Source organism: Oncorhynchus kisutch, linkage group LG4 (assembly GCF_002021735.2).
Source record: "Oncorhynchus kisutch isolate 150728-3 linkage group LG4, Okis_V2, whole genome shotgun sequence".
NCBI lineage: Eukaryota > Metazoa > Chordata > Actinopteri > Salmoniformes > Salmonidae > Oncorhynchus > Oncorhynchus kisutch.
Window position 1 is genome coordinate 40,430,494 of NC_034177.2, and position 140,136 is coordinate 40,570,629.

General features: G+C 42.4%; 3 protein-coding genes across 9 annotated transcripts; 2 read left to right on the forward strand and 1 right to left on the reverse strand.

The window, feature by feature from the left end:
* The first annotated feature begins 18,579 nt into the window (after nucleotides 1–18,579).
* On the forward strand, nucleotides 18,580–22,191 carry LOC109888692 (guanylyl cyclase inhibitory protein). Its single transcript, XM_020479860.2, has 5 exons — nucleotides 18,580–18,806; nucleotides 20,214–20,346; nucleotides 20,777–20,926; nucleotides 21,268–21,373; nucleotides 21,605–22,191. Exons 1-5 carry the CDS (start codon nucleotides 18,736–18,738, stop codon nucleotides 21,727–21,729), a joined length of 585 nt encoding a protein of 194 aa, XP_020335449.1. The 5' UTR covers nucleotides 18,580–18,735; the 3' UTR covers nucleotides 21,730–22,191.
* A 178-nt stretch (nucleotides 22,192–22,369) lies between these two features.
* On the forward strand, nucleotides 22,370–93,352 carry LOC109889524 (liprin-beta-1-like). 6 transcript variants are annotated; one of them, XM_020481004.2, is made up of 28 exons: nucleotides 22,419–22,632; nucleotides 37,228–37,312; nucleotides 41,132–41,343; nucleotides 48,873–48,962; nucleotides 49,506–49,619; nucleotides 49,751–49,876; nucleotides 52,378–52,470; nucleotides 52,710–52,802; nucleotides 53,849–53,966; nucleotides 54,678–54,722; nucleotides 58,267–58,328; nucleotides 58,479–58,563; nucleotides 60,936–61,081; nucleotides 61,506–61,615; nucleotides 62,694–62,754; nucleotides 62,862–62,894; nucleotides 63,416–63,584; nucleotides 70,351–70,510; nucleotides 72,382–72,519; nucleotides 72,687–72,837; nucleotides 78,573–78,684; nucleotides 78,968–79,056; nucleotides 86,583–86,705; nucleotides 88,739–88,864; nucleotides 89,065–89,253; nucleotides 89,461–89,619; nucleotides 89,981–90,046; nucleotides 90,448–93,352. In XM_020481004.2, exons 2-28 carry the CDS (start codon nucleotides 37,249–37,251, stop codon nucleotides 90,529–90,531), a joined length of 3,018 nt encoding a protein of 1,005 aa, XP_020336593.1. In that variant the 5' UTR covers nucleotides 22,419–22,632; nucleotides 37,228–37,248; the 3' UTR covers nucleotides 90,532–93,352. The 6 variants fall into 6 exon arrangements, 5 of the variants coding, with proteins under 5 accessions (XP_020336596.1, XP_020336593.1, XP_031678797.1 ...); XR_004209720.1 differs by lacking the exon at nucleotides 90,448–93,352 and having other exon boundaries at nucleotides 22,416–22,632; nucleotides 89,065–89,266; XM_031822937.1 differs by lacking the exon at nucleotides 54,678–54,722 and having other exon boundaries at nucleotides 58,252–58,328.
* On the reverse strand, nucleotides 91,411–99,750 carry LOC109889525 (guanine nucleotide-binding protein G(s) subunit alpha). 2 transcript variants are annotated; one of them, XM_020481008.2, is made up of 3 exons: nucleotides 99,378–99,750; nucleotides 96,882–97,686; nucleotides 91,411–94,182 (listed from the first exon to the last, which is right to left on the reverse strand). In XM_020481008.2, exons 1-2 carry the CDS (start codon nucleotides 99,484–99,486, stop codon nucleotides 96,893–96,895), a joined length of 903 nt encoding a protein of 300 aa, XP_020336597.1. In that variant the 5' UTR covers nucleotides 99,487–99,750; the 3' UTR covers nucleotides 91,411–94,182; nucleotides 96,882–96,892. The 2 variants fall into 2 exon arrangements, with proteins under 2 accessions (XP_020336597.1, XP_031678798.1); XM_031822938.1 differs by lacking the exon at nucleotides 99,378–99,750 and having other exon boundaries at nucleotides 96,882–99,371.
* Between the last annotated feature and the right edge of the window lie 40,386 nt (nucleotides 99,751–140,136).

Consider the following 140,136-nt stretch of genomic DNA (forward strand, 5'->3'; position numbering starts at 1 on the left):
AGGACGAGAGTGAGTTAGTGAATGAATGTGAATGAGATAGAAGGGTGCGTGCGTGGGGACTGAGCATTGTACCCTCTCCAAAGCCTGGTAATCCCATTGCAGATCTTCAGTGGAGAGAGCAGGATTAAACATCTGATCTGGTAATGGGGCTATTTGGGTCACTGGGTCATTGGGTCTGTGGAACAGGCACTGGGTAATAAATACATAGGAGACAGGGACAGGAGCTACGCTTGGCCTATCCTGTGTTCTTGTCTCATTGCCTGGACCTATCATGAGTCATAACTGGACACGCACACACACACACACACACAGCCCAGTGAGCAGCTTATGGTCAGGTCATATATTTGAAATAGTTCTGTGTGTGTTTGGATATGTGTGCTGGTGGAGAAAAAACAAAGCCACTCTGTCTCTGCCCAGCTTGATAACCCCCACCTCAGCCGCGGGCATGACCTCAGGTATGGAGCTGCCCCAGGAAAGGCAAGGGAAGCATGGACATGTAAGTGTGTGTGTGCACTCTACATGCCCGCGTTCGTCTGTGGGTCTTTTCCTGGGGGTTGAGACCTCTTGCTGTTTGGATTTGAAAATCCAACAGTTGTAATGGAAGAGGGCTGCGCTTGGGGGATGTGTGTGGCTGTCCCACCATGCTAAGGATGGCTGTGTAGCACCTCAAATCCCTCAAGGGTCACCTATAAAACAGTTGCTTGGCCTGCTAACCCACTTGTGATGAGTTAATGAGATGGACTAGTTCATTATTTAATTGAGTTAATTCTTTACCATTTAAAAAAAGATGTATGTTTTCTTTATTTAACCTTTATTTTGTCAGGGAGTCAATGCTGAGCCCAAGGTCTCTTTTCCAGATGAGCCCGGTTAAGCACAACAATATATACATTCAATTATACATGTTATTATAGACAACAATTAATGAAAAGCAAAGAACAATCACAAACTGACACCCTAACATCTGTTTGAGATGCCCTAGAGGCACCAATTCCTCATATTTTAAAGTGCTTTGGCGATCAGTGGAGATCGAAGGGATCTCCAGAGTTTTGCTTTTGGATTATGTGCTCACCAGGCATCAAGGAGGTTGTAATCAGAGACTATACTGTATGTTGGCGAACCTGGGACACATGAAAAGTAGGGTGAACACGAAGAGTACGGGGCAACAGCAGGCGGACAGCAGTGGGACTAAGGACTCTAGAAATGGGGAAAGGACCAATGAAATGGGGAGAATGTTTGCGGGATTCCACCCGGAAGGGCAGGTCCTGAGTGGACAACCATGCCCGATATGATAGCGGGGAGCCGGAGTCCGGTGGTTATCTGCTTGTCCTCCATGGCCTTGGTCTCAGGGCCAGACAAGGAATATAGCCGGCCTTGAGGCGGTGTGGTGCCTGGGAGGAGATCAATAGCACAATCGTAAAGGGCGATGTGGAGGAAGGAAGGTAGCACAAGCCTTGCTGAAAACCTCCAGGGGGTCATAATACTCTGCGGGAAGAGAGATCCGAGGCCGTACTTAACCCTGGAGGCAGATGTTCCGGGAAAGGCTGCACTGCCTTTAGACGATGTGAATGGCAGAACAGATTCCAACCCAGGATTGAACCCATGGTCTAGTCAATGTCAGGGTTGTGCTTCTGGAGCCCAAAAATCCCAAAACAGGGATGTGACGGGACTCAATGAGGAGAAGCTGTATTGGCTCACTGTAATTACAGATATCCACAGATTAATGGGAACTGTGCTGTGCGTGAATCCCAATGGAGCGGCCGTCCAGTGCTCTGGCATCCATGGAAATGGAGAGAAGTTGAGTGGGGATAACTAGTTCCGATACCAGGATAGCGTCCATGAAACTCTCATCAGCCCCAGAGTCAATGTGCACCTGAAGAGACTTTGACTGGTCTCCCCACAGCAGGATAACAACAACAGGAGTACGGATAACAGGAATTTGAGGATTCCCAGTCTGGCTCACCAGTGTACATGTACCTACTAATGATTTAGGTCTCTTCACTGGGCAGCTAGCTACGAAATGCCCTGCAGCACCACAATACAGACAACTGTTGGAGCTTAGCCTATGTTTATGTTCCCTCGGCGATAATCTAGTTCTGCCCAGTTGCATTGGTTCCGGTGTATCGGACTCACGCGTTGCCGATGATTCTCGAGGGAACTTGGGTGGCTTCGAGTCTTCTCGGAAATACAGCTTTGGGAGACTTCCAGATTCCGTCAGAGATGAACGAACAGCAGCAGTTGAACGAGTGTGCCCAAGATCAGACCTCCTCTCACTCCTGCGTTCCATCAATCCTAAGAGTAAGGGCAATAAGGGAATCGATGTCCTTCACGATCTTCCTCTGAAAGTCCGTGAAGGAAGGTATCAAAAAAGGGACTCCGGAAACCAGGCACTCTCGGCAGCCAATGTGTGAAAATCTACTGTGTAGTCTGCCACACTACGGGAGTCTTGATGTAATTCAAGTCGTTTTCGGGCCGCCTCTCTCCCGGATACCGGAGAATCGAACACCTTCCTCACCTCTGCCACAAAATCCTCCAGATGATGACAAATGGTGGATTGTTGCTCCCAAACTGCCGTAGCCCAGGAGAGCGCCCTTCATGACATTAGCGTAATAATATACGCTATCTTCGATCGGTCCGAAGGGAACGAAGATGGCTGTAGCTCAAAAATAAGGGAGCACTGGAAAAGAAAACCCAGGCAGGTTCCAGGATCCCTAGAATATTGCTCCGGAGGAGGTAAGCGGGGTTCTTGGGGAGCCGGCGTAGGCTGTACAAACCCAACACTAATAGTAGACAGGTTACTGGATGGTTGGGAGGTCTCAGAGATGGTGGGCTGTCTATGAGCCAACTCACTGATTTGCTCCATAATAGCCTTGAACCCTTGGTCGTGGCGTTCCGTCAGGGAACGAAGCCCTTCCCAAAGGTCTTGCAGTAGCTCCTCATACATTCCAATGGTGACTCCATGCAGGGAGACAGCATGGCGGAGCTGGTCCAAGTCTGTTGGGTCTGCCATGGCCAGTTCTTACTATAAGGGCACAGGGCGAGACCCAGATGCAGGCACGGGGGGCAGATGGTTTGAGACTCTGATATTTATTATAATCCAAGGGGCAGGCAAGAGAATGGTCATGGACAGGCCAAAAGATCATAGCATGGTCAGAGTCCAGGAGGTACAGGGTGGCAGGGGTCAGGACAGGCAGTATGGTCAGGCAGGCGGATTCAGAGTAGAGGCAGGCAAGGGTCAAAACCAGGAGGAATAGCAAAAACAGAGAAAAGGGAAAAACAGAAGCACGAAATAACATGCTGGTTGACTTGACAAGACAAGACGAACTGGCAACAGACAAACAGGGAACACAGGAATAAGTACCCAGGGACTAATGAGGAAAACAGGTGACACCTGGAGGTGGGTGGAGACAACAACAAAAACAGGTGAAACAGATCAGGGCGTGACAGTTATTTTAGAAAATAAATGGTGAGAAATTCAATGTTTCATTGGTATGAGTTGAAGGACATTATATTGCCATGTAGGGGCGGCAGATAGCCTAATGGTTAGAGCGTTGGGCCAGTAACAGCAAGGATCCTGGATGGAATCTCAGAGCTGACAAGGAAAAAATCTGTCTTTCTGCCCCTGAGCAAGGCAATTAAACCACTGTTCCCCAGGTGCCGAAAATGTGGAAGTCGATTAATGCAGCCCCCTGCACCTCTCTGATTCAGAGGGGTTGGGTTAAATGTGCAAGACACATTTCAGTTGAATGCATTCAGTCGTGCAACTAACCAGGTATCCCCTTTCCTTTCCTAGTACTGGATGGAAAAATCCTGTACACTTGTAATGTATTAGTTTCTTCTGTAAAATTACAGCTATCTCAGAACTCAAAGCCAGGGAGAAATACTGTACATCCTGGACTGGGTGAAGAAAGCAATGCACTGGTGTGTTTCTTGTAAAGTACATACTGTATTTTGTGTTCTATACAGAACTCTGACAAATGGCTTTTTGTCAACAGTGTATATGAAAGGAAAAAACATGAAGACAGCCGTTGAGGACTCCAACCTTTGCAGCAAATAGAGTCCAAATCATGACATTTTACATGACATTTCAATACCTTCTCTAGCTAATATTTGGGATGAAAGGGGATGAAAAAGTTCTTAAGAAGTTAAAAGCATCAAAGCCTGTTCCAACAGTGCCTTTTTTGGTTTAATGTACTGTATTATCTAATTTGTGTTTCCAGACACCTGCTCCAGAAATGCATTTTTGGACTTATTTAAGAGAATTAGCTTGCACATCTATTTTGTGGTGTAATACATTTTCATTTCAACCGTTAGTTTTTTGTTGTTGTACTTTTTACCCTTTTTCTCCCCAATTTCGTGATATCCAGTTGGTAGTTACAGTCTTGTCCCATCAATGCAACTCCGTATGGGATAGGTGAAGGTCAAGAGCCATGCATCCTCCGAAACACGTCCTCTGAAACACGACACCGCCAAGCCGCACTGCTTCTTGACACACTACCGGCTTAACCCGGAAGCCAGCAGCACCAATGTGTCGGGGGGGGGGGGGGGGGGGGGGGGGCGTGGGTCAGTATCTGGTGTGGCCACCAGATGCATTAAGTACTGCACTGCATCTCCTCCTCATGGACTAGGTTTGCCAATTTTTGCTGTGAGATGTTACCCCACTCTTCCACCAAGGTACCTGCAAGTTCCCTGACATTTCTGGGTCGGGGGGGGGGGGGGGGGGGGGGGGGGGGGGTTGGCCGTAGCCCTCACCCTCTGATCCAGCAGGTCCCAGATGTGCTCAATGAGATCCGGGCTCTTCGCTGGCCATGGCAGAACACTGACATTCCTGTCTTGCAGGAAATCACGCACAGAATGAGCAGTATGGCTTGTGGCATTGTCATGCTGGAGGGTCATGTCAGGATGAGCCTGCAGGAAGGGTACCACATGAAGGAGGAGGATGTCTTCCCTGTAACGCACAGCGTTGAGATTGTCTGCAATGACAACAAGCTCAGTTCAATGATGCTGTGACACACCACCCCAGACCATGACGGACCCTCCACCTCCAAATCGATCCCGCTCCTGAGTACAGGCCTCGGTGTAATGCTCATTCCTTCGACGATAAACGCGAATCTGACCATCACCACTGGTGAGACAAAACCGTGACTCATCAGTGAAGAGCACTTTTTGCCAGTCCTGTCTGGTCCAGCGATGGTGGGTTTTTGCCCATAACAACAGCCCTACAAGCCCTCAATCCAGCATCTCTGAGCCTATTGCGGACAGTCTGAGCACTGATGGAGGGATTGTGCGTTCCTGGTGTAACTCGAGCAGTTGTTGTTGCCATCCTGTACCTGCCTGCAAGTGTGATGTTCGGATGTACCGATCCCTTGCAGGTGTTGTTACACATGGTCTGCCACTGCGAGGACAATCAGCTCTCCGTCCTGTCTCCCTGCAGCGCTGTCTTAGGCATCTCACAGTACGGACATGGCAATTTATTGCCCTGGCTACATCTGCAGTCCTCATGCCTCCTTGCAGCATGCCTGAGGCACATTCACGCAGATGAGCAGGGATTCTGGGCATCTTTCTTTGGTGTTTTTCAGAGTCAGTAGAAAGGCCTCTTTAATGTCCTAAGTTTTCATAACTGTGATCTTAATTGCCTACTGTCTGTAAGCTGTTAGTGTCTTAACGACCGTTCCACAGGTGCATGTTCATTAATTGTTTATGGGTCATTGAACAAGCATGGGAAACAGTGTTTAAACCCTTTACAATTAAGATCTGTGTAGTTTTTTGGATTTTTATGAATTATCTTTGAAAGACAGGGTCCTGAAAAAGGGACATTTCTTTTTTTTTGCTGAGTTTACTTCTAAACATCCAATGAACACACTTCATGGATTGGTAAGCATCCCTCTTGAATTTATGGTTTGTTTAGGTCAAATCAGACCACCTTATCCCTATACATATCTACCTCTATCAATCCAGTATCCATGCACATTGTAAATATGGTACTGGAACTCAATGGAAAACAACAGACGTGACAAAATTAATTAAGTCATGCTTACTTCATAGTAAGTGTGTTTTTGTTCTACCTTGTTAGTTTTTGTATTACATTGTTATTAATTACTGTATTCCTGTTTGGCCCTGTCCGGGGGTGTCCTCGGATGGGTCCACAGTGTCTCCTGACCCCTCCTGTCTCAGCCTCCAGTATTTATGCTGCAGTAGTTTATGTGTCAGGGGGCTAGGGTCAGTTTGTTATATCTGGAGTACTTCTCCTGTCCTATTCAGTGCCCTATGTGAATCTAAGTGTGCGTTCTCTAATTCTCTCCTTCTCTCTCTCGGAGGACCTGAGCCCTAGGACCATGCCCCAGGATTACCTGACATGATGACTCCTTGCTGTCCCCAGTCCACCTGGCCGTGCTGCTGCTCCAGTTTCAATTGTTCTGCCTTCTTATTATTCGAACATGCTGATCATTTATGAACATTTGAACATCTTGGCCATGTTCTGTTTTAATCTCCACCCGGCACAGCCAGAAGAGGACTGGCCACCCCACATATGCTCTCTCTAATTCTCTCTTTTTTTTTCTCTCTCTCTCTCGGAGGACTTGAGCCCTAGGACCATGCCCCAGGACTACCTGACATGATGACTCCTTGCTGTCCCCAGTCCATCTGACTGTGCTGCTGCTCCAGTTTCAACTGTTCTGCCTTATTATTATACAACCATGCTGGTCATTTATGAACATTTGAACATCTTGGCCATGTTCTGTTATAATCTCCACCCGGCACAGACAGAAGAGGACTGGCCACCCCACATAGCCTGGTTCCTCTCTAGGTTTCTTCCTAGGTTTTGGCCTTTCTAGGGAGTTTTTCCTAGCCACCGTGCTTCAACACCTGCATTGCTTGCTGTTTGGGGTTTTAGGCTGGGTTTCTGTACAGCACTTTGAGATATCAGCTGATGTACGAAGGGCTATATAAATACATTTGATTTGATTTGTATTGTTGGGGTTAATCAATAATAATAAAGGCATTTCACTGTACTTGTGCATGTGACATCAACATATTTCCTTGTATGTTCTTGTGAGTAGACTGAGTATACCAAACATCAGGAGCACATTCCTAATATCGAGTTTTGCCCTCAGAACAGCCTCAAGTTGTCTGGGCATGGACACAAGGTGTCTAAAGCGTTCCACAGGGAGATTGTGTGGTGCACCATTCTTGATAAATAGAGGACTCTAGATGGAAATAACTCATTTTGGTTTTGACATTGCCATTGATGACTTCCACAATGTCACGTTCTGACCTTTATTTCCTTTGTTTTGTCTTTATTTAGTATGGTCAGGGTGTGAGTTGGGGTGGGCAGGCTGTGTTTTTCTATGTTGGGGTTTTGAGTTCGGCCTAGTATGGTTCTCAATCAGAGGCAGGTGTCGTTAGTTGTCTCTGATTGAGAATCATACTTAGGTAGCCTGGGTTTCACTTTTGGTTTGTGGGTGTTTGTTTTCCGTGTGTGTGTTTGTTGCCACACGGTACTGTTTCGGTTTCGTTCATGTTCACGTTTATTGTTTTGTATTTTCATAGTGTTCAGTTTATATCTTAAAATAAAACGTTATGGACACTTACCACGCTGCACATTCTTCTCGCTTCTCCTCCTCAGAAGAGGAGGAGGAATGCCGTTACACACAATTTAAAAGTAGTCAACTGGGTGGGGATTCCTACGGGTTGGGAGTGATCAGCCAATGATCAGACAGCATTGTCTTCTTCATTATGTGGCCTATGGTTTGTAAACCAAAAACAAAGGTAATATCCAGGAGCCAAGACCAAGATATATATACCAGGACATTGGTCCCAAGATCCAGACCCAGCGAGTTGAGACCATGACAAGTTAAAAACTGAAATGATGTGGTCTTGAGTGGTTTCAATACCAAGACCATTAGATCAAGAGACGATGGGCACTTTCTTCAATTGTAAGAAAGTAAAGCATACTGAACAAAAATATAAATGCAACATGTGAAGTGTTGGTCTCATGTTTCTCTCAAATGTTGTACACAAATTTGTTTACATCTCTGTTAGTGAACATTTCTCCTTTGCCAAGATAATCCATCCACCTGACAGGTGTGGTATATCAAGAAACTGATTAAACGGCATGACCATTACACAGGTGCACCTTGTGCTGGGGACAATAAAACCACTCAGGGATTTCACCATGAGGCCAATGGTGACTTTAAAACGGTTACAGAGTTTAATGGCTATGATGGAGAAAACTGAGGATGGATCAACAACATTGTAGTTACTCCACAATACTAACCTAGTTGACAGATTTAAAAGATGGTAGCGTTTACAGAACAAAAGTATTCCAAAACATGCATCCTGTTTGCAACAAGAAACTAAAGTAATACTGCAAAAAAATAAGCAAAGTAATTAACTTTTTGTCCTGAATACAAAGTGTTATTGGATTTGACCAAAACATGCAACACATTACAAAGTAACGCTCGCCATATTTTCAAGCATAGTGATGGCTGCATGATGTTATGGGTATGCTTGTAATCGTTAAGGACTGGGGAGTTTTTCAGGACAAAAAATAAACAGAGTGGAGATAAGCACAGGCAAAATCCTAGAGGAAAACCTGGTTGAGTTTGCTTCCCACCAGACACTGGGAGATTAATTCGCCTTTCAGCAGGACAATAACCTAAAACACAAGGACAAATCTAAACTTTAGTTGCTTGCCAATAAGAGAGTGAATGTTCCTGAGTGGCCTAGTTACCGTTTTGACTGAAATCTACTTAAACATCTATGGCAAGTCCTGAAAATGATTTGTTTACTAATTATCGCCAGCCAATTTGAAAGAGCTTGAAGAATTTTGAAAAGAATAATTGGCAAGTGTTGCACAATATAGGTGTGGAAAGCTCTTAGAGATTTACCCAGAAAGACTCGCAGCTATAATCACTGCCAAAGGTGCTTCTACAAAGTATTGAGTCAGAGGTGTGAATACTAATGTAAACGGTGTCAATTATTTTAGAAGCGACCATTTTCAGTTAGTTTAAAAAAAAACATGTTTTTGATTTAGCGAACATGGCTGGCTATTTTTCATTTGGACAGATGTACATCCCAGTAAACTATACGTTAGTCCTAAAACCATACTTGACATATTTCTTTATATTAGATGTTTGATGGGGACATGTCTTAAAAATAAATGATTTAGATTTAGCAACTTATTCACACATTTAAAATAAAATGCAGCTAGATTACTCACCATGTGGCTGTAAGGTATAGGGCTGCAATCCCATCACCTGGTGTTATTTGTAGGGTTGTGGCATAGCCTCTTCCCCTGACAGCCGCTGTCATCCCGTATACGGGTTGAAAATGGCAGATTTGTTTTATTGTTAAGCACCAAAATTGGAACAGCATCAGATACAAAATACAACACATCAGAGTTCAGGTTCTCCGATTCACAGCACTGTATGAGTTTTGACTGAGAGCCGATAAAAACTTGAGCACAGCGCGCGACGAGAAGACGCCCCCATCCCTCCTGCTAATTGGGCTACTTTTGCACCTTTCTTGTCTGAGTGAGGGAAATGCTGTGAATCGAGAGGAGACGTCGAGGAGACGTCGAGGTTACCAATAAATATACATATCCATTCTACAGCCTTTTAAATTGTGTGCTTCAGTAGTGACATCAAAAGTGGGGACAGCATTTTTCAGAGAAAGATGTTTGAAAATTAACAAAACTATATATATTAAATGAATTGCTTTATTTTCAAACATCAAGTTTAGGAGTCAGGGTTCTCAATATAGATAAGCATAAAATCAATGACTGTACAATATTAACATAGCAATGTGTTTGTTATTGCTTTGGATTGAATCAGAACATATTATGATGTAAATAAATATTCTAAATTTGGAGACAAGTTTTTTTTTTAAATATATTTTTTGGGGTGGGACAGCAATTTATACCACTTCTGCAGAATCTCCCATATAAGGCAGAGGTGCACAAGACTTGGCGCACATGCCAAATGCGGCCATAGAGCTGCCCCTTTTTGCGCTGCGGGTGTCTTTATAAAAAATAGAATCAAATGTATTCTCTGGATTGGAGCAACTGCTAAACGATGAATGTAAATGTATAAATGAAGATATAAATATAATAGAAAAACAAATGGAGGTTTAAATGTCTACCTGCCACGCTGTGCGCCTCTCCTGTGCATCACCCCCTGTGTCTATGTCTCCCCCATGTGTCTCTGCAAGACCCATGACAGTGGGTGTCTCTTGAGAGTCTGGGTCACTTTGACTCATAACACACATCGCTCAGACTCGAGTTGCCTATAATTGTAGAATAGCAGGACTTTGTGCTTACCATCAAGAACAGAACCTCTTCATAAACACCTTGGCTCCACTGAATAAGTTTTGTATTCACAATGTGATTACTAACGATACGTTCTCCATCTCAACTCCTTGTATGTGGAGGCGTCACCGGCTGGAGCACCCTAATGTAATGTATGTATTTAGAAAAAAATTGTCTAATAAATTCAATCATTCAATCCTTAAAGAGCCACCACTCTCCGAGGATACTTACCTCAGCAGCTGCTCTGGACGTCGCGCTACGAATACTTCCATCAAGACGAGTTGCCACATTTATTAGAACGACATATAAAAGGTAGGATCTCCTTTGTTCTGTCAGTGGTTGGTTCACACATTTTTAATGCTATGACTCGCCCCAAGCCTTTGCTGTGGCCAACCACGATTTCAAAAATGTGGAATCTAACCGTGACCCAGGAACAATGAGCCAGAGGCTAGCCACAACCCACTAGTAGGCCCCAAACCACTACATGGGAGAAACAGTCCTAGTTGGATTGAGACATGTTTTCTGTCTGTATGGTGCCTGACTGCATTACCCATCTTCACTGTTCAATGTTTTTTCCTAGTTTCAGAATCCCGCTAGTATTTTTCCCATGGTTTTCCTCAGGTATTCACCTGAAATGGTCATCATTTATTTGAAAGATGAACGTTCCCATTTGAACACCACAAGCAGCTATTATGATATTATTACCTTTGTTCTAACCATTAACTTTTTTATGTACTATTGTGGATTATGAAATATATTTTCTTTATTCCCTCTCTCTTTCCCATCTTTCTTTGCAGTGTGACAAACTGCTACAAATTCAAAAAAAAAACATCTTGTCACTCTACAAAGTTATTTCTTTAGTTTTATAAATCCCTGGACAAAAGAAGTAGAATACATAGTGTCGACCTATACAGTCATATTTTAAGTACAAGAGTCCATCTTTTGCTCCTCTTAAGGAACGTCACTGATCTTACTGTACCAGAATCTGACTGTTGCTGTAGTTTTCGTGACAGTATGTGTGTAATTCATCCTTTTCTTCAAACTTTACACCCAAACTGTTTTCTCGTGTGTCCAGATTCTCTCACATCTCTTGCAGTGACCACTGTCGAACAGGCAGATCTATTGACAAATCAGACCAGCCAAGTCATTCTAGCCAAATAAACCTTACCTGTTGCTAATGAATGTTTCTCCTTCTTGATGATGTCAAGAGGTCTCTTTTCATCCTCCCAGGGAGCTCCAATGCTTTTTAGTACCATGATCTACGCTGGAAGCATCAGGATCCAGATCCCTAATGAGCTGCTAGACTACAACTGGTGGGGGCGACAGCTTGGTTTAGCCGTCGCCCCACCTGTGTCAGTGTCAGTGTTGACAGACGTGGCTGATTAACAAGGGGGGAGGTAGAGAGACGAATATAGCCTGTATGGATATTGATGCCATTGGATGCCCATCAACTTGTGGAGTGGATGTGTATAAAGAATATCAGCCTGTGAAGGAACTGGGTCACAGGGGGTGCATGGGGTGCATCGTTACATAACGTTCCGATTGAAATATTTTATTTAGAACCGGCATGCTTCTCTGGAATGTAGGTAATCTTTTCAACTCATGTCAGTGCATGGTACCCTAACGACAAGATCCTGGTGTCATTCCTGGTGAAGCTTTTCACTCACTGCAATAAGCTGTCAAAAGCCCCCTCAAAAACACTCATGAGAAGTTGCAGGTGTGAAAGGCACACACGTTTGGACCCTTGAGTGCCTGGAGATACCAACATATGTTGTTCTTCAATTTCTATCATTATGAATTTTGATCAAATCAATTTGTATTTGTCACATGCGCCAAATATAACAGGTGTAGACCTTACAGTGAAATGCTTCTTACATGCCCTAAACCAACAATACTTTAAGAAGTTAAGTTAAGTGTTAAGTAAAAACTAATTAAAACAGCAGAAGTGAAATAACACGTGAGGCTATATACAGGGGGGTACCGTTACAGAGACAGTGTGCCGGGGCACAGGTTAGTCGAGGTAATTGAGATAATATGTACATTTAGGTAGAGTTTAAACAGAGAGTAGCAGCAGCGTAAAAGATGGGTCTGGGTAGCCCTTTGATTAGATGTTTAGGAGTCTTATGGCCTGGGGGTAGAAGCTGTTCTAGACCTCGATTTGGCGCTCCAGTACCGCTTGCCATCCGGTAGCAGAGACAACAGTCTATGACTAGGGTGCCTGGAGTCTATGACCATTTTTAGGGTCTTCCTCTGACATGGCCCAATATAGAGGTCCTGGATGGCAGGAAGCTTGGCCCCAGTGATGTACTGGGCCCTACACAGTACCCTCTGTAGTGCCTTGCGGTCGGAGGCTTAGCAGTTAACATACCAGGCAGTGCTGTAGAACCTTTTGAGGATCTGAGGAACCATGCCAAATCTTTTCAGTCATCATGAGGGGCCGCAGTGGCTCGCGGGTCCCCACATCCACACCCACACCCGCACATGCAGCCACTGAACATTTGTTGGGGGGCCCCACCACCCTGAGCAAAACATTTTAGCTTGACAGTGGAGAGAAAAAAAATAGAAGTTTTATAGTTAATTTCCTGCAATTCTACACATTCTATGGAGTGTAGCAAAAAGGTTGCCGTTTTAAAGCAAGTTTGCTGCAATTTGACATTTTGCCATGGGACAGAGAGAGAAGTTGGCAATTTTATAACTCATTTCATGTCATTCTATTCATTTTGTCATAGGGTGGAGAGAAACATTGGCACTTTTTGATATGATATCTGAATCATTGGAAGTCCCCGGGTCCGTAATTTGACCATGATTACTACAAGTTTAGATAGAATGGTAAGTTAGTCTAACCAGCTAACACAATATAGCTGACATGGGCTAATTGAGTGACTGTCAGTAACTAACATAACAAGTGTGATACACACCTACATTTCAGAATTGCACCTTACTGTTCTAACTCTCTTTTTTTATAAATACATTTATTTGGGGAAATTGATCCGCAGGGGTATGCCAGTTTTACATCCCTGAAGTAGTTTCCGTTTGGCATTGTAGCCACTGTAACAATTCAAAGCAGTAACAAACCTCAGAAATGCCTGAGGTGTGTGTGATTTTGAGTTTGAAACCCATGACCGTTTGGCCCCTGAAAAGTTGAATTTGACGGCTAGGGGTTTACCCTTACACGTAATTATACTGTAAGTGGCACGCGTTCGGGCGTTGGTGCCAGGTTCCTTCTTTTCAGAGCTCTTTGGTGGACATTTTGATGTTCTTGCAGGAAAATCTTGAGCATGTCCTCTCTTTTTCCACATTGAAGGTTTATATGGCAGCTATCTCAGTGTGACATGTAAAGACTGACGGTTCTATCCCAGCATCTCATCCTGTGATGGTACGCTTCCTGAAAGGTGTGTATCGGCTCAGACCAGTGTCTAAGCCTATGGCACTGACCTGGGACCTTATTTGGTCGTTGACGCTCTGTGTGAGCCTCTGTTTGAACCACTGGAGTCTGTGGAACTGAAACTCCATTCCTACAAGACTGCCCTGCTCATGGCCTTGGCGTCGGCCAAGCCTGTTGGGGATCTCCATGCGCTGTCAGTACACCTTCCTGTTTGGAATTCTCGCCTGGTGACGCCAAATCGATGTTATGTCCTAATGCAGCTTTTGCTCCCAAGGTTATGCCTATTTCTTACAGGTCCCTGGCTTTCGAGCTGTTCCCTTTCTCACCTCCTCCACTTGCTTCCAGTGAACAACGGAGATTGCATGTCCTGTGTCCAGTGCGTGCTTTACACACGTATATGGGTAGGACCAAGGACAATCCGTTTTTAGACCAGCCGTTTGTCTGTTTTTCTAATCCAGCGGGCGCAAAACCGGACAGGAAATATATTTGTAAATCCCTTTTTACATCAGCCAATGTCACAAAGTACTGTACAGAAACCCAACCTAAAATCCCAAACGGCAAGCAATGCAGGTGTAGATCACGTCAGTGACTCAATCCACTCAATCCACCAGTGACGCACCCCTCCTAGGGATGACATGGAAGAGCACTAGTAAGCCAGTGACTCAGCCCCCATAATACGGTAAGAGGCTTGCCATTCACTTTCGCACCCCTGGGCCAGACTACGCTTAATCATAGGACCTACTGAAGAGGTTAGTCTTCAGTAAAGACTGAAAGGTCAAGACCGAGCCTGCATCTCTCACACAGATAGGCAAAGCCCTGCCCATATACATATGTTTGCTTAGAAATTCTAGGGACAATAAGGAGGCTTGCGTCTTGAGACTGTAGCGTACGTGCAGGTATGTACGGCTGGACCAAATCGTAGAGATATGTAGGAGCAAGCCCATGTATTGCTTTCTAGGTTAGCAGTAAAACATTGAAATCAGCCCCAGTCTTAACAGGAAGCCAGCCAGAGGCTAGCACTGGAGTAATATGATCACATTTTTTGGTTCTAGTCAAATTTCTGGCAGACATGTTTAGCACTAACTGAAGTTTATTTAGTGCTTTATCCAGGTATCTGGAAAGTAGGGCATTGCAGTAGTCTATTCTAGAAGTGACAAAAGCATCGATGAACTTTTCTGCCACATTTTTTTACCAGAAGTTTCAGATTTTTGCAATTAGAAGAGATCAGGGTCCAGAGTCATGAGGGGGTCCTTCACAGTTTTATTTGACACGAATGTACAACCATCAAGATTATTTGTCAAATCCAACAGCAGATTTCTTTGTTTCTTGGGATCTAGAACTAGCATCTCCGAATTTAAAAGGAAATAATTTGTCGCCATCCACTTCCTGAGACGTATACTACGTAAACTCACAAACCGTAAATCCCACCTCACTTCTCAACACATTGAATAGAAGGGCATTTTCCCTATCGACTGTTTATTGAATCATGGGATCAAGCGGGGATGTCACACGATTGGTTGCCACTTGCATGACAAATCCGGCCAATCACGAGCATCATCAAAGATTATGGCACGGACAGTAGAGCCGTGGTAGAGCCTTATTCAACACAGCTCATTCTCAACAAGCAAACAAACCGTGAGGTGTGAAAACATGTGCCATAAATACAGGCTGGTCCTAAGAAAGACAAACATCTGATTATATCTGTTTTAGATTTAAAGATTAGTTTTTTACTAAATGAATTGTACTATTTTTGTGAATGCCCTGAATTGAGACTGTTAAAGTGCGAGTTTGTACAGTAGGCCTAAAGCCCACCTTATTGTTGTTGTGTGGCGGCATTGAGTGGAAGTGAAATACTGTTCTGTGCTTTGGTTCGAGTCAACCTCCATTGCTCCTGTCCCAGTTTAAAATATCAAGTCTTATCCAGGGTAGATTTTTAGATTTACTCATTTTTCTTTCCTTTTCTGTCCTGCTCAGCTATCACATTGCATGCAGCTTTCATATCCTTTTAGAAGTTCGTTTTTCAACTTTTTGGGGGTTAATGACTAAGGTGTTTTTGGCCTTTAAGACAGACAGGTGTGTGTAAGCGTGTGAATGAGAAGCCTAACCATTAAACATAAAGTGTCACTGGTAACCTGTTAGTCTAGCCACACTTAAAAACTTCTTTGGGATCAGTATCCCTTCCACGGGATGGGTGAGATAACGTAGGCTAATGCAAATAGCGTGAGGTTGTAAGTAACAAGAAAATTTCACAGTACATAGACATATCTTATATTGTCAGAAAACTTAAATTATTGTGAATCTAACTGCACTGTCCAATTCACAGTAGCTGTTACAGTGACATAACATACTATTGTTTGAGGAGAGTGCAACATTTTGAACATGAAACGTTATTAATAAACATATTGGGCACAATTTGGCAGTCTTGATACAACATTTTAAACAGAAATGCAATGGTTCATTGGATCAGTCTAAAACGTTGCACATACACTGCTGCCATCTAGTGGACAAGATCTAAATTGCACTTGGGCTGGAATAATACATTATGGACTTTCTCTTGCATTTCAAATATGATGGTACAAAAAAAATACAAAAGAATGGTTTTTTCTTTTTCTTTTACCAGATCTATACTGTTATATTCTCCTACATTCCTTTCACATTTCCACAGAGTTCAAAGTGTTTCCTTTCAAATGTTACAGAGAAGATGCACATCCTTGCTTCAGGTCCTGAGCTACAGGCAGTTAGATTTGGGTATGTCATTTTAGACGAAAATTTGAAAAAAATGGGGTCTATCCTTAAGAGGTATTAAGCAAGGCCATTTACAGTAGCTGTGGGCTCTGAGAAGCGCTATTTGTTCAGAAGGGAGGCTAGTTAGGGACACATTCACAGTGACACATTAATCTACAGCTTCAAAATATAATATCCGGCTACCCGGATAAAGCACTAAATAAACTTCAGTTTGTGCTAAATACTGCTGCTAGAATCCTGGCTAGAACCAAAAAAATGGATCATATTACTCCAGTGCTAGCCTCCCTCCACTGGCTTCCTGTCAAGGCAAGGGTTGATTTCAAGGTTTTACTGCTAACCTACAAAGCATTGCATGGGTTTGCTCCTACCTATCTCTCTGATTTGGTCCTGCCGTACATACCTACACGTACGCTACGGTCACAAGACGCAGGCCTCCTTAATTGTCCTTAGAATTTCTAAGCAAACAGCTGGAGGCAGGGCTTTCTCCTATAGAGCTCCATTTTTATGGAATGGTCTGCCTACCCATGTGAGAGACGCAAACTTGATCTCAACCTTTAAGTCTTTACTGAAGACTCATCTCTTCAGTGGGTCATATGATTGAGTGTAATCTGGCCCAGGAGTGTGAAGGTGAACGGAAAGGCTCTGGAGCAACAAACCTCCCTTTCTGTCTCTGCCTGGCCGGTTCCCCTCTTTCCACTGGGATTCTCTGCCTCTAACCCTATTAAAGGGGCTGAGTCACTGGCTTACTGGTGCTCTTTCATGCCGTCCCTAGGAGGGGTGCATCACTTGAGTGGGTTGAGTCACTGATTTGATCTTCCTGTCTGGGTTGGCGCCCCCTCCCTGGGTTGTGTCGTGGCAGAGATCTTTGTGGGCTATACTCGGCCTTGTCTCAGGATGGTAAGTTGGTGGTTGAAGATATCCCTCTAGTGTTGTGGGGGCTGTGTTTTGGCAAAGTGGGTGGGGTTATATCCTTCCTGTTTGGCCCTGTCCGGGGGTATCATCGGATGGGGCCACAGTGTCTCCTGACCCCTCATGTCTCAGCCTTCAGTATGTATGCTGCAGTAGTTTATGTGTCGGGGGGCTAGGGTCAGTTTGTTATACAGTATCTGGAGTACTTCTGTCTTATCCAGTGTCCTGTGTGAATTTAAGTATGCTCTTTCTCATTCTCTGTTTCTTTCTCTCTCTTGGAGGACCTGAGCCTTAGGACCATGCCTCAGGACTACCTGGCATGATGACTCCTTGCTGTCCCCAGTCCACCTGGCCGTGCTGCTACTCCAGTTTCAACTGTTCTGCCTGCGGCTATGGAATCCTGACCTGTTCAGCAGACGTGTTACCTGTACCAGACCTATTATTTGACCATGCTGGTCATTTATGAACATTAACATTCTGTTATAATCTCCACCCGGCACAGCCAGAAGAGGACTAGCCACCCCTCATAGCCTTCCTCTCTAAGTTTCTTCCTAATTTGGCCTTTCTAGGGAGTTTTTTCTAGCCAACGTGCTTCAACACCTGCATTGCTTTCTGTTTGGGGTTTTAGGCTGGGTTTCTGTACAGCACTTTGAGATATCAGCTGATGTATAATATCAGCTGATGGCTACATAAACACATTTGATTTGATTTGATTCACAATCACCTTTGTCTGTTTTTTTATATATCTGTTTGTTTTATTGGTGGGCTTATTATGAGGCACTTAAATGTTCAAGGCATTATTGCTGCTTCAACAGTTCTGGTTTGTGGCAGAGAATACATCTCTCCAAGCTGTCTTGTAAAAAAGGTTTTTAATAAACATTATTTTCCTTTTACCACAGTTGTCTTTTGGTACACATGCACACACTACATATGAAATCAATGTTGTTGTTGTTTCTTGTCTGTACAAATGTACTCTTTCAATCCATAGACTTACTTCGTCAACATCCCTGTAAGGCTAAAAACTAGGTCACTCATGACTACAGCTGCTTTTTGGGTAATTACTTTTATCTCAACCTCACTCCTTCCCACTCCTCCTTTTTGCCTCCGTACTAGAGGGATTACATTTCCCTAATTTCTCAAATGTGATGATAGGGCACTGGTAAGTGTGATTAAGTGTGCCCAGGGTAAGCTGGGATAGTCCCGTATTCATAAAGCACCTCGGAGTAGGAGTGCTGATCTAGGACTAGTTTTGCCTTCCAAATCATGACAAATAAAATGACATAGACGGGAGGGACCTGATCCTAGGTCAGCACTACTACTGTAAGATGCTTTGTGAATACAGGCCCAGGTGTATATATAAAGTCAGCACTGTGGAGGATCCATTCTGTTGAGGATGGGACGAGCTGCCTCTCTACCCTGCAGGAGAGGAAACACCTATGTCACAGAGCTCTATGAGTGGTTAAGGTAAGACTTGTATCTAATTTTATCTACATTCAAAATATAAATTTGTGTTTTAAAGATCTTAATTGATTGTTATTTTAAGGACTTCTGAAGTTAAATATTGATTTTGTCTGGTTCATGAATGATGGCAGTCAACTATAGATGGGTTGGTTGTTTAGCAAAGAAACTGATGCGTGCTCAACTATGGGGCAACACAGACGGGGTTGGATTTGATTGTTGACAACATGTAAACTATATTTTGTCTTCATGTGTTTATTGAAAACATAAATAAATGTGCAGTGAGCACTTGTTGTCTCTCAAATACATTGTACAGTTGTTTTTTAGTTAGCCAGCAAATGTTTTGCCATATTAGCATAGACTTGAAATCAGTCAAAACAGCTAAAAACAAGACATGGTATCAACAACATAAAACTAGCTAACACGAGCTACCTACGATTCTCCACATGGCAGCTTCTTGTCATTGTTGCTAGCTATCGGGCCATCCAGAATCACAACATCACACAGACTTCTGCCCCATTGAAGTGTTCGCATCGTTTATAGATAACCACTTAGAAAAGTGACCATAAAAACCAAAGCCCATTCAACTAAAGGCAAGAAAAGCAATCTACTGTATTACACATTGAACCTCATGTAGATTTAGAAATCCATTGAACAGTTTAATGACAAAAGTATTTAAAATTATAAGTCTATTTCAGAAAAGGACAGTGAAAAGTCAAATTGTACACTTCTGTTAAAAGTCTCAAATAGCTACAATTGTTTGCAATTTTCCATCAATCTTTTGCTGGACGGCTTAAATAGAAGTGTCCTGAAATGGCTTCCCACTGGGCATACACTGGTTGAATCAATGTTGTTTCCACATCATTACAATAACATGAGTTTGAACCAACCTGGAATAGACGCTGAATTGACGTCTGTGCCCAGTGGGTTATCAGTGATAGTTTAGCCTAATTACCCTAACACTCACCTGCCAGGATGTAAAGAAGCTTTCAGCCATATTAAACCACTCCAGGTTATTAAAGAGCCACTGTTGAAGCTGTTTTTTAAAAACTTAGCTGTCTAAGGCACTGCATCTCAGTGCAAGAGGCATCACTAAAGTACCTGGTTTGAATCCAGGCTGCATCCCATCAGGCCGTGATTGGGAGTCCCATTGGACGGCGCACAATTGTCCCAGCATCGTCCGGGTTTGGCCGGTGTAGGCCGTCATTAGAAATAATAATTTGTGAACTGACTTGCCAAGTTAAATAAATAAATAATAATACATGTAAATCCATTATTCACGATACATCTGAGTCTATATCATTTTACACTGTTGATTGATGAGATCTACTTTTATAATTAAGAGGAGTAAATCTTTCCATTTTAAAACATTTTTGTCTGTGTTCTTTCTTTGGTTGTGTTTATTTGTGATAGAACATTTATGAATGAGTGCCCTAGTGGACTGATCACTCTGCATGAGTTCCGGAGACACTTCTGTAAGGGTACTGTGGGCAATGAGTCAGCTGAGTATGCGGAGCAGATATTCCGTACCTTGGATAATAATGGGGTAGGCACCAAAAACAAACTTTTCTCATCTTTACGTCTTTTTACGTTTCTTATCTTTAATTCTTTCCCGTCTGAAAATCTGAAAAGTGTTAGCCATCCTTAAAACAGACTGCATATCAGCTCTGTATAGGTGCACTGCTATTGACATATTTCTTTACAAAATACTGGAAATAATTGACATGGTGTACCTGTGTAGTATCACACTAACTATTCTATAACAACGTTGTATTAATATGTTGCTAGTAAGTTAGAAATGTACTGCAAATCATTTCCTGGTAATTGCATAGTAGTGGAATTAAACATTATTTGGTTATTGCACAAGTGGAATAGGGAACAGGCGTTACCAAACAGGTATAAGGGAAACTTAATGTAAAGATTTACTGGAATGCTTATCACTGTGTGTGAAACTGAGGTTCTGTGGTTATCCACAGGATGGGGTTGTTGACTTCCGGGAGTATGTGAAAGCCATCAGTATGCTGATTGAAGGTACCCCAGTGGAGAAACTACGCTGGTCCTTTAAACTCTACGATAAAGACAAAGATGGAGCCATATCACGCAGGGAGATGCTGGAGATCATGCAGGTAGGTCCTAACCATAGATATATAACATAATACATTATATTTCATTTTGTGGTTCCAACTGGAAGGTGCAATGCTAGGACACAGTGGGGGGATGCAAATTGAACAATGTTACTGTTCTTTACCTTTACTCAAAAAATATTTGCTCAAATTCAGATTACCTCTCAGGATAATTCATGACTGGAATTTGTGTGGCTGCTGTGGGAGCCTACTGGCACAGCATTGCACTGGCAGTGGCACTTGCACTAGCTGCATTCAAAGCAGACATAACTGTGCTTGTTGTTATTCACTAGATGGCGCTAGATGTCCAATTTCACAACAATGTGTATGGTCTCTGTTTACAGGCTGTGTACAAGATGAGTGTGGCAGCCTCACTCACCAAGCCTAACCCGCTTACAGCTGAGGAGTGCACCAACAGGATATTTGCAAGATTGGATAAAGACAACAATGGTGAGGACTGCACAGAAACCACTCCAAAACACACATAATCCTGATTTACGGATATAAAACTTTTAGCATCCTCAGCTGGTAACCTATTGCTGCCATTATTCTGCTTCTACTGTAACCATCCAGCCCTGCCTTGAACTCTATGTTCTGGGACTTGTGATTGTATCTTAGTCTTGTGAGTGTGCAGCCAATACAAGGCTGTAAACATATTTTGTATTATTCTATTCTATTCAGCCATCATCAGCCTGGAGGAGTTCGTCGAGGGGGCCCTGGATGATGAGTGGATAAGGGAAATGCTGGAGTGTGACCCCAACACTGTGAAGGTTGAGAGGCCCCCCAAGGGCCACATCTTGCTTTAGTAAGGACAGACAGAGAGGTGCTGTGGATCCAGAGTTTCGTTTCATTCTACCTTGGATGTCAGCTGATGAACTGAACTGGGCTGAGACAATATATGTAATCTAGCTATATTTGTAATGCTTCAACTGTTTCCAAAAGCCAAACTACATCAAAGTGTTTACATGGTGTTACAGGTCTTGAGCGCATTTCTATAGCCTACTACCATTTCTGAACAAAATGCCATTCTATTAATTAGGTCTAAGATGTGATTTTTTTCTTACTTTGTGTAAGCTATACATATTTATTTGATTGTTTTGCCGTTTTATTCTGTCCTCACACTATTTAAAAAGGCTCATTAGTGTTTTCTAGCTGACATTTATTTCACATTATGTAGTTTTACTCTGTCCTCTTGTATAACAACACTTATTTTAGCAGTGTCTGTGTCTGAGACATAATACAAGCCAAATAAAATGTGTGGGAAATGGCATCTTAGTTATCCCTTATATTTATGAGCAGAAAGAAGGACGATAAAACACTGACATTTGTAAAGTAATGATGAAATACATTTACAAGACAATTTCACTTAGGCTAATTCTGTGCCCCCTTCAGATCACATGGGAACATCTTGCTTTTTCAAAGTTGATTGGCAGGCACCTCCCAAACACGGAAAAGATCCCAGAGAAATGACTCTTCCCAAACCAATCCAATCGGGAGCGGGGCGGGATGTACATTCAATGACGTTTCCACTTTCCAACTTTCCACTCAACTCCCATTTTTGACATGGCGTAGGGAAGAGGCAACGCAGCGGGCAGGCATTGTAGCGGGAAAACCGTGATCAGTTGATAAAGTAGAGGAATTTCTACGTTTTTATTTCAGTAGGTTGATATACATTTGCAAGTTGTAACTAAGAGTCAAGCAGAGTTTAGGTAAGTGCGACATTTACGCAGTTTTGTATCCATCTAACTCTGTCTTATTGCGTAGCGTCTGCTGTGATTCAACGCAGAAGTTGGCAACAACGTTGACAGACGTTGTAATGTTACTGTTATCCGTCTCGTTCTAATCTTTGCAATATTATCGTTGCACGTTGATTTATTTGCCAGGGAACTTGTCTTAATCATTTTCGAGTAATTGCTTCTACAGTTATTTGCCTTCAGACAGCATTTATTTTGACCCCGTGAATGCATTTAGCCTACGTCAAAGGAGTTTGTTCCAGTGAAAAGTTTTAATAATTAAAACCTAAGATACAATGTAGTCAGCAACGTGGCTTGTCCCTACATTGCTTTTGTTAGGTTTGAAGTATTATAACATTTCACTACAGACCGCTACAGACCGCTACAGACCGCTTTGAGATGCTTTCAAACACTTGCTGCCATTCATCAATAGCATGTTAACGATTCCGCAACACAGACAGCAGTGTTTTTACAGATTGCCACGAATGTTCTCACCCAGATTCAGCTTGATAAATAGTTTTCTCTAACCTTACAGGGTAGAGTTTATAGACCTAGACACAATCTCAACTGTAACTAATGCTTTTCGTGGTTTGTTTTGGTTGATTGCTCATTGCTCCAATCCAGACAGTAGTCAAGTCAACTGTGATATTGACATGTTCTATTCTATCCTGTTATATATTTTAAAATAATGTGTTAGTTAATATTTCTGCATTGGCTTTTCGGGTAGAGAATGCATCTCAAAAGGAGTCTACTGCAGCTAATAGCCAACTAGTCAAAGACAACACATTTTTGTTGTAGTCACTCACGGATATTGGGCAAATTGAGGTAATGATTAGTTTTCCCCATATTCAGAGCACTGGTCTCCTCCTGTCTTTTTCCATAGATGTCCAACCCTGGTTCAAAAGTCAGGGAACCCCTTCATGTCAGAGGTTGTTCTCTACACCGCACAATAGCAAATAGAAGTCGATGGTAAAATCAATCAGTTCAATGGCGTCCTTGGTATGTTCTCTTCTTATCAGGCATAGGTTACTTAGGTTGCTTTTGAGTATGACCTGTTCTAGAGCGGGCCAAATTGGAATGCTATTTTTTTTATTCCAAACTTGAACAACTGCTGAGTAATGTTAAAATAATGTCATTCATGCTACCTAAAAGAGTAGCTATAAGTCCTCCAACCAACTGAACAAGGCATGCATGTGGTGAAACATAGACACTTCAGAACTCTGTAAAAAAAAAAAAAACGTATTCAGATGCTTGTCATCACATTCAAACTATTTATTTTAGCTCACAGCTGTCTCTGATTTTCTCTGAAACGTCATACTTTTTTGTTGTTGTAGCTCTTGTCTTGCACCATGTGCACATAAAAATGCCATAGAGATGCAGTATTCTTACAGTAAACTAAGCTATATATAGACATAGGGGAAGGCCCCTTTTTGATCATTAGCTTTTAACCATTCATATAGTTGTGTGGGGTATGAAATGTGTGATATATTTTGCCCCCTCACCCAGACCAGGTTTGAAATAGCTGGGAGTTTATTTCAGATCAGCCAGTGTCATAGAGGCTGCCTGCCCTGGATGGCTCGACTGCATCTGCTGCCTGTGGAGAATAGAAATGCCATGATCACATGCAGGTGGGAATAACTCTGGACAGCTCTGAACTTGAGGACATCACAGGTGTAAATAGCAACTTGTTGCCATACTGGCACTGTGTGTGTGGCACGTACATTGACATATATAAATGGGGCATTTACAATAGAGAAATATACTAAAGAAAATCACATGTTGATTGATTGGGGAACCAAGTGTACAGTAAAGACACAGCTAGAACACAGCTAATACTGCGTATTAAAATAAGGTGCTGAATAGCAAGAGCATGGCATGAAGTGAAAAAACAACTACTTTTCTGACAGTCAAGATCCAGGTAACCTCTAGTGCGCTGTCACATAATATTGTGATTACCTTCTCTGTCATTCATCCTCAGTACAGACGTCTGTCTTTGCTATTTCCTGTGCTGGGGAGTACATTCCTTCTTTGAGCTAAGAGGAGAAGATCATAGGGTAAGAAAGCTAGGCTCAAAGTGGGTCAAACAGACTCAGTTCTGGGTTGTAAATGTGTAAAAGTGGTTTATTCAAGGCATATGTCTCAAGAAATGAAATCCTATGAGGAAAGCCAAGCGTATCTATGAAGAATGTCTTTGGTGGATCCAGCTCTGGCTGAATCAGATGTTTATGATTGAGTATTGTTAGATGTTCTATTATTTTAACATTGACTGGGTCAACAGTACTGTCCCTCCCTCCCTGGCTGTCTGGCAGAATACTGTGCAGCACACATGGGGATCGGTGCCAAGATCGTAAATTCCTCTCTCCCATGCGGAGCTCTTTATTGCCAGAGAAACAACGCATAGCAATGCATTTCAGCTTAGTCTCTTGGGATTCAGAGCCAGCTCCCAGAGTTGCATGGCTGCCATAAATGCTTATTTTCTTCCCAGACGAGTGGCCCTCAGGCTAGTGTTTTTCTGAAGCATGTGCCAAGAGAGGGTTTTCTCTCTGTTAGTCAGACAGGCAGAGTTCAGCATAGGACAGGGGTTTGTATGCTGTGCTCATCAGGGAACGCAGGGGAAATCGCTTTAAAACGCTTCGCCACTGAAATGAAAATGAGCATTTCTTATTGTCCAGGTTGTCCCTTCTTGTATTAGTCCATTTTCTTCCATTTGGTGACAAATGAATGCGACCCAGGATGAGCTTGGTGCTCTGTGGTGTGCAGAGGATGGGTTGTGATGCTTTCTCAGCCTGAAGGGCCCAAAGCTGGATCTGAAAAGCCATTAGTGAGATGATTACATGCCTGAAGTTGCTTCTTGAGGACAATAGTGTTTGTGAGTGACTGTTGAGCAATGTTTTTACTCAGTACAGTAGGTCTGAAAAGCATATTCAATCAGACAACTGCCATTACTGTGCAGTGTTGTCGCTTGGTATTGTCATTGTGATTTCTTTGCAACCGTCCCTACAGTCTTTGTGTTTCTCAGTTCAAACCCCCTTCAGCATCAACAACAGTTGATCGTGTGTCTTCTTGCACTTAGTAGTTATGGAACACACTAGGTGGTTCTCAATATGCATGCTACCGTGCACCACACGCTCATGCTCCTAGTGCATTCTCAGAGGATGTTCTCTTGAGTACGTTCTTGTGTGGATAACGCATATAACATTACATTTGAGAAGCACTCGCACTCCTTCTACTGTATTACCTCACTTTGCACCTCCCCATTCACTGGGTTGCAAGATAGCAATTCTTTGTAGCCAGCCCTATTGACTTGCTATGGACTTACCCATTCACTGAACCTTCTTCCAGCCAGGACAATAGCAACAATAGTCAAAATAAGATATACACAAAGCAAATGTTTTACTACACAACTATCAGCTAGCAAGATGTGAATCGTAATAAAGTAGCTAACCAGATAGTTTAACAGGAAAAAATGACCTAAAACTAATGTTATGTAAGGTAGATGTCAATTCTTTGTGGGTAGCTAGTTAACTAACAATTATTTGTGGCTATCTGGCAAGCTAACAGTAGTAGCTAGCCAGTTAGCCCTATTGACTACTATGGGCTTGCGATCTATGCACACTACGGTGGGTATTGTAGGCAGGTAAAGATGTCAAAATTTAAATGGCATGTATTTATTAACATATCAAGATCAAATATTGTAGTCGGGCAACATATGAGATGTGAATTGGCAACATTTAATTCCAAAGTTGGAGTGTATACTGTCTCGCTTAAGCTCAAATAATGTCTGCCATTGATTTCAAGAAATGTTGTGTAATTCTTTGTGGTTGGGGCATATTTCTGGGCATACTTTCAGTTGAAGCTTGCATTGATGCATGCTTCAAAATATGTACAAACTGAGTACGCATTCGAGAAGTGCCCGCCGTGTTCTATTTCGCATACTTTCATTTGGACCATTCCGTGCTCCAATTTGCATTTTTGGAGAATGGCAGTGTGCATTTTGAGAAACACCCGTTGAGGCCTAGATGACTTTAAAATTATTTCAATTAGTATTTGAACCCATGTCTTGTACAGGCTGGCTGCAGACAGTTGTTCATGAGCGATGAGGGGAACATAGCTGCAGAGTAAGCATTACCGCCATTAAGCATGCTTTGTTAGGAAGTCTTGTCGAGCTGTTGCGTACACAGCACTAACACATTGAATGCATAGAGGCCTTGGAGGATGATTTAATGTCAGAACCGCTCAGATGGAAGTGTTCAGACATGATTCCTGAACTTGTGAACTTAAAGTGGATGACAAGTGGGCAGCAGGCTTCAGAGCAGTGAGCACATCTGGTGTGGAGATGCCTGTCTGTTTGAAGTGTGAGGGGCCAAGTGTTTGGCAGGTGTCAGCCAGGCAGGCCACTATGTGTCTTCAGGGATGTGCTGAAATAGGGGTTTTGAGTTGGGCTACATCACAGATTGTGTCTTTGACTTTGATTGAATAGCATCATGAGACATTGTAAACAAATAGCTCCCACAGAAAGGATGCAGGACATGTGCAGTCTTAGTTGTGGATTGTTATGGCTGTTGGTTCTGTGACGTTGTGGATTATTAGATCTTAGCCTTACTGTTAATTGTCCTGATTCTCGTTTTTCCATGGTTCCTCCAATGCACAGTGAGAGCACTGCTATCACTAATAGCGTATTTGCCTCAACCTTTCATGGTCTTTCTGGATTGTGCTGAGTCGAGTGCAGTCTACCATCTAATTCTGTTTGTCTGACATGTGAAGAGACAAAATAAAAGCAGACTTGTGGACAAATTCCACCTTGAGACAAGTCAAGTTAATTCTCCACTCGCCCTCTGTGATTCTCTGAAGCTTTGAATGTCTGCAGCTTAGGCTAAATCAGTGAAGATGCAACTTTTTACAAATAGACAGGACTGACTTTTGTTATATGCTTTATTGACAGTTTGTGTCACTGATGTTGATTGTCTTTGGTTCTGTGAAATGATTTAGTCCTATTTTTGGCCACCTGAGTTTTGGATTATTGCTTTTGAAATGACTTCAACCATGGGCCTAATACAAATCCCAACTATTTAGAAATGCGTATGCTTCTGAAAGTTAATCATTTTAGAGTTACCAGAAACTCTGGAATTACATTTCAGGGGGAGATTAAAGGGTTTTAGGCTCTTGGAAGTATTTTAAGTCATTCAAAGGATTTCTGTCAAACTTGCTGATTAGCCCCAAATTACAGTGCCTTCAGAAGTATTCACACCCCTTGACATTTATCACATTTTGTTGTAAGAGCCTGAATTTAAAATTGATTAAATTGAGATTTTCTGTCACTGACCTACACGCAATACCCCATCCATGTCAGTAATTTTTTTTTTAAACTGAAAGGTCTTGCATCATGAAGTATTCAACCACTTTATGGCAAGCCTACAGTGCATTCAGAAAGTATTCACCTTTGGCAATGATTACAGCCTCAAGTCTTCTTGGGTATGATGCTATTAGCTTGGCACACCTTGTCCCGAAGCCACTCGTGCGTTGTCTTGGCTGTGTGCTTAGGGTTGTTGTCCTATTGGAAGCTGAGCCTTTGCCCCAGTCTGAGGTCCTGAGTGTTCTGGAGCAGGTTTTCATCAAGGATATCTCTTTCCCTCGATCCTGACTAGTCTCCCAGTCCCTGCCGCTGAAACATCCCCACAGCATGATGCCGCAACCACCATGCTTCACCGTAGGGATGGTGCCAGTTTTCCTCCAGATGTGACGCTTGGCATTCAGACTAAAGAGTTAAATCTGGGTTTCATCAGACCAGAGTATCTTGTTTCTCATGGTATGAGAGTCCTTTAGGTGCCTTGTGGCAAACCCCAAGCAGGCTGTCATGTGCCTTTTACTGAGGAGTGGCTTCAGTCTGGCCACTCAGCCATTAAGGCCTGATTGTTGGAGTCCTGTAGGATGGTTGTCCTTCTGGAAGGTTCCCATATCTCCACAGAGGAACTCTGGAGATCAGTCAGAGTGAACATCGGGTTTTTGGTCATCTCCCTGACCAAGGCCGTTCTCCCCCGAATGCCCAGTTTGGCCTGGAGGCCAGCTCTAGGAAGAGTCTAGGTGGTTCCAAACTTCTTCCATTTAAGAATGGTGGAGGGCACTGTGTTCTTGGGGACCTTCAATGCTGCAGACATTTTGTGGTACCCTTCCCTAGATCTGTGCCTTGACATGATCCAGTCTCGGAGGTCTACGGACAGTTCTTTCGACTTCATGGCTTGGTTTTTGCTCTGACATGTACTGTCAACTGTGGGACCTTTCCAATCAGGCCTGATCATTGACGACGAGACAGAGACCTGGCCGTGTGGTGCCAGGACAACAACCTCTCCCTCAAACGTGATCAAGACAAATGAGATGATTATGGACTACAGGAAAATGAAGACCAAGCACGCCCCCATTCTCATCGACAGGGCTGTAGTGGAGCAGGTTGAGAGGGCACGACAAAACAGGAGACTGAAAAGATTTGGCATGGGTCCTCAGATCCTAAAAAAAAAAAAGGCCAGACTACGGTTTGCAACTGCACATGGGAACAAAGATCGTACTTTTTGGAGAAATGTCCTCTGGTCTGATGAAACAAAAATGGAACTGTTTGGCCATAATGACCATCGTTATGTTTGGAGGAAAAAGTGGGATGCTTGCAAGCCGAAGAACACCATCCCAACCATGAAGCATGGGGGTGGCAGCATCGTGTTGTGGGGGTGCTTTGCTGCAGGAGGGATTGCTGCACTTCACAAAATAGATTGCATCATGAAGGAAGAAATTGATGTGGATATATTGAAGCAACATCTCAAGACGTCAGTCAGGAAGTTAAAGCTTGGTCGCAAATGGGTCTTCTAAATGGACAATGACCCCAAGCATACTGCCAAAGTTGTGGCAAAATGGCCTGACAACAAAGTCAAGGTATTGGAGTGGCCATCACAAAGCCCTGACCTCAATCCCTTAAATGTATTAGCAGAACTGAAAAATTGTGTGTGAGCAAGGAGGTCTACAAACCTGACTTATTGTGGGAAGCTTGTGTAAGGCTACCCAGAACATTTGACCCAAGTTAAACAATTTAAAGGCAATGCTACCGAATACTATTATTACTATTAATATTATAAAGCTATTTCCAACATCTTATGTAACAACAATGTGATATTGTCATAATCCCAAAGTTACAACACGTGTAAGAACTAGATGTCAAGTGTTACTGTATTTCCTGATGTCTCAGTCCTGAAAATATATTTGTTAGTAATTTTGAAAATGCCTAAGTGGTCTACTCTAATGTTGAGGTGATTCCATGACCCTAATGTATTTAATTGTAGGCTATAGGCTATATTAAGATTTATATCTAAGGGCCCTCCAAACCATGTGCTTATGATCATATATTTAGACTAATTTAATTTTAATTGACTTGTTTTTGGTTTTCCATCAAATATTTGGCTGCCGTCAAATACATATTTGTTTGATTTCAAATAACTTGCATATATTAAAATACCTTCAAATATTATTTGTTTTTCTGAGACCTGTATTTGAATATCAAAGAAAAAAGTTGCCTTTTAGTTGAAACTCTATATCAACTATATTCGACTACCTCAAGTATTTGAAAAGTTTGTATTTTCAAATAAACTACAACTTTTTTTCTGCCCAGGTCTGGTGCCAAGTCGTCAGACGAGTATCGTAACGGATATGAGCAATTGTCCTGATACAATTATGATCAGAGTTTTAATTTGATTTTATTATCCTTGATCAGGAACGCCTCTGGGTGACGGCAAACCTGTCTGCCCACTGTGTTATTAATCCGCCGCTTGTTAAAATCTATAAACATGCAGGAAGAATATTTTGCTAACCTCCTAGTTAGGCATATTAAAACACTTAAGTGTTTTACGATCATGAGTATCATCCGATCCGACTATCAACTGTCATTATGGATACAATTATGAATATGAGTATGGCCAGGTCGACACACCCCTAGTAAGGCAACAGCCGGTGAAGGAAAGCTCTCAGGAGTGTGTGACTCAGGAGTGGAGTATCACAGGCTCTGGAGAACACTGCACTGTGTGAGTGGGTCAGTGGGATGGTTGAAGTGGGCAGGACCACATCGACTCAAATCGTAAAGCAGTGTCCTAACATGCTGGACAGTTGAACTGATGGACTGATTCATTTTGAATGTAATTTTGACATAGAAAAGGCCTGTATTGTTACTTGAATTGATGAAGATTGTCAGAGCTGATATCGTGTGTGTGTGTGCGTGTGCGTGTGCGCAGCCTTTTGATCGGGAAGCTAGACTGAAAGAATGGCCCTGCTGTGCTTTTTTGGCATTTGTACAATCTATGGCCCAGAAGATGTTTCCTCACTGGTCTCCAAAACAAAGTGTCCAGTGTCCATAGCGGCAGCTCACTCAGTGTCAATAAGTAGGGTAAATGTCTTAGTTCTTATCCTAAATGTGTCCAATGACCCACACCTGACAGGGTTACCCAGGGAACACAGGAAGGGCTGAACTTTGGCCAACATTTCACCTCAAGCACAACAAGGAAATCCTATTTCTCATTTGGATGTGAATATGAACCCCACCTCCTGCCTGTATTAAAACAACTGTGTCCGTGTTTGAACAGAAGCAACCACTTTAAGAGTGGGCAGAAAAGAAAAGGGGCTACTTGTGATGCTGCCGCACATTTACATTGTTTGTTAAATCCTCCTTATGTGAGGGTCTTGTTCCAGCCAAAACGGTGTGTGAGTTTTTGTTTTCTTATTAATTATGATTCTTAAACATGTGCACCCGTGGAAAAAAACAACAACTCCCTATTACTCATTGTTGTTATGTACAGTCTAATTCAACCTGGAGTACTTCTCACAACACTACATGTCTTCTCTTCCTGGCCAAACTCTCTAACAGCTAAATCTATAATAAAATAGGTGTACAATGTGTCATTTGAGAGTGTTTTCTCCTTTCATCCACTGAATAATTTCCATCCCATTGCCTCTGTGCAGACTGGGTGTAATTTCTGGGTGGATAGCTTATGAAATGACAGGCTTATCAACAGAGCTGCTCATTAAGGTGTACAGTAGGGAGCTGCTGCATTGCTGCTGAGGTTTTGGTTTAAGACTGCTCTGGATTTGCTACATTGCTGCTCAAAAGTTGTTTCAAAGTTTGCTACTGAATCAAAGTATTTCAGGCTATTCGTATTAACCAACAGAGGAACATAGCCGATGCACATCTTCAAAATCTCACCATGATTCTGGTCCAGTAAAGCCTACACTTACAGTGCCTTCAAAGTATTCAGACCCATTGACTTTTTCCACATTTTGTTAGGTTACAGCCTTATTCTAGAATTGATTAAAAAAAATGTTTTCTCCCTCATCAATCTACAGACAGTACCCCATAATGACAAAGCAAAAACAGGTTTTTAAAATGTTTTTTGCTCATTTATAAATAAAAAAGTGATGACATTTACATAAGTATTCAGACCCTTTACTCAGTACATTGTTGAAGCACCTTTGGCAGCGATTACAGACTCGAGTCTAATTTGGTATAACGCTACAAGCTTGGCACACCAGTATTTGGGGGGGTTTCTCCCATTCTGCAGATCCTCTCAAGCTATGTCAGGTTGGATGGGGAGTGTTGCTGACCAAGACCCTTCTCCTCCGCTCGCTCAGTTGACCTGGCGGCCAGCTCTAGGAACAGTGCTTGGTGGTTCCAAACTTCTTACATTTAAGAATAATGGAGGCCACTGTGGTGTTGGGGACCTTCAATGCTGCAGAAATATTTTGGTACCCTTCCCCAGATCTGTGCCTTGACACAATCCTGTCTCGGAGCTCTACGGACAATTCCTTCAACCTCATTGCTTGGTTTTTGCTCTGACATGCACTGTCAACTGTGGGACCTTGTTTTTTTATATAGACGGGTGTGTTGCTTTCCAAATCATGTCCAATCAATTGAATTTACCACAGGTGGACTCCAAGTTGTAGAACATCTCAAGGATGTCAGTGGAAACAGGATGCGCCTGAGCTCAATTTCGAGTCTCATGGCAAAGGGCCTGAATACTTATGTAAATAAGGAATCTGTTTTTAATTTGGGAACATTTCTAAAAATGGGGTGTTGTGTGTTGTGTGTAGATTGATGAGGAAATGTTTTAATGAATCCATTTTAGGATGAGGCTGTAACGTATCAAAATGTGGAAAAAGTCTGAATACTTTCTGAAGGCACTGTGTATATAATGTGTATACTTGTAGGCAATCGGCATATCATGAATACACCGCAATCATGAATGATTCAGTTGTAGTGCTGAGTGATTGGTGCTTTTTGAAGTCGGTTCGGTTTCGATTAGATTTTTACAAAATCATTTTAAAAATGTGTCCCTGTCAATTGTGCATTCTTCTCTCCGTGTCTGCCCCATACAGACTAGACAAGTAGGCATGCAATGGATTATGGTTATTGTACTTAATTACCATGTTTTCTGCGCTAAACAATGTAGAATATTGGCCTGTTGGAGACTACAACCCCCTTCACATTGCACATTTCGGGCTTGATCTGATTTATCTCTAGAGAAACTGCATATTGAGATCACAGAAAAAAATGTAATTAAAATTATTGAACCGACGTTGGTCAGTAAAAAAAAAATTGTCGCACTGTGTTGTGGAGAAAATTCCATGTGAGATGCAGACCTTTCTCTAATTTGATGATGCTCCATTTGTCATGTCTCCACCATGATATTATTAACTGCAAGTCTGCACTTAAATATTTTTGTCCCCTCGAGACTTGTATTCCAGACAGTTAATATTTACTTAGTGTAACCATTCTACCTAACCGTGTCATTTCGTGACCGGCTAACGTCAGAAGGCATGTTTGACTAAGAGGAATCTTTTAAGTTCTTATTGTATTCTTCTTGCATAGCTAGATTTCTTGGCTAGGTTTTGGCTGTGTCCTTGCATATTCTGGCTCTTGGCGATCTCGTATAATGGCTTTTGTGTCAGCAAGCCAGTAATGAGATTTCCCTGTGAAACACTGAGCCGACTGTTGATAAGAAAGCGTCACATTTCTATGCAGGGGTTTCCTCTACTCACTTCCTACCCTTTTAGACTCTAGCTTGGCCTACCCAGGGTTTGTTTCCATTTCATTATTTTGTTTTCCTTTTAAAATGCTTACATCTCCTTAACTGCTCTAGTGATGTAGTGATTTCATTTTTAAAGTAAGTAGGTGTAAGTAGGTCTACGAGCCTATACTTATGAGCAGCAGTTTTTTTTTCTGATCACAGATCAGTTGATAACAGCATGACAGAGCAATGCCCTGGTCATGGGTTCCATTCCCACAGGGATCACACAAATACAAAACTTTTACTCACTGCAACGTATGTAAATAGTGACATGTATTACATAACCCTAGTGGGGGAACTCCTATCCCTAATTATGTGTATCCTTCAGCCGCATGCTTCCCATCCAAAACATTTTGTGCAAATATATAATGACATTTTGTGACATTTTGGTCCTTGGCAAGGTTATTTTCTCGAGGCAAGCCGAAGTTCGGAGCTGACGGCTACACCCCTTCATCGCCATTGGTCAACAGATCATTTATTAAGTGTTTGTCATTCAACAATAGACTCTTTGTTTTCGTGCACATTTTTTCTTGAGAAATACTGCACCAAACATACTTTTGGTCATGTAGTGTGGACACCTTTTCGTCGAACATCTCATTCCAAAGTCGCTGGCATTAATATGGAGTTGGTTTCCCCTTTGATGCTATAACAGCCTCCACTCTTTTGGTAAGGCTTTCCACTAGATGTTGAAACATTGCTGTGGGGACTTGCATCCATTCAGCCATGATCATTATTGAGGTCGGGCACTGATGTTTGACAATGAGGCCTGGCACGCAGTCGGCATACTAATTCATCCCAAAGGTATTAGATGGGGTCAAGTTCTTCCACACCAATCTCAACAAAACATTTCTGTATGGACCTCGTTTTGTGCACGGGGGCATTGACACGCTGAAACAGGAAAGGGCCTTCCCAAAACTGTTGCCACTAAGTTGGAAGCACAGAATCGTCTAGAATGTCATTGTATGCCATAGCTTTAAGAGTTCCCTTCACTGGAACTAAGTGGCCCAAACCATGAAAAACAGCCTAAGACCATTATTCCTCCTCCACCAAAATGTACAATTGGCACTATGCATTGGGGCAGGTAGCATTTTCCTGACATCCGCCAAACCCTAATTCGCCCGTCGGACTGCCAGATGGTGAAGTGTAATTCATCACTCCAGAGAAGGTGTTTCCAGTGCTCCAGAGTCCAATGGCGGCGAGATTTACACCTCTCCAGCCGACGCTTTGCATTGCGCATGGTGATCTTGGTGTGCGACTGCTCGGCCATGGAAACCCATTTTATGAAGCTCCCGAAGAACACTTCTTGTGCTGATGTTGCTTCTAGAGGCAGTTTGGAACTCTGTAGTGAGTGGTGCAACCAAGGACAGAAGAATTTAACGCGGCATGCGCTTCAGCAATTGGCAGTCTCGTTCTGTGAGCTTGTGTGGCCTACCACTTTGCAGCTGAGCTGTTGTAGCTCCTAGACATTTCCACTTCACAATAACAGCACTTAAATTTGACCGGGGAAGAAATTTGACCAACTGACTTGTTGGAAAGGTGGCATTCTTTGACAGTGCCACGTTGAAAGTCCCTGAGCTCTTCAGTAAGGCCATACTCTACTGCCAATGTTTGTCTATAGAGATTGCATAGCTGTGTGCTTGATTTTATACACCTATCAGCAACAGGTGTGGCTGAAAAAGCCAAATCCACTAATTTGAATGCGTGTCCACATACTTTTGTATAGAGTACAAAACTCCTTCAAGGGAGTTCAAGGGTTTTTCAAGGGTTTTTCTTTATTTGATTATTTTCTACATTGTAGAATAATAGTGAAGACATCCAAACTATGAAATAACACACATGGAATCATTTAGTAAGCAAAAAAGGGTTAAACAAATCTAAATATATTTTTGTTTCTTCAAAGTAGCCACCCTTTGCCTTGACAGCTTTGCACACTCTTGGCATTCTCTCAACCAGCTTCACTTGGAATGCTTTTCCAAAAGTCTTGAAGGAGTTCCTATGTATACTGAGCACTTGTTGGCACTTTTCCTTCACTCTGTGGTCCAACTCATCCCAAACCATCTCAGTTTGGTTGAGGTCGGGGGATTGTGGAGGCCAGGTCATCTGATGCAGCATTCATCACTCCTTCTTGGTCAAATAGCCCTCACACAGCCTGGAGGTGTGTTGGGTCGTTGTCCTGTGAAAGTCCCACTCAGCGCAAACCAGATGGGATGGAATATCGCTGTAGTAGCCATGCTGGTTAAGTGTGCCTTGAATTCTAAAACAAATCTGACAGTGTCACCAGCAAAGCACCATCACACCTCGTCTATGCTTCACGGTGGGAACCACACATGCGGAGATCTGTTCATCTACTCTGTCTCACAAAGACACTCCGGTTGGAATCAAAAATCTCACATTTGGACTCATCAGACTAAAGGACAGATTTCACCCTGTCTAATGTCCATTGCTTGTGTTTCTTGGCCCAAGCAAGTCTCTTCTTCTTATTGGTGTCCTTTGGCAGTGGTTTCTTTGCAACAGACTGAGATTCACACAGTCTCCTCTGAACAGTTGATGTTGAGGTTTGTGTTACCTGAACTCTTAAGCATTTATTTGGGCTGCAGTTTCTGAGGCTGGTAACTCTAATGAACTTATCCTCTGCAGCAGAGGTATCTTTGGGTCTTCCTTTCCTGTGGCGGTCCTCATGGGAGCCAGTTTTATCATAGTGTTTGATGGTTTTTGAGACTGCACCTGAAGAAACTTTCAATGTTCTTGAAATGTTCCTTGATTGACTGACCTTCATATCTTAAAGTAATGATGGACTGTCATTTCTCTTTGCTTATTTGAGCTGTTCTTGTCATGAATATTGACTTGGTCTTTTACCAAATAGGAATATATTTTTTATACCACCCCTACTTTGTTACAACACAGCTGATTGGCTCAAACGCATTAAGGAAATAAATTCTACAAATTAACTTTTTACATGGCACACCTGTTAATTGAAATGCGTTCCAGGTAACTATCTCATGAAGCTGGTTTATTGAATGCCAACAGTGTGCGAAGCTGTAATCAAGGCAAAGGGTAGGTCATTTCAAATATAAAATATATTTTGCTTTGTTTAACAATTTTTTTTGGTTACTACATGATTCCATATGATTTCATAGTTTGGATGCTTCACTTTTATTCTACAATATAGAAAATAGTCAAACTAAAGAAAAACCCTTGAATGAGTACAGTAGGTGTTTCCTGTGTAGTCAGATGTAAAATTGTGCGACTAAGATCTCCTTGTCAAAATATTAATTTCTTAGACAAAATCGGAGTATTTTGAGGAGGTACATACTGGCTACAGCATCTTAAGATGGACAAACGGTACTATAGTTCCTTTCTCAGAATGTTCAATGAAGGTCTTTTAAGGGAGTATGCGATCACACTCGTTGGTCTAGCCGAACCTAACCAGAAGCATATTGAACACTTAATGGTTCATTGTCCCTTTCTCTTTCTCTCCCAGGGTGCCCACTAAGTGTTGAAGATGATGTCTGATGCCAGTGACATGTTGGCAGCAGCTTTGGAGCAGATGGATGGGATAATAGCAGGTAAGGGTCTCTTTTGCATTGACATGAGGAAGAACAAGGAGTGATCTCGCAACGTCACATTCACTGGCTCCACATTATCCGTCAGTAAGACTTGGGACTGTATTCACAGAGTGAGTCATTTTTTACTTCTAGGTCATAATAAGCTCATATGGTCAGGGGGTACCTGATCCTCTCTAGATCAGCACTCCTTCGCGGAGACACTTGATTAATACAGTAATTAATTTACAGTAAAATATGCGTCATAATGCTCACTGATGGCTTGTTGGTCATACCTGGCCAAACCAGTGTAGCTCTACAAGACATATTTCAACATGAGGACTAACATTTTTAGACTGATAAATGAACCTTTTCACACGAGTTCCAAATATCTCTAATGGTCGCCCCAGCTTGAGTTTTTTTTTTTATGCGCGTGATGTCACAATGCACTCACTGTTCCAAAATGTGATCGTTACGCCACAGGACAGTTAACGAGCACTGCCCTCAAGCCAAGGCACGTTGCCTGCTAATTATCTATAGGCTATGTTTCAACTTCTCAATCTCAACTTATTTTCTAACAATTTAAAGTTTTTAACAACCGTTTGAATTAAGATGTTTTCCGCCTCATTCATTTACATAGAAGTAGCCCATTTCACTGTTGGGGACAATTTCTGTTTGAGGCTTTTCTGATCCGTACAAACTTCTCTCTTCAACGAGAGGCCAAGCACTTCCCCAATGTTTTCCCAGATTGAGTATGTAGACATTTGCGCATCTCCAGGTTCTGTTCGAACAGAACCTGCGCAAACTTTTATCCCTGGCACATTTTCCTGCTGGCAACGGCATTGGCTTTGTTGTTTTCCTTACTACTAATAACTTTGGACATGTGTGCGTTCCTATCAAAGTAAGTGCCTTATTACGTTATCAATATAGTTTCTGTATATCGTGTTGTCGTTTCTACTCTAGCACACCGTGTGTATTCGGAAAGTATTCAGACCACTTATTCTAAAATGAATGAAATAAATACAAAATCCTTAATCTACACACACTACCCCATAATGACAAAGCGAGAGCAGGTTGTTAGACATACCTTATTTACATAAATATTCACACCCTTTGCTATGAGACTTGAAATTTAGCTCAGGTGCATCCTGTTTCCATTGATCATCCAACTTGATTGGAGTCCACCTGTGGTAAATTCAATTGATTGGACATGATTTCCAAAGGTACACACCTGTGTATATATAAGGTCCCACAGTTGACAGTGCATGTCAGAGCAAAAATCAAGCCGTGAGGTTTGAAGGACTTGTCCTTAGAGCGCCGAGACAGGATTGTGTCGAGGCACAGATCTGGGGAAGGGCATCAGAAAATCTGCAGCATTGAAGCTCCCCAGAAACACAGTGGCCATCATTCTTAAATGGAAGAAGTTTGGAACCACCAAGACTCTTCCTAGAGCTGGCCGCCAGGCCAAACTGAGCAATTTGGGAAGAAGGGCCTTGGTCAGGGAGGTGACCAAGAACCCAATGGTCATTCAGACAGAGCTCCAGAGTTCCTCTGTGGAGATTGGAGAACCTTCCAAATCGAAAACCATCTCTGCATCACTCCACCAATCAGGCCTTTATGGTAGAGTGACCAGACAAAAGCCACTCCTCAGTAAAAGCCACATGACAGGACTCTCAGACCATGAGAAAGATTCTCTGGTCTGATAAAACCAAGATTGAACTCTTTGTCCTGAATGCCAAGCGTCATGTCTGGAGGAAACCTAGCACTATCCTTACGGTGGAGCATGTTGGTGGCAGCATCATGGTGTGGGCATGTTTTTCAGCGGCAGGGACTGTGAGACTAGTCACGATTGAGGAAAGGATGAACGGAGAAAAGAACAGAGTTCCAATGCTGTGTACGATTCCCTACACAGAACTGCGCGAACTGGCCCTAACGAGAATAGAAAGAGGAGTGGGAGACACGGTGAACAACCAAGCAAGAGGACAAGTACATTAGTGTCTCGTTTGAGAAACAGATGCCACCCAAGTCCTCAACTGGCAGCTTCATTAAATAGTACCTGCAAAACACAAGTCTCAACGTGAAGAGGCGACTCCGGGATGCTGGCCTTCAAGGCAGAGTTCCTGTGTCTGTTCTTTTGCCCATCTTAATCTTTTCGTTTTATTGGCCAGTCTGAGATATGTATTTTTCTTTGCAACTCTGCCTAGGGCTAACTGGCCTTCTATCACGGCCGACTCGATCACAAAGTCGTACTGAACAACACTGCCTCGTGTAGAAAGAGGGCTTATATTGCTAGCTAGATACCTACAAAACAACTTAGTTGTTTGTCATTTGCCCTCTTGGTCCAGTTGGTCTTGGAGGTTATAAACATCTCCAGCACCCTTCTATCCGTTTGTTGAAACGGATGGTTTGCCACACACATGATCCATGTGGTCTGCATTGACCCTCTCCAGTAAGAACTGTCTGTGATTGAATTTGTTGCATTACAGACATTCCTCGTCGGTCTACATGGCTGGACGGCCCACCAGTCGGTTTCTAACCATGGCTCCACCAGGAGCGGTGGCGGCTGCAGCAGCCACTGCTTGCAGGTCTTGCAATAATTTTTCTTGCTGTCTCAACTTCTCAATATATTCCCGATCAATTAAATAAGTCTGTGTTCCTATGTAAAAGAACATAGAAAGAAGAAGCAGCCATTGTAATTATTTAGCAATTTTGGATAAACGTGCACGTTGACGTAGTTCCCATGAACCTGTATAAACTAGTATTTCCCCCATTTTGAAAAGCCAGCTTTCGAGGGTGGGAACACAGTTGGAACAAGGAAAAGGGCTCCTGTCAGGCTGTAGTATTTACAAAGCCAGGGAAAATAAGTCATCCTAGATATCCTGCAATATCCTGGCAGATAGGAACATCATTGAGACAAGTCCAGTGGCTCTATTGAACAAGGACAACCATTGCTACAGAACACGACTCCATTCATGTTCAGATCAGACAGCAGGCTCAATCAACCGATGACATCATTGGTTGAACTCTCGCTGTGCGACCCCAAAAAAGTAGACTGGAAAAACACCTCAAATAGTGTGTAGCTGTGAAATTTCCCTCTAACTCTTTTTGATGATTATCATGTTTTCAGGCCAGAACTGTTGTCAGGCTAATTCCATAAAGGTTTCTCTTCAGGAAGTGGACATTTCTTCGGTTGTTTTTTTAGTAGCTGATAAGAGTGAATCTATGTGAAGCCCATTTCAGTACTGCTGTATGATTGTTTTAGTATAATGTTAGGTCCACGCCGACTCTGGGCATTATTTTTCTGCATTGGGTTAATTATAGGTCTGACATTTTAAACTTTCCGATCACATGAAGTCCAGGTCCACATTGCCCATGTAACTCTTTCTACTGTCCTCATTCAAGTTCTCTCTTTCTCACCATCTCGATCTCTCGGTCTCCCGTAGCTGTTTTCCTATAGTCTCTTGTGTAAAGTGATTTGGCTTTAAGTAGCCAGATTTCCCCACTTGCCATGTTGGCTAATTCTTGTAACAGGGAGCATGATTTAATGGTCTAACCAAGAGTTAATTTCCACTATTCATTGGTGTTTGGCCTGTGCTTCATGCATTGATTAGAAATGCAGGGCTGGCGTGCACCCATTATATGTACCATACACTCTTGTTTCTTGGGCTAAAATAAACTCCCCCTTGTTATGTGGGTATAACATTGAAATAATTAATAGATTAACTTATACCATTAATCTACAGTAGACCTTATGAAAGACTGAACCTTTGTCCATCTTTCATAGGGAGGCACGTTGCAAATGGAGAAAGATGCTCTATCTAATTGTGTGCCCCCCCCACCCAGGCTCCAAGTCCATGGACTACTCCAACAGCCTGTTTGACTGCCAGTCACCAACCTCTCCCTTCTTGGGAAGCCTGCGGGCACTGCACCTGCTGGAGGACCTCCGGGGCGTGCTGGAGCTGATGGACATGGAGGAGAGGGAGGGCCTTCGCTGCCAGATCCCTGATGCCACCGCAGACAGCCTGGTGGACTGGCTGCAGCAGGGACACCTGATGGTAAGAACAGTCAAAAGTAGTGCACTATATAATCCATAATGGGTCTGCGGTCAAATTACCACAAACGTTCTCTAAAACACTTCAGCGAGCAGGCCTTTCTAATTGACCTGGCCTGGGTATCCTGGAAGGATATTGACCTCATTCTGTCAGTAGAGGATGCCTGGTTATTATTTAAAAGTGCTTTCCTCAAAATCTTAAATAAGCATGCCCCGTTATTATTATTTTTAACCAGGAACAGATATAGCCCTTTGTTCACTCCAGACCTGACTGCCCTTGACCAGCACAAAAACATCCTGTGGTGTACTGCATTAGCATCGAATAGACCCCGTGACATGCAACCTTTCAGGGAAGTTAGGAACCAATATACACAGGCAGTTAGAAAAGCAAAGGCAAGCATTTTCAAACAGAAATTTTCATCCTGTAGCACAAACTCCAAAAGTTCTGGGACACTGTAAAGTCCAGGGAGAATAAGAGCACCTCCTCTAAGCTTCCCACTGCACTGAGGCTAGGAAACACTGTCACCACCGATAAATCCACGATAATTGAGAATTTCAATAAGCATTTTTCTACGGCTGGCCATGCTTTCCACCTGGTTACCCCAGTCAACAGTCCTGCACCCCCTACAGCAACATGCCCAAGCCTCCCCATATCTCCTTCACCCAAATCCAGATAGCTGATGTTATGAAAGAGCTTCAAAATCTGGACCCCTACAAATCAGCCGGGCTAGACAATCTGGACCCTCTCTTTCTAAAATGATCTGCCGAAATTGTTGCAACCCCTATTACTAGCCTGTTCAACCCCTTTCGTATCATCTGAGATCCCCAAAGATTGGAAAGCTGCTGCAGTCATCCCCCTCTTCAAAGGGGAGACACCCTAGACCCAAACTGTTACAGACCTATAGCCATCCTGCCCTGCCTTTCTAAAGTCTTCGAAAGCCAAGTTAACAAACAGATCATCGACCATTTCGAATCCCACCATACCTTCTCCACTATGCAATCTGGTTTCTGAGCTGGTCATGGGTGCACCTCAGCCACGCTCAAGGTCCTAAACGAGATCATAACCGTCATCGATAAGAGACAATACTGTGCAGCTGATATTCATCGACCTGGCCAGGGACTTCGATTCTGTCAATCACCGCATTCTTATAGACAGACTCAACAGCCTCGGTTTCTCAAATGACTGCCTTGCCTGGTTCACCAACTACTTCTCAGACAGAGTTCAGTGTGTCAAATCGGAGGACCTGTTGTCCGGACCTCTGGCAGTCTCTATGGGGGTGCCACAGGGTTCAATCCTCGGGCCGACTCTTTTCTCTGTATACATCAATGATGTCGCTCTTGCTGCTGCTGGTACTTCTGGCCCTTCTTTGGACACTGTGTTAACTAACTTCCACACGAGTTTCAATGCCATGCAACTCTCCTTCCGTGGCCTCCAACTGCTCTTAAATACAAGTAAAACTAAATGAATGCTCTTCAACTGATCGCTGCCCACACCTGCCTGCCAGTCCAGCATCACTACTCTGGACAGTTCTGACTTAGAATATGTGGACAATTACAAATACCTAGGTGGTTGGTTAGACTGTAAACTCTCCTTCCAGACTCTCATTTAAGCATCTCCAATCCAAAATTAAATCTACAATCTGCTTTCTATTTCGCAACAAAGCATCCTTCACTCATGCTGCCAAACATACCCTCGTAAAACTGACTATCCTACCGATCCTTGACTTCGGCGATGTCATTTACAAAATAGCCTCCAACTCTCTACTTAGCAAATTGGATGCAGTCTATCACAGTGCCATCCATTTTGTCACCAAAGCCCCATATACTACCCATCACTGCGACCTGTATGCTCTCGTTGGCTGACCCTTGCTTCATATTCGTCGCCAAACCCACTGGCTCCAGGTCATCTATAAGTCTTTGCTAGGTAAAGCCCTGCCTTATCTCAGCTCACTGGTCACCATAGCGGCACTCACCCGCAGCACGCGCTCCAGCAGGTCTATTTCACAGGTCACCCCCAAAGCAAATTCCTCGTTTGGCTGCCTTCCAGTTCTCTGCTGCCAATGAATAAACTGAAAAAATAACTGATGCTGGAGACTCATATCAGCTGTCAGAGCAGCTCACAGATCACTGCACCTGTACGTAGCCCACCTGTAAATAGCCCATCCAACTACCTCATCCCCATACTGTTATTTTGCTCCTTTGCACCCCAGTATCTCTACTTGCACACTCATTTTCTGCACTTCTATCACTCCAGTTTATTTGCTATATTGTCATTATTTCGCCACTATGGCCTATTTATTGCCTTACCTCCCTTATCCTACCTCATTTGCACACACTGTAAATATACTTTTTCAATTGTATTACTGACTGTATGTTTGTTTGTTCCATGTGTAACTCTGTGTTGTTTGTGTTGCACTGCTTTGCTTTATCTTGGCCAGGTCGCAGTTGTAAATGAGAACTTGTTCTCAACTAGCCTACCTGGTTAAATAAAGGTGAAATAAATAAAAAATCCACTCATGATCATAATGATAATCTCAATGGGTCAATGTGGTTTAATTTTTTTGCATTGTGAGGACTGCAAAGTCTTCCTGGTTTCATTGGTCAACTAACATTTACTTTGATATATTTAGCACCTACTATAAGCCATGTGTTTTAACTTTAAATCCACACCTGATGTGAGACACACACATCTGTGATTAGATAAAGAGGACTAGGAGAATGTCATAAAGACAGATGTACTGTACACAGACATGGGACACAAATGTTACTATCCGTTAAAGTTGATGTTCAGCTCTGATTTACATCCCTCTTGTCACAGCAGTCTCCACAGCGGTGTCTCGTTACGGCTGGTGTTTGTCCAAATATGTCATAGCGTGTATAAATATAGGCCTGCTGTTGCTGTGTCCTGATTTAGGTTGAGAAAAGGTTAGAACCATACGGGACATCTTTTTGTTGTGGCGTCTGAGTTATTCCCTCCGGTGTCACTACAGACAACCTGTCAGAGACTGTGTCGTGGGGAATCTGGGATGGTATCTTGATGAGTTCTGCTGCTATTTAAAGGATACGTATGGTATGAGGTGCTGCATTATCACTGACATTTGCTGGTCAGTTTTAGCAGCAGAGTAGTAATATAGAAACCCTTGACCTATTGGTTGGGGTTGAAGGGGAGGCAGGTACCCTAGTGGTTAGAGCGTTTCTTCTGGAACTTGTCAGTCTATTCTTGTTCTGAGAGGTGAAGGCTATTCCATGCGAGACATTGCTTGGGGGTAAAGGTTGTTGAGAAGACCTTTTGGACCTAGACTCGGCGCTCCGGTACCGCTTGTCGTGCCGTAGCAGAGAGAACAGTCTGACTGGGGTGGCTGCGGTCTTTTAGGGCCTTCCTCTGATACCGTCTGGTGGAGAAGTCCTGGATGGCAGGCAGCTTAGCCCCAGTGATGTACTGGGCCGTACGCATTACCCTCTAGTGCCTTGCGGTCGGAGGCCGAGCAATTGCCGTACCAGGCAGTGATGTAGCCAGTCAGGATGCTCTCGATGTTGCAGCTGTTAAACCTTTTGAGGATCTGAGGACCCATGCCAAGTCTTTTGTCTCCTGTGGGTGAATAGGTTTTGTCGTGCCCTCTTCACGACTGTCCGGTGTGTTCGGACCATTTTAGTTTATTTATGTGGACACCAAGGAACTTGAAGCGCTCAACCTGCTCCACTACAGCCCCGTTGATGAGAATGGGGGCTTGCTCGGTCCTCCTTTTCCTGTAGTCCACAATCATCTCCTTTGTCTTGATCATGTTGAGGGATAGGTTATTATTCTGGCACCACCCGGCCAGGTCTCTGACCACCTCCCTATAGGCTGTCTCGTCGTTATCAGTGATCAAGCCTACCACTTGTCGTCTGCAAACTTCATGATGGTGTTGGAGTTGTGCCTGGACATGCAGTCGTGCGTGAACAGGGAGTACAGGAGGGGACTGAGCACGTACCCCTGAGGGGCTCCAGTGTTTAGAATCAGTGTGGCAGATGTGTTGCTCCCGACCCTCACCACCTGGTGGCGGCCTGTCAGAAAGTCCAGGATCCAGTTGCAAAGGGAGGTGTTTAGTCCCAGGATCCTTAGCTTAGTGATCAGCTTTGAGGGCGCTATCGTGCTAACTTCTTGACGCTACCCATCCCTTTAGCGGGATAATTGTCATCTACAACCGCTGAATTGTAGAGCGCCACATTCAATTAATATTACTAAAAATATTTATATTCATGAAATCACAAGTGCAATATAGCAAAACACAGCTTAGCCTTTTGTTAATCCACCTGTTGTGTCGGAATTTGAAAATATCCTTTACAGCGAAAGCAATCCAAGCTTTTCTGTAAGTTTATCGATCGCTCGACAACATTATGAACACCTAGCATCAAGTAGCTTGGTCTCGAAAATCAGAAAAGCAATCAAATGAATTGTTTTTTTTTTTATCTTTGGATGTTTTCACTCACGAGACTCCCAGTTACACAATAAATGTTCCTTTTGTTCCAAAAAGATAATTTTTATATCCAAAATACCTCTGATTGTTTGGCGCGTTATGTTCAGAAATCCACAGGAAAGAGGTCATAACGCAGACGAAAATTCCAAATAGTATTTGTAATGTCCACAGAAACATGTCAAACGTTTTTTATAATCAATCCTCAGGTTGTTTTTAAAATATATAATCAATATTAAATCAACCGCAACTGTCTTTTTCAGTAGGAGAGGGAAAGGCAATAGCTACCCAAACGCTGTTGCGCGAGCAAAACTCATGCGAACACCTGACGCGATGTTATCTTTCTCGCTCATTTTTCAAAATAACAGCCTGAAACTGTCTGAAGACTGACACCTTGAGGAAGCGATAGGAAAAGGAATCTGGTTTATATCCCTTTAAATGGAGCAAAGGCAGGCTATGGAACATGGAGTTTTCAAAATAGAGGCCACTTCCTGGTTTGATTTTCCTCAGGGTTTCGCCTGCAGTGTCAGTTCTGCTATACTCACAGACAATATTTTGACAGTTTTGGAAACTTTAAAGTGTTTTCTATCCTAATCTGTCAATTATATGCATATTCTAGCATCTGGTCCTGAGAAATAGGCCATTTACTTTGGGAACGTTATTTTTCCAAACATAAAAATAGTGCCACCTAGCTTCAAGAGGTTAAATGCTGAGCTGTAGTCCTATGAATAGCATTCTCATGTCAGTGTTCCTTTTGTCCAGGTGGGAAAGGGCAGTGTGGAGTGCATTAGAGATTGCATCATCTGTGGATCTGTTTGAGTGGTATGAAAATTGGAGTGGGTCTAGGGTTTCTGGGATAATGGTGTTAATGTGGTGTTAATGTGAGCAATCTTGGGCACAGGGACTATGGTGGTCTGCTTGAAGCATGTTGGTATTACAGACTCAATCAGGGACATGTTGAAAATGTCAGTGAAGACCTCTGCCAGTTGGTCAGCACATGCCCGGAGCACACGTCCTGGTACTCCGTTTGGCCCAGCGGCCTTGTGAATGTTGACCTGTTTTAAGGTCTTACTCACGTCGGCTACGGAGAGCGTCATCACACACCTCAGTGTTGCTTGCCTCGAAGCGAGCATAGAAGTGATTTAGCTCGTCTTGTAGGCCCGTGTCACTGGGGAGCTCGCGGCTGTTCTTCCCTTTGTAGTCTGTAATAGTTTGCAGGCCCTGCCACATCCGACGAGTATTAGCGACATTTACTGGTGCTTCCTGCTTACATTTATGCTTGTCATCAGGAATTGGGAGGATAAAATTATGGTCAGATTTGCCAAATGGAGGGCGAGGGAGAGCTTTGTACATGTCTCTGTGTGTGGAGTAAAGGTGTTTTAGAATTTGTTTCCCCTGTGGTTGCGCTTTTAACATGCTGATAGAAATGAGGTAAAACTGATTTAAGTTTCCCTGCATTAAAGTCCCCGGCCACTAGGAGCGCCGTGAGCGGTTCCCCTTTTGCTTATTTCCGTATACAGCTGACTCAGTGCGGTCTTAGTGCCAGCGTCTGTCTGGTGGTAAATAAACAGCCACAATAAACAGCCACAATTTCTTTCTTCTTCTCTCTTAGAAAATAGTGTGGTCTACAGCTTATGAGATATTCTACTTCAGGCGAGCAAGAGACTTCCTTAGATTTTGTGCACCAGCTGTTTAGAAATATACACAGACCACACCCCTCGTCTTACCAGAGTGTGCTGTTCTGTTTTGCCGGTGCAGCGTATATTCCGCTAGCTGAATGTTTTCCATGTCGCCATTCAGCCACAATTCGGTGAAACATAAGATGTTAGTTTTTTATGTCCCTTGGTAGGATATTCGTACCTCGTCTAATTTATTGTCCAATGATTGTACGTTGGCAAGTAATATTAATGGTAAGGGCAGATTTCCCATGGTAAAGGCAGATTTAAGTCTTGGTTCAAACAAACTAGTTGAAGCCCATCTGGTACATCCTCAGCCTGCTCACAGTTCTTCAGCCTGTCCTCGCTTTGAGTGTTTCAAAAACACCCCTAATATCAGGCTCCATTGTCCAAGAACCGTATCTCTGAATGTACCAAGCAAATATCTCCCTGAACTCTTACAATATGCTGTAGTTAGTGTTCCCCTGGAAATGTGAGATACAACCCAGGTGTTGTCACAGACTGCTGTGAGAAACAACCCACTGATGTGTTGGAATTGAGAACCAACAGTATGCTGTGGAGAGAGCACTGAGATTTAGGCTCTGGGCCAGGGAAATGCCAGAGCCTCTGTGTAATGCTGTAACTCTCTGTGTGTACACTAGTCTCTGGAAATTGTTCTCTCTTTGACCATTTAAGGTGTTGCTGGCAAATGCAACATCAATCATGCTAGCTGTCACTCAAAGACTCGTGTGCGATTTGTTTGATAATTGTCTGTATTCAAGGTACTTAAAATATGTTCACCCTTAAAATACTTCAGTGCCACAACACAACTCTTTAGGTTTATCTGACTTTATCTTGATACATTAGTGACAATATGTTACTTTTTGGGCGACCTGACCAAATTCACATAGGAATGTGAGTTATTGATCTATCATTCTACTTGAAAGCAAGTCTAAGAAACGATGATGTGCTATGCTCTATTCCTATGCTTCCCGTTTTAGTTTTTACTTTCGGTTTTGTACGCCAGCTGGAACAACAGTTTTTCGTTATGGAATATATATTTCACAGCGGTTTAGATGGTACAATGATTTTCTACATTTAACTTTTTTTTTTGTCACACAAACTGAAATTAGGCAAACTTTTAGGCGAGAGTTTTAGCAACCAGGAAATTTCCAACCAGAGCGATTTCTGCATAGTGCAACTTTAAGCACTGATCATGTCACCAGTCTTACCAGTGTAGTAGAGGCTTAATCTTAGAACCCATAACCAATATTGCATCCACCATGGCCAGCTACTCATAACTTGATTAACATTTGTTAAGTCTGTCACTAGGGACAATTGGAGTCTGTATGTTAACACTCACAGACCAATCCCATGTGTCACTCTCTCACTGACTCCGTTGTCTTCTCTATGCCTGCATGCAGTCCAATGGCCACCACATTTCCATGGGTGGTGACCTCTACCAGGAGAGACTGTCTCGACTGGAGGGTGACAAGGAATCCCTGGTGCTTCAGGTACTGTACAGTACACCACAACCTGTCATAGCTAGTAACTATCCTACCCAGGCAGCATTAATGGCTCATTAAATGTCACAATAGTATTGATTAGTCTAGGCTGCCGCGGTCAGTTGAGCTAGGAGGTTCTGAACATCTCCAGCACCCCTCTATCCGTGCATCGATGGTCTGTTGCACACGGTCCATGGGGTCTGCAGTGACCCTCTTCAGTAACAACTGTCTGCGATCAAATGCTAAGTGACCTTTTTAGTGCAATGAAGTGTAATGAACGTAGCCTGGTCCCAGATCTGTTTGTGGTATATAGCCAACTCACAAAATTGTTTGGGAATGACAACCACCATAGGAGTTGGCTATACGGCACAAACAGATCTGGGACGGGGCTATATAAATGAACTTTGTGTAATAACAAAAACTCAATCAACTCCATTACTTTGCAAATACAAATCACTATGCACCATAATTAGGTTAATCTTTAAATTGTAAGGACAGAGTAACTACACAGGTATAAGAGTTACTTAGTGTTACCCTTGTGTTCCTGTGCAGGTGAGTGTGTTGACAGACCAGGTGGAGGCGCAGGGGGAGAAGATAAGGGACTTGGAAATGTGTCTGGATGAACACCGGGAGAAACTGAACGCCACTGAGGAGATGCTACAACAGGTCAGTTTGGATGAGACGGCCCCTGAAAAGGTGTCTTTGTTGAAGTTATTTTGTCAAAACTGCTGAACAACAAAACCCAGCAAGCAAGCTGTGTGTGTGTTTTATATTTAGCATGTTTTGTTATTTCGCAGGAGCTCCTGTGCAGAACGACTCTAGAGACTCAGAAACTGGACCTAATGGCTGAGGTGTCCAACTTGAAACTGAAGCTGAACTCATTTGAGAAGGACATACTGCACTTTGACTTCAGGGACAGTGAGGTATGTGATGGGAGGCCTCTGTTTAAGGACTGATTCTTCTTAGTCTTTCTCTCTCCCTCTCTCTTTCTGACACGCACACACTTACCCTTTCATGCTGCCTGAAACCTGTTTGGGGGAGGGAAGGCTTGCATCATCATGTGCTCAAAACCATAGTGTGTTGGGGCAATAGAGACCATTCACTTCCAAGGGAATGTCAGCCTTGCCATGGCCAAAGGCACTATAATTGTCTTATGTTTGAAGGTATGAATGAGTTGCTCTTACATGAATGTGAAGCTTCAGGGCTTTGATAATAGGAAATTGGAAGATGTATTTTTCCTCTGGTTGTATGGTAGCAAACAATGAACAAATGGTGATGTTCTTGTTTACGTGGAAGTTTGGAGGAAAGGAGAACAAAGGGGGTGTGTATTTGGACTCCAATGAACTGTGGTGGATTCTTGGACAGCTCTCAAACACGTCATGTTATTGTTGTGGCACAGCCGTCTCTTCCAGTCCACTGGAACAGTCCAGTATGTTCCGCTTCACAGCCTATCTGGGAGAGCAGAACACAGAGGTACTCCCCACCAGAGGCACTTTCCTGTCACATCTCTTAACCTGCTCTGGGATTTCTACTGTCTCTGCAAAGCAGTCCCTCCAGAACTGATATGGTCTCCATGAGGATCAGTAGTAGGCCTTGGACTATGTCGGAGAAAACTATAATATGGTTCTCGGTATAGGCTTCTTTTGATTAAAAAAAAAGACGTTACCATTTACTTTGATAAGGAAAAGCCACGCACTCTAATGGCCACAATGCAATACGTTTAATAAACCATTTCGACACCGTAGCTGCCTTCATCAGGGTTCAAAATATATATTTTTAATGAAAATGAAAAAAAAGTTTTAATTAAATTGGAACTGATATGCTCCAATCAACCTACAACATTGTTTTACATGTCCATGTTAGGTAACCTTGTTGAACGTGATGTTATAAAAATGCTTTTAGAACATATTAGATGTTTTTTGAGCGCCTAGCACAGGCTAAGAGATGTTGCCGCAGTCATATTGGAACAACGTCATGGTAATGGTAGAGCGTCCGCGCACCTACTTTACTCATGGCTTTTTAATTAAGACTGATCAAGAAGTTAATCAACTTAAAGCTAAAATGACCAATTGAGATTGAAAAACTAAATACAAACAATAATGTTAACAAGCCTGTATAGTCAGGTCAAATCCACTTGCATATGTGTTTGAGCTCATTCAGCTGTAGGTTACGTTAGTGATTTTCACATGGGCAGGGGCATCGAATGTAACATTAACTGTTACCCGACATTAACATTAGCAAGCTAGCTAAATGCATGACGTCCAAAATAATAAAGCATGTAGCTAGCGTCATCAATCCTGTATAGTCCAGTCAAAGCCCGACTCGTGTTCATTTAGCGAGCAAGGTCTAGCTGTTAAACATTACAGTAGTTTTGACATGGGCATCGGATCGGGCTTTGTTAGCCAGCAAGCTAGCTAACAGCAAACAAGTTTATTAAATTAGCTAACTGCATGGTAATGCCAACAATAATAGTCACTTCTGCAGGCAGATATTGTGTACCGGTACACTATACATAAAACAGTATTCAAAATGGTTTGCGGTGAGGGACTTCAAATGTGCCAAAGGCTATCTAGCTTGCTGGACTATAAACAGCTGGCTAAAAAAAATAGTTTTCAGTCAATGCAACCTAGCTAGCTAAGTGTTATGAAAGTGTTAGCTACAGACCGGTAGGGATGTTAAGTGTCCACTCCTATTAAATCAATTGCAGCTAGTTGTGAGACATCAAATGATGCTGCCAATGTCCATAGTGAAATTCATAATCGATTGTAAAATCCTGCACTGGTAGCAAGCTGTTCTGCTTCGGTCACTACAGTAGCTAGCAAAATATTCATCAATGATAGCAGAGCTTGCTGGGTTTTTGAACTAGTTGGCTAGATATCATAGCTGACCTTGCACAGTATAAATGTTTTTATCAATTTAGCGTTCATGTTACTTGTTACTCTAACAGGACAAAAGCACTTATTTTCATATTTTTTGTTGTCAAAATAAAGACATTCTCAGTGAGGCTACTAACATGCATTAGGATGCCTTTCAGATGAACCATTCAAGTGATGTCATTGATGACATGTTATCAAGGTTACTCCTGCGGTGCTCACCTGTTGCACCCTCTACAACTACTGTGATTATTGTTATTATTTGACACTGCTGGCCATCTATGAACATTTGAACATCTTGGCCATGTACTGTCATAATCTCAACCCGGCACAGCCAGAAGAGGATTGGCCACCCCTCAGAGCCTGGCTCCTCTCTAGATTTCTGTTACATTGCTTGTTCCTCTGGGATCATATCTTACTGATTTATCAAGACATCAGGGTGACTGTTGCTCTATGACTCATTTTACTTCTGAGAAATTCTCTGATTTAACAAGCACGTATACAGCTTCCCTCCTTCCCCTGTGTAAGTCAGTCTTTCTCTCCCCTCTCAGGACATGGGTCTGGAGATTAATGAGCTGAGGTACAAAGTGACTGAGATGGAGAGTGAAAGACTACAGTATGAGAAGAAACTGAAATCCACTAAGGTTAGTTATCATGAGTTAGGGTTGGCCTACCTATACTGCAGTACGCAAGCATAATTCTGCAGATAATTATCTACTTCCAAAGGAAAGCTTTTCACTAGCCATTAATTTTTTACACCTATATCCTTTTCTTTTGACTACTTGTCAGCTCTTTGGGTATCCCCTCCTTTTTGGCATCGCTTCTCTTATGACATATCTCTTTTTCTCTTTTTCCTTGGCTTACCTTCCTCCACTGCTACTAGTCGCTAATGGCCAAGCTTTCTAGCCTGAAAATCAAAGTGGGCCAGATGCAGTATGAGAAACAGAGGAACGAGCACAAACTGCAGGCACTGAAGGTTGGCTTCTCCCAGGGTTTCTGCTTGTTGCCATCTAATGTCTTTCTACTTTTTACTTTGGTTTAGTTTTTGGTTTTTGAGCAAGATTGTTTCAACTGCAGTTTTTTGTGTTTTTGTTTTTACCTATCTCTGGATGAAATTAAAGGGGTGTGTAATCAGAAATATCATCTAAAACACACTGATCCAAATGATTAAATTCATTATTTTTTTGGTGCCAATGAAAAAGCCAAAGCACTTAAATGTAAATATAAACCCTAAAATACACCTTCCTTTAGGCGACACCCACAAGGCACCAGTTTAAGCATATACTGTAGCACAGTGTGCTTTTTGGCTTTCTTTGCCCTCATTTGTTTCTTTCTTTTCCTCCCTCCCTTCTCATGGATGAAATGCCATCTGAAAGATTGTTTAATTTCTCAGTTTGCCTTTTAGTTTGTTTTGAAAGAATGACCTTTTCACTCTAGCCTGGTCCCAGATCTGTTTGTGCTGTTTTGCCAACACCTGTTGTCATTGTCACGTCAATTGACTTGGCAAGACAGCACAAACAGGACTGGGACCAGGCTATTTTGATACTGCCATGTAAAACGGCCCCTCCAGCACTTGCTGAGACATCAACCACCCCAGACCCAACCACCCCAGACCCTTGCACTGACTCCTACATCCCCACCTCCCCCTCTTAAACACATACTCCCAGAGCAGGTGTGACCATTGTCTCTGCCTGCCAAGTCAGCATCTGAATGGTTGTTAAGGTTTATTTGTGGTGATGGGTGTTGGGTATGAAAGGGGGTAAAATAGGGGGGAGTGATAAGTCAGTGGCCATATTCCTGGCTGACTACGTTGCAGACGCCTGCCAGATCTCACAACACCTGCATAGGTGGTTAACATATCAGTTAACTGCACCACACGATATAGTAATCTGATGCTCTACTGCACAGTCGATGACGTGGCACACAGCCATTGGCAATGTAACGTCTGCAATTTAGTCGGTCTGGAATGCAGCCAGTGTTTTTTGGGAGGATGTCCCTGACTAACTGTTGTGTGTTGAGTAGGAGGAGCTGGTGACGCTGAGGAGGCAGCTGGAGGGAAGGGACAGAGAGGTGAGGAGGTTACATGGCGAGACTGGGTTCAGGACCAACACCCCGGGTGGCATGGACTGTGGAGACAGAGGTGAGATCATGGACCATAGTCACTGTTCCTCTGTGTCTTTACTCTATGGGGTCGTTTTCCGGACACAGATTAAGCCTAGTCCTAGACTAAAAGCATGAAGTGCGGCAGGTAGTCTAGCGGTTAAGAGCGTTCGGCCAGTAACCGAAAGGTTGCTGTTTCGATTCCCGAACCGACTAGGTGAAAAATCTGTCTGTGCCCTTGAGCAAGGCACTTAACCATAATTGCTCCAGGGTCGCTCGCCGTCGGTTGATCAATGGTTGAACCCAGGCAGTGACACCACTCTCCGAGGGTGTTTCAGGTAGTGGGATATGCAAAGAAATATATATATATTTTCCCAATAGGACAAATTTAAGCACCCACCTAATTATTATAATACTGTGTTATTATTATGTCTTTCAAATGTGGTTCTTTGTTCAAGACTAGCCTAAATATGTGTCTGGGAAACCAACCCTATAAGACAAACATGTTCCATTAAGCCCAGATGATAACATTTTAGTAAAGCTTTACTTAAAGCCGATAGTTATAATGCATTATAACGTGTTCTAAGCATGTATGATCATTTGTCTTATTATGCTTAAAAAATATTATCTCAGAAATGTCTGTCATATTTTGTGACAAATCAACATGATTTAAAAGAATCCAGTCTTGACAGAAGTCTTCAGAATCTGGAGCCAGTTTTTGTTTCATACAGTAATTCTGTGTCCTGTTTAGTCTCTCACCCAGATGAAACTCTTAAAAAGAGGCTGAAAGAGAAACGTAAGGTTATGGGTTTTATCAATGCTTGTATTTATTATTATTTGCTCTTGCACAACTGTCACTGTTGCATGTATGGGCATGAATGACCCATCTGAACCTTGCTTCTCCATAACCCATTGGAAAGCTATTTAATATAATGTATACTCTGTGAAATTGTTTTATTATCAGTTCAGATCAGTTCAGGTATCAGGTATTTTAGAACTCAGGGAGGTGAATAAAAAGATTATCAGTGGTTTATATTGCAGAAAGGTTGGCCTTTATGTACTTTAAGAATCGTAGAGTAAGTTTACTTAATGGAAATATCTTAAAGATGAATCTGTTTGTTTTTTGTTCTCCATGGCAACCAGATGAAGTTCAAATGCAAATAGTGTGAAACGCAACCTGCACACAACAACAAGAAATATATACTGTTCAAATTAACTCGCCTGCGCCTCTTTGGTATTGTGATTTCAACAGCCTCAAAAACTTTCTACACAACATATTGATTACAATGGGAATCAAACTTAGGAATTGTGCTTTAAGATTGCATTTGGGATTTTAGATCAAATGTTTTGAGGCGACACTACAGAATTTCAACTTTTTATTTGAGCCTATTTTCATACAGTGCATTCGGAAAGTATTCAGACCACTTTTCCACATTTTGTTACGTTACAGCCTTAAATATTTTCCCTCATTAGTCTACACACAATACCCCATAATGAAGTGAAAACAGGTTTTTAGAAAGTTTTCAAATGTATTACAAAAAAGAAAATACCTTAATTACATATAAGTATTCAGACCCTTTGCTATGAGTCTGGAAATTGACCTCCGGTACATCCTGTTTCCATTGATTGGAGTCCACCTGTGGTAAATTCAATTAATTGGACATGATTTGGACAGGCACACACCTGTCTGTATAAGGTCCCACACTTGACAGTGCATGTCAGAGCAAAAACCAAGCAATGAGGTTGAAAGAATTGTCCGTAGAGCTCCGAGACAGGATTGTGTCGAGGCACAGATCTGGGGAAGGGTACCAAAACATTTCTGCAGCATTGAAGGTCCCCAAGAACACAGTAGCCTCCATTCTTAAATGGAAGTAGTTTGGAACCACCAAGACTCTTCCAAGAGCTGGCCGCCTGGCCAAACTGAGCAATCAGGGGAGAAGGGCCTTGGTCACGGAGGTGACCAAGAACACGATGGTCACTCTGACAGAGCCCCAGAGTTCCTCTGTGGAAAACCTTACGGAAGGACAACCATCTCTGCAGCACTCCACCAATTAAGCCTTTATGGTAGAGTGGCCAGACGGCAGCCACTCCTCAGTAAAAGGCACATGACAGCCCGCTGGGAGTTTGCCAAAAGGCACCTAAAGGACTCTCAGACCATGAGAAACAAGATTGTCTGGTCTGATGAAACCCAGATTGAACTCTTTAGCCTGAATGCCAAGCGTCACATCTGGAGTAAAACTGGCACCATCCCTACGGTGAAGCATGGTGGTGGCACATCTCTGAAGAGACCTGAAAATAGCTGTGCAGCGACGCTCCCCATCCAACCTGACAGAGCTTGAGAGGATCTGCAGAGAAGAATGAGAGGAAACCCCCCAAATACAGGTGTGCCAAGCGTGTAGCGTCATACCCAAGAAGACTCCAGGCTGTAATGTCTGCCAAAGGTGCTTCAACAACGTACTTAGTAAAGAGTCTGAATACTTGTGTGATTTTTCATTTTGTTTTTTTTGTTGCAAAAAATAAACAAAAACAATTGCTTTGTCATTATGGGTTATTGTTTTACAAACAATGTCATCAATTTTAGAATAAGGCTGCAATGTAACAAAATGTGTAAAGTCAAAGGGTCTGAATACTTTCTGAATGCACTGTATCTATTTAACCGTTCAGAAATGAAAGCACAATGCATGTGGAGCGGCAGGTAGCCTAGTGGTTAGAGCATTGAGCCAGTAACATCAGGTTGCTGGTTTGAATAACCGAGCTGACAAGGTGAAAAATCTGTCTGTCTCCTTGAGCAAAGCACTTAACTCTAATTTGCTCCAGGGGCACAGTACTAATATGTCTGATTCACTTAGTAGTGATTCACTTAATAGTGTATAAATTCATGGTAAATAATGTATTGTCATTTTGGAGTCACCTTTATTTTAAATAAGAATAGAATATATACTTGGAACACTTCTACATTCATGTGGATGCTACCATGATTACGGATAATCATGAATCAATCGTGAATACCGATTAGTGAGAAAGATAGTGGCATAAATATCACAAACAACTGCAAATTCATCAAACAAGTTTGTCGATTCACAAGCTTAATGTCGTCATTGTGTGCTAGAAATACAATACCAGTCAAAAGTTTGGACACACCTACTCATTCAAGGGTTTTTCTTTATTTTTACTATTTTCTACTTTGTAGAATAATAGTGAATACATCAAAACTATGAAATGGAATCATGTAGTAAGCAAAATAGTTTTAAACAAATTAAAATATATTTTATGAGATTCTTCAAAGTAGCCAACATTTGCCTTGATGACAGCTTTGCACACTCTTGGCATTCTCTCAACCAGCTTCACCTGGAATGTTTTTCCAACAGTCTTGAAGGAGTTGTGCTGAGCACTTGTTGGCTCCAAATACTAAACTTTTGACAAAATGTATTAAATTATTCATGAATTTGTCTAAATACTTAAGACACCTTGACATTGGGTGACTAGATACATAAAGTGCATTCATTTCTAAACGGTAGAACAGATATGCATGAAAATACCCTTAATTGAAAGGTGATGTTATGTACTTGTCTCGTATACAACATTTGATCTCAAATCTAAAATGCTGGAGTATAGAGAATCATATGAAACGTTTTATCTTCACTGTCCAAATAAATACGTAGGAGAGTGTGTATAAGATCATTACCTACATGTAAAAAGAAAACCACAAAAAAACATCCCTTTCTGCCACCTGTCATGGATGCGAGCTCACTGTTCAGTCTGTGCTTCTATCCTGCTTTTGCCTACAAACAACAATAATCACCTTTTTAACACAGGCCTCTCCTCACCCTTTCCTTATCCCCGTCTCCTCTCACCACTTGCTCCCACCATCAACACCCAGTGTGCTGTCTGCTAACCCTCATCAAAATCATCCTTGTCCTCCTCACAATGTCTCCTCTCATTATTTCTTTGTGACAGAACAGCACATTGACATGGCTGTACTCACCAAGTCCAAATCATCCACCTCAAGATTCCCCCAACTGTGTTAGATGGTGTGTTTATCTTACTGTGAGACTAGGAAGTGGTTAGGCTAGATGGACAGGGAGCCAAAATGTCCCTCAGGAGCATTCCCTGTCCGTTTAGATAGTACTGTTGTATAACGATGTATATTGACAACGGACAGAGACGCCACTCTATATATATATATATATATATATATATATATATATATATATACACTGTTGTACCATGGGTCACAATGGATGAGTCAGTCAGAGGACCCCAGACATATCTTTGCCCAGAATTGACCATGGTTGACTGCTGTATATTCACTTGCTGAAATCCAGTTCTACACCCTCCAGATGTGGAAGTGCAGAGAATGAAAAAAGCGGTGGAGTCACTGATGGCAGCTAATGAGGAGAAGGTACAGTGAACTACAGTTGACCCCCTCACCCCATCTCATTACTCTCGGATAGTTTGTCTTGTCAAGTTTAATGTGGCAGGCCAAAGAAGAGGTTACAACCTGTTCAAAAAAATTATCTCTCTGTACCGTGTCACCCCTCTGCACCTGTAGGATCGTAAGATTGAGGAGCTGAGGCAGTCGCTGCAGCGCTACAAGAAGGTCCAGGACATGGTGATGTCAGTGCAAGAGAAGAAAGGTTTGAGAAGCCATGTTCTATTTCTAAAACCATGTCCGATCACCTTGATGTATATCAAATCAAATTTTATTAGTCACATGCGCCAAATACAACAGGTGTAGTCCTTACAGTGCAATGCTTATTTACGAGCCCCTAACCAACAATGCAGTTTCAAAAAATACAGACAAGAATAAGAGATAAAAGTAACAAGTAATTAAAGAGCAGCAGTGAAATAACAATGGCGGGACTGTATACAGGGGGTACCGATACAGAGTCAATGTGAGGCACCGGTTATTTGAGGTAGTATGTACGTGTAGGTAGAGTTATTAAAGTGACTATGCATACAGCTGAAGTCGGAAGTTTACATACACTTAGGTTGGAGTTCTTGTTAACAGATAGTTTTGGCAAGTCAGTTAAGACATCTACTTTGTGCATGACAAGTCATGTTTCCAACAATTGTTTACAGACAGATTATTTCACTTATAATTCACTGTATCACAATTCGTGGGTCAGAAGTTTACATACACTAAGTTGACTGTGCCTTTAAACATCTTGGAATATTCCAGAAAATTATGGCATGGCTTTAGAATCTCTGATAGGCTAATTGACATAATTTGAGTCAATTGGAGGTGTACCTGTGGATGTATTTCAAGGCCTACCTTCAAATTCAGTGCCTCTGCTTGACATCATGGGGAAATCAAAAGAAATCAGCCAAGACCTCAGGGGGAAAAAAATTGTAGACCTCCACAAATCTGGTTCATCCTTGGGAGAAATGTCCAAATGCTTGAAGGTACCACGTTCATCTGTACAAACAATAGCACGCAAGTATAAAGAAGCTTGGCCCCGGTGATGTACTGGAACGTTCGCACTATCCTCTGTAGTGCCTTGCGGTCAGAGGCCGAGCAGTTGCCATACCAGTGAGTGATGCAACCAGTCAGGAGGCTCTCGATGGTGCAGCTGTAGAACTTTTGAGGATCTGAGGAGCCATGCCAAATCTTTTGTCTCCTGGGGGGGAATAGGTTTTGTCGTGCCCTCTTCACGACTGTCTTGGTGTGCTTAGTTTGTTGGTGATGTGGACGCCAAGGAACTTGAAGCTCTCAACCTGCTCCACTACAGCCCCGTCAATGAGAATGGGGGCATGCTCACTCCTCCTTTTCCTATGGTCCACAATCATCTCCTTTGTCTTGATCACATTGAGGGAGAGGTTATTGTCCTGGCACCACACGGCCAGGTCTCTGACCTCAGCCTATAGGGAGGGCTCATCGTTGTTGGTGATCAGGCCTGTGTCAGCGGCAAATTTAATGATGGTGTTGGAGTCGTGCCTAGCCGTGCCGTCATGATTGAACAGGGAGTACAGGAGAGAACTGGGCATACACCCATGAGTGGGCCCCTGTGTTGAGGATCAGCTTGGCGGATGTGTTGTTCTCTACTCTTACCACCTGGGAGCGGCCTGTTAGGAAGTCCAGGATCCATTTGCAGAAGGAGGTGTTTTGTCCCAGGGTCCTTAGCTTATTGATGAGCTTTGAGGGCATTTTGCTGTTGAACGCTGAGCTCTAGTCAATGAATAGCATTCTCACTTAGGTGTTCCTTTTGTCCAGGTGGGAAAGGGCAGCGTGGAGTGCAATGGATATTGCATCATCTGTGGATCTGTTGGGGTGGTATGCAAATTGGAGTAGGTCTAGGGTTTTTGGGATGAGGATGTTGTGAGCCATGACCAACCTTTCAAGGCACTTCATGGTTACAGTGCTATGGGTCGGTATTTGTTTACGCAGGTTATCTTAGTGTTTTTGGACACAGGACTATGGTGGTCTGCTTGAAACATGTTGGTATTAGACTCGGACAGGGAGAGGTTGAAAATGTCAGTGAAGACACTTGCCAGTGGTCAGTGCATGCTCGGAGTACACGTCCTGGTGATCCATCTTGCCCTGTGGCCTTGTGAATGTTGACCTGTTTAAAGGTCTTACTCGCATCGACTGTGGAGAGTGTGATCACACAGTCATCCGGAATAGCTGGTGCTCTCATGCATGTTTCAGTGTTTGCTTCAAAGTGAGCGTTGAAGTAATTTAGCTCGTCTGGTAGGCTCGTGTCCCTGGGCAGCTCTTGGCTGTGCTTCCCCTTGTAGTCTGTAATGGTTTGCAAGCCCTGCCACATCCGATAAGCGTCAGAGCCGGTGTAGTACGATGCTGACCGTGTGAATGACTTGTCAGATGCAGTTTAAGTAGTGATACAGAAGTGATTTGTAAGAGCTGATAGAAGTGTTCTTGAAGTCAAAGCTTTAAATTTCAAAGCTTCACATTTCTGGCATTGGGCTCCAATAGAATGGACAACTCTGAACTCTCTCTCTAGGCTACATTCAAAGCTGACTGCTAAAAATAACTCCTCTTCCATTCCAGACAAAACCAAAGATGGTGAGAGTGATGAGAGTAACAGCGACAACTTCCTCTCTGTGATGTCAACGACAACCACCCCGGTTGCCCTGGAGTCGGAGAGGCACGCGCTAGCTGGAGTCGAGGAAGTAGGAGTGAAGAGCCCAGACGAGGTACAGGATTACGTGATGATTTATAGATTGACTAAACAGGCTAAGGCCCTCGGATCACGGAACAGATTATATTTCTATGAGTTCATCTGTCACCCTCATTAGACCTTCTCAAAAATCCTTGATGTCCTCCAACCAATGAAACAGTCAATGATGACACATGCTGTCCTTAGATTTCACACTTCTGAACGAGGTGTTGAGTCGCTGTCACTTTGTCAAATTAGTCTGATAACATTAAATGTAGCTTTGCAGTGACACTTGTCTTTTTGAATTATGACAACACCATTGTCTTGACTGCTCGTTAGCCTTAGTCTACTAAATCGTGAAAACACCTTGACACAACAGAGAAAAGTAACATCTGACTTTGATGGCGGTTGTATTTTACTACATGGTTTTCCCCGTTTTGGTCCTCTGCATCAATGCATAGCTGGAGACGCACTATGGAGCTACTGAAGTGCCTTCGGCAACAACCCGCCCTACAGTCCAGTCAGCCTGCGCTCTGAGCGTGCCAGAGCTTAACCAAGCTGAACCTGAGAGGTGAGCTGAACTAGATGCTTATCTATAATCTTTGTAACGGGCTTCAGCTAAACCTGTGGGACAATTTCCACATTTCTTCCAGAACAACATCTGCTTTTCTTCAAGAACAACGTTAGTGTTTGGCTTTGGGTGTCTGTCCAGTGCTGTTCTTTTTACTAGGAACCAAACGGGACAAAGCGGGAACGGACCTACCTGAATTTCCCCAATAGACACTCTTGTTTACATTGCAAAATGTTTTGCTACTGTGTACACACCTGTTGATGAACAAAGTACCTTCATTTGAACATTAGATGAACAAAGTACCTGTGTACCTTAGTTTGCCCCTGAGCAGAGCTGACTAGGAAAGAGAGATGTCTTGAATGGTGTGTAGACCTAGTTCCTCAAATGAGACTCGGCTGTGGAAAAGGTCAACGCTGAGGCAAGATGAGGAGTGATATCTTGCATTAGTGATATCTTACCTTAGATGAACAAAGTACCTGTGTACCTTAGTTTGCCCCTGAGCAGAGTGAGCTGACTAGGAAAGAGAGATTTCTTGACTGATGTGTAGACCTAGTTCCTTAAATGAGACCTGGCTATGGAAAAGGTTAACACCTAGGCAAGATATCACGCCTCATCTTGCCTTAGCGTGGTAAATGGGGCATAATTCATGACATTTGGACACCACAAGGTCCAAGGTGTCCCATAAGGGTGTTTAAATCTGCTTGACTGACAAATAAGGCTTCCTACGACAAATATCGATAGCCTCCACACCCATGTTTGACAGTGTACAGTATAGCGTGTAGCAGGCAGCTCACAGCTTGTCTGTGTTAGCATGGTGTTAGCGTCCCAACACTCTGCAGCGAGGCAGGGGATCAGGAAGTGTCACAGGAGGCTCCCCTATCATGTGATACTCCACAGTGAGTATGCCCATGGTGTGAAGCCACATGTCGTTATCCTTTTGCTTAAAGCTTCCGCTGTCTGTCAGATTGTCTTCCTGCCGAAGGCCAGCAGTTCAGTACCGCACTTTGACCGCACCACTTGGCACATTGACTAGATTAAAGTCTTGTAGTGTTCACTGTGATGAACTTTGCCATTTTAGGTCCCTGCGTGTCCCAAAGTCAGCGAGTCAGGAAAACTTGTATGTCAGCAACAGTGAAAAGGTAAAGATATTTCTGAATTCCCTTGAAGTTCTAAAGTCATCATTAATCATGATTTGATTTGATCATTGAATTTTGTCATTAACACTCCATCCCATCCCCTGTGACAGATTACATTGGTGATTGACGAAAAGCCAACAGAGGTGAGTCTGTTCTCTACAGTCCTTCCATATTTCGGGGTCAGACACTTTATTTTTTGCTTCTCCTTCCTTTATCATTCTTTAAATTGTTTTCCTCTTTGGCCTCATCCGTCTTGTTAAAAGGCTGATAACCTATTCCTTATGAGGTTAGCATCCTCAGTAAAGTGAGTGAGTTTCACCTTGGTTTCATTGCATGTGTTTGATTGCCTTCTATCATATTGCATTGAAATTGATCAATCCTTTACACTTAAAGCCAACTCTACACTGTCAGTTATTTTCAAATGCAATTTTTATTTATTACTACTTGTCTGTGAAATGACCTGCTTCTGGCATTGTGTGAACTGATTTAGCAGATAACGGCTATTTTGAAGGAGGTTTTTACTTGCAATGACTGTGATATGTTTATTTGTACCTACTGTGCCTTAGTTGAATGCGCTGATTGTAAGTCACTCTGGATAAGAGCGTCCGCTAAATGACTAAAATGTCAAATTGACGTGTCAACTCTGTATTTTACTACTGTTCAGAATAAGGCTGTGGAGGACATCGGTAAGATCAGCGAGCGCCCGCCCAGGTCTCCCTCTTCATCTCGCCCAGAGGACGACAGCTTCGGTACCAAGAAGGCTCGCTCCTCCTTTGGCCGAGGCTTCTTCAAGATCAAGGGGGGCAAGAGGACAGCCAGCACCCCTAACCTGGGTAAGATAGGGTGGATGGATGGCCTAATGTGCGTGAATGGGCTGTGGGTCTCAGGTGCAAGCTTTGTGGGGACAGGTCCCATATACACAAAGCAACTTAGAGGAGGAGTGCTGATCTTGGATCAGCTCCTCCCTGTCCATGTAACTTTGTTCATTATGAACTTAAAGGCAAAACCGATCCTAGAGCAGCAGTCTTACTCTGAGATGCTTTTTTAAATAAGGGCCCAGATGTAACCCTGCTACTCAATGGTTTTTGACAGTTATTTTGCTTCTTTTGTGCTCTTTTGACTTGAACTGTTAATGACATGATTAGTAAGATTGTAGTGTTATTCTTTGCTTTTAAATATATGTGCAGTGTATATACAGCAAAATGTCTTTCTCTGAGCAATTGTATTAGTATAAAATAATAAAATATCCACATTTTTTGGAGCATAGAATATAGCCTAGTATTTTAAATGATTTATTTTATACAGCCATTCCTCATCTTTATCAAGGCTGCCAATAAATTCGAACCCCACGTGTTTCTGACACTTAATTCAGACAGTAAGGAAGTTAGAGGAGAAACAATGGGAAGGGTTTACACAGGGAGTCATATCTGACATGCATGGGAGTGGTACCACACCGGCTCTGCACAGTCTTTGTTTTATTCTGAAGACTGAGCGGTTCTTTACAAAGAGCTTAGTTTTTCGGATGTAGCTTTTTTTAAATTTAAATGTATGTTCCTTAAACCACACCCATAGTTAAAATACATACAAACAGCATAATTACTAGTCCTACAAACTGTTCTCCCTGTCTGATTATGAAAATGTAGCCTAGTGTGTGTGCTTTGTATGTATGTGTTATCTGCCTCCTGCCCCTACCATCATACTATGAATATATCCCCTGTTGTTTTTCCCTTCAGTAACCTTTGACCTCTTTGTGCTTTGTGTAATGCATTGTGATGACCGCAGCTAGATTGCAAGTGCCCCTATGCTAGGTACAGAATAATGGAGCCATTATGTCTTCAGGGCAAGGCGAGCTGCAGTATGGCCTCTCTGGAGGAATGACCAGTACTGGATATATGACCCCTGACCTCATAACATTCCCCCCCCACCCCATTCCTTCCCAAACACACTCAACCAACTGTTGACTTTTGACTTTCACCTAACTCACAAACTTGTGTAAGCTGAAGTGTCCTTTGTAATTAAATGTCTCCCAACACTTAGAAATGTATTATAGGTTTTGAACTCTCTTGGGTGCCCACTTTATATGGTATATGAGTTGAGGGTGACTTCTATATTCCAAGACATATTGGTAGACATGTTGGTAGAAAGTAAGGGTAGGAATTTCTATTCTTTGTAATTCAATTTCAGAACTCATGATTCACCCAAGTCTTAAAAATCTTGGCGGTGACCTTTTTTATTCCAAGACTTAATGAAACATGCTCATGTTGATATAACTTGGGAGTTCATGCATAGAGAAGAAAGGGTTTGAATTTCCACTCTAGACATTTGACATAGAGGTTACTCTCAGGCCACCATGCACCCATGGCAAGGCCCTGTCGTGGCTCCTATTGTGGTCGTCCGTTTAGTATATAATTCTACAGTAGCTACACCATACTTCCTTGTATACAACCACACCCATGTTACCAGCGGTTGTTCCTCGCCAAACTGCTTTTTATGAGCACCAGTGCTGGACAGCATCAAAGCTGAGAGACAGCGTTTTGTATGCAAACTCTGCATGTATATGGGCTCTTTTCTATTTCTGTTCAAACTCCCCTCGCACCAAACCATATCTGGGTCTTATTACCAGATGATGTCATCTGCAATGATGCCACCCCATAGGAATTGAACTGCCAACATTCATATAGCCGTTTCCTTAAACGCACTAACCACCGACAGATCCTGACTGTTGTTGTTTCTCAAGTTAGACCACCTCTCTCTCCCATGTACATGCTCAGTGAGGTGAGTCTCCTTTAGGAATGTGTGTTTGCACTAATTATCCTCTGTTTAAGTCTAATAAGGAAATGGGAATTGTATGCATTTCAGTCCTGTTTTGTCTTTACACCAGTGCATAACTAGTCTTTGAATTATGTAAGTCCTATAACTAAAGTTCTCTTTAGTGTTTTTCTAGTCTCCACTCCATTGCATGCATTAAGGGGGGTTCTACTAACTTAACATATGGAATTGTTTTAAAATGGTTCTGCCGTAGATCATTTAGCAACTTGATTTAGAATTTTAGATTGAATTTGGACTTTACTGCTGTAGCCCAAAGAAACACATTGAATAACATTCATAAATGGCACAAAATAAATCATAAGGAATAAGGTTTTAGAGTGTCTGTCCTATATCTAGGAGATCTAATAATGCAAGATGGGGTGGGGACACAACGACATCCATACTTCCATTTAGTGATGCACCAATATGACATTTTTGGTCGATACTGATGTTTTCCTTGCCAAAAAAACCACGCTTTTTAGCGGCCTTTTAAGCATTCTCGTACAGTTAAATAGTTAACTCACACATGGACGCAGCGGTCTAAGGTACTGCATCTCAGTGCAAGAGGCGTCACTGCAGTCCCTGGTTCGAATCCAGGCTGTATCACATCCGGCCGTGATTAGGAGGCACATTTGGCCCAGCGTCGTCCTGTTTTGGCCGGGGTAGGCAATAATTGTAAATAAGAATTTGTTCTTAACTGATTTGCCTTGTTAAAGGTTACACACACACACACACACAGACACACACACACACACTGACCAAAAAGTTATTTTGTTGGGATTTACGCATGTCCCCATTACCAGTAGAATATAATCAAAACCCATATCTTTCACTTACGTGCTGTTCTGTTTCGTTGTTCATTTGTTCAGTCGTTTCTTTCTCAACCAGGATTTCTCATACTATGGAACCCCTTTTGGGTCTTTGCGTGTCAAAAAAGATACACGTCAAATAATGCTGTTTGACATGTCTCTGTCCCAGCTATTTGACCAATCAGGACCTGAATATGACTGCACATCACATAATTTAAGTTCATTCTTGTTTTACATAGTTATTGCACATTGATTACACGATCACTCGTATCTCATATGTCACAATGAGTCATCGATACGTGTGCTATGATGCTGGTAAAGTTATCTCGCGCACCTACAGTGCTGGTCATTAAAAACAAATCTTGCTAGCTCATGGATGCAATCAATGTTCTTCCCCCAAAACATAGCAAAACGATCATCTGTTTCAATAGCTATACTTAGCTCGCTAACTATATAGCTAGGTGTCATCTAAAATAACCCTAATTTATAAGACAGTTCTTATTTGATTAATGATGGTCGGGCCAATCTATGTGAAGCTAGCCACAATAAGGATTAGCCACAATAGTGAACTTTTCGGTTAGCCTTCAAAATTAATGTATGTCTTTGACAGTGATGCAAATTAATACAATTAGTGGAATGCCATAATGGAATAGATCATGCTAAATGAGTTTGGAATGTTATAATAAAAACGACAAAAGACAATTTGTTACTTTAACAAAAATCTGTTGAAATCACACTGGATGTATTATACTTTAGAATTGCATTGGGGGCATACGTATTTCACTATACAGCCTTAGCTATGGATTGTGGATCAATGACATGGGATATCAGACTACACAGTGACACCCAGAGAATGTTAGCATCGTAGCTCTTATTGCGGGACTCTGAAACAGATGTGAATTGAGCCACATTTATTGTCAACCTATGTGTATTGAACACTATTCCAGAGGAAAAACAATACTGCGTGGATGTTTTGGAGTCTGATAACTCTGAGGAGGACATTGGGAAAACATATCTTGGGTATTGAGTAGACTGATACCCCATTTCATTGATCCTTAGGTAAAGCTGTACAGTGGAATATGAATGTCAATACACACAATAGGCTGACTGGGGAGGTGTTTTCACACAGTCACAGTCCCGCGATAAGCGCTACAGTGCTAATATTTGAGTGAACTCTTCACAGTTGTGTTCTGTGGGTGTCACTGAGTAGACTGATATACCCCATTTCATTGCTTCTTATTCCAACCTTGTTTAACATTATATAGTCTAAATATGGCACAATTCCACCAATTATGACCTTCTGCATCACTTTCAAAGAGGTACTTTTATTTTAAAGGCGAACCGCATATTACGCTATTGTGCCTAATCCTTTTTGTGGCTAGCATCACAACACAACCCTGTCCAGTCGAGCCTCACTAGCCAGATGAAGCTAGCTGGCTGCTTATATCATTAGCTTCTGGCAACAGGGTTAAGTAGCTGGCTAGCTATTTATTTTCATGAACTAAAGTTCAATTTCAATAAGCAAACAACACGTGGCTACCTAGCTAATATTTACAAGGATTCCTAAGTCATTGCTAAGAATAATGAAAATGACTGCAGTTTCTAATGGCCATTTGTTTTCAGGCTGGTTGTATTGTTGCCTGCTCGGTACCAAGCTAAAGCTAGCTCCCCCAGAAGTTGTGGTCAAACAAATAATGCTTTATTACCAACCGACAGCAGTGGAGAAGGTTGAAAGTTTTAAGTTCTTCGGCGTACACATCACAGACAGACTGAAATGGTCCACTCACACAGACAGTGTGGTGAAGAAGGCACAACAGCGCCTCTTCAACCTCAGGAGGCTGAAGAAATTTGGTGTGACACCCAAAACCCTGACAAACTTTTACAGATGCACAATCGAGAGCATCCTGTCGGGTTGTATCACAGCTTGGTACGGCAACTGCACCGCCCTCAACCGCACGGCTCTCCAGAGGTTGCCCTACCTGCCCTCCATGACACCTACAGCACCCAATGTCACAGGAAGGCCAAAAAGATCATCATAGACATCAACCACCCGAGCCACTGCCTGTTAACACCGCTACCATCCAGAAGGCGAGGTCAGTACAGGTGCATCAAAGCTGGGACAGGGAGACTGAAAAACAGCTTTTATCTCAAGGCCATCAGACTGCTAAACAGCAATCACTAACTCAGAGAGGCTGCTGCCTACATAGACTCTTATCACTGGCCACTTTAATAAATGGATCACTAGTCATTTTATACAATGCACTCTAAATAATGCCACTTTAATAATGTTTACATATCTTACATTACTCATATCACATGTAATACTGTATTTTAAACCATCTATTGCACTGTGCCTATGAAGCTTGGCCATCACTCATCCATATATTTACATATACATATTCTCATTCACCCCTTTTAGATTTGTGTGTGTTAGGGAGTTGTTGGGGAATTGTTTGATTACTTTTTAGATATTACTACACTCACTGTCGGAACTAGAAGCACAAGCATTTCGCTACACTCGCATTAACATCTGCCAACCATGTGACAAATAGATTTTGATTTGTAAACACATCGTTTGTGCTGGTGTTTCCTTGTTTGTAGACTTTTTTTGTACATCTTTGACAGTGCTACTGATAGTAGTGGTGGCGCTTGGTTTGCACGTGCAAATTCAGAACACACAACATTCTATAACAGAACTGTTATTTGACATGTCAAATTAAAGCTTATTTAACACATCAAATAGTGTTATTTGACGTTTATCTTTTTGACACGCAAAGACTCAAACGGCATTGCTCAGAGCCTCATCTTCCCATAGAGTGCAGACCAAACCGTTCAGAATTAGAAAATATTTATTAACTTTATTTTTAAAGTATATCCAATATTCCCAATAGCAGTAGTGTAAATGAATGACTATTATAAACCAATAGTTTTTACTCCTTAACTCCATCTCCTCCCTTCTTCAACACGCTCCCTTTGATGCTGTAACGTTTGCATGATCTATATTTGTAACCTAGCTACATCTCTAGCTATACATTTTATCCGGTTTACAAAGATACAAAAATGATCTAAAAGCCTTCATCTCTGCTGAAATTAACTACCAAATGTCATTCTTGGTGAGCTGCACTTCTGCAACTGCGTTATAGTGATTGGGTGTTGACGCCATAATAATCAATTCCCTGCCCCTTCGACTCACATTTCTCCGCTAGGAATCGACTCCTAAGATTCATTATTTTTGCAACAGAGGAAACTATTTGCCCTAGTCTACTTCGAGAACACAAACTATCGCATCTTTCACAGCAAAGAAAGAGCGAGCTAGAGAGGGAAAGGGCGATGGGAGAGGCACAACCAGGTATAGGTAGGCATGTCAGCCATCAGGTAGACAGACATGGGAGTCGAGGGATCGATTCTTTTGAAGAATAGAGGAGGAAACCAGAGCGCCTTCATTTTGCTATTTGAATGGTTATACCAGTGACCGTGGACGTTTGCCTGACAAGTAACTGTTACTGGAAATTCCATAACTGTCACAGCCCTATCGGACGCTACAGATGTTTTTGTGAGATGTCTCCTTGTCTTACAAACAGCGCTGTAGCTCTGCCACTTTCCACCGCAGATGTGGAAGGCCGACATCAGGTAGCCCATGCAAGGAATAGATCTCTAGCTTAAACAGACAGGTTTTATGGGTATTTAAAACATTTTTAATTAGCGGGTTATAACAGACCAGACTGTCAGGGTATTAGTGTTGATGCCATCCCCATGATCTCGTTGTCTGGGGGTTGCCTCAGCCTCTGACCCTGGGAAGCAGATATCTGTGCATGGTTTTGTCTGAAATGGCACCCTATTCCCTATACGGTGTACTATTAACCAGAGCCCTGGACAAATGTAATGCAATACATAGGAAATAGGGTGCCATTTTGGACACGCCCCATGGCTGTCACCTTAGTCAGCATGGTAGCATGGCGGTGCTGATGCCTTGTTTGTACAGCTGAGACCGTGCGAGAGGGGGGCACTGACCATCTGGACCTGGCCGGGCTACCCCAGAGGTCAGCCATCAGTGACAGCACCAACACACTGACCAGTGTGACCTCCACTACCTCTCCCGAGGGCAAGAAGAAGTCCAGGGGAATCAAGGCACTCTTTGGAAAGTGAGTGTAAAGATCATTGGTACGGAACACCAAACGAAGGACACTAACTGAAAGGGAGTGATTACTTGAATTTGTCCAATACAAAATGCTTGTTTTCGTTTTCTGTTCCAAAACAATTTTCTCCGATGTGCACTAATGAATACAACCCTGGTTAATCAATATACAGCTGAAGTCACCTTAGCCAAATACATTTAAACTCAGTTTTTCACAATTCCTGACATTTAATCCTAGTTAAAATTCCCTGTTTTAGGTCAGTTAGGATCACCACTTTATTTTAAGAATGTGAAATGTCAGAATAATAGTAGAGAGAAATGATTTGTTTCAGCTTTTATTTCTTTCATCACATTCCCAGTGGGTCAGAAGTTTACATTAACTCAATTAGTATTTGGTAGCATTGCCTTTAAATTGTTTAACTTTAGTCAAACGTTTCGGGTAGCCTTCCATAAGCTTCCCACAATAAGTTTGGTGAATTTTGGCCCATTCCTCCTGACAGAGCTGGTGTAACTGAGTCAGGTTTGTAGGCCTCCTTGCTCGCACACGCTTTTTCAGCTCTGCTCATACATTTTCTATAGGATTGAGGTCAGAGCTTTGCGATGGCCACTCCAATACCTTGACTGTGTTGTCCTTAAGACATTTTGCCACAACTTTGGAAGTATGCTTGGGTTTATTGTCCATTTGGAAGACCCATTTGCGACCAAGCTTTAACTTCCTGACTGATGTCTTGAGATTTAATATATCCACATAATTTTCCTACCTCATGATGCCATCTATTTTGTGAAGTGCACCAGTCCCTCCTGCAGCAAAGCATCCACACAACATGATGCTTCACGGTTGGGATGATGTTCTTCGGCTTGCAAGCCTCCCTCTTTTTCCTCCAAACATAACAATAGTCATTATGGCCAAACAGTTCTATTTTTGTTTCATCAGACCAGAGGACATTTCTCCAAAATAGTACTATTTTTGTCCCCATGTGCAGTTGCAAACCGTAGTCTGGCTTTTTTATGGCTGGTTTTGGAGCAGTGGCTTCTTCCTTGCTGAGCGGCCTTTCAGGTTATGTCGATATACGACTTGTTTTACTGTGGATATAGATACTTTTGCAGCTGTTTCCTCCAGCATCTTCACAAGGTCCTTTGATGTTGTTCTGGGATTGATTTGCACTTTTCGCACCAAAGTATGTTCATCTCTAGGAGACAGAACGCATCTCCTTCCTGCGCGGTAATGAGGGCTGCTTGGTTCCATGGTGTTTATACTTGCGTACTATTGTTGTACAGATGAACGTGGTACCGTCAGGCGTTTGGAAGTTGCTCCCAAGGATGAACCTGACTTGTGGAGGTCTACAATTTATTTTCTGAGGTCTTGGCTGATTTCTTTAGATTTTCCCATGATGTCAAGCAAAGAGGCACTGAGTTTGAAGGTAGGCCTTGAAATACATCCACAGGTACACCTCCAATTGACTCAAATGATGTCAATTAGCCTATCAGAAGCTTCTAAAGCCGTGACGTTTTCTGACATTTTCCAAGCTGTTCAAAGACAGTCAACTTAGTGTATGTAAACTTCTGACCCATTGGAATTGTGATACAGTGAATTATAAGTGAAATGATCTTGTCTAAACAATTGTTGGAAAAATTACTTGTCATGCTCAAGTAGATGTCCTAACTGACTTGCCAAATCTATAGTTTAACAAGAAATTTGTGGAGTGGTTGAAAACGAGTGACTCCAACCTTAGTGTATGTAAACTTCCGACTTGCATGTTTTGGAGAAGTTATTTTATTTAAAAAATTGCTTTCTGCAGTGGTTACTCTACCACTCCACAACTTTCAACCATGACCAAACTTAATTTATTATTATTATTATTATTTTTTCCTTTTAAGGCTGAGGAGAAGTCAGTCCACCACATTCAACCTGGATGACAACCTATCAGAGCCGGTCGAGTTCAAGAGAGGCGGAGTCCGGGCCACAGCAGGACCCAGGCTGGGATGGTCCCGGGACCTACAGCAATCACCCAACACGTTAGTGTGAATGTGCACTCACCTTGAATTAATTTGAAACGACAAGTTAGTGTGCACAGTGCACTCCCCTTGAATAATGATGATGAGGAAGTTAAATCGAAACTACAATGGTCAAGTCATTCAGAAATATAAGCTAGCGTGTCCTACTGTAATTCTCTCGCTTGTAGTGACCTGGACACCCCGTTTGCCCACTGGTCCAAGGAGCAGGTGTGTGACTGGCTGCAGGAGCAGGGACTGGGGCTCTACCTGAACATGGCCCACGTGTGGATCTCTTCTGGACAGACTCTGCTGCAGGCCTCACAGCAGGATCTAGAGAGGGTGAGAACTGAGCAGGAGAGATTGTATCTCAATGAGACTGATCTGTATGAATAAAGGTTAAATGGAATGAAAAAACACCTGCAGTACACCTACAGTACAACCATATGTTATTTGTTATTATAAACTGGGTGGTTCGAGCCCTGAATGCTGATTGGCTGACCACCGTGGTATATCAAACCATATAATCTAGAGGCGAAAGAAACGCACACCTATTTAGGCGAGGTGCTGGCTTGAGGAGTGGAACACTTAAAAAATAAAACATAAAGGAGAGCCGCAAACTCTAGGAGCTCAGAAGCAAAAAATGTTATGTCCAACGTTTCGACAGACAAGCTGCCTTCATCAGGGTATAATGACAACACTGCGGGATGACTAATTTATGTAGTGCCAAAAGAGAGAGACAGGTGTCTGTAATCATGGCTGTGTGTGGCCGGATATCATTGGTTAATTCTCATATTAAAACAGCATACAAAAAACAAATGGATAGCGTACGATCATAGGTACAATTTGGCTACATCAGCCTACAAACATTTACAGTAGCAAAATCACATTAATTGCTTCAGATTAGTCTACGTTGAGATCGAAGGGAGCAAGGGCCTTTAAATTAAAGATCCAGACAGCCTCTTGTTTTAACAATAAATTGTCGAGGTCACCCCCTCTCCTAGGGAGGTTGACATGTTCGAAGCCAATATAATGTAGAGACGAAATTGAGTGGTTTCCTTCCAAAAAGTGGGCCGCAACTGGGTAAGTCGAGTTTTTGCACCTAATCGTGCTACGATGCTCCAAGATATGTACTTTTAATTTGATCTTTGTTTTACCCACAAAATTTTTGACAAGTTATAAGATAAATAACTGCCTTAGTAGAGCATGTGATAACACCTTTGATTGGGATCTGTTTCCCTGTTTGGGGGTGTTTGAAGGATCTACATTTAAGTGCCATTGCATTGAGCACAGCCATTACATTTGTATTTTCCATCCAGTAGGGGTGCAAATACACGCTGTGCAGGGATATCTTGGGGTGGTAAATCAGAGTTTACCAATTGATGTCTGAGTTTTCTGCACCACGAGAATACGACCAATGGAAGGTCTGAAAACACATTACCGATACGATCATCGGATCATAGAATGTGCCAATGTTTGAACGATTCCCTTAATTTGTTCAGAGCACTTTGAATAGCGGGTAGTTAGAACGCAAGAACGACAGGCAGTTAACCCACTGTTCCTAGGCCGTCATTGAAAATAAGAATTTGTTCTTAACTGACTTGCCTAGTTAAATAAAGGTAAAATAAAAATAAGGCTTATTTTTGTGACACTGACCTTGAAAAAGGTCATGTCTCGTTTTGTTTTGAATTTTCTCAATGGCATTATTAATCTGACCATTTTTGGTACCCACTCTCTATTTCTGTCGAAATCTGATTTGTTTTTTACAAATTCTTTTGATTCGACAGAATTGGCTGTCGGGCAAACTGTTTCTCAAGGGAAGTGGGTGACAACTATCAGCCCTCAACAAACTGTTAGGATCAGTAGGCTTCCTGTAAAGATCAGTGTATAGAACATTATCTTCACACAAGATCAGAAGATCAAGAAAACTGATTTGACGTGTATCAGATTGCATAGTAAATCTCAGATGCTCAGAACAGGAGTTAAGAAAAGCATGGAATACAAAAAACAAATGGATAGCGTACGATCATAGGTACAATTTGGCTACATCAGCCTACAAACATTTACAGTAGCAAAATCACATTAATTGCTTCAGATTAGTCTACGTTGAGATCGAAGGGAGCAAGGGCCTTTAAATTAAAGATCCAGACAGCCTCTTGTTTTAACAATAAATTGTCGAGGTCACCCCCTCTCCTAGGGAGGTTGACATGTTCGAAGCCAATATAATGTAGAGACGAAATTGAGTGGTTTCCTTCCAAAAAGTGGGCCGCAACTGGGTAAGTCGAGTTTTTGCACCTAATCGTGCTACGATGCTCCAAGATATGTACTTTTAATTTGATCTTTGTTTTACCCACAAAATTTTTGACAAGTTATAAGATAAATAACTGCCTTAGTAGAGCATGTGATAACACCTTTGATTGGGATCTGTTTCCCTGTTTGGGGGTGTTTGAAGGATCTACATTTAAGTGCCATTGCATTGAGCACAGCCATTACATTTGTATTTTCCATCCAGTAGGGGTGCAAATACACGCTGTGCAGGGATATCTTGGGGTGGTAAATCAGAGTTTACCAATTGATGTCTGAGTTTTCTGCACCACGAGAATACGACCAATGGAAGGTCTGAAAACACATTACCGATACGATCATCGGATCATAGAATGTGCCAATGTTTGAACGATTCCCTTAATTTGTTCAGAGCACTTTGAATAGCGGGTAGTTAGAACGCAAGAACGACAGGCAGTTAACCCACTGTTCCTAGGCCGTCATTGAAAATAAGAATTTGTTCTTAACTGACTTGCCTAGTTAAATAAAGGTAAAATAAAAATAAGGCTTATTTTTGTGACACTGACCTTGAAAAAGGTCATGTCTCGTTTTGTTTTGAATTTTCTCAATGGCATTATTAATCTGACCATTTTTGGTACCCACTCTCTATTTCTGTCGAAATCTGATTTGTTTTTTACAAATTCTTTTGATTCGACAGAATTGGCTGTCGGGCAAACTGTTTCTCAAGGGAAGTGGGTGACAACTATCAGCCCTCAACAAACTGTTAGGATCAGTAGGCTTCCTGTAAAGATCAGTGTATAGAACATTATCTTCACACAAGATCAGAAGATCAAGAAAACTGATTTGACGTGTATCAGATTGCATAGTAAATCTCAGATGCTCAGAACAGGAGTTAAGAAAAGCATGGAATGCATCACCCCTCCATAGAACAAAAATATCAATATACTCTTTCCAAATAATGATCTGAGGCACGAAAACATTTTTGAGAGGATTGAAAATAGACTGTTTCTCCATGTAACCCACATACAAATGACCATAGTTAGGAGCCATGGGGGATCCCATAGCAGTACCCTTTGTCTGAATAAAGAAATAATTTAGAAACATGAAGTAGTTGTGTGTGAGTACCATTTCAGCCAATGTTATAATGTACACACTGTAAGGTAGTACATTAGGGTCACGTTGCAGAAGAAAATGTTCCACAGCTTCAATACTGCCCTCGTGTGGAATATTTGTGTATAATGACTCAACAACAAAAGTAACTAACAAATTATTATCAGGGAGAGGATCAAGTGATTCAATAATAGAGATCATACTGCTGGTGTCCTTTGCAAGGGAGGGGAGCTGTTCTGCGAGTGGTCTAGTAAAAAAGTCAACAAAAGTCAATAGAGGGGCTGTTACTCCATCAATGCCCGCTACAATAGGGCGCCCTGGAGGTTTTGTAACATTCTTGTGTAATTTCGGGTAGTAGAAAAAGTGGCAATTTTAAGATGTTGAATAGCCAAAAAGTCATGTTCTTTTTTGGTTATCTGACCAGAACTTAAATAACCATCTAGGACAGTGAAGATCATGTTCTGAAATTGGGCAGTGGGGTCACTTCTGAGTTTCTTGTAAAAGGTGTTGTCTATGACACTCATTTACATATACTGTCCTATCCATGAGTACACCCTTATCAGCAGGGCGGGTAAGGACTGACGTATCGAATTGTAAATCAAGCAAAACTTGTTTTTCATCCTTTGGTAAATTATGGAAAGATATGTACTCATGTTTGCTTGTAAGGAGATGACCAACATATTTTTCAACAAGTCTGCAATATGTCTCAATAGAGTGATTGTGATTGGCTGGAGGTATAAAATAACTCTTACTTCTAAAAGGAGTCGTAGTATGTGCAGGTGAGAAACCTACATGTTCAGTAGAAATATCACGATTGTGGGAGCTAAAGTATCCCCTTAAAACGGATGTTTCTAAAATACTTAAACATGTCTACCTTAACATCAATTGTTGCACTGAGTTGTAGGCACAAAGATAACCCTTTATTAAGCAAGGAGACATGGGCAGGGATCAATATCTTGCTTGATAAATTAAGAACACTCAGTCCCGTGGGTTCTGGGAACGTGTGAATGGTCCCCTCTGCCTCTGGTAGTCGTTTCTTCTTACCCTGTCGGGCGCTGCATCTCGTCGGTGCACGTGCCCGGCCACCTCCGACCTAACGTCGGCCCAGTCTCTCGTTGGATAAAAAACTGGCACTGGAAGCCGATGAGGTGCTGGTTGTAGAGCGTTGGTCAGATGGGGGTGTAAGCGGCAGCCCTCCTGCGTCTGTCATGGAGAGGAGGAGCAGGAGCAGGACCTCTTTTATCAGGGTTTCTCCAGAAGTAGACTTTGTCCTTGGCCTTGTCTTTTTTGTCTTGGTTGAATTTCTTGATTTTAACAGCTTGTCCTGGAGTGCTTGGTTATTTTGCATCAGTTAATTGAATATGCCATCATCATTAACAGCTCCTTGCAGAGCTGTGCGTTTCTCTTTAATCGTGTTATCCATTTCAGTAAAATCAACAATTAATGTCAACAATTAATGTCTTTAAATCAATCGAGCATTTGTTCAGGATGGCATATTCCTGGCATATTCCCATTAGGCTCAGGGTTGAAGCAACCCTGGTTTAAAACACCTATTGATGAAGTCAAAGCCAGAGGCTATGTATTATTGTACCGTACTTAAGGACCTTAACAATCAGGCAAATAATCCTGTAAGGAAGCGATTCTCAACTGGTGGGTAAGAACCCAAATTTGGGTCGCGGTACGTTTTGAATGGGTCGCCGTACGTTTTGAATGGGTCGCCGTACGTTTTGAATGGGTCGCGGGTGTTTGAGTAAAAAGTATGAGTATTAAAAGAATACTCCAGTCTGAATTTAGAGTAAACAACTTTAACCAGGTAAAAAGTGATTACATTATTTCATCTCTCAACAATTGTTCTTCAATCACAGTATTTTCAATATACGCTGAGTGTACAAAACATTAGGAACTCCTTCCTAATATTGAGTTGCACCCCCTTTTGCCCAAGGTGTCGAAAGCGTTCCACAGGGATTCTGGCCCATGTTTTCTCCAATGCTTCCCACAGTTGTCAAGTTGGCTCGATGTCCTTTGGTTGGTGGACCAATCTCGATACACACAGGAAACTGTTGAGCGTGAAAAACCTAGGAGCGTTGCAGTTCTTGATACAAACCGGTGCGCCTGGCACCTACTACCATACCCCGTTCAAAAGCACTTGAATCTTCAGTCTTGCCCATTCACCCTCTGAACGGCAAACATACACAATCCATGTTTCAATTGTCTCAAGGCTTAAAAATCCTTATTTTTTTCCTTCTACACTGATTGAAGTGGATTTAACAAGTGACATCAATAAGGGATCATAGCTGTCGTATGGTCAGTCTGTCATGGGAAGAGCAGATGTTTTTAATGTTTTGTATACTCTGTGTAATTCGTTCATTCATATAAAAGTATTCTATATTATGGCAGAATTGTTGAAGCCCGGTGCATCTCAGCAACAGATTTCAGATGTTCAGATCCCATATATTCCATCAAATATTCACAGCACTTTATTTTGAACCTGCCTCTTTTTGTACTCTGTAGCCACTCTGGCCAAACATACTGTACTTTGTAAGCAGTTAATCAAATGGATGGAAGTAATCCTTGTTGTCAGGCTAACTGTGTCTCTGTTCTGCCCTGGGGGTGTGGTGTATAATACACTGACTTTGGATGGTTGTTATCTCTGTGTGCGCATTTGCACGTACGTGTGTGTTTAGGAGCTGGGCATCAAACACTCTCTGCACAGGAAGAAGCTCCAACTGGCCCTGCAGGCTCTGGGCTCTGAGGAGGATGACAATAAGGGCAAACTGGACTACAACTGGGTGACCAGTGAGTAGATTAACTGCCAGTATGGGGTCAAGGTTTTATACTGGGGTTTCACTATGCCTTACACCATCTCATGTTTTCTAAATTATATGGTGGGCGTTTTGAATGAATTGTAATCCAATTTACTAGTTATAAATTTGATTCAAGTGCTCTCAAAATGTAAGTTTGATTTCTGATGGCAAAATTGACTGGCAGGTTGGCAAATCTCACTCTTTCTTTCTTGCCCTCTCTCGCCTTCTCTCCCCCTCTCTCGCCTTCTCTCCCCCTCTCTCGTCTCCTTCCTCAGGATGGCTGGATGACATTGGCCTGCCTCAGTATAAGACTCAGTTCGATGAAGGGAGGGTGGACGGCCGCATGCTGCACTATATGACAGTAGTGAGTCAGACCAACTGATGCTCGCGCACACACACACCCACCAATATTCCTGTCCTCAGGCCATGCATGGGTCTGATCAGAGCCGCAGATAGAGATATATGTCGTATGTCTCTGGGCATAATGATCACACTGCTAGTTCACATTAGACTGAACAGCATGGATTAGTAACACTGGAGAAGGCATAGTCTTACCCTCTGGACGCAATCACTACACAATGGCTTGATATAAGACCGCTCACAAAAACACTTGCCATGCACCACACTACTATTAGTTTTTTTCCATCGCTTTCGTGCAATTCTCACAAGTACAGTGCCTTCGGGAAGTATTCAGACCCATTGAATTTTCCACATAAATCTAAAAAATCGTCAGCAATCTACACCCAATACCCCATAATGACAAAGAGAAAACAGGTTTTAATTTTTTATTTATTTTAATTTATGAATAATAAACAAAAATGACCTTATTTGCATAAGTGTTCGGACCCTTTGCAATTAGACTGAAAATTGAGCTCAGGTGCATCCTGTTTCCATTGATCATCCTTGAGATGCTTCTACAACTTCATTGCAGTCCACCTGTGGTAAATTTGATTGATCGGGCATGATTTGGAAAGGCACACACCTGTCTATATAAGGTCCCACAGTTGACAGCGCATGTCAGAGCAAAAACCAAGCCATGAGGTTGAAGGAATTGTCCATAGAGCTCCGAGACAGGATTGTGTTGAGGCACAGATCTGGGGAAGGGTACCAAAACATTTCTGGAGCATTGAAGGTCCCCAAGAACACAGTGGCCTCCATCATTCTTAAATGGAAGAAGTTTGTGTATTACTTTGTTAGTTACAGTGAGCAAGGACAACCAGCACCGTCAATCATAGTTAACGAGTTGTAATGTTATTCCACCATTGCCTCACATATACCGCAGGTGTCATAAGAGTGTAAACTATCACTCAGAACCCCATCAATACATATTTTTTATTTTCTTCATCTATCTGTTTTTTTTTTTAAATATAGAAATGTACACATTTCATCAACAAGTAATGCCAATTCACAAATATCAATTCTTCTCTGTTTTCCAATAGTCAATCATGAACATATCAAAACAAACCCCAACAACTCAATGAGTCAGTCTTTGAGTCCATTAAACATCGCCACTGAATATTCAGTCTTTCTGGAGGCCTGCTGGCCCTCTCAGACCTGTGCAGGGTCTAAGGCTCTGTGTTTGAAGCTTCTGGCCCTCTCAGACCTGTGCAGGGTCTGTGTTTGAAGCTTCTGGACACTCCTAGTACCTTCTGTCACATTCCCACTTGTTCTCCATTCTTTGGAGTCCAGTGGCAGTATGCCAGTGTCCTCAAACGTCTCCTGTGTTCTCAAAAGGTTTTGTCTATTGCGCTGATACACAGACTCATCTTCTGTCCTGATTGTATATGATCAAGGCGCAACCTCCAATACAGAAGCCTTTCTATCCCATGAATTCGGATCCCGAATTCGAACCACATCCTGAGCTGCCAACGGTAACAACTCTCTAGCAGTTTTGTTAGAGTAGAATTTGTGTCTTGCCTTCAGCTGTAGGGCCCTATCATTCACAGCTAATGACAGTCATTCAGGCAGAAACTAGGCAACATGGAACGCAACTTGCGTCCCATTTTAAGATTTCTGCAGGTAACCGGCCACATTCCAAGGGCGCTGTTCTGTAAGACAATAAAGCCAAGTATTGATCAGTCCCACTGTGTGCTGCCTTTTTTTAAGAGTCTCTTCACGATTTGCACACCTTTTTTCAGCCTTCCCATTATTTTTAGGATATAGCGGACTAGAGGTTATGTCTGAACTCCTAATGCTCTGCAAACATCTAAAACTCACTGCAAGCAAACTGAGGTGCATTATCAGAAACAACCACTAGGGAGTCCCATGCCTAGCAAAACATTATTTCAAGTGCAAAATGACAGTCTTGACAAGTAGTCGATAGTCAACAAATAGTCCTTACCATTGCAGTGAAACAAGTCGACTCCAACCTTTTCCCAGGCTGTGGTGGGTACATAACCATGGGCTCCTTAGGCTGTCTAATGAAATTTCAGATGTCACAATTTCCCACCATTTGCTGAATGTCAGAATTTATATTTGGTCAATAAAGGGACTCTCTGGCCCTTCACTTACATTTCTCAGCTCCCAGATGTCCTTCATGTACTCTCTTTAGCATCTCCTGACACATTAAAGTAGGTATCGCCATTCTGTTATTCTTCAACAGCACACTTGACCACTGACAGCTCTGCTTACAAGAGCCTTTTTGATAGCCATTTTCCAGATTATGGATCACCTTGCAAAGAATGGGATCTGTTGTCATCTCTAAAACAATTCTCTGTCGTTGCTGCTCTGAAACAGGAAGGGACTCCATGACCATATCCACATGCAAGGAAACTTCTTCCTGATTTGGGCCACCACAGATGGAGCCCTTGAGAGGGCATCTGCTACCACTAAAGTTGACCCAGGCACATTGGTTAGAACAAAATCATAGCGTTGCAATCTAATCAACATCCTTCGAAGACGAGGAGGCATGCCATTCAGATTGTTTTGAGAGATTGGAATAAGGGGTTCACGGTCTGTTTCTAGAATCACCTTTTAAGCCGTAAATGTAACAGTGGAACTTCTTACGACCAACCCTAGGCGCTCCTTTTCTATTTGAGCATAACACTTCTCGGCATCAGTCAAAGAACGGGCCACTTAAGCCACAGGCTTCCACACACCTTGATGGAGGCTTCCATGGTCACCTTAGTAAGCCTTGTCAGGTTCGAGAAAAGTTAGCACTTGCTATTCAGCCAAAATGTTCTTTACATTGTTCCACTCTCTTTCATGTTCTCTGTTCCACGAGAACTCTGTCTTGTCCTGAAGGAGTGTCCTTAAGTTCACTGTTTTAGCTGACAGATTTGGTACAAACTTTCCCAAATAATTGACCATACCCAAAAACCTGCTAAATATCTTTCCTATGTGTTGGATTAGCCATCTTCCTCACCGCATTGACCTTGGTATGATCAGACTGCACGCCCTCCAATGATAGCCTATCCCCAAGAAATTTGATTTCCTTCACACAAAACTGACGTTTAGCCCGATTTAGCTTCAAACCATGCTTCTGAACCCTCTGCAGATTATTTTCCAACCGCTCATTTTGTTCCTGAATAGTGGACCCCCAGACCAGGAAATCATCAACACACACACAAACTCCCTCTAACCCCTCAATGACCCTTTCCATGGCCTTGTGAAAGAGCTCAGGGGCAGAACTTATGCCAAAAGGTAACCTCTTAAAGGAATATCTTCCAAAGGGGGTATTGACTGTACAAAACTTGGTGCTGGCTGCATCCAACCTCACCTGCCAGAATCCATTTGAAGCATCCAACTTGGAGAAATAATGCGCCAGCCATTTCACACACTATCTCATCCCTCTTAAGAATCTTAAAATGCTCATTTTGATACATTTATTAAGGTCTTTGGGGTCCATACACACTCTCAGATCGCCATTCCTTTTCCGAACAACACCATGAAATTGATCCAGTTGGTTGGCTCCTCTGTTTTCACGAGCACATCGAGTTTCACCATTCTTCCCAACTCTTCCTTTAGATCCTTCTGTAGTGGCACCGGTACTCTGCGTGGTGCATGAATCACTGGCTTGGCATTCTCTCTGAGGGTAATCGAGTGAAGGAGAGGTACTGCTCCAAATCCTGTGAACACATCCGAATATCTTTGCGCAATCTCCGCACCATTTTGATTACTTGTCACCCGTTGAACACTGTGCAGCCAGTCAGTCATTAATGGTGTACACTCGCTTAACCAGTCTCAACGACTCACATGCTGTATTCCCCAAGAGAGAATCATGCCCCTCTGGTACAATCACAAACATAAGTGTGTGGCTTCTTGTTTTTCGCTTTACAGTTAGCCGACACAAAACTTTAGTCTCAATTGCGTGGCCATTGTACGCTTTGAGAGCCACATCCTTTTGCATGATGACTGGTTTGTGCTTTAACTCATGAACATCCCTCATATATTAATTAGGTTGACTTTAGCTCCTGTATCCAGCTTTAAGGTCAAAATTGTACCATTGACCACTAGTGGTACAACCCAATGGTCACTAGCTATAGTATGGACCTGTGATGGTTCTTGCCCATCCTCCATGCGCCCCCTTGTGTCCTCACAGTGCCCACAAACAAATCACTTTGTTCATTCTCCTCCATTTCAATAGTGTGAACATTTTGTCCCCCATACTTGTCCTTTGCGATACACATTTTTCCCCAAAATGTTTTTTCCCCTTGCACTTGTAGCGAAATGTCACAACTCCTTCCTGTTAGATTCATATTGCTTGTGAATCCTTTGATCAGTCATATTGCTTGTGGCTCCTTTGCTCATAGCGCCCCCTTGTCTCCTTATCTACAATATCCACTGCTGCGCTTTCCACCTCCATAGCAGTGCTTGCTGGTGTGGAGCTAAAGGTTTTAATATGCGATTGTGCCAGCTCATTCGCCTGACATATATTTTTACTGCAGTGTCCAAATATAACTCACTTTCCCTCAGAAATCTTTCTCTCTGGAGTCATTTATACCAAACAGTCTTATCTTGAAGCATAGATGAGGTTAGGTCTACAAAATTATGTCTGTGCTTTTAATTTCAAATCAGTAAGAAAGACGTCAAACTTTTCACCTTGCTGTTGTATACGACAGTGAAACACAACATTCATGTCTCGTTCTTCTTAGGTGAACAATATGCATCAAACTGATCCAGTTCCTCCGTGAACTCGTCTTTATCCTCCTCATTTGCAAACGTGAAGGTATTGAATATACCGATCTTTGGTGCGAAAAGTGCAAAATCAATCCCAGAAAAGCAAAGGACCTTGTGAAGATGCTAGAGGAAACGGGTACAAAAGTATCTGTATCCACAGTAAAACCAGTCCTATATCGACATAACCTGGAAGGCCGCTCATCAAGGAAGAAGCCACTGCTCCAAAACCGGCATGAAAAAGCCAGACTACGGTTTACAACTGCACATGGGGACAATTATCATTTTTGGAGAAATGTAATCTTGTCTGATGAAACAAATAGAATTGTTTGGCCATAATGACCATCGTTATGTTTGGAGGAAAAAGGGGGATGCTTGCAAGCTGAAGAACATCATCCCAATCGTGAAGCACGGGGGTGGCAGCATCATGTTGTGGGGGTGCTTTGCTTCAGGAGGGACTGGTGCCCTTCACAAAATAGATGGCATCGTGAGGTAGGAGAATTGTGGATATATTGAAGCAACATCTCAAGACATCAGTCAGGAAGTTTAAGCTTGGTTACAAATGGGTCTTCCAAATGGACAATGACCCCAAGCATTCTTCCAAAGTTTTGGCAAAATGTCTTAAGGACAACAAAGTCAAGGTATTGGAGTGGCATTCACAAAGCCCTGACCTCAATCCTATAGAAAATGTGTGGGCAGAACTGAAAAGGTGTGTGTGTGTGAGCAAGGAGGCCTACAAACCTGACTCCGTTACACTAGCTTTGTCAGGAGAAATGGGCCAAAATTCACCCAACTTATTGTGGGGAGCTTGTGGAAGGCTACCTGAAAGGTTTGACTAAAGTTAAACAATTTAAAGGCAATGCTACCAAATACTAATTGAGTTAATGTAAACTTCTGACCCACTGGGAATGTGATGAAAGAAATAAAAGCTCAAATAAGTAATTCTCTCTACTATTATTCTGACATTTCACATTCTCAAAATAAAGTGGTGATCCTAACTGACCTAAGACGGGGATTAAATGTCAGGAATTGTGAAAAACTGAGTAATGTATTTGCGTAATGTCTATGTAAACTTCTGACTTCAACTGTATGTGAGAATGCTACTCATTGACTACAGCTCAGCGTTAAACACCATAGTGCCCTCTTAGCTCATCACTAAGCTAAGGACCCTGGGACTAAACACCTCCCTCTGCAACTGGATCTTGGACTTCCTGACAGGCCGTCACAGGTGGTAAGAGTAGAGAACAACACATCCGCCATGCTGATCCTCAACACGGGGCCCCCTCAGGGGTGGGTGCTTAGTCCTCTCCTGTACTCCCTGTTCAGTCATGACTGCATTGCCAGGCACAACTCCAACACCAAGTTTCGGCAAACAACAGCCTGATCAACGATGAGACAGCCTATAAGGAGGAGGTCAGGACATGGTCTTGTGGTGCCAGGACAACCTCTCCCTCAATGTGATCAAGACAAAGGAGATGATTGACTATAGGAAGAGGACCGAGCACACCCCATTTTGTCATTGACGGGGCTGTCGAGGAACAGGTTGAGAGCTTCAAGTTCCTTGGTGTCCACATTACCAACGAACTATCATGGTCCAAACACACCCATACAGTCATGAAGAGGGCACAACAAAGCCTATTTCCCCCTCAGGAGACTGAAACGATTCGGCATGGGTCCTCATCCTCAAAAGGACCTCTGTGTCAGAGGAAGGCCCTAAAAATTGTCAGACTTCTGGCACCCTAGTCATAGACTGTTCTCTCTGCTACAACACGACAAACGGTACCGGAGCGCCAAGTCGAGGTCCAAAAGGCTTCTTAACAGCTTCTACCCCCAAGCCTTAAGACTCATGAACAGCTAATCCAAGGGCTACTCAGATGCCTCTCTTACTCTGCTGCTACTCTCTGTTTATAATGAATGCAGAGTCACTTTAGTAACTACCTACATGTAGATATTACCTCAACTAACCGGTGCCCCCGCACATTGACTCTGTACCGGTACCACCTGTATTTTGCCTTGCTTGTTATTTTGCTGCTACTGTTGAATTATTTGTTACTTTTTTATTTTCTATTTTTTACTTATCTATTTTTTTACATAACACTTTTAAAATCTTAACTTATTCAAGCATTGTTGGTTGAGCTTGTAAGTAAGCATTTCACTGTATTTGGCGCATGTGACATACAATTTGATTTGAATGGTCCACCACCATTCAAATCAATGATTGTGAAAGATGTCTTTAATGACCACACCTTTGATTAAACATGGGATAGAAATTATATTTCCAGTCAATTATGATGGGTGTATTGCATACTGTGAAAACAGTGTAATGTACTATCATTTACAGTACTGTAGCATATACTTTCTTTGCTATTGGATTAACTGGTTGTTAAAACAAGTAAATTGAGAAGATATTGTTTCAGTGATTTAAATCAAACTGTTCTCATGGTATTTCACATACCTATATTTTGAATATAAGACTTACTGCGTTACAAGTGTTACCAGTTTGGCATTTTGTACTAGACTTTTGAGAATTCACTGCATACTTGTGAAAATAGCAGCAACGCGATTGGGGGAAAAAACGGTATTATCTTGATATTACTTCGGTCAAGACAACCATATAGAATCTCATCAGATTATGACTTTACCTGCTGGGTAGTAGGTTTTTTCTTTGCTTAATGAAAAACTCATCACTAACTCAACTGAGGGCTCCTGCCGCCTTTTTCCGTCTGACCTGACATATTACTCTTAACATTCTTGTTCCTGTGTGTCCTCTGTTAGGATGACCTGTTGTCTCTGAAGGTGGGCAGTGTGCTCCACCACCTCAGCATCAAAAGAGCCATCCAGGTGCTACGCCTCAACAACTACGAGCCCAACTGCCTGCGCCGACGGCCCTCCGATGAGGTTAGGCCACTGGAACACTGGTCGTTTTCATTAGGCAACAAATGCAAGACAACTGACTGAAACAGGGCTTATTGTTGCTTTCCGTTGTTGAAATTGTTTTCTGGTGTGGGCCCTAATGAACACAACCCTGGTTCCAGGGATACATGAACACTTGTCAATGCTACTGTTACTGTTGTGAAGGCTCATGTCCTCACCCATAACCTCTGGCCACGTCCCTCCATTGCCACTCACCTCACCTGTCTTCACTTTGCTCATTAGCACCCGTGACTATTTAAGCAGTAGTTTCTCCCTCTAGTCTTCCTTATTCCTGTTGGTGAATGCACGGGGCGGCCAACTTATATTTTCCTTTCAATGTTGTGCTTGACGGACAATAAACATGTTGAGCTCCTGTTGGAGAAACTCCCCGCTGAGCAGTTTAGTGAATTCAAGCATTTCATCTGTACAGTCGTGGCTAAAAGTTTTGAGAATGACACAAATATGAATTTTCACAACGCCTGCTGCCTCAGTTTGTATGATGGGAATTTGCATATACTCCAGAATGTTATGAATAGTGATCATATGAATTGCAATTAATTGCAAAGTCCCTCTTAGCCATGCAAATGAACTGAATCCCCCAAAAACATTTCCACTGCATTTCAGCACAGAAGCCACTTCTCTCCAGGAAAAACATCAGGGACAGACTGATATTCTGCAAAAGGTACAGGGATTGGGATGCTGAGGACTGGGGTAAAGTCATTTTCTCTGATGAATCCCCTTTCCGATTGTTTGGGGCATCCGGAAAAAAGCTTGTCCGGAGAAGACAAGGTGAGCGCTACCATCAGTCCTGTGTCATGCCAACAGTAAAGCATCCTGAGACCATTCATGTGTGGGGTTGCTTCTCAGCCAAGGGAGTGGGCTCACTCACAATTTTGCCTAAGAACACAGCCATGAATAAAGAATGGTACCAACACATCTTCTGAGAGCAGCTTCTCCCAACCATCCATGAACAGTTTGGTGATGAACAATGCCTTTTCCAGCATGATGGAGCACCTTGCCACAAGGCAAAAGTGATGATTAAGTGGCTCGGGGAACAAAACAGATATTTTAGATCCGTGGCCAGGAAACTCCCCAGACTTTAATCCCATTGAGAACTTGTGGTCAATCCTCAAGAGGCGGGTGGACAAACAAAAACTCACAAATTCTGACAAACTCCAAGCATTGTTTATGCAAGAATGGGCTGCCATCAGTCAGGATGTGGCCCAGAAGTTAATTGACATCATGGCAGGGCGGATTGCAGAGGTCTTGAAAAAGAAGGGTCAACAATGCAAATATTGACTCTTTGCATCAACTAAATGTAATTGTCAATAAAAGCCTTTGACACTAATGAAATGCTTGTAATTATACTTCAGTATTCCATAGTAACATCTGACAAAAATATCTAAAGACACTGAGACAGCAGAGTTTGAAAATTTATATTTGTGTCATTCTCAAAACATTTGTCCATGACTATAGATCTAGCACAGGTGCTGTATCCTTCAACCTATCAGACTGGTCAGGTTGAGTCGTCAGCCATCATCACCCATCATCACCCCGTATACCCACATGTGCAACCTGCTATTCAGCTGATCACCACATTAGTAGATGTGCACACTTCAGACAGATTACCAATGACCAGACGGTAAACTGGATCCAGAACCTCAAGAGATGCTGGTGCTGTGCCCGAAACCACCAAGCTGAAAAATGCGATCAATCCACAACATTATCCTGCATCCTTTCCCCATGTGCTCCTGTGTTTGTGTGAAATAAAACCCCACTATTTGGATTCCTGCTTTATCTTGTTTCATTTGCATTCTTATCGATGTGCCATGGTGGCACTTTGAACTCTGAACCAGTCAAACCTCCTTATAAAGTCACCCTTTTATATAGTTACTGTACCATCCCCTTTTTGTTGTTTACTCATTCTCTACTTCTTCAATCTACACAAGTGTTATCATATCCTGTCGCTCAGTCATTTGTTGTGTTGATAAACACATTATGTTCTCCTGATTTGTCAGAACAATATCACACCAGCAGAGATCTCCCAGTGGACCAATCACAGAGTAATGGAGTGGCTGAGATCAGTAGACCTGGCGGAGTACGCCCCCAACCTGAGGGGCAGCGGCGTGCATGGGGGACTCATGGTGAGAAAGAATGATCAGATTTAATGTGGCCCAAAATTGTCTTAATTTAAACTTGAATATCTAAAAAACAGAGACTGCGTAGAAATGATGATGGGTTATTTCGTCTATGAAACTTTGGTTATTTATAATTGTATCTTTACAATGAGAAGTGGGATAGGTTGAGACGCATCCCAATCTCATAATGTTCCCTCTTCCCCCAGGTGCTGGAGCCTCGGTTCAATGTGGAGACCATGGCCCTGCTGCTGAACATTCCCCCCAACAAGACCCTGCTGCGGAGGCACCTGGCCACCCACTTCAACCTGCTGGTGGGATCTGAGGCCCAGGGGCTCAAACAGGATTATCTAGAGAACCCCGACTACACCCTGCTTACAGCCACCGCCAAGGTCAAGGTAGGGGTCAAAGGTAGTGCACAATATAAGAAATATGGTGCTATTTTGGATGCAGCCATGGTTTTACTGTAGGTAGGGGTGAGGAGTGATGGGGAAGATGTGGGTTTGGCTGTGGTAAGATATTGTTCTCATGTGTTTGACACTGGTTTTGGGTATTAACTTTAGTCTCAATTCATAATCATTTGAGAATTGATCTGTTCCCACCAGCTGAGGAAGATGACATTTGGGAGCTTTGGCAGCCTGAGAAAGAAGAGGCAGGACGAGAGTGAGGAGTATGTCTGCCCCATGGACGTGGAGATGCCAAAGGGACGTAGCTTCCAAAAAGGCTATGAGCTCTACGAGGACGATATGGACCGGCTAGAACAGGTCAACTTTGGTTTGGTCCCAGATCTGTTTTTGCTGTCTTGCACAACTCCTATGCTGATTGTAGCCCACGCATTTTGGCCCGACATTTCTCTGTAGTGGCGGCATTGTGCTCAGTACACATAAGTTCTCCAAATAATAAATAAGTCATTACATCAATACTTACATTCAACCTCCACCTTTAGATTGTTCTCTAAATGTTTAGAGTTTGGTCGTCAGTACCGTGACAGGAGATGTATTGAACACTGAGGCACACTGTGCCTACTTAGTGTTCAGCTGCTCTGAAGGAATACACAAACAGGTCTGCTAACAGGTGTTTTTAGTAGTGGTGTTGAGTGTCAAAAAAACGTATCTGTTATTGTAGATGGAGGACTCCGAGGGAACTGTGAGGCAGATTGGAGCCTTCTCTGAGGGCATCCAAAACTTGACGGTATGAAGGAAACTATCTTGTGTTATGTTGATATGGTTTGTGGATAACAATATGTCACTATATTTGGGTAGTCCCATATAGATGATCAACAGATAGTTTGTTGATCGCATGACCATCTGTTGATAAGCAACATATTGCAAGGTTATGGTTAGGTTTAGAATAAAGGTTAGGGTAAGGGTTAAAGTTGAGGCTTGGGGTTAGTGGATAGTTAGTTCAAATGTTGTTGACAGAGTATTGAACATCTACTAAGGACTATCCAAATAGTTGTACTAAACAATATTTTAGGGTATAAGAGGCCTTTGTAATATAAATATGGGAATATTTCAGTGTTTTTTTTTTTTTTTTTACAGTTCTCCTCTAGTATTCATTCTTATTTTCCTGTATTTCCTGTCTGTTTCCAGAGCATGCTGAAAGATGATGAATTCTTCAAAGAGATCTCCAACTCTCCCAACCCCAGCGTAACAGATGACGATTCCAACGTTTGAGGCCAGCGCCATGGGACTAGCCGACCTGGATTGAAATACTATTTGGAATCATTTAAAATACTTCAGCTGTGCTTGATTGAGCTTGCCTTTTGGGATGGAATGCATAAAAGTGGCACTCCAGGCAGGCTAAAGCAAACACTCAAAGTATTCCTGAACCCAGGTGTGCCCACTAGCACACCCCGACTCCACCGTACCCTCCAACTCTCCGTACCCCCAACATCTCTCCATACCCCCCAACAACTTTTCGTAACTCCCAACAAGCACCAGATCTCCTTTTAGTGTTTTTGGCATAAAACATTTTTAAAGAAATTAAAAAGTCCATGTCTGTTGTCATGTGAACTGATACACTGTTGTTTTTTAAGGTGCTGTCAAAGCTAAAATACCACCTCTGCAGGATTAACAATTCAACTCGCCCCTGTCTACCCAATAGCAGGTCAGTTATCAATCCTCATGAATCCCTACAGATCTGATGGATCCTTCTCTGCCTTACCTCTGAGCTAGTCTACATCAAGGGACTGTTCCTCAAGCTCAACAGTAAGGGCCTTACAGTAAAGTGGGCTATCCCCGAAGTAGAGTGCCTACGCTCCCTCACCCTGAACCTTATAAACCCGGCGTCTTCTCAGGATTGTCCGGGCCAGAGTGTCAACCTCAGCACACTGAACGGGTCGCCCTCCTCTGGGTTGGCTTTTAGCCGAGAGACACCCCTTCCTACGACTCCTACCAATGTACTCAGTACCTATTGTTCGGGTCCCATGTTCCTTTATACCAGCAACTCGGGTTTCCTATGGAATAATTAACCAAGTAAATTAGCTAGAGATCCTCAAATAATCAAGCATATTTCATAAAACGACATGCAGTTGTATGACTGATGACACAGGGTTTTAGAACAATAAAGTGAGTTTATTAAAAATTCCCCAATCAATCACAAATCATTTATAAGCAAACATTTACTGTAAATTAAATTGATAGACAACCTTCAGCACCCTTAACTAAATCCCTGTTGGGGTGTTCCAATAAAATGTTTTGTCTGTTACAATTTTATGAGAAGCACATTATTTAATAACAAGAAAAGGCTTCTACAACTCTCAACAGTTTTTTGGCTCCCCCCCACAGGATGATCAGTCCCTCAGAAGGCGTCTAGAAACTCTAACAGCTACTTTACCACACCTCTATCAATGAGGTAACCTTAAGGATTCCTCCTAGAATGTTACTTTAAATTAACTGAGTATACCTAAAATGTAAAAGTGATAAGTAAACAATATTTTTTGATTTTATATATTTTAGGCTATAAATCTACAGCATTAGTGGTTAACACCTAATGTGGCCATCGTTCAAAAAGGTGCTTTTTCAGCCCCCTTAACTCCCACTTTTTCTCACCTAAATTGCATGTCAATCCGCTTCACCCCTAAACGTTCTAACCTGGAGATTTCCAGATCAATCTAACATCCTTAAACTTTTTTTTTTTTTTCACATTAACATTCCCCACTTGGCACCATATTAATCCCCCTCCAACTTAACTAATTACTCCCATTACCTCTTAAATATCCAAAAATGTAAACATTTAATCATTACATTTCAACATTATAGCCTTCCATTAACAATCTCCAACAGGCCCTAAGGCCTTGTTCCTCTAAACTAAACAAACATAGTCTATATGCATCATACCTTAAAGCAAACATCACATGAACTGGATTACTTAAATCACACGTTGTTAACCCTCTTACTAAATGATTCTAATCACCCTTTAATCACCTCTGCCACTATACATTTCTCCATGCTTTCAAAATTTAACATTTAACCTTTAATCATCAATTTATTTATTTTACTTATTTTATTTTCCTTAGTCAATGTCAATTCTCTCTCAATATTCATTCTTCTCTCTCTCGTGTGTGTGTGTGTGTGCGTGAACGAAACTTCTTGAGTGTGGGAAAATGTTTCTCTAAAATGTCAGAGAACTGGGCCTTAGCCAACTACTATTGACAGTACAAGTCCATTTTAACTGTCCTATTTGGAGAGGAAATATTTCAGAGCAATATGCCACCATAATTTGCCTACCAGCTGGATACTGGAGACGTTTGTACTCATTGTTTTTATACTAGCCATCTTTCTATGGAATTTAAATATTAAAGTGAGCCATATCAATATCTGATAAACCCTTTTTTTACATTAAGCTGTAATGTAGGGCTTTTGCAAAGTCTGTCATTTTAAAGAATATGTTTGGCTTTTTAACAGAGTCACTGTCAGAGGATGAAAAACATTGTTATATGCTGTGCAGTTTTGCCCAAGTTAAATGAATTCCCCAAGACAGCTGCTATGGTTTACAAAGAAAACCAGACTATTTCAGCTGCAAATTCTTTCAGCACATCTCGCAATATCCTAGACACTCCCAGTAATGGTGTTTATTTGCACCTATAATGTACAGTTCAAAGCGCATCATTCCTTTTTAAAGTGTCATTGCATGTTATTGAAGCCTTTCTAGTTGCCAAAATGTTGTACACCTGCTAACGGAATATGGATTTCTTGTTTATTATAATTTGTACTGAGAACTATTCATAAATATTGCCAGATAGCATAGTTATTTTGAGAATACCGTAGCTAGCCTGGGTGCCAGTCTGTTTCTGCTCTCTTGCCAACTCCTTTATGGAATTCGATTGGCAAGAGAACAGAAAGTGACGAACTCAGGCTGTTGTAGCATGTTGAAAGAGTTGAGCGATAAAGCAATGACACTGTTATGCAACACCCTAACCACATGAGGATAAAGTTTACTGTGTACTGGTTGAGTTTTTACCCATTTCTAGGGTGAATAAATTAATTGAAACTCTTTGTCTAATTTCTCAAGTAGAATTGGATATTTAGAACATATAGCATATGGGTTTGTTTTGCAATTCAGATTCATTACCATTTAAAAGCCTTTACCTCTCCATGTTTGTACAGACTCTTATTTTTGTTAACGCCAAGCCAATAAAAGGGATACATGACAGTCACAGACCATTTGTACAGTAGTTGCCCAACTTGAACAACTTTGTATGCTGTTTCCTACTCTGTGTGCACTTTAAGATAAAGGTTTGACAAGCCACTATTTGCAGAATGATGACCAGATAAAACACATTTACACAGATATTAAAAGCAAAATAGAGGGTCAGGACAAGAGCATTGCAGCTTCCTCGGTTCTGTTCAGGCAGAAGTAGAGTAGGCTGCTGTGTGTGCCATGTTCTTTATGTAAAACTACCTCATTCACAGCTGGCTGCTGTTGATGTTGTCTGGACAATGTATTTTGTGTGGCAATCACCTTGATCATCCATCATGATATAGTGGTCCTGAGCTAAACTAGGGATATAACCTCAACTCTATAATGAAGAACAATGACTGGAGAGGTTTCATTGAAGGAGAAAAATAACACTGAACTCATCTAAGGGTCTTGTAAATTTTGTTTAGAGTTTTAGTATTTTCCATTGTCTCTAATGGGGAAACTTTCAATAGCGCTAGACTAAAGTTTGCTCTAAGTTCAATTTGAGGTTTCAGTCGAAGATGTCTGCCAACATGAGCCTGGGAAGCTCTCAGGAGCTGGCTGAGGAGCGCAGGGGGGCATCCAGTCTGAGGTCTTCTCCCGGGCATCTCTTCATACAGCCTGCCAGCTGAGGACCTTCCTTTCTGTAAGTGCAGATCGTAATGTACAAGTTATATTTAAAAAAATTGTAAACATTGCTGGAATATTGTACTTGAGATGTGGTGTTTCCTTTGAATATTTGTGGTGCATTTTGTCTAATATAATTTCAGATAATGCTAGTTGGTTATTCACTGTGTCTGGGTGTGTTTTATGTATTTTGTACAGCGCACGTGCATAGAGTAGAATGATCTGTGGTTGCTGCATTGCATGGCGTGCTATCCATGCTGTTTACCAATCAGGTACATTTGTGAAATTATTAGTATATTGTGCATTGTAATTTTCATGTTGTAAACTATTTTTGGTAACTATGGTTTTCCCAGTCAACAAGCGCCAAACCAGCGTGCGAGTGCAGAGTAGAATGATCTGTGGAGGCTGCATTGCATGACGTGCTATCCATGTTGTTTCCCTATCAGATAATACACTTGTGACTGGTGCTACATGCTGGAGTCCTTGTCAATATTATTCATAACACAATGGAAGAAGAGTACTCTTACACAGTACATTAAGAAAAAATGATTTATTTGTATTTTATTTAACCTTTATTTAACTAGGCAAGTCAGTTAAGAACAAATTCTTCTTTACAATGACAATTTGGGACTTTTGTGGTAGTGGAAGAAGTTTAACTTTTTTACCTTAGGCCAAGCAGTTAAATATTGTCAAAGTGACATTTAGTAAAATAATTGGTCTTATTATTTTGATAGTGGGGCACATATTTCATTACAAATAACTACTCTGACTAGCCTACTACACTTTTATACATCTCCTACTAGAATACCACAGTATATTCAAACTGTAACAAAAGAGTACAGAAGACAAGGAGGCATTGTTGTAAAAAAAAAAAAAAAGACAAAAAAATGGCTCAAAAAGTGGTCAAAATGGCAGGTGTTTGTAAAAGTTTATACAAAAAGTTGTTGATGTGGTTACTAAAACAGCTGAATCGTTTGATCCTATGAATATATTTGTGTTCCTATTTCAGATTTGAATAGCAGAGAAGTAGACATGTCATATCCTCTAACTTTTTGTCTAACTTGTTGGGAAAGTGGTCAAAGTAGCTCATTTGTGTCAAAAGTTACATTGTTTACACTGAATGTTGGAAGTCATGATGTCACAATGGGCCCTTTAGATTGTTTAGGAACTCCCATTAAAGTGGATGGAGGACAACAAGTGTAATAGTATAAAAGCTATCCAAAAAGTTAAATGGAAGCACACTATTCCAGATCAGTCTTTACGTTTGAAAGTTTGAATGGCGTTTATAGCTTAAACGGTGTAAGAGGAGTAGCGTGCAGAAGAAGAATAAGAACTATGACGAAGATTTAAAGTTGGGACTTTTGCGTCAAGTCACAACTAATAGTGGGCAAATATTATACAATCCAGGTATATAAAGCTCTTAGAGACTTACCCCAAAACACTCACAGCTGTAATCGCTGCTAACGGTGATTCTAACATGTATTGACTCAGAGAGTTGAATACTTATCTAATGAAGATATATTCACTTTTATTTTTCATTACTTTTTTCCTATAATTTTTCTTCCACTTTGAGATGAGAATATTGTGTGTGGATCGTTGCCAAAAAGGGATAATTAAATCATTTTAATCACACTTTGTAACGTGTGTAAACAAAATGTGTAAAAGGTCAAGGGGTGTGAATACTTTCGGAAGGCACTGTAATTATTTTATGCAAATAGCTCGGGTGGGAGAATCTGTTTTCTATTTCTTTGTTGTTTTTGCCTAGTGTGGTTACCAATCAGAGGCAGCTGTTTATCGTTGTCTCTGATTGGGGATCATATATAAGTTATTTTCTGTTTAGTCTCTGTTACCTGACAGAACTGTTCGCTTTCGTTTTGTTACTTTGTTCGAGTGTTTTTTGATAATAAAAAAAATCATAAACACTTCACGCTGCGCTTTGGTCCACTCCTTCCGACGACAGGCGTTACATATGTAGCCTACTGTAATTTCATGATCTATATATTTGTATCCTAGACGATGTTTCAGAATTCGCGGGCAGTCCAACATATTTAGGTTGGGGGAAAGTCGATGAGAAACATTGTTGAATTGAAACGTTCTGCTGACAGGTCCACAACAATGTGTCATTCTTTTCGCTTTCAGGAGCTGTCAGAGTCCTTTGCCAAATACAACATAAGTTACTGCTAAATATCAAAACATTCTGCCCACACTTCTACAAAATATGATCATTTCTCTTTCTTTTAGAAACTGCTGTGGCCTAATTCCAGTAGTTCCAAGTTATACAGCAAATAAAGGGCTTATTGTCACCATACATGGGGCATGAAGGGCGTTTTCCAGGCAGTTAAAATGCTTGTTCATGCAGTCAGTGTTAGGATGGGTTGGATTTATAAGCGGAAAACATCCGTATGTATGGGGTGCGCCAAATGTATAAATATCAATATATTTAGACATACATATTCTTTTCAGAAATGGAACATGCAGATATTTAGTGTGACAACGTAATATGCTAGTTAAAAATACATACTATCAAAGGAGTGCAGAAAGGATCAATAAATATGGCATGGTTCACAGGGAATCAAACAGAATGTCCTCACATCAAACAGCAATTCATTTGTAAAAGGAGAGAACCAGTTCTGTCATTTCATATGCAAGATAAAACATATATTTTTAAACATAATCTATAGGGTTTCAAACATTTATCAAACACAAACTAACTCACCTTTGTTGCATTCATGACGAGCAAAAGTTTAACTTATCTCCACAGTCTCTGAAGGTACGCTGGATGTTTTCCAAGTCGATTGCACAGGTGAAAAAAGGAAAACATTTGTGCATATCCACATCTCCACTGTCTGTGATCTTCAAAAACTTGTCACGTATGAAGTACTTTGCCCTGGTGACACTTGGATCTTCCCCTTGTGCTGGTGTTGTATGTTCATGCAAAGTGTAGTGTGTAAACTCTGGAAAATAATCCTCTATTTTAGATTTCCCAGCCAACACCTTCTCTGCTAGCAGGTCCTGTTTGTTCAAAAAGAGGAAGACAGGACGGTCCATTGTCCGCATTCTGCGCCAGAGGTTCTCTATGTTGTTTAGTGCCTCCTGCAGTTGGTTGGTCTGATTGTCTCCCTGACACACCATATCATAGCTGCTGCTGTCCACCACTAAAATATAGGCCGACTGGTCACAAAACACTCTCCTTATGGATCTCCATCCACCTCTGCCATTGAACAAATAAAAAACGTATTCTCCTACTCTGAAATATGTCTCAAAAATGCCTGAAGCTTTTTTGTGTTGCATGTATTGCATTAATTTCTCCTCCGCAGTTAATTCTGTGTCCAACAATCGCATCTGATTGAATATTGTGCTTTTCCCTGAGTCACAATCTCCTAGTAGTAGGAGCATGTGAGATTTATAGTATTGCTGTTTATCTTTTTTAAGCTGTTTCTCAATCCTTTTGTTTGCTTCTCTCCTCTTCTTCTCCACATTTGCCTTTGGTCTTATTACCAATGCCAAAACAAGCCATCTTCCTAAAAAAAAATACAATAAAAGGAGGTAAAGTAATAAGTAGCCTTGTCTGAGCCAGAAAGGCCCATAGGGCAGGAGCCTATTTCTGTAGTGTGAGGCAGCTTGATGTACAAGTACACACAGGACAGGACGCTAGTCTATTGCAGGGCCTTCCCCCTAATCCATTTAATGAGTGCCAAACAGGGAGAAAATGAAAAGGAGGGGAAATGGTACATTAATTATGCTAATTGCTAGACTGATCCAAGAAAAAAACACCTTCCTCAAGATTTGTGACAGGTGTAAAATAAAAACTTGTTCTTCAATCAGATTATGAGGAATTGAGAAAATGGCACACAAAAAAAGACCCCACCCTCCCTGACAATATCACTCCGAAACACTGTTTGGGTATAGGACTTTTTCACCAAAGATGTACTATTTTTCTTTTTAAAAACATTTGTAGTTCTAAAAAGCGACATTCCCTCCACCACAGCCAGATGGGTAAAACAAATGGAATATCACAGCAGATGAATCAGACCGAGCTCTAGTCCAGGGCGCCGTTCAGCTGCGTACTCTCACGAACAGAGGCAATGTTGTTGTGGTTGTCGTGGGGCCATGTTCCAAAGCTAATTTTGACCAACCTTCTTCCGAGTGTTTTGTTGTAGCCTTACCACGTTATTCTGGTTTAGTCACGCTTTTATTTTCACTTCTTGTCACGTTGTTTGATTTTTGGATTAGTCTCAAGGCAGTAATTGTTTTAGAATATGAATCGAGACAAATATGGTCCAAAGTAGCCTGGAAACTAGTCTGTTTTAGCTACTTTAACATTCAACTCCTTCCTCTCTGAGTCATGTGTGTTTCGCAGGGAGTACCTAGGTCCAAAGTTCTTACTTGCATGCACTTACCTATGTAGGACATGCGAGGGTTAGGTTAATAAACATGCTGGAGCTAGAACCTGGTTGTCGCGCGTCCTTATTTTAGATCATACTACATGGTGTCAGAAGTGGTTTTAAAATTAACATAAATGTGAAGGACGTACCAAGTAAATCATACATTCAGGCTGTTTCAAAGCAGGGAGGGCACAGTGTCGGAGATAAAAACAGCGCATATCATTATTTTGCTAGCTAACGAGCAAGGAGTAAGTTACTGCTAAGCAACATGTTGCAAGAGGAAGAAGCTGGCCGGATTTCAGGGTTTGCGACTCCAAGTTCAACGGGCTCTGGCGAAAACACGGACAGGCCCTGTGGCTAGTGCTGACGAATTTCGCATTCGTCCCCCGGATAATTTTGTTTGTATGGACATTAAAAACTGTCCGAAATGGATCAGGCGCTTTGAAAGGTACAGGGTAGCATCAGGCTTAAACGTGAAAAATTAGGCATTTCGAGTTAATACACTGATCTACTCTATGGGTGATGAAGCCGAGGATATATTAAATGCTTCAACGTTGACCGAGGAAGAGAAACTTAACTACAGTGCCGTTAAAGACTGTTTTGAAACGCATTTTGTAGGGAGACACAACAATATTTTTGTGAGAGCTAGGTTTAATATGCGCTAACAGGAGCAGGGTGAAACCACCGACAGTTTTATCACAGCTGTACACAAACTAGCAGAACATTGTCAGTTTGGCGCGCTCAAGGAAGAGCTGATCCGAGATCGGATTGTAGACGGAATAAGAAATATATCACTTTCTGAAAAGTTAGTTGGATTCCCAATTTACCTTGTCCAAAGCTGTAAACCAGGTTAGGCAGAGTGAGACAATAAAAAGACATCAGACGATACTGCGCGACAGCAGCTCCTCGCAGAACGAAGAGAGTGAGGAAATACATGCATTTTCAGAGCTAAAAAAAAACGTAGGGGAACACAGAACAGAGACATACGTGGAGAAAACAATCAGAGACAGCACCAGTAGCTAGTTCAAGTGTTTGTCGCAAATGTGGGAAATCCCCTTTCCACAGATGGAAAGATTGCCCAGCAAAGGATGCGGAATGCAGGAAATGTCACAGGAGAGGACACTTTTCAGCTGTCTGTCGATTAAAGCAAATGCATGAGGTCTCAGAGGAGGCACAGCAGGACAGCATCTTTCTGGGAGAAGTAAAGGAAAACAATGCTGGCTGGCATTCAGACATTAAACTCAATGTGGAGGTTGTGTCATTTAAACTAGACACTGGGGCAGCAGTGACAGCTATCCCAACTAGGCTGTATAGCTATAGCTGGCCCTTTGCTCTCTACAAACAAATAACTGTACAGGCCCAGTAATAAGATTTTACCAGTGGTAGGGCACTTGGTGATTAAACTGGAGAGTAAAGACAAAAGTGCCATCCAGCCTGTCTTCGTCATTGACTCTAGCCAGACCGTTGCTGGGGCTGCCAGCAATTGAAGCATTGCAACTCATTGAGACTGTGATCGAATTAGAGGACCCAGGTGAGGTTTTTAAAAAGAAATTCCCAAAAGTGTTTTCTGGTCTAGGAAGGATAGAAGGTGACTACAAAATCCGCCTGAAAGAGGATTCTATCCCCTATGCCCTAACCACCCCCTGCCGGGTGCCTATCCCTTTATTGGCCAGAGTAAAGGAAGAGTTGGGGAGGAAGGAAGAAATTGGGGCGGTGTCTAAAATAGAGAGTCCCACAGACTGGTGTGCAGGGATGGTAGTGGTCCCAAAAGCCAATGGGGAAATAAGGATCTGTGTGGACATGACTAAATTGAATGAGGCACTCTGCAGAGAGACACATCTTACCATCAGTGGAGCAGTCACTGGCTCAGTTGGATGGCTCACAAGTCTTCACAAAGCTGGATGCCCGCTCAGGTTTCTGGCAGATACCGCTGTCATCAGAGAGTAGGACACTCACAACGTTTATAACACCGTTTGGCCGTTACTGTTTTAATGTTTTGCCATTTGGAATCGCTTCCGGCCCTGAGCATTTCCAAAGACGCATGTCCCAGCTGTTGGATGGGCTGAGTGGCTGCATAGTCCATGCGGAAGGGACAGAGCAGAACATGATGTAAGGCTCACAGCAGTTCTGAACCAACTCCAGGAGACTGGCCTGACACTCAATGAAAAATGAACTTTTGCACAATCGGAGGTCTTGTTCTTGGGACACAAAATCAGTGCAGCTGGAATAGAGCCGGACCCAGAGAAGATCAGCGCCATCACAGATATGCCCAGACCCCAGAATGTGGCTGAAGTCAGGACCTTCTTAGGCATGGCCACATATGTGGGTAAGTTCCTCCCACAGTTCTCAGGTACAACCAAACCTCTGAGAGACTTACTAGCCAAAGAGAATGACTGGTTATGGGGTCACATGCAACAGGTAGCGTTTGACAAAATCAAAGGAGATCTGACCTCACAGAGAGTGCTGGCCCAGTACCGTCCCCACGCTAAGACAAAAGTATCAGCAGATGCATCATCCTTTGGGCTAGGGGCGGTCCTCACACAGATGCAGGACAACATGGACTGGCGTCCAATAGCTTACATCTCCCGAAGCTTATCCGACACAGAGCAAAGATATGCTCAAGTGGAGAAGGAGGCGTTGGCTATCACATGGGCATGTGAAAGGCTCAGCCAATACCTTATTGGCCTGCAGTTTACAGCAGAGACTGACCATAAACCGCTGTTGGCTCTGTTAGGGACAAAAGCACTGGACGACTTGCCTCCCAGAGTTCTGCGCTTCCGCCTCAGATTTCTGAGATTACAAAATTGTGTATGTGCCAGGGAAGGCACTGATCACAGCAGATGAACTCTCCAGGGCCCAAATTAAACATCCATTATCAGAGGAGGAGCAATGGCTAGAGGGTGAGGTACAGGTGTCCATTAATGCAATAAGGGGTCTACCTGCATCTCAGACCAAACTGCAGCAGATTGCAGAGGAGCAACAACGAGACCATATCTGCCAACAGAGTGCAAAAAGGGATGGCCCAGGCAGGAGGAACTGCCTCAGCTGCTGAAGCCCCATTGGTGCACCCAAGTGACTTCCACTGTAATGGAGACCTTCTCATGAAAGGACAACGGATAGTTATCCCAGAGACTCTACAACAAGAAATGCTAGACAGAGTGCATGATGGACACATGTGGATAACCAAATGCAGACTGAGGGCTCAACAGTCAGTCTGATGGCTTGGTCTGAGTACTCAGATTGCCAAGCTAGTGGCCCAGTGTGAGGCCTGTACAAAATGTCAACCTTGTCATCCGGAGCCAATGATGGCAACGGAGCTGCCAAAACGGCCATTGCAAAAGGTAGGGGTGGATATGTTCTATTGGAAAAATGACACTTATCTGCTAGTGGTAGATTACTACTCAAGATGCATTGAAATAGCGAAGACACCCATAACCACATCAGCTGGTGTTATCAATGGATTAAAGTCTATTTTTTTCGGGGGGGTCGCTGAGGTCCTGGTTACAGATAACGCTCCCCAGTTCTCTGCGAGCTCCTTTTCTGCTTTTGCCGCAGAATATGACTTCATACATGTGACCAGTAGCCCCTACAATGCACAGAGTAATGGTGAGGCAGAGAGAGCTGTGAAAACAGTCAAGGGACTGCTGAAAAAGAACAAGGATCCATACAGGGCTCTGTTAGCTTACAGAGTTACACCACTGCATCATGGGCCGTTGCCTGCCGAGCTCCTGATGGGCAGGAGGCTGCGTTCCCCATTGCCTGTCTCGCCGGCTCAGCTTAAACACAGAGGGCCTAACAGGAAAGCCTTCGCTGAGAGGGACAAACGGCTGAAACAAACTTAAACTGGAGACTTTAATCGGAGACACCGTCCTAAGGAGAGGCCGGTCAACGTGTGTGGATTACAAACTCAAAGACACCAGTAATAGTGCTGAGGAAAGCGGATGCCCCATGCTTCTATGTGGTGGACATAGGCTCAGAAGAGGTACGAAGGAACAAAACACACCTCAGAGCTCTTCCAGATCTACCAGCCACACAGACTGAGGCCACAGAAAATGCACGAAAAGAGGGTGAAGGAGAGAGAATGCTCACAGAGCCACAAGCGCACCCAAAAAGGGAGACTATGCTACGTGAAGAGAAAACATACTGTTGGGCACCACACCCAGCAAAAACGAGTACCTAAGTTAATGTTCATACTGTGTGATTTAATGCTTTCATACTGTTTCAGGATGGGAAGTAGCATGTTAGAATAATACTGGTTTCCAAATTACATTTCAGTTATGCTTCAGTGGTTATGCATGTTGAGTTCTTGTTCATGGGAGAGGGGAAGATGTAGTAGGATGTCCCTTGGGGGTATCCGTACCTATGCAGGACATGCGAGGGTTAGGTTAATAAACAGGCTGGAGCTAGAACCTGGTTGTCGCGCGTCCTTATTTTAGATCATACTACAGCTCTATTGTGAATGTAGTATAGGCTACCCATATTCAGTCTAGCTGACACGCGACCCACATGACTACACAGCAAGCATAGACAGGCCTACATGAGTAATGCCTCGATCACAGCGACAGTGCTTTGCATTTTGGTACACTAGAACTACGTTTATTTCTAATGGAATGTTGTGTTTGCCTTGCAACGTTGCATTGGAGAGGCAGTTTCAGTGCGTTCTGTGTGATGCATTGTGACGACCCTCCCACTCTGTCTGCCGTATTCTGTCTTTGTTCTTGATGCCGGTGGGCGGAGTTGGGAGGGTCGTCAGCTACATGGGAAACACCTGGGCCCGGTGTGTCCCAGGATAAATACACCACTTCCCCATTCATGGAAGAGACTCTCCTTTATAGATTGTGTTGTGTTTCTTGGTGTTTTTTTGGTTGTTTGCTTTAGCATCTTTCAACACCCTGCATTATCACATTCATGCATGCAAAACACTCACTTACACTACTGATTACACACACCATTGTGTATTATACTTAGTTACTATTTAATAAATATATATTTTGTTACTCCTTATCTCCACGTTGTCTCCCTTTTGTTACGGGCTTTGAGCCGGTTCGTGACATGCATAAATTGGATTTTTCCAACGTTTGCGTCAAACTGTATGACGGCTTGACACAAATGTAAGCAGAAAGTGAATGTTGAACTTTTGTTGCACACATATCCAGATGATGCTGCTTACCAATTTGCACAATACATCTGTCAGTGTGATCGAGGCATAAGGCTATTCTCACACACACACACACACACACACACTGCTTTGGACTGGGCATTCAACCAGACCAGTTTGCTTCAGAATTAGGCCTACACCACATAACCTTTCTTTAGACTACACTGGAACATAAAAGGACACATCTGATACTCAGGGCATGCATGTGTAGGATATAAAACTATGGACTTGTGTTGTAAAGTCTGAGTTAACAAACATGTTTCAGAAGAGTAAGGACAGTTTAACTCACTGTCCGATTTCAACAGCACTACAGTAGTGACTCATAGATACTGCTCATGTTAATAAATCATTCATTAAAGTGTCATTTGTTTATAAGCCATGTCATGAAGTGTAAATTAAGCATATGTGTGTGGTATGTGGAAAACACAAGCTTAGGAGATATTATACGTTTTGTTCTATGAGATTATCTTTATCAGCTAATGTCAATTTTTAAGAATTTATATAAAAAACTGAAATCACAAAGGATTCATAATAAAGGATTCATAAAGGTCATGTTAACTGATTGCTATTATCTCATAGAACAAAACATATAAAACCCTATTCTTAAATTCCCACATTCAATCTCCATTCATTTTTCCCATAAGGATGGCTGAACGAACCAGAGGTAACTTATTTCCGGGTTTTAGGACTACAAGCTGGCATGCTCAATTAACAGCCAGTTAGTATACATAATTGCTTAGCTATGCTACTCAAATGTTTTCCTCTCATTTATTAAACATCTTTAGAAATGCAATGGACTTATTCAAAATAGCCCATGTTTTGGTCCTTAAATGTAAGTAGGCCGACTGTCACGCCCTAATCTGTTTCATCTGTCCTTGTGCTTGTCTCCACCCCCCTACAGGTGTCGCCCATCTTCCCCATTATCCCCTGGGTACTTATACCTGTGTTTTCTGTTTGTCTAGTCAACCAGTGTTTTGTCTCAGCTCCTGCTTTTCCCCCCAGTCTCTCAGCAGGGGTTCAAACTGTAGAACCCAGTTCCTAAATTTGAATATAAAAATAGATTTTATCAAACAAAACTATGCTACATTGTATCTCTGGGACCCTCAGGATGACAAATCAGAGCAAGATTACTGAATGTAAGTACATTATTTACCTTCAGCGGTGAATGTATCAAACCAGTTGCTGTGATAATTATTTTTTGTGTACTCTCTTCAAACAATAGCATGGTGGCCTCCCGGGTGGCGCAGTGGTCTAGGGCACTGCAGCGCTAGCTGTGCCACCAGGGACTCTGGGTTCGCGCCCAGGCTCTGTCGAAGCCGGCCGCGACCGGGAGGTCCGTGGGGCGACGCACAATCGGCCTAGCGTCGTCCGGGTTAGGGAGGGTTTGGCCGGTAGGGATATCCTTGTCTCATCGCGCACCAGCGACTCCTGTGGCGGGCCGGGCTCAGTGCACAGTAACCAAGGTCACCAGGTGCACGGTGTTTCCTCTGACACATTGGTGTAGCTGGCTTCCGGGTTGGATGTGTGCTGTGTTAAGAAGCAGTGCGGCTTGGTTGGGTTGTGTTTCGGAGGACGCATGGCTTTTGACTTTCGTCTCTCCCGAGCCCGTATGGGAGTTGTAGCGATGAGACAAGATAGTAATAACTAACAATTGGATACCACGAAATTGGGGAGAAAAAGGGGGTAATTGTTTTTAATTAATCATTTTAAAAACATTCGCATGGTGTTTTTTTCTCTGTAATAGCTACTGTAAATTGGACAGTGCAGTTAAATTAGCAATAATTTAAGCTTTCTGCCAATATAAGACATGTCTACATCCTGGGAAATGTTCTTGTTACTTACAACGTCATGTTAATCACATTAGCTCAACTGTCCCGCGGGGGGCACCGATCCCGTAGAGGATATAATAATAGTTAATTTTTAATATACTGTAAACAAATGGTATCATTTCAGTTGAGTGTACTAGCGCTTCGTCTGTCTACCAGAAGTTGATGCTATGTTTCGATGCAACTTCTTGCTAGCTTGTTAGCATAGCTAACAAATTACTAGCTAGACATCTTACGATTTCATTAACAATGTCCACTGATAACATAACAACTATACCACTTAGCTAAGCTAAGAATGACGTGAATAGTCAGGTTTATAAACGTTGGGTAGTTAGTCAGATAGCATATCATTAATATACTGGCAATTTCGATGTAATAGTAGTCAACTAACGTTAGGTAGCTAGCTAACATACCGGTACATACAAGCAACTGCTATGTGGTTTGTAAGGCTAGCGTAGCTAACAAATTGTCAGCCAACAACCTGTAACTTATTTGAAAGTCATTCCTTTATTACATTATTGCACAACATTTTCTTAACATTTGTCATAATTAGTTAAAGCAATTAATTTTTATTCGCTCTCAGCAGATTTTCTTCAAATCTGAAAATGTTGTGAAACGATTTTCTGAAGAATTGCATTATGGGCCTTAAAAGCACAGAAATAGTGTCCACTGCTTGAATACCCGTTGTATTTTGGCGAATGTAGTATGACATCCGGGAACTTTTGGCATACTAACTATATCCACACTATGACCAATCAGCATACTACATACACAATCTGTCACAAATAATATGGTTAGTATAAGTATTCAAACACAACTCATGTCTTGTATTGTGGTGTTTTGAATGATTTCATGTCAATGCTAATATGGCTGAAATTCACTAGCTAGCTAACCAACAACTGTAAAGATGTATTTGAGACAACAAGTGCTCAATGTGCAAATGTATTTATGCCCTCAATAAACATTTGAAGACAAAATATAGCTTACACGTTGTCAACAATCTAAGCCAACCCTGTATGTTTTGCCCCATAGTTGTGCACGCATTGGTTTTGTTGCGAAACAACCAACCCTTCTATGCACAGACAGGGATTTTCCCGCACTGAAATCTGGAAGTGACATACTTCCTTCTCCATGAATGATGCCACGTGATAGAATATAGACGCCAGTGGAGTAACAAAACAAACACAGAAATACATCTAAACTTTCATCGGAGCTAGACAAGTACAAGTTGGGACGTCACAATCTGCATTTTGATGTAGAACTTCCCTTGTGGCACAACAACTTCAACTTTGCCTTCCATCCCATCAGCTTTCAAAAGTTCAGTTCTTGTATGGAGATCAATGAGAGCGTGTTGAATTTGGTTAACAAAAAATGTAATGGCTTATTTGCTACGTGTTGCATATTTGATCAAAAAGACGTTTATTAATGATTAAGTTGTTACAAGTGTACTGATTTAAGTAGGACACCTCACATCCCGGCAACTTTGGAAAAAAAACACTTGATATATGAGTTGAGCCTTGTCGTCACTAGTTATCACAAAGTCATAAACCTCGCCTTATATATTTAGATTTGTGGCTGTGGTAGCTAGGGGAAACCGTTGTGCCTGTTGTTTACACGGGTATCTGCCCTCTCATTGGCTAGAATGGTCCCAACTGATCTTGCCTCCTCCCGACTGCCTTCCATTTTTTAAGACATTTCTTTTCATTCTTAGAATGGTCACTAGAGTATCTGGTCAATATACTGGATGAAGTATTGAAGATGACGCCGGAGGGTAGGGCTGCCGTCTTATTGGCTCTTAACCAACCTTGCCATTTTGTTTGTTTTTTCGCGTTGTTCGTAACTTGTTTTGTACATAATGTTGCTCCTCACACTTGTCCCCAGCCCGGTACCACCAGTGCCGGCACCAGGCCTACAGTGCGCCACGGCAGTCCGGAACCTCCGACGGGCCACTGTCCGGAACCTCCAGCGACGGGCCACAGCCCGGAACCTCCAGCGACGGGCCACGGGTCAGTGCTACAAGAGCAGACTCAGTGTAAAGAAGGGGGGCGGCGTCCAGAACCTTAGCCGCCACCGAGGTTAGATGCCCACCCAGACCCTCCCATATTGGTTTAGGTTTGCGTCCGGGAGTCCGCATCTTTGGGGGTTTGTTTAGTTTTTGTATGTCTAGGGGTTTTGGTATGTCTAGGGGTTTATATGTATATGGTTTCCTAGATTGGTTCTCAATCCGAGGCATCTGTTTATCGGTGTCTCTGATTGGGGACCATATTTAGGTAGCCATATTCCTTGGGTATTTTGTGGGTTTTTATTCTGTTTAGTTGCCTGTTTGCACTAGTCATATAGCTTCACGGTTCTTTTTGTATTTGTTTTGTTTAGTGTTCGTTCTTCCATTAAAAGATGTACGCTTACCACGCAGCGCCTTGGTCTCCTCACGATGATGAACGTGACAATTTCACGGTAAGGTCTACACCTGTTGTATTCGGCGTATGTGACAAATACGATTTTGATTTGACTCGACAACGTGTCAAAAGTTTTCCACAGGGATGCTGGCTCATGTTGACTACAATGCTTCCCACAGTCTCAAGGCTTAGAAATCCTTCTTTAACCGGTCTCCTCCCCTTCATCTACATTGATTTAACAAGTGACATCAATTAGGGGTCATAGCTTTCACCTGGATTCATCTGGTTAGTCTATGCCATGGAAGGAGCCGGTGTTCTTAATGTTTTGTCTACTCATTGTACATGCATATATTATTTCCATCCTCCAGGGAATTAGACACAGGTCCTGGTGCAGCCCAACCTCCAGCCTCAGCCCAACCTCCAGTTAAAGGCCCAGACCCAGCTCCACTCCCATCTCCATGTCCAGCTCCACTCCCATCTCCATGTCCAGCTCTAGGCCCAGTACCACCCCCAGCTGCAAACAAATCAAATTTATTTATATAGCCCTTCGTACATCAGCTGATATCTCAAAGTGCTGTACAGAAACCCAGCCTAAAACCCCAAACAGCAAGCAATGCAGGTGTAGAAGCACGGTGGCTAGGAAAAACTCCCTAGAAAGGCCAAAACCTAGGAAGAAACCTAGAGAGGAACCAGGCTATGTGGGGTGGCCAGTCCTCTTCTGGCTGTGCCGGGTGGAGATTATAACAGAACATGGCCAAGATGTTCAAATGTTCATAAATGACCAGCATGGTCGTATAATAATAAGGCAGAACAGTTGAAACTGGAGCAGCAGCACAGTCAGATGGACTGGGGACAGCAAGGAGTCATCATGTCAGGTAGTCCTGGGGCATGGTCCTAGGGCTCAGGTCCTCCGAGAGAGAGAGAGAGAGAGAGAGAGAGAGAGAGAGAGAGAAAAAAAAAGAGAGAATTAGAGAGAGCATATGTGGGGTGGCCAGTCCTCTTCTGGCTGTGCCGGGTGGAGATTAAAACAGAACATGGCCAAGATGTTCAAATGTTCATAAATGATCAGCATGTTCGAATAATAAGAAGGCAGAACAGTTGAAACTGGAGCAGCAGCACGGCCAGGTGGACTGGGGACAGCAAGGAGTCATCATGTCAGGTAATCCTGGGGCATGGTCCTAGGGCTCAGGTCCTCCGAGAGAGAGAAGGAGAGAATTAGAGAACGCACACTTAGATTCACATAGGACACCGAATAGGACAGGAGAAGTACTCCAGATATAACAAACTGACCCTAGCCCCCTGACACAAACTACTGCAGCATAAATACTAGAGGCTGAGACAGGAGGGGTCAGGGGTCAAACAGATATTCTAAAATAATCAGCAGACACATTGGCCCATAAAAAGCAGTAACAAGTGGTGGATGGCCATATATACAGTGGGGCAAAAAAGTATTTAGTCAGCCACCAATTGTGCAAGTTCTCCCACTTAAAAAGATGAGAGAGGCCTGGAGTTGATGAGAGAGGCCTGGAGCTGAACGTCTGTGTTGCCCAGCAACAGCCCCAAAACATCACTGCTCTAGAGGAGATCTGCATGGAGGAATGGGCCAAAATACCAGCAACAGTGTGTGAAAACCTTGTGAAGACTTACAGAAAATGTTTGACCTCTGTCATTGCCAACAAAGGGTATATAACAAAGTATTGAGATAAACTTTTGTTATTGACCAAATACTTATTTTCCACCATAATTTGCTAATAAATTCATTACAAATCCTACGATGTGATTTTCTGTCATAATTGAAGTGTACCTATGATGAAAATTAAAGGCCTCTCTCATCTTTTTAAGTGGGAGAACTTGCACAATTGGTGGCTGACTAAATACTTTTTTGCCCCACTGTAGTAAAACACACTGTTGACCTTTAGTGAGAGCAGTGGCCACAATGGGTATCTGTTCAAAGGGAATGTCCTGATTGTCTAAAGTAATGGGTCAAGTCTCTGCCTGAACTGTACATGTCAATGTTGTTCATCTCAATGACCAATACATTACATTTCTGCATTGAAACATTGTAGAGAGCATTGCCTCAAATGGTAGATAGTTGAGCCATGCCATAGTGGGAGGGCTTTTTTAAACTCTATCCCACCTGGCATGCCCTTTACTTCAATGACCACCTTCTTGGCAGCCACAGCCATCTATGGAGCTCTGCCATTTCCACCGGTTTCATCTAAACAGAAATAAAGCTTTAGCAAAGGTAGATCAAGTGTACACATTATTCCAAGCTTCTACCAGTGTTCCAGAAATCTGCTTACTTGAATATCAACAATGTAAAGCAACAAGGCACAGCAACCACATGTTTTTATACATCATGTCAGCCCTTGTATCCAGAACTCTGCCTGTGAATTGTAGTGGTTACATGTTTTAAGCTTGCTTAAAAGGTGCGCAAGGCCGTTATTTCATTGTTGAATCACAGATATACAGTACATTTTAATAGTTATTTCAAATAAAATGATACATACTATACTTCTGGTTGAATAAGGCTTGTACTCCTTGCACCCTAGCCTTGCCATACCCTTAAACTTTGACTGTGAAGCTGCAGGTTGGCCTAGATGTAACAATAAAAGAGGCACAGTACTGTGTGCTTAAAGGCATTATAGACGTATAGATTTAGGATCTTAATTTGAGTCAGTTTGCTACAGCAGGAAAATAATCCCGCAGTAACAGGAAATGTGAATTGTTATGTAGATTATAATAAATTGGCATTTTTGTCGGGGGTTGATACATGTTTCACAAAGGGAAAATCAAGTCTGACATTTCAAAGTGGAAAGCCTTTTCAAACCTTAAATACACTACAAGTACAACAATGTCCTGTATAGCATAAAAGTTGTCCTGCAACAGTGTGATCAAATTAGCTTTATGCTTGAGGATAAGTGTTAAAGTTATTTTTTAAATATGTGTACCAGAAAAGTGTACAGAAAACTTGCCGATCAGATCCTGGCCCTCAACAAATTCCTTTCCCCTCCCAGATGAGGCTGTGCTGACTGGTATGGGGTCCCATACCTTCCAACTCGATAACGTAACTAAAAATTATGTAGAAATAGACCAGATTAATAATACATGAAATTAGATGTAAAAGAAATACAATACCCAAAAATGCTTATCGGAAAAGAGTTGGTGAAAAGAGTCGGTGTACCTTCCATAACTCCTGACATAAAAACATGACAATGTCAGTGACGTTGTTTTATCTATTCTATCAAAGCATTACAACAACAAAACATTTACTTGTTGAAACTAAGTAAAAAAATATGTGTCAGATGGAGTCAGTATACTTTAGAATTTGTTGTTAGACCCATAAAGTTCTGAAGAGAAACCCCTCTGATAATTCATCTAAAAGTAATAATAATGAACCTACAAAGACACACCGATTTGAGAAATGCATTGTGTCTACTCCTTATTAAAAGAGTAGACACAAAAATATTGCTCCACCAACTCAGCTTTTTATCTCGCAGATGATGGGAAAAAAGAGCCCTTATATACTATGAATTATCTGTATTGTGTCACAACCAGAGGGGCAACGAGGGGAGTTTTGAATCTGGGTTTTACCAGGCAATATGAAACTAGAGGCAACGCAAACAGCTACTGGAAAAAGTATCAGCATTATCACAACAGCAGAGGAAAGGATCCAGCATTTGCATGTTATTTTGTAATGAATTTGAAGTCATGCCCCTCTGATAGCTAGCCAAGGGGAAGGGGTAGGGAGTGCATTGGGACCAGGTGAGGGAATCCAATAACCCGACAACAATGGATGAATGAATACTTCATTGTTCCATAACGGCATTTGTTTGGGAATAATGGCACACATTCAACACATCACAGGACATTCAACACTTTACTTAAATACAACATGAATATCATAGCAAAATACTTCACAGGGTCAGACAGACAAATAAATCGAGGTATACTGTAAGTGCTGGGTTACACTTTAGTCTTCCTGTATTTAGGAACCTGATACTGGTTGATAAGAACGTCTTGTGTGCCCTGTTTGTTCTACAGAGTGTGGTTTTGAACCTTCAACCTGACAGCAGCAGTTGGTACTGGTTGTGTAGTGGATGTGTCTTAGTAAAATTGTCTGGATTTATAGATGGTTCTTGATTTGTAGAGTGATGGGATGCTTTGTGATTTGACGGTGCCAACCATCCCACCCAAGGAAGCAGGTTAGGATACTTTGAATGAATGTCTTATATAAAAGGTGAATCATCAGTAAGGCCATAGGAAGTTTCCTAAGTAGTCCAAAGCCAAATTGTCACGGCTGTTGAAGGATGAGGACCAAGGTGCAGCATGGTGAGCGTACATTTAACTTTATTTGAGAATGACACCGACAAAAAAACAATAAACCATACAAAACCGTGACGCTAAAGGCAATAGTGCCCGCAAACAAAGACAACTTCCCACAAAGAACGGTGGGGAAAAAAGCTACCTAAGTATGGTTCCCAATCAGAGACAACGATAGACAGCTGTCCCTGATTGAGAACCATACCCGGCCAAAACATTGAAATAGAAACACAAAACATAGAATGCACACCCCAACTCACACCCTGACCAAACCAAAATAGAGACATAAAAAGGATCTCTAAGGTCAGAGCGTGACACAAATGTTTTGCCCAGAACCCATAGAGATATTACAAAAATACACTTTCTTATGTTCACAGAATACAAAACAGAACATTAATGACCCTCACATCCACCACACTCTCCGATAGTCCAGTTCTGGTGGCTGCCTCAGCTGTCCCTGATCACATAAGGCTTTCAAAACCTCTCTTTGATAAGGAAAAATTGACACTTGTTATTAAGACATATCCTAATTCAGTGTTGCGTATGGATTGGTATACATATCACAGACTTCATATGAGAAGTGGGCCATAATCAGCTAAGAAATCGCTAATGCATAATACAAGAGTTCACGTAAGGCAAGCCCCATGGTAGGTTATACTGACTTCACATTATTCACATCCAGCCAGTATGATGCAATAAACCCTGTTTCAGTATAAGCTTTGTGCCCTAATCCAGTAACACACTAAAAACCTACTCCACTGAATATTGCTAGGACTTACTAGTGAGATTGTTTCCATGATATGTTGGCGGATGCAGTACACTATTGTTATGTTACTGTGTTGTGTTGTTACTGACATGGTGATTTTGCTTCTGTTTGTAAATAACTTTCTAACAATGGGCTGTAAAATCAGAACAAGCTTCACCAAGAACATTTACATGCACCAGGAATTCGACCTGGTGACATGGTGCTGATATACAGTGCATGGGATTCTAAGAATATCATACCAATATTACAAGGGCTCATGTATTCAAGTATGCTGTGCTGGAGTATAGTAATGTTTAGCTTGTGAGCTTAAGCAAGTAAAATACGGATGGCTATATTTTGCCACCCAGATCTACCCTCACGTTCTTGGACATGGATGGTGACTTTAATGGAATGTAGATAGGAAGCCAGAATTTTACTCCTCAAAGACATGAGAGATCCATCGCACCTCCTTCATGAACTCCCTCCACTAAGAGAGCACTGACAGTTTACAGCTTCTCATTTCTACCTGCTAGGACAAAGCCATTCCAACTATTTCCTACATTCTGCTATCAGACTCTATACTGGTAGATACACATTAACGTCTACATGATTCTAGGATATATTCAAATCAAAATCAAATGTTATTGGTTGCATACACATATTCAGCAGATGTTATTGCGGATGTAGCAAAATGCTTGTGTTCTTAGCTCCAACAGTGCAGTAGTATCTAACAATTCATAACAATACACACAAAACTAAAAGTCAAATAATGGAATTAAGAAGAATATTAGGATGAGCAATGTTCACCTCTACTTTTATTTATCACTATTGCAGGGCTTACTAATATATCAGGAAGATATGTATACTGTAGCTAAGAAAGTAAGTGTAGTACTAAGTGTATGTTGTGTATTAAGCTGTTAGTACCTCAAGTGCCTCACCATAATAATTTGGTCTATTTTCACCTCTTAATTTTGCCTACTGTTCTGACATGTAGTCTATAACCTGTTTTTGAGAAATGTAATCATCGAATATTGTAAGAGCTTTCATTGTCTGCTTATATGCCCCCTTTATTTATCATACCGTTCTGACTTGGTGTACAGGGAGAACACTGTAAGAACGGCCCATGTTCTGAATTCTGTCGCTGTATATTTTCAAAAGAGTTGAACAAATAGTTATATTGACTATGTCTATATTAGCTCGCTCATTAATGTCTTAATCGAAATGACAGATTGCCTCTAATCTGCTTGGGGTCCTCTTATGCCATAGTTTGTACATCTCAATTTTCATTGGAAACCACATTTGTTAAAGCAAGTCAGCCATATCAGCTATGTTTTTTTTAAAGCCAGTAAATGAGGCTGAATTAACTGTTTGGCTGCCAGACAAGGCTCTGCTGATAGCCAGGTGTAGCAATGGTAAGGTGTTGGGACAGCTTTATGTAGGCCCTAACAGTTTGTGGGCAACGTTTGTCACCGTTATAGTGAAATTAATGTATTGTTTCGTGTTGTGTAGTGGCTTTGCTGGCATGCAACCTAAACATTTCTTTTGACCCACCAAGATTTACATGCTAAAATTGCCACTGCATATCAAAGTAGTGTAGTGGAGGTATACGCTGTATCAATTTAAAAAGCTGATGGAAAAGATCAGAATGTTCAGCTTAAACTTTTGATAAACAATTATTTCTTCACATTTTAGGCGTAGCAATGTGCACACGGCGGTAGTCCTACATGAGAATGTCCCAAATTGCAATTTGCGCAAACACCGTTCTAAAATGTGCACTGCACATGCCAGTAGTTTCATAGACAGTGATGGAAATATAAATTAGAAATGTAGAACGCATATGAGGAAAAAATAATAGCCTCCATGTGTCTATGGAGGGAATTTGACTATAGGATACTTTGAAACAAGGTAAGACATAGCTCAAAATAGGAAGTAAAACGTCCAGGTTTCAAACAGGTAAAATATAGCGATGCTAATGATAGGCCTAACAGTCTTCTGGTAGATGGAAAGGCCTTCCCAAAAACCTTCTCAATTAAATGTTAACTATCTACAAAGTTGCCTCCCACTGGGTACAGACGTCAATTCGATATCTATTCCACGTTGGTTCAATGTAATTTCATTGAAATGACATGGGAACAACGTTGATACAACCAGTGTGTGCCTGGTGGGCTATGCCTACCTGGCAGAATGATATCATGATTATTTGCATCAATTCAGTGGCCATTTGTTTTGCAAACTCCATCTCATGTGCAACAGAAACACTGCTAACCAAACAACAGTGCTAGGTGCCTGTGCACTTGAATTAAAGGGTAACTACACTCAAATCAACATTTCTTAGATTTTTCCCAGACCTCAAAAGTGGTCTCCTAATTTAGGTTTAAGCCTTGTTATGGACATAGAACATACAATGCTGTTGTTTTTTCTACATAAAAAAGTGACTTTGACAGCGAAAACCTGAAAAAAATGGGAGAAATCAGAAACCTGTTAATTTCTGGCTCCGTTGACAGTCATTTATCTGTTTCAATAGCAGGCCTACTATTAGCCTACTATTAGCCTACTTGCACACAGTGGTGAGGTGCTCTCTTTTTTAAGTGAGGGAGCGCAACAAAATTGTAAATAACAGCATGATTTCCTCAATCCAAGTTTGTACCAACAGATGTAGCCATTTGAAAAGTCTATCATATAATATGCATATTGTCACGTTCTGACCATCGTTCTTGTGTGTTTTTCTTGTTTTAGTGTTAGTCAGGACGTGAGCTGGGTGGGCATTCTATGTTGTGTGTCTGGTTTGTCTATTTCTATGTTTGGCCTGATATGGTTATCAATCAGAGGCAGGTGTTAGTCATTGTCTCTGATTGGGAACCATATTTAGGTAGCCTGTTTTGTGTTGGGTTTTGTGGGTGATTGTTCCTGTCTTTGTGTTTGTGGCACCAGATAGGACTGTTTCGGGTTTTTCACGTTTCTTGTTTTCGTAGATTGTTGTATTTTCATCTTTATTAAAGATGCACAAAACTAACCACGCTGCATTTTGGTCCGCCTCTCTTTCACCAGAAGAAAACCGTTACACATATAATATACACGCATCTTCCAATTGCAACGTCTGCCTGTACCCACACATATTGTCTCAAGAAAAAAAGTAATAATAATGCCCAAACACCAAGTTAAGCTACACAATTTCAAAATAGGCCATCATCAGTCAATTGTGAATGATAATTATTCACGTTTTACCGGTGAAATGTCCAAACTGCATCTCCATGCAACTCATTTGATTGATCTCAATCAGTTTCATGTGAATATGCATTTAGATCTTTTGAATGGCTGTTTCCTGAGCAAATTAGAGCAGATGCTGTTAACAAACTATCGTTTATTGTATTCTTGTATTTTGTGTCAATCAAAGAATATACCCTGCCTAGTGGTGCGCTCTGATGAGTTTTGGCATATGAGGGAAACAATTTGACTATTCAGCTTCAGCTAACTATCCTAACATCTCATTGGAAATTAGGTGTTTTTGGTGTAATAGTAATCTATAGGCCTACTATGCTATGGTATTATTCGGTTTTGTTATGTAAAATGCTAATTAATTTAACATGCTAATTAATTTATCTTGCAAGACATTGATATAGGTTTGATCTAACTTTACTAAAGGAGCACCATAGTGAGAAGTAATAATCTTATGATTTTTGATGAGTATGACAATTAGGCGTAGGCAACAGACCTAGATGAGATGTAATTTTAAGTGGTTGGGGCGCCCTTGGTGGTGCTGAAAGGACAGCGCCAGGATCGATCAATGATGTTAAAGAAGTTGAACCAACTCTTGGTGCTGAAGGATAGATGATGGGCAGCTCTGCCATTCGGCCAGTTCAGTAAAAAACAACAATCATTTTCAGAAGCCTGTCACAACACGAGAACTAACTTGTTATATTTTTATGATCACCCTTTGGCCAGCAGTGATCTGTTAGCTCAGCGCTCCATTCCCTGGATTGGACAGGGCACTATAGATGCTTAAGATTATAACTCAATAATCAGGGCCGCTCGTGTAACCCTGCTAGTGTTTCTTGTTTACGTGATCCGGAGGTACACTAGACGTTTTCCTTGTCACTTGCTATTGCTCGGTTTTAGGGTACGTTTTCAAAGTGATAGAGTCCGTATCGTTTAGTTATCTCACCTCTAACTTTATCTTACTGTGTGATTGCTTGGTGAACTGTTTAAGTTATCTTTTATAAACAGTGTCCGTCAACTATTATCACTGGAATAATATCACAAGAATCGTGCAGAATAATTATAATATAGATGCAAAGTAATGGTACTCCACACTGTTGCTTTGTCTTTTATGCTATAGCTATTCAACCTTCAACCAAAATCGCTCTCTGTTCAGCGGGAGTGTCAGAGTTGTTATCTCCCCAGATTGTTCCTTTGGTCTCTAGTCAATAGTTTTTAGCTTTTATTAAATCACTCTGTTTTTGGTCTTTATAATCACATACAATAATAAAATCACAATGGTTACAGGTTATAATGTTTCAATGGCTCCTATTCTATTACAGCGTTATATTCTAAAGCAATGCAATTCTTTTATGCCACTTTTAATGCCTTATTACTTTAATGCATAAACACTTCCTCAAATAATATAAAATATTATTTACCTTTTAAAAAATGCTCTTTCGCTGAAGGTCCCCTCTGAATCAGATCCTTTATTTCAAACAGTTACTTTTTTATCAATTTAGAAAGGTCCCTTTCTAACTACTTATGATAAATTACTTCGCTGTTAAGATTAGATTCAAAGTCTAGGCTAACACCGTCTCTTTGGTCCAGATACTGAATAAGTTTGTATCACTTCGGGTTTATAGGTATCATTCCGGGTTTATAGTATTTCTAGGGTTTTGAGACCCGTCTTGTCTGTAGTATGCCAAGCACTGTTATAACATCAAGCGGGGCTAGCCCAGCTGGAATCGTTATAGACAGATACTTCCCGCAATGTACCAACAATCCTTCCTCAAATCACTTAAAAATAAAAATACAACCGGCGTTTGCAAATGACGAAATAGCTATCGTTGTCTTTGTAAATGCTTTAAAGAGTACAGTGTAATTTACCTTTCTTTGCTGGATGATTTCTCTAAGTAATGTCCAAATCACTATGGTGGAGAAGTCATGCCTTAGCATTGAGTTCTTCCACTATATATACTATTTTCTTTCAGAGGAAACCTTGGACAGCTTCAACAATTACATAGTATGGCGACCATGGTCGCTACATTGCTTATTCTATCTTTAACGCTTCCATGATATCACTCCATAGTTCTTCGGAGTCCAAGTTGTTTGTGGGTAGTGGTGGTGCTTCGTACCACTCTCTCTCCGACGAGCAGTTTGCTGTTTCGCTCTGTTCACTCGTATGGCATCCGTCGGTGTCCTCCGTTGCCCATTGTGGTGGTGCGTTGGATGCCCATGTTTGGATTTCTGACTCAACTGTGACTGGCTCTTTGCTATCCTGGTCTATTGGAGGCAGGGTTTCTGGAGAATCTCTTTTGTTTTTTGCTACACCCTCTCCAATATTTCCAGCAATCCCTGCCAATCTCTTTCTACACACCCATTTGCCTGGGGCGTGTAGGGTGGAGAGAAAATATGCCGAACCCCATGTTCCACACACCACTCTTCCAGCTTTTTATTCTTATATTGCGTTCCATTGTCTGTTCTCAGACTTTGGAATGGACCTAGAGCCAAGGTAAGGAGGTTACACATCTGTAATACAGGCAGCGCATTGCATTGTTTTGCTGTCAGTACCATTGAATAACCTGTAGCCATACACACCTCAACTATAGCATACCTATGACCCAGTTGGGTGGCCACCCGCATGGGTCCCATAGTGTCTAATGCTACTTGCTTCCATGGTGATGTGATCTTGATGTGTTGACCAGCCTGTCTTCCCAAATTGCTCACTTTTTGCTCTTGACAGGAGGTGCATTGATCACAAATCTCCTTGACCTCTGCTCGGCTGTAATTTATGTTCTCTGCTTTGAGTCTTTTCATAAAAATTCGAGCTCCCAAGTGTCCCCAATCTATATGTAAAGCCTTTAGTTTATCTTTGTCTGTTTTGTATAGAACTATCCTACCCATTTGGACTAGTTCGTCTACTTCTCTGTTTCCTAACTGGTTAAAGTCTGCTTCTGTACTTGCTGAGTCTGCAGTATGAGCCTTTTGATGACTGACCAGAATATCCATGGTATCCATTAACTCATGGATCTTTTTCCATTCCCCTTTGTACTGGATTGGTTTATTTTTGGCACCTCGGTACCCGTTGTTTTGCCAAATCCTTTTCTCAGAAGTCATGGCCTGCGCGCAATAGTGACTGTCAGTCACTACCTCGATGTGTCTTAGATTCGAGCTGGTGCAGTGGAGCAAGGCCTCTAACATGGCCATTACTTCTGCTTTTTGCCATGTGCTTGCTATTTTATTTAGCTCTTTTGGTGAGTGTTTCCCCTGTGGATTTATTCTTTACGATAAAACCCCAGCGAGTAACTTCGCCTTTTTCGCTACCATCTGTAAACACAACCATGTCCCTATGTTTTTCAACCTCCATTCTTTTGTATTTCATCTTAGTTAACTTAGGCCCGGGATCCTCTTGATCCCATCCCTCGTCCGCTATGAAGATGACTCCTTTGGTTACGTGTACATTCCTCCACTTGTCCCAAGTAGTGGTGGTTACGCCTCTAATTTTTTTAGTGATATTTGCCGCCCATATTTGCACCTTCCTCTGAACATATTATGATTGGTCCTTTAAGCTGTTTACTGTAACATTTGACTGTTTTTGCAGCTCCCTCATTCGATACCCATATGTATTCATCCCTCTCTATATCTTCTCCTTCTAGTTTTAGGCATAACCATAAAGGTACGTCTGGATTCCTGGGTTCATTTTCCTGAGCTACCGCTGACATGGCTTTTAGTTTCAACCAGGCTTCTTCCATTTTGTCATCCCATTGTACGGGCTGCCTGCCATATTCTTTGTGCGTCATTTGCATCTGATGCGGCTGTCTTGTTATTCCTCTGTAACAGTGCTTAGCAACCCTGCTGTACCCTGGTATGTGGTTTCTCACATAACCTAGTTTCCCCAGCTGTTGTTGCATCTGTTTCACAGTATGTGGTTTAGTCATGTCCTGTATTTTTGCTAAGTAGTCTTTACTAGCAACGATTCCACTCCCAATTGTGAAACTGAGAAAGCTCACTTCCTCCTGGCCTAGCTGGCTTTTTTTTAGGTTAAGCTTCATGCCTGCATCGTCTAAGCGGTGCAGGGCCTCTATGACAGCTGCTGTGTGCTCCTCCGCATCGCCATGTGTAAGGTATACATCATCTATGTATATTTCGCATTCTATTCCCATCAGGATTTTCCCCATTGCTTCCTGGAAGACATTAGGAGAGTTCAAATATCCCTGGGGAAGAGATGTAAATTGGTACGCCTGTGCTCTATTGGGAGTAAAAGCAGTCCTGCTCCTACTCTCTTTTGCCAAGGGGACTGCATAGAACCCGTTTTCTAGGTCTATGCAGGTTTTAAACTTTTTTATTTTCATTTCTGTCAGGGCCATGTTGGGTTCCCATAAGTTCCCTTATGGCTGGTGGTTAAGCGGTTCAGGGATTTAAAATTAAACACTAGTCTACTGGTACCGTCGGGTTTGGGCACTCAAAACATATTAGTGTTGGTGACAGGGTCATTTATTTTTTTCGATCTTTCCCTGCGCTTCCAATTCTGTAATTGTAATCATGGCTTCCTTAAGATGTTCCCCTTTTATCTGATATTGTACTTCTGGGCTGTTTATTCCTCCCACTATAGTGTGTGCGAACTCCTCTCCCAGCTGACCACAGTCATTTTTGTATCTTTGTACCTTTATTTTGTCCAATGTCTCCATTAGTTTATCCACGCAGTGCCTGGGTAAATTAGACTCTTTTCTAATCCTTTTTTTCTGGGCCTCTATGTCTACTGGTTTATAGTAGTTTATTTTTACCATGCCCACTTGGTGGAGCTGTTTGGCATCTTTTAGGGTTAGAAGGTTTTCTTCTCCTTGTATTAGGGTTAGACCGAATTTTTCTATTAATTTCATATCTTTTTGGTGTCCATCGGGAAAAACTAGTTTGGTAGTACCCACTGGAGTCCCTGGTAGATTGGTCATGCTGCACTGGGCCCCTGTGTCCACTAAGAATTTAGTATTCTCAACATCCATTATTACATTTCTCTCCAGGGTTCCCTTTGTCCAGTTTGCACTGTCCTATTTTTTAGGATTTGCAGCTTTCCAAGCATCAAAGTCTGCCTTCCTTTTCTGTTTCTCCTCTATTGAGAGAGCTGCGAACGCCTCTGCGTCTAGGTAGGCTGGCTTTTGTGGTCCAGATGGCCTGGTATCTCTGACTGCCTGATCTTTTTTGGGCCATGTCTTCCCTGCTCCTCTAGGGTTAGGGTAAGGTTTATTTATCCTAGGATTGGTTTGAGGCGGATTTGGGGTTCTCTGTGTCTCCTCCCTGCGGCCTGGCTTTGTCGCTACTGGGTGTACTACTTCTACCCTGGCCACTGTTTTTGGTTTGTCTTGGGCCCTTTTTTGGGCTTTAGTTTCCCTCTGGACTATTTGTTTCCATAGAAAACTCCACTCTGCCTCTCCCCCATCTGCGTCCAATTTTTCCAGTAGGTTGGCGCAGGGGTCATTGTCTGTTTCTGCTCTTTCTACCACTAGTTCTAGGCCCTCGTGGGTTCCCAGTGTTTCCTCTGCATGCAGGAAGCACACTTTCCAGGGTAGTCCTTGAATCCTTTCCTCTAATAGCCTAGCTCTTGTTTCCCTTCTCTTATTAGTTGGGTTGCCTAAACTAGACAAGCATTTTTCCCATGTTCCTTTTAGTCTAGTTCCCAGTTCTTTGTTTAGGAATGTCAGCTTAGCCTTTTCTGATAGTCCCAGGTCTTCTCCTTTTACTCCTACTTTTTTCACCTGGGACAGATTCTTTAAGGAACTTTAGTTCTGTCATTAGTGTTTTTAAATCACTTGTTCCCGTGTCTGTCCTGGGTTGGGGAGCACTATGAGAGGTTACTGCTCCTAGCGCTTCCCGTCTGCCTGGTGAGTGGCTTTTTCTCCTAGCTACTCTTTCCAGCGGAGGGGGTCTAACTGGGGTCCTTGGGGCTGAGAGGAAGAGCTCGTCTTCCTCTATTTCTTCCTCAGGCATCGGGGTCGGGATACTCTTTGGCTCGAGGGTTCTGGTACTTCTTCCTCATCCGTGCTCTCTCCTTCCTCTTCCCGGGTAAGGAGGGAGTGCTCAACTTCCCTCCGAGGCCCTGGGGGAGTCACCCTTACTCTCCTACGTCCTTCTCTCTGGTGACTGTCGTGTCCTGCTCTCAACTGTGTCTTTTTTCCTGGCCCCCCTAGGTTATTATTTTCCATAATATCCCTAGAGGTGGGGCTGTGGGACACTCTCTTCCAAGCCCTTTTTGAAAGGGTTTGTTCCGGGATTACCATTCTAGTGGGGCCCTCCTCTGGGCTGGCTTCCCTACTCCATGGGCCCGTGACTGGGTTCTGGCCAAACCAGGGCCCCAGGTGCCTATTGTCGGCCTGTGCCTCTGTTTGGTCTGCATGAGCTTCGGGGTCTACGTAGGCCGGTCTTCCCCTGGCCGGTCTGAACGCTCTAGTCTTGACTTCCGGAGGAGAGGTCCATTTACCTAATTTTCCTATGTCTGGGGGGTACCGCCCTGGATCTAGAACGATTATTAATTCTCTGGCTCCAGATAAGAAGTGGTTCTGGTCCCACCTTACTGCTGCTTTACACAGTGTTTCGGCGAATAGCTCTTGGGTCCCATATGGTCCCGCAAAGATCCCTGAACTAAGACAGGCTGTAGCTATTGTCTGGCTGCTGGGGAGGAAGTTGCATAGGTTTTCGCAAACTTGCCTTAGCAGATTGTGAAAGTCATTCCTCCCTCGTTCCCGTCTGGTCCTACCGCGTGTAGGATGTGGTCCGCGTATTCCCTTTCTGGGTTTCGCCATCCTGTGGGTCCCCTGGCTACTTGTCCTGCGGGGGTGGGGTGGTCTCTACCTCTTTGTCTTTCCTCCACCACCCATTCTGGGGTGGATCTGTCTGCAATCGCTCTTGCCAATCCTCCGGCATGGGCTCTACGCCCGTTGGCTGCATTGGTTGGCCCTTTGCAGGGCTCGTTTAACACATTGCCCTGTACTCTTTTTATTCTTAGTCCCCCGTTTAAATCTTGTATAAATACTAAGTGGTTCCTGGGGGGTCTGATCGGGTCCCTATCCCTTGGCCTGGGTATGGGGCCTGGTAGGGGCACAAACGGAGTGGGTGCCCTTCCCGGGGCGGGGCTTGGCGGGGGATTAGCGTTTCCTGTATTTGCCCTCGGGGTGGTCCCTGCGCTATGGGGTGGGACCGGGGGTTCCTATGCTCCTCTGAACGAGCCTGGGGTGTTATGAGGGGCGGGTGCCGGGGCCCTAATGGGGGTTACGGGCCTTAGTCCTTCTGGGGCCGGTCCTAAGGGCAAAACTTCCTCTTCTTCCTCTGAGCTTGTGCCTGACTGGCTGTCCGTGTATACTTCATCATGTTCCTCGCTCCCATCTATTATAGGGGAGGGTTAAAATTGGGCGCCGGTCTTGGGTGGTTTGAGTTATCGTCCACCCTTTGCCTCAGGCTGCTCAGATCTGGGTATAACCCAGAACCAGCCTGATGTTGGGGCGTTGTCAAAGGGGCCATTCGTGCTACCCAGGGTTGACTGGGCCCTGGTGTAGGGGTCGGTGCCGAGGGTAGGGGCCTGTCATCCCCTTGCCATAGGGTCGCTTCTGAGAGAGTTCTCCGCACCCCTGTGACACCTTCTTCTTCTGAGTCTGAATCTGCGGCTTTATCCAAAATATCCTCGGGTTCTAATAGGTTATCCCCGAGAGGTTCATAGAAGTAACCGCGTTTTTTCTTTTCTTTTGGTCGCCTCCCGGGCAGACTATGGCGACGCAATTTATCCACCATGGTCGTATTAGGTGATTAACTATGGCAATTCTTAAATTCAACTGGTCTAGGGTTTCTCCTTCCCTGTGATCTACTTTTATCAGACACCAACCTTTGTACTCTCTCACTAAGATTAGGTGGTCGGAGATATTCCTGGGAGTGAAGTGCTTATTATCCCAGAAATGTTGTTTTCCTTTGGAATTTAGCATATGCTTAATTGCCTCTTTTGTGGCTTTTTTCAGAGCCTGCCAGGGCCTTCCTGGGACCACAAAGCAGGCCCCTACATCTGGGAGGCCATTTCGGCTATCTGCTCTAGCCTCTTCACTGGCGCCAATTGCGGCTCCGCGAGATCCCTCATAGGCTACTAATGTTCCAGCCATTATTTTTCAATGTATTTTTTTTTTTTCTGGGTCTACTTTTCTGGGTTCTTTACCGTTGAGCCTGTTGGTTTAACAATTTTTTACCTCGTTGTCACTTTGTCGTGCCCCACGTTGGGCGCCAAATGTCACAACACGAGAACTAACAGCAGTGATCTGTTAGCTCAGCGCTCCGTTCCCTGGATTGGACAGGGCACTATAGATGCTTAAGATTATTACTCAATAATCAGGGCCGCTCGTGTAACCCTGCTAGTGTTTCTTGTTTACGTGATCCGGAGGTACACTAGACGTTTTCCTTGTCACTTACTATTGCTCGGTTTTTAGGGTACGTTTTCAAAGTGAAAGATTCCGTATCGTTTAGTTATCTCACCTTTAACTTTATCTTACTGTGTGATTGCTTGGTGAACTGTTTAAGTTATCTTTTATAAACAGTGTCCGTCAACTATTATCACTGGAATAATATCACAAGAATCGTGCAGAATAATTATAATATAGAGGCAAAGTAATGGTACTCCACACAATCCTTCCTCAAATCACTTAAAAATACAACCGGCGTTTGCAAATGACGAAATAGCTACTCAATCGTTGTCTTTGTAAATGCGTTAAAGAGTACAGTGTAATTTACCTTTCTTTGCTGGATGATTTCTCTAAGTAATGTCCAAATCACTATGGTGGAGAAGTCATGCCTTAGCATTGAGTTCTTCCACTATATATACTATTTTCTTTCAGAGGAAACCTTGGACAGCTTCAACAATTACATATTATGGCGACCATGGTCGCTACATTGCTTATTCTATCTTTAATGCTTCCATGATATCACTCCATAGTTCTTCGGAGTCCAAGTCGTTTGTGGGTAGTGGTGGTGCTTCGTACCACTCTCTCTCGGACGAGCAGTTTGCTGTTTCGCTCTGTTCACTCGTATGGCATCCGTCGGTGTCCTCCGTTGCCCATTGTGGTGGTGCGTTGGATGCCCATGTTTGGATTTCTGACTCAACTGTGACTGGCTCTTTGCTATCCTGGTCTATTGGAGGCAGGATTTCTGGAGAATCTCTTTTGGTTTTTGCTACGAGGCATATAGGCCTACTAGGCCTACTACCAGTAGGCCTATGACGAAGTGGTATAGGTATTTGTAGGCTATAGCCTAACGTACTATAAAAACAATTACATATAGCTTAATATTGCAACGCATGGAATGTAATGTCTGTGGTAATTAAATATATTTTTAAATGTTCAGAATACATTTTACAGAAATAGCTTTACCAGGTCAAATTAGTAAATAGTTTCAACCAGCTCAAATTGAAATACATTTAGTGAGCACTGCTCCTCCGCGCTCCTGAAGCACTACGCCGCTGCTTGCACAATAAAGCTTGGCCTGACTGTGAAAGACAAATATGGGATTTATCATGTTAGTTCATTCCGAGTGTATGTAACTGTTTCTTATAGAATTTTCCACACAGGGTGCCTTTCCTGCCGTTTGGGACATTTTGGGCAATATTAGAGTATACCCACTTCTCCAGGCACCACACCACTGGGTTTGGTATTTCATATATTTTCTATGTAGCTAGCCTGTATGTTTGTTCAGTGTTCTTAGCTTTTTATGACACAGCAACAATAACTTTATGTATCTTCATTCTAAATCACACTCAAAGGGATTGTTGTAAAGATTATTCCAAAATAAACACCATCTTGAGGAGTTGTAGTTTAACTAATCTAATGCATATATGGTACATACAGATCTGTGTGACCAGGTTAGTAGTATTGGGAAGGATTGAGAATCATTGGAATTACTGATAGCCTACCTGGAGTTTGACTCTGGAGCCTGGTTACAAATTATATACCGCAGAGATTGCAGCCTCAAGCTGCAGTTGGATTGAGCGTGTTTCTGTTATACTTAAAATGTATACGAAGACTCCTGGACATCAAGCATGCAAAATTACTGTCACACCAAGAACAATAGATATACGGCCACCATCATCACATCTGCACTAGCTATCATATTCCTATCCAATATCTGCATCTTCACCTGTAATATCCTGGGAGGCCAGCAGATGACAGTGCATTCTAACAGCCTCTGTCATAAGTGAACCATCAAGTTCAGTTTTCACAGTTCCACACAGTTTACATACCAGTCCAATGGGCCGTATCCAGTAAGTAGCCTATGACAGGTAGCTGCTAGCAGTCCTGATTGTTGAGTGGTTGAGTTATTCATGTGGTCAAATTTTTGAAGATTTTCCAGAGTGGACCATATTGAAAATTGTGATGAGCATAAACAGGCAACTAATGACCATCGTGCTTAATCTTACACTTTGAACCTCCCTTTATTATACTGTCCATTCTCAGTTGGTTTGAGTGGTTTGCCTATACTGTCCATTCTCATTTGGTTTGATTTCGTTTGCCTACAAGCATTACTTGTTTGTTAAAAACAATAGCTTTACTTTTGTGAGGATTTATCAAATACCAACAAGCCAGATACTGCTCTTTCTGTCCTATAACTACAGAGAGCAAGAAAATCCATGCCTTTTATTCATTCTGCTGGCAGTACTTCATTAGAAAAGTAACTGGAGTCAAAAAAAAAAAGAAGTAACGAGTCAGAGGTGGTAGTCATTTGTGTCGACTTAGAAATCACACTACTAGGCAACACGGCTCTCCCCCACCCAACCTTCCCTTCCCTTTCTCTTTCTTTCTTTCTTTCTTTCTTTCTTTCTTTCTTTCTTTCTTTCTTTCTTTCTTTCTCTCTCCTCTCTCTCTTCGAGCAAACAATATACCCAACACAAATGAGTTGCTTTGTGCCAATTGAGAAAAGAACACAAATGCAACACTAAGTTATATGTCATTAGTGCAGGGACGACGACGACGGACCCTTTTGCCTCTTCAGAAGTGTTCAAGTGGTCTCCATGGTGACTGACCTGCCTGTCAATTCCGATCCTTGCCATAGAGGGGCAGCATTGACCGACAGGTTGGCCGGGGGGAGAAGTGAAGTTTGGCAGCAACCAGAGGGTTAATGATTTTAAGTAACATTTTTACTGCCTGTCTTTTGGCCTCTGATTGTGTCTTCTGGTTTATTAGCGTGCAGAGTATTCACACCAGGATTCTGCGACGCTCTCTCTCAACTTCTCACAGTGTCTCTTTAGTAAAACACCATGTTCAGCTACATCTTTGATATTGCATAATTAGTGTGGCACTTTTTTCTCTATACATAAGGCAAACTTTTCTTGTGAAGTAGCGGGTATAGGCTATTGTGGGATTCTGGCAGGATCTCCATGACATGTTTTTTTTGTTGGGGGGGGGGGGGGGGGGGCAGAGCAGAGTGCTGAGGCACCGCCCAGTTTTGGAGGACAGCTCTAATTAGATTACTGTAACCACCATACGAGGGGCCACCTCACCCCTGGTGGTCCCTGCACCCCACCCCGTCACTGAGGCAAGACCGGGGCACTGGGGAGCGGATTGGGACTGGGGAGACTGAGCTTTAGGCTGGGGAGAGGTAGCTGCCCCAACTCATAGGCCATGTCGAGGACTCTCAAATCCTCTCTAAACCTTTTGTCATTTATACAGGGATTTATTAGTCATTAAAGAACAATCATGGGATCAGAGCAGCATCAAGTAGCATAATTACATATAATAAGAGTTTTATTGTGGGAAAAAACACATCCTTCCTGGCCATTCAATGTAGCCTAACCCATTTAGCTAGAGATAGTATCAAGGCACTGGGTATTCATATTTGTTCTGTGTTTGGGTCTATATTCAGAGGTGTAATGGATGGTTATGTCCCATGAATACGGTGAATTGGAATTCACCTGCTGCACTTGTGCTGCCAGTCAGGCCCAGGCTAAAGAAATTATAATCAATTTGTCAACACAAACAGCTGACCGATTATTCCCACTCTCTCTCGTCGCTTGGGTCAACTCTGTGTATTTCCCCCAGTGTCTAGTTACCGCTTCTGTCGGGCTGCTCATTCCATTACTGACAGGCGGTTGCTAGCCTCCTCACCATGGTTTCCTCCAACCCCGGCGACCATGTTGGTTTTTCCCCTTTGGAGTTAAGCCCCCATGTTCAGGCTAGTTAAGTCTCTCTTTAGCACAAGACAACTTTCTCCCCCCTCACTCACAATAGAGCGGACCTCTGGAGCATGTATCAGCTGGACATTACCATTCAACCTCCCACTGTAGCTGTTGTTTTCTGATCTAGTTTAGCATTTATTTGACTTACCTGTGCTAAAGTTGAAGGTGAAATTGACCACAATTATATTTACGTTCATTTTCGTTTTAGTGTGATAATCTTTCTCTGAGATTAATACTTACCTTGGCCTTAAGGTCCCTTAATATTCATACTTAACATATCCTTAACTAGGCCTTTCTTTAAAGTTAAGAAAGACATAGTTAACGATTTTCAGGTATTAAGCTCATACGATCACATTATCTATACAAATTCTCTAAACTAAGTCCCCATTTATCCTGGTCCTCCTCTAGAGCAGTGTCATGTGGTTTAATAAGATCAGCCATCAGGTATGTTGACATGAATGTGTTGAGGTGAGTTATGGTTGTAATTAACCCACTTTTCTGTTCACAAGGCAGGCTATATGTGTGGGAGAAGACCAATGAAGCATTCAGCCTACTGCTTAATTTATTGTCCCCAATCATTCCACCCAAATGAAACTTGCCCTCCCCCTTCATCATGGCTCTCTGGAATGCCCCTTTGCACAAAAAAGGGCAAACAACATCAGCACACACACTCCCGTTGCTGTTTCTTGCTTCTGCTGTTCCTTTACTTGAATATGACTGTAATACCATGTCTTATGCCAGGGGACTGGGTGCTGGGAATGAGTCTACTAGCCCGTAACCCTGCACCATCTGTGTGGGACCTTAATAACCAGTGCAGTGATTTATTGGTCCTACTTTCTGGGGGGATCACAGACAAAGCCAGTAACCCCCCCCCCCCCCCCCCCCGCAGGAACATACATTAAAACAGTGGTGATGTGGAGGCTTCAGCCTTTCAGGACAAGATGCCACTGGTCTGGTGGTTAAAAAGATGAAACACCCTGAAAATGAGCTTGGGGTGTTTTCTTGGCCAACATTTTTTTCCCTAATAGTCAAGTTGCTGTAATTGTCCTTCTAAGTAGGCCTATTTCTTCTTCAAGAACACCAGCCGTACGTTGGCTACAAGATCTACCATGTCAATGCTACCCACCATAGATGCACTTGCAGCGGGGCTTTCATCTCCCCTTCCCTCAGTCAGTAGCCTAAATGTTTTTATGGCCTTGTTGTGTATTGCAGCATTGTCATGTGAACTGCTTTCATTAAGCCCCCCCCCACCATGTCTCCTCCTGAGGCCGATAAGGAGCCCTAGTGAAAAGCGGGGTCTTATCTCCTCCTCATGCTCTGACGCTGGCCCTGCTTTATGGGTATTAGCTCTTTTGTCCCCCCCCCCCCGATCACTCTCACCCATTGCCCATCGAAGTTTGAAGGCCCAGAAATGCTTTGCAAAAGACACCCACCCTCCTTCCCTCCCTCAAATCCGCTGTCTTCCTCCTTCGTTCCCGCTTTGAATCCTGCCTCCATATAATTTCTCTGCACCCCCCCCCCTTTTCTCCTCCATTTGAGGGGGCTTTTGAAGGGGCATCCTCCTTTTTCTTCCAGCTGAGTTTGTTGACACAGTCAATCTAGGGTTCTATTTCACCCCTGTCCACCACCCCTCTTTTTACCCTCGCCTTTGCCACCTTCACCCCACCCCACCCCTCCTCTCTCTCTGAACAGTAAAGCTGCCACAGCTGTGGACTGTATTAGCATAGCTGCTGAAGAGGGGGAGGAGGAGGGGGATGCTAAATATATCACAGCCATTACCTTTTGTTTGAGCGGTGACAGTTTTAAAACATTTCAGCTTTTCACAGGGCCAAGGGAGCGAGCACAAGGAGCGCTACTATGATTTTATTGTAACTGCTTTTTAAATATGGGTCAAAAAGCTATCGAGAGAGCAGGAGGGGGTTCAGAGTGTTAGAAGCTGTGTGAATCCTGTTGGAGCCAAAAACAAGTAAGTCATTTGTTATAGACAAATGGATTAAGAACAAATTCACATAAAAATAAGTGGCTGAACAACAAACAAGTCTGGTGGCCTTTACATCCTGCAGACGTTTCTACAACTTCCACCTGTGGTAAATTGAATTGATTGGACATGGTTTGGAAAGGCACACACCTGTCTATAGTTGACAGTGCATGTCAGAGCAAAAAGCAAGCCATGAGGTCGAAGGAATTGCCTATAGAGCTCCGAGCTCCTTCTGCAGCATTGAAGGTCCCCAATAACACAGTTGCCTCCATCATTCTTAAATGGAAGAAGTTTGGAACCAACAACTCTTCCTAGAGCTGGCCGCCCAGCCAAACTGAGCAATCGGGGAATAAGGACCTTGGTCAGGGAGGTGACCAAGACCCCGTGGTCACTCTTACAGAGCTCTAAAGTTCCTCTGTGGAGATGGGAGAACCTTCCAGAAGGACAACCATCTCTGCAGCACTCCACCAATCAGGCCTTTATGGTAGTGGCCAGACGGAAGCCACTCCTCAGTAAAAGGCACATGACGACCCGCTTGGAGTTTGCCACAACGCACCTAAAGACTCTCAAACCCTGAGAAACAAGATCTCTGGTCTGATGAAACCAAGAATGAACTCTTTGGCCTGCATGCCAAGCATCACTTCTGGAGGAAACCTAGCACCATGGCTTGAGTAAAGATTGAACTCAAGCCAAATCACTTATGTAAATGTGATTTTTTTTTAAATTTGGATAAATTAGCAAACATTTCTGAACTGTTTTTGCTTTGTCATTCTGGGGTATTGTGTGTAGATTGATGAGGGGGAAAAACTATTTGAAACATTTTAGAATAAGGCTGTAACAAAAGGTGGAAAAAGTCAAAGGGTCTGAATACTTTCTGAATGCACTGTACTTGAGTTCAGTTGCTTAACAGGGGTAAACTTTTAAAAACAATTGCTGATCTTAACCAGATCACAAATCCTAGTTTTGATGAAACAACTACACCCTAGGTCGAAAAGAAGTAACAACTAAAAAAAGTGAACATTATTTTTAATGGTCAAAACAACAACGTTCTTTGATGTATCTGACTCGCCATGTCTCACATCACATGGTTCTTGCCAGATTGAGCCCTTTGCCATCCTGGTGAACCCAGTGAGGTCCACGGTCCAGGACGCAATGGGTCAACAGTTTCATCTAGCCCAAGTAAGTAACTAAGACTGAGCATGTCCCCTGGGTCTGAGAAATACACTTTTATTGGTACTGCAAAAAATGATCAGTGTCTGCTTGTGTTTAGCTGGTTTTACAATCGGATGTGTATGTGCATGGTGTACAGTATGTTTGTTTCATATCAATGCAAATTGGAAGCACTTTTTTTGTTGTTGCAATGCAGTCACATTTTCAGAAATTAGAGGTCGGCATTTCTTTCCTCGTTGTCTTAAATGAGGGGGGTGTAGAAGGGTTTTCAGGGTTTGGGAGGGGGCAGGAACTTGGGCTTGGGCCCAGCTCAGAGGACAGTGGTAAATTACCATGGATGGCGTGAACCCCGAGTGTGCATTGCCCCACTGTGTTTTCACAGGCACCGCTGCCACAGAGTGGGGGGCTCCATCCAAAACTCTCATAAATGTCTTTGCCCCTCAACAAAGGAGCCAATATCTGTTTATGTGTGTGATCGTGTTGTTGTTTGTATGGAAGAGGAGAAACGTGCAGAGTTTGCTCTGAGAGACAGGTTCCATGTCAATGTTGGTCAAATGCAAGTATTCCATTTTGCACAGACACCATACACACGATTGTCCACAGGTCATTTGTACACCCGTCTACGCACTACTACTCTGGGGTTCAACACTTCACATTGTACATTTAAAGGCTGTTGAGCACTTGAATTTATGACAATGTTATCAGATGACCTAATGATAGTTTAGAAATATTAGTTAGGTTTTGACTTGCATGAATGGTCTAGTAGAGCACTTTCCTTTTTCATCATCCTCTTCTGAAAGGTTCAGAAGTTTACAATTTCAACGCAGCTACAGGTTGTTATTTTTTCAACTACAGTATAAGGGTTGTGCTTTAACCCCCTAAGGTCGATGTCCATGCCCCTGGGGAATCTAATTAGCATAACACAAAAATCCCCATACAAATATGTCAGTCTAAGCTAGAGATATGGTATCTGTGTTTTTGCATTGGATGCCTCGCAATCCATCGCATTCGCCTATGTAGCACCATTTCTCTGTAAACAGGAAACAGGAGTGTCGAGAAATCGGACTTGCTGAAGGGGGGATGGGGGAGGGTCTTATAAGCTTTCTTTTGGGTTGAGTAACAGTGGCCTAGGACTTTATCACCCCTAGTGGAGAAGGAGATGTGTTGATAAATTGGGCATCACGTGTCTTAGTGACGTGGAATTCAAATTGCCAGCAACAAGAAAAGCAGCGTCCGGGTGTATGGTTTCCAGCTTGTTTTTAGTCTCATACAGTTCATTAAGTGCCAGCTTGTTGTTGTCCTGAGGTGGAATGTATACAGCAGTCACAAAAACACAGGAAAACTCTCTGGGGAGGTAGAAGGGTCGGCATTTGACCATCAGGTATTCCAAGACGGGTGAACAATAGGTCGAGAGTCTGCATCAAGGGTTGGAACCAGTTCAGGGAACAGAACCGAAAACCAGAAAATAACTAAATTATTTGAGGAGTAGAACCCGAACCAGAAACGAAAATGATCCATACTGTTCCGGAACAGAATTGTTAATTTAAAAGCATGGGAACCGGTTAATAACATTTTACGTTCCGGGCATTTTATTCAGTCCCACAAAAAACGCAACAAAGCGCCTATGCAAAGCTCTCTGTCACTCAAACATATTCCAGAGTTTGCCTGCCAGAGGGTATGCAGGCGTACCTGCCTTTCCCCTCTGAAGCATAGGTTGCTGTAGTCTACTGACAGCGTTACAAACATGATTCAGAAATTAGGGAGAGATGTTTAAATTAATGGATTAACTTTTTCAATGCTAGGTCAGGATACTATAGTTATCACGTTTCACATTGGATTGATTAACTACAGAAATACATGTTTTTAATTCTAGTGCTGCTCTGCACACACAAGTTGTTAACTAGCTAATGTTTTCTCTGGTCCAATGTTAAACCACCTCGGGAGTTCAAAAGACATTATCGATTCCTTCATAGAAGCCGCTCCTCCATATAATTCTGTGGGCCTAATTCAGATAATGCATGTCATAACAAGATGCCCAGCGCTTCCATTATCCTCTCTTGCGCTCTCCTCACCTGCAAAATTTCAGTTGCATCTTGCACCCAACACTGTGACTGGCAGCACAGTGTGTGTGTTTGTCTTTCATTATGATTAAACTACCTGCACCCTATGTCACAGGAAGGCCAAAAAGATCATCAAGGACAACAACCACCCGAGCCACGGCCTGTTCACCCCGCTACCATCCAGAAGGCGAGGTCAGTACAGGTGCATCAAAGCTGGGACTGAGAGACTGAAAAATAGCTTCTATCTCAAGGCCATCAGACTGCCATTCATCCGCCGCCATCACCGGATGTTTCAGCATGATGATGCACTGCCCCATGTTGCAAGGATCTGTACACAATTCCTCGATGCTGAAAATGTCCCAGTTCTTCCATGGCCCGCATACTCACCAGACAATTTGACATTGAGCAAGTTTGGGATGCTCTGGATCGACGTGTATGACAGCATCCTTTGTTTAGTGTGGTTACATTTTCTGTCAGAACAAATGTACAAAAAGAACACTCACATGAAAAGAATACACCCCTTGAATATACATTCTTCCTTCCAAACTGGAACTCAAGTGCTCAACCGTTTTTTTTTTGTGTGGAGGCGACTGACAAGAGTATGTAGTTCAAATTGTATTATTTTACAAGTTACTTCTGTTGTTCTAGCTAGGGCATGAGCAGGTAGTGGTCATTTACCAAGGAAAACTACTAGGCCTAGATTCAGTCACATCAAGAGTTAATTAACCGGTGATAGCTGACACCTGCATTGCTGATGTTTTGGAGGTGTCCAAGGTGTAACTGCATTGGAGCTGTCAAATCATCGAGCAGCTGCTCTTGATCATTGTCAGGAAGCCACTCCCATCCCACCAGCGTTAGAAGTTCAGAACAAGAAAGTGTAGGCTACATAGAAATAATGACGTTCAAATTGAAAATCATTCAACAAAGTTAGGATTTCTATCAGCCTAATCAAGCTGTAGATTACATCTCACATTCCAGTGTTTGAACTTGTAAACAAGGCTGCATGAGATTTATCTTAATTATACTCTCAACAGCCGATGGCAATTCCCCCACTTTAGGTAATGCCAACAGCCACTTGTGGATTTGACAGCTCTATTACAGTGTCACCCCCGACACCGCCAAAACAACCGCTCTGCGGATGTCTTTGGTGGTGTTCCTGCCTGACTACATTGCAAACACCTTCCAGATATCACATCACGTGGATACGTGTTTAATATATCAGCAAACCACATATCTTATGATACAGCAATCTGGTGCCCAACTGCATAACATGTGGTTGTCGTGATCTAATCAAGGTGATCAATCACTATCTGTTCAAGGTTAAATCAGAACACAAGATACATGTTAGCACCAGGTACTGTATATACAGAGCTAAAGGAATACTCTCCTTCACACATGCCATGATTGCCAGAAATAATATTCTAAGGGACACACTAGAGACAGTGCTGCTGTGTACTAACCAAAGAACCAAACCTCAACCATGCCATTTTCTTCAAATGGAGTGATGGTCAACAATATTATAAACTCCACGACCTATACAGAAGGCCTATGCATCTATTCAATATGCAGCAGTGTAACTCAGTATCTATACATCAGTAGATTACACATGTATAAAATACATTGCGTCTTCAAAATATATATTTTTTCTATCGTTTTAATGCCATGCGGAATCGGCTAATGAAAGTTACATTTAGAAAAGTCATTTTAATAAACATTTCTGAATGTCAAGAGTCCCCAATGGGTAAGGCAGAAACCATCCAAATACTTATCGCCCACCAGAGGAATATATTTATATTTTTTTTACCTTTATTTAACCAGGCAAGTCAGTTAAGAACACATTCTTATTTTCAATGACGGCCTGGGAACAGTGGGTTAACTGCCTGTTCAGGGGCAGAACGACAGATTTGTACCTTGTCAGCTCGGGGGTTTGAACTCACAACCTTCCGGTTACTAGTCCAACGCCCTGCCGCCCAGTGCCTTCAGAAAGTATTCATACCCCTTGACCTTTTCACACATTTTGCTGTGTTACAGCCTGAATTTAAAATGGATTACATTGAGATTTTGTGCCACTGGCCTACCACACACACTACCCCATATTGTCAGTGGAATTATGTTTTTAGAATATTTTAGAAATGTAATTAAAAAATAAAGCTGAAACGTCTTGAGTCAATAAGTATTCAACCCCTATGTTATGGCAAGCCTAAGTAAGTTCAGGAGTACAAATGTGCTTAACAAGTCACATAATTTGAATGGACGCATTCTGTGTGCAATAATAGTGCTTATTATGATTGTTGAATGACTACCTCATCTCTGTACCCCACACATACAATTATCTGTGAGGCCCCCAGTCGAGCAGTGAATTTCAAACACATATTCAACCACAAAGACCAGGGAGGTTTTCCAGTGGCTCGCAATGAAGGGCACATATTGGTAGATGGGTAACAAAAAAGAAAAGCAGATATGGAATATCCCTTTGTGCATGGTGAAGTTATTAAATACACTTTGGATCGTGTATCAATACACCCAGTCAATGCAAAGATACAGGCGTTCTTCCTAACTCTGTCGCTGGAGAGGAAGGAAACCACTCAGGGATTTCACCATGAGGTAAATAGTGACTTTAAAACAGTTACAGTTTAATGGCTGTGATAGAAAACTGAGGACGGATCAACAACATTGTAGTGACCTAATTGACAGAGTGAAAAGGATGCCTGAAGAGGATAAAAATATTCCAAAACATGCATCCTGTTTGCAACAAGGCACGAAAGTAATACTTCAAAACATGTGGCTAAGCAATTCACTTTTTGTCCTGAATATAGTGTTGTTTGGGGCAAATCCTGCTACATCATGTTATGGGTATGGTTGTAATCGTTAAGGACTGGGATGTTTTAGAGGATAAAAAAAATATGATGGAATGGAGCTAAGCACAGGCAAAATCCTAATGTAAAACCTGGTTAAGTCTGCTTTCCAAAAGACAGAGATGAATTCACCTTTCAGCGGGACAATAACCTAAATCACAAAGGCCAAATATACACTGGAGTTGCTTACCAAGACGACATTGAATGTTCCTGAGTGGCCTAGTTAGTTTGACATAAGTCGGGTTGGAAATGTATGTCTAGCAATTATCAACAACCAACTTGACAGAGCTCGAAGAATAATGTGCAAATATTATACAATCCAGGTGTGCAAAGCTCTTAGAGACTTACACTGAAAGACTCACAGCTGTAATTGCTGCCAAAAGTGATTGTAACATGTATTGACTCAGGGGTGTGAATACTTATGTAAATAAGGTATTTCTGTTTTTTAAATCTTTAAATTTGCAAAAATATTCTAAAAACCTGTTTTCCCCTTTTCATTACGGGGTATTGTGTGTAGATTGAGGATTTAAAAAATATGTTATCAATTTTAGAATAAGGCTGTAATGTAACAAAATGTGGAAAAAGTGAAGAGGCTGAACTCGTTCCAAATGCACTGTATACAGAAAGTATTCCTACCCCTTGACTTATTCCACATTTTGTTGTGGAATTCAAAATGGATACAACTTTTACAATTGACACCTATCTACGCAAAATACCCCTTAATGACAAAGTGAAAACATGTTTTAAGACATTTTGGCAATTTTTTGAAAATTAAATACAGATATCTCATTTACATAAGTTTTCAGACCCTTTGCTATGAGACTCGAAATTGAGCTCAGGTGCATCCTGTTTCCATGACTTGGGAGTCCACCTGTTGTAAATTTAACTGATTAGACATGATGGACACACACCGGTCTATATAAGGTCCCACAGTTGACAGTGCATGTCAGAGAAAAAAACAACAGATGAGGTCGAAATAATTGTCTGTAGAGCTCCGAGACAGGATTGTGTTGAGGCACAGATCTGGGGAAGGGTACCGAAAAATGTCTGCAGCATTGAAGAGCCAAGGACACAGTGGTCTCCATCATTCCTAAATGGAAGAAGTTTGGAACCACCAAGACCCTTCCTAGAGCTGGCCTCCCGGCAAAACTGAGCAATCGGGGGAGAAGGGCCTTGGTCAGTGAGGTGACCAAGAACCTGATGGTCACTCTGACAGAGCTCCATAGTTCCTCTGTGGAGATGGGAAAACGTTCCGGAAGGACAACCATCGTTGCAGCACTCCACCAATATGGCCTTTATGGTAGAGTGGCCAGATGGAAGCCGCTTTTCAGTAAATGGCATGACAGCCCACTTGGAGTTTGCCAAAAGGCACCTCAGACCATGAGAAACAAGATTCTCTGGTCTGATGAAACCAAGATAGAACTCTTAGGCTTGAATACCAACAAGTGTCACATCTGGAGGAAACCTGGCACCATCCCTACGTTGAAGCATGGTGGTGGCAGCATCATGCTGTGGGGATGTTTTTCAGCGGAAGGGACTGGGAGACTAGTCAGGATCAAGGCAAAAATGACTGGAGCAAAGCACAGAGAGAACCTTGATGAAAACCTGCTCCAGAGTGCTCAGAACTTCAGACTGGAGCAAAGGTTCACCTTCCAAGAGGACAACGACACACAGCCAAGACAATGCACGAGTGGCTTTGGAACAAGTTTCTGAATGTCCTTGAGTGGCCCAGCCAGAGCCCGGACTTGAACCCGTTCGAACATCTTTGGAAAAACCTGAAAATAGCTATGTAGCAACACTCCACATCCAACCTGACAGAGCTTGAGAGGATCTGCAGAGAACAATGGCAGAAACTCCCCAAATACAGGTGTACCAAGCTTGTAGCGTCATACCCAAGAAGACTCAACGTTGTAATCGCTGCCAAAGGTGCTGAGTGAAGGGCCTGAATACTAAATGTGTAAATAGTCAATGTGATATTTCCGTTTTCTTTATACATTTGCAAACATTTCTAAAAACCTGTTTTTGCTTTGTCATTATGGGCTATTGTGTGTAGATTGAAGAGGGAATAAAAAATGAAAAGAATTCTAGAATAAGGCTGTAATGTAACAAAATGTGAAAAAAGTCAAGGTCTGAATATTTTCCGTATGTATGTATGTATGTATGTATGTATATATATATATACACACACACATATGTATATACATACACACACACACATACATACGCACGCGTGTATAGATAAACTCAGCAAAAAAAGAAACGTCCCCTTTTCAGGACCCTGTCTTTTAAAGATCATTTGGAAAAATCTAAATAATTTCACATATCTTCATTGTAAAGGGTTTAAACACTGTTTCCCATGCTTGTTCAATGAACCATACACAATTAATGTGTCGTTTCGACACTAACAGCTTACAGACGGTAGGGTATTAAGGTCACAGTTATGAAAACTTAGGACACTAAAGAGACCTTTCTACTGACTCTGAAAAACACCAAAAGAAAGATGCCCAGGGTCCCTGATCATCTGCGTGAACGTACCTTAGGCATGATACAAGGAGGCATGAGGACTGCAGATGTGGCCAGGACAAATTGCAATGTCCGTACTGTGAGATGCCTAAGACAGCGCTACAGGGAGACAGGACGGACAGCTGATCGTCCTCACAGTGGCAGACCACGTGTAACAACACCTGTACAGGATCGGTACATCCGAACATCACACCTGCGGGACAGGTACAGGATGGCAACAGCAACTGCTCGAGTTACACCAGGAACACAATCCCTCCATCAGTGCTCAGACTGTCCGCATTAGGCTGAGAGAGGCTGGACTGAGGGCTTGTAGGCCTGTTGTAAGGCAGGTCCTCACCAGACATCACCGGCAACAACGTCGCCTATGGGCACAAACCCAACGTCGCTGGACCAGACAGGACTGGAAAAAAAGTGCTCTTCACCGACGTGTCGCGGTTTTGTCTCACCAGGGGTGATGGTCGGAATTGCGTTTACTGTCGAAGGAATGAGTGTTAACACCGAGGCCTGTACTCTGGAGCGGTGTGTCACAGCATCATCGGACTGAGCTTCTTGTCATTGCAGGCAATGCAGCTGGTGGCCACACCAGATACTGACTGTTACTTTTGATTTTGACCAAGTTGTTCAGTTTGTCTCAGTTGTTGAATCTTACGTTCATACAAATATTTACACATGTTAAGTTTGCTGAAAATAAACGCAGTTGACAGTGAGGACATTTCTTTTTTTGCAGATATATATATATATATACACACACACACACACACACACACACACACACACACACACGTATGCATGTATGCATATACAGTGGGGCAAAAAAAGTATTTAGTCAGCCACCAATTGTGCAAGTTCTCCCACTTAAAAAGATGAGGCCTGTAATTTTCATCATAGGTACACTATGGCAGACAAAATTAGAAAAAAAAATCCAAAGATTCACATTATAGGATTTTTTATGAATTTATTTGGAAATTATGGTGGAAAATAAGTATTTGGTCACCTACAAACAAGCAAGATTTCTGGTTCTCACAGACCTGAAACTTCTTCTTTAAGAGGCTACTCTGTCCTCTACTCGTTACCTGTATTAATGGCACCTGTTTGAACTTATCAGTATAAAAGACACCTGTCCACAACCTCAAACAGCCACACTCCAAACTCTACTATGGCCAA

Excerpts from the sequence above, each read along its gene's own strand:
- LOC109889524 (XM_020481004.2), top strand. The coding sequence starts at position 37,249 with ATGATGTCTGATGCCAGTGACATGTTGGCAGCAGCTTTGGAGCAGATG. Across the intron at positions 58,329-58,478 it reads TGGCAGCTAATGAGGAGAAG|GATCGTAAGATTGAGGAGCT; the intron begins GTACAGTGAACT and ends CTGCACCTGTAG. Across the intron at positions 70,511-72,381 it reads ATCAAGGCACTCTTTGGAAA|GCTGAGGAGAAGTCAGTCCA; the intron begins GTGAGTGTAAAG and ends TTTCCTTTTAAG.
- LOC109889525 (XM_020481008.2), bottom strand. The coding sequence starts at position 99,486 with ATGTATTTCCTCACTCTCTTCGTTCTGCGAGGAGCTGCTGTCGCGCAG. Across the intron at positions 97,687-99,377 it reads GGTTTACAGCTTTGGACAAG|GAAGATGGCTTGTTTTGGCA; the intron begins GTAAATTGGGAA and ends ATTTTTTTTTAG.
- LOC109888692 (XM_020479860.2), top strand. The coding sequence starts at position 18,736 with ATGGGACGAGCTGCCTCTCTACCCTGCAGGAGAGGAAACACCTATGTC. Across the intron at positions 18,807-20,213 it reads GAGCTCTATGAGTGGTTAAG|AACATTTATGAATGAGTGCC; the intron begins GTAAGACTTGTA and ends TATTTGTGATAG. Across the intron at positions 21,374-21,604 it reads ATTGGATAAAGACAACAATG|CCATCATCAGCCTGGAGGAG; the intron begins GTGAGGACTGCA and ends TATTCTATTCAG.